General features: G+C 35.9%; 1 protein-coding gene and 1 non-coding gene across 2 annotated transcripts; one reads left to right on the top strand and one right to left on the bottom strand.

The window, feature by feature from the left end:
- Nucleotides 1–5,308: 5,308 nt before the first annotated feature.
- On the bottom strand, nucleotides 5,309–5,498 carry LOC129061979 (U2 spliceosomal RNA). Its single transcript, XR_008528230.1, has one exon. It is a non-coding gene; the product is annotated as a U2 spliceosomal RNA (small nuclear RNA).
- Nucleotides 5,499–28,310: 22,812 nt separating this feature from the next.
- On the top strand, nucleotides 28,311–104,291 carry SPOPL (speckle type BTB/POZ protein like). The gene is made up of 11 exons (XM_054562585.1): nucleotides 28,311–28,518; nucleotides 79,692–79,828; nucleotides 80,010–80,131; nucleotides 80,381–80,532; nucleotides 84,035–84,162; nucleotides 89,695–89,872; nucleotides 89,953–90,008; nucleotides 92,836–92,958; nucleotides 96,569–96,711; nucleotides 96,800–96,853; nucleotides 100,008–104,291. Exons 2-11 carry the CDS (start codon nucleotides 79,751–79,753, stop codon nucleotides 100,150–100,152), a joined length of 1,179 nt encoding a protein of 392 aa, XP_054418560.1. The 5' UTR covers nucleotides 28,311–28,518; nucleotides 79,692–79,750; the 3' UTR covers nucleotides 100,153–104,291.
- The last annotated feature ends 39,888 nt before the right edge of the window (nucleotides 104,292–144,179 follow it).

Raw genomic sequence — 144,179 nt, forward strand, 5'->3', positions numbered from 1 at the left:
TTTCTGGCTGAACCCTGATATACTCTCACAAAGACTTTTTCAGGCAACTTACAGGGAATATACTTCATCAAAAACAAAAAAAGAGGAAGACTAGGGTCAAGCAAACTGGAAGTTCAATTTAAATGAGAGATGAAGGCAATCCTAGGATGATGATGACTAAAAACTCCAGGTTAGCAGGTATAGACCATGTTGGATAAGAAGTTTAACACCCATAAAAGAAACAGGAACATTCATAAGGTAAAAATTACTCATATATATCAGAGTGGCAGCTTGAGAGGAAGACCAAAGCCAGACAGATTTCAAAACAATATTAACAGGAATTCTTAGTGACCAAGACAAGAACATACAAGTTGCAATTCATTGGTACAACTACAGAAGTTTCTAGTTCGCTGTGAACACAGGAAGCAGGGTCACGAACAAAACTCTTCTAGTGCCCTAGATGTGCTATAATTATACTTTTACCTGAGATTATCATCAACGTTAAGTTCTGTGTTCTGAAGAAGAATCTAATCTCCATTACAAAGGACAAGGTTAAAATAAAACATCTGAGCAATGAATTCTTTTCTATAATTTGATGTATTAGAGAAAATGCAGATTTCTGAATAGGGTTGAAGAAATGATCCAGGGAAGATGCCAGAAAAGAAATGATTTCTAGGAGGTGAAGGAGAATTAAAAATTGTATTGATAGAAAAATGCTTTTAGTAGATGAGAAGAAATAGGACTGCGAAAAGTCCTGTAAAACGCCAATGCTGAGTAACAACTTTGATATCGCTCAGTTACCAGAATCTATAAAATCAAATCACATTATTTAAATATCAACATTGTGTGTTTTGCTTAAAGGGGTCAAAGGCTAAATTTTAAACGACTTTAGGAATGAATTAGGTTGTTAGGAGAAGGAATGACTTCTGAAGTTGTGGGGAATCCAGAAATCATCAAGTAATGTAATTCTGAGCAGTGATTTCTATTATCCTCATGTAGATGTGTGAGGTGTCGTTCAGGTATGTGATAGATCCTGAAATAAATGGACAGGTTATAAATAGTAACTACAAATTTCTAGGGTCAATTGAGTAGTCGCTACAAGGACTTCAACTGGCTTTAAGACTTCCTTCTTCCACATCAACACCTGAGGATTCTAGGAAATGTTGTAGATATAATGCCTTTATTTTCAGTGAGTTTATCTTTAAATTATTATTTAATTTATATGCATTTATATGTGCATATAAGAAAAAAGATCATAGTATCATATTGGGCAGCCTGTGACATGAGACATCCTGGTACTTTAGCAACATATATAACCAAGAAAGGAAGAGAAACTGACAGTGTGAAGAGCAGGACATGAGAATACCCACCAGTTTTCAGAGCTGATTTCTGGGGGAGTAGCCAGGAAGTCAAATACTCAAAAGACGAAGGACATGGCAGCCTCAAGTCTGGGTAACTAAGGGTCCCGATTAGTTGAGCAGAGAACAACAGCAAGGATCCATGTCTGATGCTGATTATCGCTGTCTCACAAGTCCCTGCCAGGAGCCAGAGTCTGTGGGAAAAAGACTTGGTGCTAGTCAAACACAGAGCTGGAGTGAGCCAGGTGAGCTCCAGTTGGGGAGAGTATCTCAAGTCCATCAAGGAAAGCAGAGCAAATTCATGATTGGATTAATATGGTGGGTAATGAGGGGAAAAGAAAAACACCTGCAACAAAACGCCTTATGCTCCAATGCAAGAGGCTTCTACACCCATGCCAATTACAAAGAAAGAAGAATATATTTTGCGCTGTATAATGTGCATTTTTTTGCCCAAATTTGTTAGGGGAAAATAAGGATGTGCATTGTACATGGGTAGTGTTAAAATGTGGGTACATATTAAACACAGCAAAAATACAGTAGTTCTAGGCTGTATCGATAAGCCATGTGAACAAAATTGCTCTGATCTCCTGACCTGATCAGGCTCTGCTAGGAAACTGGGGTCAGCCTGGTCCAGCAGGAGGACACTATTGCCTTCAGCTGGGAGAAATTGGGGACAACAAAAGTAGGGAATGAGATCATCAGGGACAACCAGGACACATCTAAAGCTACATAGACTATGTAACATAGAAAGACACTTGAGTCTTATTTCAAAGCTGTTATATATGCTGAGAATCCAAGGAACCCTTGATAGTGACAAATAAAAGTTTTTAGTGAACAGGGTTATAAGACTTCTATGCTATATACTTCTAAAAATTGCACTCCTGATCAGGCCAATGAAAAGAAACTTCTGCACATTCACTCAGGCAGATAGTCGTTCAGAGTGATAACAGGAATTATGTTTTGATCTCAGTAATAGTTTATGAAGCTGCCTGGAGAGTCATGGAAAGAATGATCAAAGCAAGGACAAAAATAATCTATATTTTCTTTTTTCCCATAGAGCATGAAAAATCTTTTTTACCCACCTTTCATTATCCTTTGAAATAACTTGCAGGGGAATAAAAGCAGATGTCTGGAGAAGTCATCAAGAAAAGCCACAAATCAAAAAGATTTCAAACAGAAATGTTTTTAATGAACTGGCTGAAGGTTTGTATTTTCCTCCCCCTGTTCCATCCCAACTGATCCCAGAGTGTTAGTGGGAGGGTGTTCTATCAATCAGTACTTTTCCAAATCTAAATGTGCTGTCATTCCACTTTCTTTGGGAAGAGAAGACTTAAGAAAGTGAGTGGAAGAATGCTTTAGAGTACTGAAAAAGTTTTCTTCTGCAGTCCAGACCTACTGCTTTTCTTTTAGTCCACAGTACATGCAACCTGGAGCTGGAAAACTTGAAATCAATCCTTGGCCATCCTTCTGTTACATTTGCAAGGAAAAAATATGAAGTCGTGCCTTTTAAGAGCTGTCTTGACTCACAGAACATTCACTCATTGGCTTTTCTTTTTTTTTTTTTTCTCTTTCTTTCTTTCCTGGAGTCATAGCATTTAGCAATGATAAATAAGGTCTTTTGGTAGTTTGGATACTTTACTTTTTCTTTTTAGGAAAATAGGTATGTTTTTTCTATCTAGCTAGGGGTTTTGTATAGACATTATTTCTGGATAAATATATCTCATCCAAAAAAATGAAATAATTTCTAGAACTTTCAATTCTTTTGTTTTTTTAAGAGTTCACTGACTTCTTTTAAAAAAAAAAAAACCAACTTTTTTTTGTTTATGCTATCACAGTTGTCCCACTTTTTCACCTTTTGCCTACCTCTACCCAGCCCGATGTCCACTTCCATAGTCAGTCTCCTCACCGTTGTCCATGTCCATGGGTCCTTCGTATATGTTCCTTGAGTAATCCCTCATGTTCCTCCAATCAGGCCCCACCTCCTCCCATTCCTCTCCTCTCTTACAGTTATCAGTCTGTTCCATGATTCTATGCCTCTGGAACATAGAAACATTCCTTTTTTTTTTCTTTTTTAACTCATTAGCTTATTTAGTTCCTTAGATTCCTCCTATAAATGAGGTCATATGGCATTTGTCTTTCGCCAACTGGTTTATTTCACTTAACATAATAGTCTCCAGTTCCATCCATGCTGTTTCAAAAGGTGGGAATTCCTTCAGTTCTTAATAGGGCTGGCCCTGATTCTAAGTCAGCCAATGGCTCTAGTGTTAGAAGGGGCTTGAAGATATCATCTTGTCCTATCTCATGTGTTCTACCCAATAAAATGTAAATATGCCCAAATCTTAATGTTATGGAGTGAAGTTCAACGTTATGCTAAAGTCTCACTGCAACTCAGAGAGCATGGGAATCCAGGACAATGGCCTCTAGTGGAGGGCCTTGATCTAGCACCACACGATGCTGTTTCTTTTCTGGAACAGTGGCTGATTTAAGCCATATTATTATAAACTAGGTCATAGACATTAACTTAGTAATTGAGTTCTGTGAAATTTCTAAGCTAGATGACAATGATGAAAGAGTATCTTTATAATAACAACTTCATAATTAAAACAAATGATATCATAGAATATTGCAGTCAATAAAACACATTTTTTCTTTTTAAGAATGCAGTAAATGATGTTAAGAAACATTATTGGTAATTATTTAGATTCTTATACCAATACATATAATTATAGAATGCCTATATATTGTAGTAAATATATTCTGGTCTGAGATAAAATTATAGAGTCAAGAATTGTAATCAGAGAAACAAGTAATGAAATTTATATAAAGAAAGATATGGTAGCACATGCTGTTGTAATATGGTAAGACTTTGCTGTGGTTCCTGTGTCATTTGTTGTATGGGTCTACAGGGGGTGAATAAAGAAGAATATTGGAAACCTAGGATTGGACACATCCAAATAAGAATGATGGGATTTACAATACGTTTGCCTTGCTCCAAACAATGTCATTATTCTTCATTAAGCATACTCAGTCAAAACCTGTTTTCGAAGGGAGAATATAACCTCACAACATGTGCCGAGAAGAGGAAAGTGGTACATCCACAGAGAGTCCCAAGAAGTTTGGATGGCATCTCCAGCCAGACTTTGAGAAGTCTTTATAATCAATGAAAAATGGGAATATGAAAAATACAGTTTACTATTATAAAAATTAAAGAGTACATTTCTATGATATAGTTTCAACATTATTTCATAAAACTGGAGATTTGATTATTTTTATATTCATTGTGTGGACAAAGACTTCTATCTGGTAAATTAATACTACCAACTCCATGTTCATGTGACCATGCATATTCTTTTTTGTTTTAAAAGAAAATCTTTTTCTTTGTGTGTGTGTGTGTGTATTTTTTTAATTAATTATTTTTTTTCAAATACATTTGTCTCCACCTTCCCCCCACCACTTTCCCCTGCCCCCTCCCTCTCCCTCCCTCAATCTTTCCCCACTTTGGTTTTGTCCATGAGTCCTTGCTATACGTTCCGTGACTTGCCCCTTCCCTTCCTTTCCCCCCGCCACCCACCCCTCCCTCCTTCCCTCTTGTCTTTGTTGGTTTCTTTTTTCTTTCATGTTGCTGGTCTTATTTTCCTTGCATCTTTGTCTTGTTGGTTAGGTTCCACTTATAGGTGAGATCATATGGTATTTGTCTTTTACCCCCTGGCTAATTTCGCTAGCATAATGCTCTCTAGTTCCATTTTCGTATTTCTTATAAAAATTCAGACTTTCAAAAATTGATTTTAGAAAAAGGAAGGGAGAGAAAGAGTACCATCAATTTGTTGTTCCACTTAGGACAATGCTCTACGCAACTGACCTATACACTTGGCCAGGTCTCTGCTGAGGGTTTTGAGAGGACACCTGTTAAGAAAGGTAACAAATTATGGCAAATGGGTTTTCCTCTTAATATGGCCAATTTTGTCTCCAAAGGCGGATGCATTGTTCCTGGAAGTACTGCAATACTGGGTCAATGCGTGAAGTGGACTGAGCAAGCTCCTATTCCATCTTTCTGCTACAAAAATACATTTAATTATAATGCCCTCAGTTAGAGGACGTATCAGAGTAAACTGATAAGAACAAATACTATACTTGATCTTGGGCAAAAGGCTGAGAAGTGATTTAAAAATGCAGGCATTTAAAAAATAAGATCCATAAATTGATTTTTTTAAACACTATGGTTACGATATTTTAAAACAAATTATTATAGCAGTTGGTTAGAGCATTGTCCACATTGTCCCAATACACCAAGGTTGTAGGTTTGATCTCTGGGTCAGGGCACATGCAAGAATCAACAAATGAATACATAAATAAGTGGAACAACAAACTGATATTTCTCTCTCTCTCTCCCCCTCTCTTCCCCTCCCTTCCTCTTTGTCTCTGAAATCAATTTTAAAAAACTAGTATAAACTCTATACAATTGATACAATTAAGGAATTATTTTTAGTTTTTAAAAGCAATGGTTTTTAAATATTATACTTATAGATGAGAATATTGATGGGCAGCATGACCAGATTTACATATACATATGCATACACAATGGAATTTACATATATGTGCAATATATATGTAAAATATCATTTTATACATTTCTTTGTCCCTAAAAAATTTTAGGGGAGAATAAAAAGACATAAATATATCATATGAATCTGCCTTTAGATTTTATTTTGAATTTCAAGGTTATATCATACAGTAGATAATTTTGTCAGTATAAGCTAGATTATGCTTATGCTTTGTTTAATAAAAGCAAACCCCCAAATCTTAGTAGCTTAACAAAACCAAAATTTGTTTCTTGTTTAATATGTTTGCTGTGAATCAAGGTCCTTCTTCATGTTACCAAACAGTACTTGGGTTCTGCTGCCTGCCGCCGCCCTCTAGGCAAAAAATTCAGAGGCAAAGTTTTAGTGATAAAGGAAAGGAGTCTTTATTCAAAAGCAGTTACTTAAGCCTATCTATTAAAGCTCAACTCTAATATCTGAGTTCAACCATCTTTTTCCCTGTTTTTAGTTATCTTGTTTCTATGGGGTTAGTTTACAAACTAAAAACAATACAATATACAAAAACTACACAATTTCGGAAGAATGGCAGGCTCTGCCTCAAAGCCTGTTCCTTCTAGAATACCCAAAGAAAAAAATCTGCCACCCTCTGCCAGGCCACCCTGATCCTAGGCTGTGCCGGAGTTCCTTCCCATACAAAGTAACGTCTGTTGGGAAATGCAGGCAGCTGCAGCACGATCATCCAGGGATCCTTGAGGAAGAAGGACCTGGGAGCCCCAGTGAGAGCCAGAGACTGAAAGAGAGTCAGCTCAAGAGGCAGAAAAGTCTCTAGGAACCAGAGGGCAAGTCCTCTTTTTATTTCCATTGGCTCTGGAGGCATTCAGCTTCTCAGCCAAACCCATCCTAGACTGCCCACAATTGCATCAGCAACCTCCTTCTACAGCCCCTCCCTACTTATCTCCAGCGATCTGTTATCTTAGTCAGATCTCTCCGTATCATTCAGGCAAATGTCTTTCATAGGGAGACTCAAGAAATGAGGGAGATTTTACCATTTTCTTTTGGTTTTCAGAGCGTATTAATTCTACTTTTATCAAAATCATTTAAGTAAGAACATTCTTTAAATGTGTATAGGATGCTATCAACTTAATTTTTATTTTAAGCTGTACCTATTTACATGATGTTAATGTGGATTTTATTCTTTTCATTATTATTATAATATTTACATTTGCTACATTGTTTTTTAAGTTTACATGATTATCTTTGCAAATATAAGGTCTTACCCCCCCCAAAAAAACCCCAAACTAACTCTGTTTACATTATTGTGCTTTCTTTTCTTCCCCTCCTTTAAAACAGTTCAAATGACCTATATAAAGCATGTAAAACCAGCATTGATTTTGGCTATTTCAGTTTGTGTTCCCCAAATATTTATTTAAAATAAAGTAATTCAGAAAAATCTCTAAACTATGAAAGAATGATAAAATCTGAATTTTATTCTGAGGCATACTTTTGTGTCAAGTATTAAGAGTCTATTATATTCTAGGCATTACGCTAACTACTAAAACAAAGATAACACAAAGAGGTAGAGGACACCTGGAAACTTGTGCTATGGATGTTCGTGTGTGTACCATTTTGACCCTGATGGGATGGTGAGGCCTCTCTCATGGGATGACATGCATGCTGATGGCCAAATGAGGGAGAAAGTAAATCATGTGAAATTGGTGGGAAGGGCATTCCAGCAAGAAGGAATATTGAACACAAAGCATAAAAGCTGCAAGGTACAAACAAATTCATCTTGTTCAAGAGTCTGGAAAAAGGTCATTCTCTGAACAGAGCTATAGATTAGTTCAGAGAAATAGGCAAGGTGTGAATTGCGCAGTCAAAACAGCCATAGTGTGAGATGTAGATTTAAGTGTTCTGAGAGGTAGCCCTTGGGGTATTTTGAGTATGGATGTAGTATGATGTGATTCACATTTTACAAAGACCACTGTGTCTTGTACAGAGAGAACAGTATCCAGAAGGCAGGAGTGGAAGCAAAGATTTGGTAGGAAGCCAAGGCTCTAGTCCAGGTGGGAGCTGATGGAGGCATGGTCCAGCAGTGGAGATGGAAAGAAATAGACAGAATTCCATAAGGAGTTCCAAAGACACAAAATGAACAGGAAAAAATATCTGTACCTCATATCACAGAGGGTTGATCTTCTGCAGATCAATAAGAAGGAGACTGATAACCTGAAAGAAATGCAGTTTGCAGAAAAGGAAATAAAAAAGGCTTTTCCATATGTATGTGGTAAGTTTCTCAACCTCACACCTAATTAAGATGAATGAAAATTAAAATTATGCTGAAATGCTTGTTTAGAAGATTGGCAAAAAAAAAGCAAAGTTTATTAAAATATAGACTAGGGGCAGGGTATGAAGAAATAAACACTCTCATACATTTCTGGTATGAATGCAAATTCTATGTGATGGACAAATTGGAGATGTTTATTGAAATGTACTTGCCCTTAGACCCTGTAATTCTGCTATCATAGTCTACCCTACAGGTAAACCTTTATTCTATATCCTGGTAACAGATGCTATCAGCGTTTTGCCCATAGCCCTCAGATACGCAGCCCACAATCAAGGACTCTCAGATATTGGTGTGTATTTACTTCATCTCTCTCACCCTTCAGATTGTGAAGAGTGCATTTTCTTAAGTTTCTCTATATTAAATTCCCTGTTATGTTACACCCAGGCTACCCACGAGGTACTTGGCTTAATAATGCACCGTTTGTTGACTCCTTTTTCCTGAATCACTTTCCTCTTCCATTATTAGCTTCCCCAGCACCTACAAATAAACTACTTACACTCAATGTTGCTTTCTGTCGGTACCTGACTAAGGGAACCCTCAATCTCTTCGTTCAATATGCTTTCCACCTTTAGCTTCCCAGTTGGTGTGCTAATTGCATTTGCCCCTACCTTTTAGGACTTTTATCATCCCTCTTCGTTAGACACTGAACTTCCATAGCATTCCAGTCACTAGTCATTGTGACAACCAAAAACCCAATCCATGCATTTCCACGTGGCCCTGTCTTTTTTCTGGGAAAATGGCTTCCCCTGTAACCCTCACAAGTAGTGTCAATTTTTTTCTCTCGGGTGCCTCCTGACAAAACTGGGCTTGGTGGGGACTTAAGTGTCCTCCTTACTATTCTTTACTGCTTCTAGGTCATTTTCTTGCCCTCTTTACCCAAAATTTCAGCTTTGAATCTCAAATGTTCCCACCAGAAAACCACTATCCTTCATGGAAGGGGTAACTCTTGAAGACTCCTTATTCTTTAAAGGTTTCACCCCCTTACTAATTGTCATTTTAGCACTACTCCTATCTTAATTCTTGGTGATTATAATATTTACCATGGCTTCTTAGTTTCTTGACTTTCTCTCTTTTCTTTTCCAGTGACCTTATCTGTCTTTTAAAAGAGAACCTCTACAACTTTCCACCACAATATCTCTTTCTCAGTATCTGTGCCACATGCTGCCTTCCTTTCTGTTACTATGAATAAACTGCCCCATCCCTATTTAGACCAACATGCTTTCTAATATCCTAATCCTATACTTTCTTACCTAATCAAGGACATCCCTCCAACAAATCACATCTCTCTACCTATATCACCAATTTTCCCCTTTCTCCTGGATCATTGCTTTCAGCATTCAAGTATGCTGCAATTTCACACTATGAACTGATAATACACTCACCTGGTTTTTGTACTATTTTGCTGGCCACTTTGTCATAGCCTTTCTTGCTGGTTCTGCCTTACTGCATGACTTCTAATTAGAGGAGAGCACCAGGGCTCAGTTCATGGCCTTTGCTCCATCCATGCTGCCGATGTTGGTGATTTCATCCAATGTCATGGCTTTAAATGCCACATATAGAGAGTCCAGCACAAATAATACCCCTTTTTATTACAAAACCATAAGCACGTAATTCTGTAACATAACAATGCCACACTCAAGCACACCATGACATTTTAGGGGAAATGTTAAAATTAAAACTATAAATTATTACACCCATATTATTACCGTACCAACCACACTCAAGCAAGCCTTACTTCTGCCAGACCCTGTATAATGGCAACTGCAGAATTAATTTCTTCAGCCTGGCCCTCTCCTCTGAATTCTAGATTCATACATTGAACATCCTACTTGATAACTCTATTTGGATGCCTGATAAATGGTTTAACTGGTAATGTTCAAAGTCAAACTTTTTATCTCCTCCTACCAAATGGCCTTCTTCTGCTCAGGAAATGGCATAACTATTCTTCAGGTTGCTCAAACCATACTCCTGGTATAATTATTTCATTTTTCTCTTTCTCTCATGCTCCACATTTGCTACCACTTATACCTCCCTTGCCAGCATCCTAGTCCAAAATATTGCTTTTAAAAATTGTAGTAGCCTATTAATTGAGTTCCCTATTTTCATTTTCCCCACCTCCCCATCCCACAATTTAATTTCAACACAGAAATGAAAGGGATCTTTAAGGGCTTAGCTAGATCATGTTAATATTTTGATTAAAATCCCAAATTTCATTTGAGGTTAAGGTGAAAGTCCTTACAATGGCCCAAAAAAAAAAACCACATAGAATCTAATCCCCTGAGGTACCGCTCCATAGCTCCACTTTTTCCGAGATCAGACGAGATCGGGCGCGTTCAGGGTGGTATGGCCGTAGACTCCACTTTTTGAATATATAACTATACAGCAAGACAGATTAAGCATATGTTTGAGGAATAGAACTATGAAGAACTGTCAATGGACTGGATGCAGTAGGATTATGGAAAGAAAGCAACTCAGTTTTTGGCCTGAGGATATGAGTCAATGATTTGGTGTTAACTTTCATGAGAAAGACTAGGGAACAGTAGGTATGACCCTGATGTACATATGTGGGATAGGGTTAGAGTGAGTAGATAAGAATTCTGTCATGTACATTTTAGGTTTTAGGCACCTATTAGACATCTAAGTAAAGATTATGAGTATACAGCTGGTTGTATACATCTGTAAGAGAAAACTAGGTGAGTGTGATTTCATGGAACTCTAGAAAAATTGTTGTTTCACAGAGAATGCATTGATAAACTTATTTTTCATGCTGCTAAAATTGAGTAAACTTAGGACAGAGGATGACAATGAATTTGACAAATACAGGTCATTAGTGACCTTGAGAAGATATGTCAGTGGAGTGGTGGGATGGATTAAGGAGAGCATGGGAGGCATTAAATGGAGGAGAGTTTAAATAATTGATTTGATTGTGGGACGATGAGTTGGCTCCCTTCTGGTTACATTATTTTTTGAAACATCTTTATTGTGATATAATTAACAAACAGTAAATGTATAATTTAAAGTGTACAACTTAATGGTATTTAATATATTCACAAGGTTGTGCAACCATCACCGCTAATTCCAGGACATTTTCAATATGCCCAAAAGAAACCTCATAGTCATTAGCAGTCACTTTCCATCTTCTCCACATTACCCTCTAACCTCAACTCCTGGCAATCACTACTTTACTCTCTGTCTCTACGGATTTGCCTATTTTTAACAATTTATACAAATGGTATTATGCAATGCATGGACTTTTCTTTCACTTAGCATGTTTTCAAGGTTTATCTATTTTGTAGTATGTGCCATAATCTTAATCTTTTTATGGCTGAATATCATTCCATTATATGGACATTACACATTTTGTTTATGCCTTCGTCAGTACTTGGACATTTGAGTTGTTTTCACCTTTTGCTTTTTATGAATAATGCTACTATGAATATTTATGTAAAGGTTTTCGTGTGAACATATTTTTATTCCTCTTGGTTACGTACCTAGAAGTAGAATTGCTAGGTCATATAGTAACTATATGTTTGGAAATTTGAGGAACTGCCAGACTGTTTTCCAAAGAGTCTGAATTTTACATTCCCACTACCAATGTACTAGGGATACAAATTTCTCCACATCCTCATCTCACTTTATGATTACAGCTTGACAAATGTCAATGTAAAATTTAAGCTGTACAGAATAATGGTTTGATTTACATATATTGTGAAATGATTATCATGATAATGTCAGCTAAGATTAATCATCTCATACAGATACAATATAAAGGAAAAAATATGTTTTCTCTCATGATGAAGACTCTTAGGAATTACTCTCTTAACTTTCCTGTAGGTCATTTAGGAGTATTAGTTACAGTCATCTTGTTGTATATTTCATATCTAATACTTGCAACTAGCAATTTGTACCTTTTGACTACTTTCTTTCAACTCCCCTTTCCCTTCTTTCTGCCTCTGGTAAGCAGATGTCTGATCTGTGATTTTGGGTTTTTTTCATTTGTTTGTTTTGCTTTTGTTTTAGATTGCACATATAAGTAAGATCACACAGTATTTGTCTTTTTCTGACTTATTTCACTTAACATAATGCATCATGCCATCAAGATCCATCCATGGCCATGAATGGTAGGATTTCCTCATTTTTTTATGGCTATATACATATAGATACATACACACACCACAAATACACACACACACACCCCACCAATATATATACCACAAATATATATACTGCAAATAAATACACACACACACACACACACACCACAACTCATTTATGCATTCATCCATCAAGAGGCATTTGTTTGTTTCCATGTCTTGGCTATTGTAAATATTTCCACTATGAATATGGGTACAGATATCTTTTTAAGTTAGTGTTTTTTCCCCCTTTGGATGTATTCCCGATACAACCTCAGAAGTGAAATTACTAGATCATATAGTAGTACTATTCTTAATTTTTTGAGGAATCTCCATGTTTTGCAAGTGGCTAGAAAACAATTCACAATCCTACCAACAATGTACACAGTTTCCTTTCCTCCACATTCACACCAGCATTTGTTATGTCTTGTTTTTTTTTATGATGGCCATTCTAACAGGTATGAGGTGATATATCTTTGTGATTTAATTTGCATTTCTCTAATGACTAGTGATGTTGAGCATATTTTCATGACATTATTGTAAATAGGATTGTTTTCTTAATTTAGTTTTCACATTATTCATTGCTGATGTATAGACACACACTGATTTTTCTATATCAATCTTGTATTCTAAAAAGTTGATGAACTCATTTACCATGATATTTTGATTGTTGTAGCATTACAGTAATTCTTAAAATCAGGGACTATTAGCCTTTCCTATTTACTTTTTTTTTTCATAACTATTTGTGTAATGTCTTTACCTACTTTTGATATTAGGGTAAGGCTGACTTCATAGAAAAAATTGTCATGTAGTGTTTACTCTTCAAATTTTTTGGAGCCCTGGCTGGGTGGGTCAGTTGATTAGAGCATCGTCCTGTGCACCAAAAGATTGTGGGTTCCATTCCTGGTCAAGGCACATGCCTACATTGCCAATTCAATCCCTAGTTGGGGCACGTACAAGAGGCAACTAATTGATGTTTCACTCTCACATTGTTGTTTCTCTTTCTATCTCCCTTTTCAAGTCAATAAACTTCCTTGGGTAAGGATTAAACAAATTTTTTTTGAAAAGTTTGTGTACAATTGGGTACAATTTATACTATTTCTTCCTTAAAAGTTTAGTAGAGTTTACCTGTGAAGTCATGTGGGCCTCCAATTTTCTTTATAAAAAGTCATCTTTTTTATTTAAGAAAAAAAAGCCTTCCAATTTCTTTGTTATGAGTCTTTACAGGTTACCATTTTTATTTTATTTTTTTAGTGTGTTTTTCAAGGAATATATCTATTTCATCTAAATTATCAAATATATTGGCACAAAGTTATTTATAATATTCCTGTATTATCATTTCATTGTCTGTAAAATCTGTAGTGACATCGCCTCTCATTCCTGACATTAGTATTATGTGTATTTCCTTTTTCCTGATCAACTTGAGTATGGATTTATCAGCCTTATTGATCTTCTCAAAGAATCATCTTTTGGGTTAATTGATTTTCTCTATTGTTTGTTTTCTACTTTTTATTTCTGCTTTGATCTGTATTATTTCATGCCTACTTTTTACTTGGGTTTAATTTCCTTTACTTTGTTCGTTTTTCATGGTAAAAGTAAGTTCACTGACTTGAGATCTTTCTTTTTTCTAATACAGGAGCTTGACGGTAAAAATTTCTCCTTAAGAGAAACATCCCACAGATTCTTATGTGTTATGCCTCTATTTTCATTCAGTTAAAGTAACTTCTAATTTCTTTTTTGGCTTCTGCTTTGAATAATGGGTGATTTTAAAGTGTATTGCTTAGTTTCAAAATATTTGGGAATTTTCAAATGACCTTTGGATTATTGATTTCCAGTATAATTCCATTGTTGTCAGAGAACATACTCTGTATGATTAGAATCTTTTCTGATTTTCTGAGATTTGTTTTGAGGACCTGAACATGATCTATTTGGTAAATTCTTTGTGTGAACTTGAGATTAATGTGTATTCCACTTTTACTGTGTGTAGTGTTACATAAAGTTCAATCAGAAAAAGGTGGTCATGAGCACTGTACCAGTCTGTTCATTCATTGTTCATTTTCTGCCTATTTGTTCTATTGTTGAGAAAAGTATCGAAAACTCTCAGGACAATTATGAATTTGTTTTTTTCTCCTTAAAGTTCTATAAGTATTTAACCCATGTATTTTGAATCACTGTTATTAGGTGCATAAGTATTATCATGTCTTTTTAATGATTGCTTAATCCTTATGAATGATCATCATAATTGTTTTGAAATGACAAGAGATGTTGCTCTACTGTGTTCTCATTTGGATTGTTTCCAATTAAAAATATCTCTTTTCATGAGGATTATAAAGAATTATGGCTGGTAATATATTTTGCTCTAAAAATTTGTTTAATACTAATATGGCTTTCTCAGATTTCTTTTGACTAGTGTTAGTGTTGTATATCTTTTCCGTCCTTCTAACATCCTTCACATAGGCAGCATATAACTGAATCTTGCTTTTAAATCTAATCTGACAATTATACTGATTTTATTTAAGTGCTAAGCTCATTTACAATAATCACCTAATATGATTATTGATATGGTTAGGTTTAAATCTATCATTTTTCTACCTGTTTTCTATTTACCTTTGATAAATATGTTCTTTGTTCCCATTTTCTTCTTTTTATGTCTTATATTGGATTGAGTATTTTTATGAACTAATTTTTTTCTGCTTTCTTGGGTCATTCACTATAAGTCTTTCTTTAGTTATTTTAATAATTGCTTTATCTTGTCATAGTCTGTGTTCAAATGATATTATACCACTTAGGCTTCACGTAATAATTTTGCAGTAGGATACTTCCATTTCTCCTCCTTAATCTTTATGCTAATGTTGTCATGCATTTTACTTATACATATGTTAAAAACCCCACAAAAACATTGTTATTTTTGTTTAAGTAATAAATTATCTTTTAAAAGACTTAAAGAATAAGAAAAACTGTTTTATACATTTACCCATTAAGTTAACAATTTCTTTGTTCTTTATTCACATGTGTATATTCATATTTCCATCTAGTATTATTTTACACCTGTCTGAAAAACATCTTATAGCAATTCTTACAGTATGGGCTGGCTGGTAATGAATTCTTTCAGCTTTTGAATGTTTGAAAGTATCTTTACTTCAGTATTGCCTTTGGAAGATATCTTGCAGGATATATAATTCTAGACTGACAATTTTTTTCATTATTTTTTTAAATATAGATTTTATTTATTTATTTATTTTTTAAATGTCAAGGTCCATTATTAAATAATAAAAAATTTAAATCCATTATAAAGTCTCAGCAATTAAAACAACATGACACTAGCACAGACATAATCAAGTAGATTAATGAAGTAAAATGAGCATTCTAGAAACAAATACATATATCTGTATAACAATGTAATATATGATTAAACTGACTTTTCAAATCAATGGGGAAAATAAGGCTTATTCAACAAAGTGCATGGATGACTATTACTTGAAATAAAACAAATATAGAGCCCTATTTCACACATTATACAAAAAATATTCAGGTGAATTAAAAAGCAATATGTAAAATCTAAGGAGTTTTAGGAGAAAATTCAAAATAATATTTTTCTTACCCTGAAATAACATAATCAAACACAGAAGCTATAAAGTAAAATATTGACAATACGACCATATTAAGCATTTAAGACTATACAGTAATATACATATAAAAAGGGTAAATAACAAGTAATAGAATAGGAAAGTATTTGCAACACATCTGAAAAAGGGTTAATAGTTTTGTTTTGTTTTGTTTTTTTAGGGAAAAAATTCTACAAACATTTAGTCAAAAAATGGATAAAGAATACCAAAAAGTCATTTAAAGCTTTTTAAAAAATAATAGAAATAGGCAAGAAATATACAAAAACAGGTTTAGTTTCAACAAATAATCAAGTTAACAAAATAACACATCATGTTACAATCCAGTTAAGTATTAATATTGATATTATCAAGTATTGGTGACTGTGAAAGGAACTGGGTATTCATAGACTCTTTTTCTTTATCTTCTTAAAGCAATCCCTTTAGCATATTTTGCAATGCTGGTTTTGTGGATGTATATTCTTTTAGCCTTCTTTTGTCTGTGAAACTCCTTATTTCGCCTTCCATTTTAATTGAGAGCCTTGCTGGGTAGAGCAGTGTTGGTTCCAGGCCTTTACTTTTCATGACTTAGAATATTTCTTGCCATTTTCTTCTGGCTTATATAGAGTTTCTATTGAGAAGTCAGCTGCTAGGCATACCAGGGCTCCCCCTTGCTGCCTTTAGGATTCTCTGTTTGTCTTTGACGTTTGCCATTTTAGTTATGATACATCCTGGAGTGGGCCTCATTGGGTTCTTCTTGAATGGGACCCTCCATGCATCCTGGACTTGTGTGAATTTTTCTCTCCTCAAATTAGGGAAGTTTTCCATCATTACTTTTTCAAACAGGTTCTCTAGCCCTTCCTCCTCTCCTTTGTCTGGTATCCCTATTATACGGATATTACTACGTTTCAGCTTGTCTTGCATTTCCCTAAACACCTCTTCATTCTTTTTGAGTCTTTTTTTTCATTTTCTTGCTCTTTCTGGGAGCTTTTTTATACCTTATCCTCCAGCTCTCAGATTTGATCCTCTGCTTCATTGTTTTGGATTCTTTTTTTCTTTCTGTGTTTCATTTTGGATAGTTTGCATTGCTATGCCTTTAAATTCACTAATCTTATCTTTGCCCTATCTAATTTCTTGTTAATCCTATCCAGTGTATTTCTTATCTCAGACATTATAGTTTTTATCTCTAGAAATTTGATGGGTCATTTTTTATCTCTGCTTATTTTTTTGAATGTATAGAATATATACTCACAATAATTATTTTAGTGTCCTTCACTGATAATTATATTATCTGTGTCAATTTTGGGTCAGTTTTAACTAATTGGTTATTCTCATTAATGGATTGTATTTTCCTATGCCTTTGCATGTCTACAATCTTTTTTATCCCCCTCAAATGCAAGTGAAAGTTTATTTAGAAATTCGCAGAGGTATAAATGAGCTCTGAAAGAAGTGAGCCAGCTGGGCTGTGTGGACTCAGAAAACAAGTTAAAGATGTAAAAGAAAGGCCTTTGGAGCTTAGGAGAAAGAAGGCAAAGGCATGTGCCTTGAGGGAAGAAAAAGGGGAAGGCATGGGCATGCTCAAAAGAGAGTGAGAGTGTGCCTGCATGCCTATAATTTTTTATTTTATACATACTTTGTGGATTTGTTTTGTTGGGTGCTGGCTATTTTTGAAATCTCATAAATCTTAAGCATGGTTCAGGAAAGATGTTAGTTACTTAACATTACGTTTTGCTTTTATGGTTTGTTTGGCAGATTGGGAGCAATCCTCAGTCGAGGGCTAAATATTCACCACTAATAAGACTAGACCTTTTTGAGTTTTTCCAGTCTCTCCAGTGGAAACAGGTGATATTCCTGGCCTTCTGTGTGCTCCGGATGAACCCAGTAAGGGCCTCATGTAGTTTCTTTACAGGCATGTGATCAGGTCTCTTGGAATATTGGACAGGGGTTCCTTTACAGAATGCCATGCAGCTCTCTTCTCTTTGTCACCAGTTCTACCAATTCTCATTGCCCTGATCTTCCTGGACTCTAACCTCTGTCTCTTCAATGCATGATTCTAACTGGGCTTCACCTAAATTGTATTTCCATGTGTCATGACCTGAAAACTCTCTCAACTCAGTGTGCTGGGACAATGTTAGGACTTAGCTTTTTGTTTATCTTCAAGAATGACTGTCTTTCACTATCTGATATCCAGTGTCTTGAAAACCATCATTTCATGTACTTTGTCTGTTTTGTTTTTGTTTTTGTTTCATTTTGGTTATTACAGATGGGAAGATTAATAAAGACCCTATAATTTCACCTGGGTCATATAGCTTTTGTTAATCGGAGGTAGAAGGAATGACTCTGAAATGGCACATCATCAATGTCTTTCCTTAGTTATGATGAGAATGGGAAATGTGGTTCAGACTGTAGGTAAATAGATAGTTTTTTGTTTGTTTGTTTGTTTCTCAGACCTTAAAAAAACAGATGTACTGATACCTCAGGTAGATTTCTTCTCAAAACATAAGAACATTGTACTGGGGAATACTCATATATAGTATGGAATGTTAGCCCAGGCTTTGTCCTGCCAGAGTTTACAAATTCAAATAAATTTTAACACAGGAATCTGATAGAAGGGAAGGTGCAGACCAGATAAAACATGTGATGAGCAGGGGGAATGGCAGTCCATGGAGAGGTAGGCCTGGTCCAGAGTCATTCCCATTCAATAGTATGACAGCAAATCAGGGGCCCTAACATTCTGGCTCAACTTAACGGCACTGTCTGTATCCTAAACCCCTATCACCTACCTCCACCATAAGATTGTTTTTTATTAAAATACAACATTAAAAAATCTTCAAAAGGAGAGCAGTACATAGTATTATAGTGGCATTATTATTAATGTTAATAAGTCCTATAAAGTTGGCCCACAGTCCCCCGAAAGAAGATTAACCGGAAGAACACAAAATCATAGATGAGGAAATGAATCTAGTTCTCCTGAAGGAGTAGTTACCCTTTTTACATCCTTGGAGACGTGTGTGCACGAAGCACTATCCACATGCCAGGGATAACACATCTCTACTGTCTTCCTAGAAACAGTAGCCCATTACTACAACCTGCTTCTCCTGTTTTGCCGTCTGTTTTGGTCAAAATTTTCTTAAGGTAGTAAGAAAGCTAACTGACACGACTGGAAGGGGAAATGGTCTTTGAAACCTGTTGACAAGATAACAAGACATGTTTGGAGAGCTGGGTCAATGTTTTTAAAATAGTAATTTCTAGATTTTAAATAGCTATGGTTTGGTTTCCAGTAGTCCTAGAAATTGAGTGGTAGCCAAGAGTATCATATTAGCAGTAGCAACAATATGCAGGATTCCACTGATTATGACTTAGCCACGATGCTCATAAAATTCTAACTCCTGCTGCTACTCAAAGTAATCTGTACAGGTACAGACCCAGATTGTGAGAGTCATATTACGAGATACATGCTCCTACTAATATTTAGTCTTGCCTTCCCTTGCCTTAAAGGAAATGAACAGATATCAACATATAGTCAACTGTAAAGTAGTGTGGTCTTCTAATACCCAGTAAAATAACACAAGGTATTAAGTGTGTGAAGAGAGCCCATCCTGGTCTGGCAGTCCAACCACAATACTCAGCAGGAAGATGAGTTTCTCCCACACAAATACTTAGGAGGACATGCCCCTGCTGTCACAATAACCGCTGACTTCCCTGGGTTTATGAGTTTATGGATCTTTAAGAGATTATGTTTCATTACTGCATTTCTAAAAGATCTGTCCCAAACTCTTTTTTAGAAAGCCAAACTTTTTCCCTTTTTTAAACAGCTGAAAAGAGGCGCCATTTTTTCAAATGGGTTTGGTGAGGTCAGTGTTTCTCACCTGGGGTGCTTTTGCTCCTCCCTTTCTCTCGGGGGACATTTGGCAATACTTAGATATGTTTTGGCTGTCAAAACTGAGAAGGAGGGTGTTATTGGCATTAGCAGATAAAGGCAAGGATTCCGCTAAACATTTTACAATGTGCAACAAATAATTACCCAGAGCCAGATATCAATAGAACTGAGACTGAGAAATCCTGTTTTAAATGAAGGCTATGTGATACTATTAAACTTCAGTATAAATTCTCAATGAAAAATGCCTTTCCTGCTAAATTTTAAAATTACATTTGTTTCAAGAAAAAAATAACTAGTCTTTTTTTTAAGATTTTATTTATTTTTTAGAGAGAAGGGAAGAGGGGGTGTGGAGAAAGGGAGGAAGAGAAATATCAATGTGTGAGCAAAATATCGATGGGTTTCCTCTCACACTCCCCCAACTGGGAACGTGACCTGTAATGGAACCGGCAACCTTTTGGTTTGTGTGATGATGCCCCAAAAAACTGAGCTACACTGGTTAGAGCATAACTACTATTGTTATTTACTATTTTTAAAGTAATAACCTCTTACATTTGCTTAGCATTTTATCACTTACAAAATCCCTTCATATGCCTTAGTCTCACTTCTCCTCATGGCTCTTATAAAGTCATCTTATTTCCTGCTTTACTATCAGAGGCACATGTTCATGAAGAAGCTAAGTGATTCAAGCAAGGTCACATTCAAATTCTGGATGGAAAATCTGGCGACCTTTTCGCTATCCTACAGTTGTGATATTCTTGTAAAAAACATAGAAAGACAATGAAAAATGTAAAAAGAACATCATTGTGCGTCTATGGGGCTATGACTCCAGAAGACAGATGTCATTTGCCCTGAGGATGAAGAGCTGAGGGAGGGCAGGGCTTGGGGTGGGAGTCTGGGGAGGTGGGAGCAAGTATGGGAGGTCAGGAGCAGAAAAACAATGACAGAAGCCAAGCCACAAGGAGGAGCAGAGACAGGTTCCTAAGTTGAAAGTGACTACTTCCCTGTGAAAATCATTTCTTCCCCTTAAATGGGATAAGACCCTTAATGAAAATATAAAACAGATAAATGTACTGAGTCCAACCAGCAAACCAGAAACCACCTCATTACTTCTAACAAGAGCTCCACAAAAGAAGTTCATTGCACAGACGATGAGAAGAATCCAGGGTTTGGCCACCAGTGGAAGTCATGACACTTTTAACCAGGTGGGAGGGGAAAGGTGATATCGTCAGGGTCTGGGGCTGATTCCCTGCTCGGTCTGCCCAGCGGGAAATGGAGCCTGGGAAGAGACAGAGTTGCTGCTGCGGAAGGTGCCCAAGGCAGGGGGAGAGCAGAGGAAATGCACGGGCTTTTCCCTTCCTCCATTTTCCAGGTTCCTGACAGTGCCTTCTATTGGCCTAACCTAGCAGGAGCCTGGAAAACAGCCTGTAGGAGCTGGCTGAGATGTGCAGCAGAGGAGGACAGAGGCGGGATCTGAGGGCAGACAGGCTCAGGACCATCCCGTGTCCTGAGAGCATCATGCCAATGGAAGGACGCTGTGAATTAGTTCAAAGCATCAAGCGGATGCTCCAGGACCTAAGTCACCTGTTCCTTCAAGTCAAGGAAAACGTGTGTTAAGGCTATCCTCGACCACACAAATTAATAAGTAAAATAAAAAAACAAGCCCCAGTTGGTGTGGATCAGTGGATTGGTTGCCGGCCTGTGAACCAAAGAGCCGCTGGTTCAATTCTCGGTCGGGGCACATGCCTGGGTTGCAGACCAGGTCCCCTGTTGGGGGCGTATGAGAGACAGCCACACTGATGTTTCTCTCCATCTCTGTCTCCCTTCCCATCTCTCTAAACATAAATAAATAAAATATTTAAAAAATGTGACATAAAAAAAAATGAAACTCAGAAAAGAAATTTGACGAAGCACAATAATATTTTGTGTAAACATCCAGACCTTTTATGGTTAAGTGATTAAAACTGAGAGAAATAAAAAATAGCTCTGACTGGTGCACCTCAGTGGGTTGGATTTCTTCCCACAAACCTAAAGTTCACCAGTTCGTTTCCCAGTCAGGGCACGTGCTGGGTTGCGGGTCAGATCCCTGATTGGGAGCGTGCAAGAGGCAACCAGGTGATGTTTCTCTCACACATTGACATTGCTCTCCCTCTCTCTCCCTTTCTTCTCTGTCTAAAATAAATAAATAAAATCTTTATAAAAGAAGTAAAAAGTAGAAAATAGCTCAAATAGGTATTCAGAAAGGAAATTGGAATTTTGTCATACGTTTTGTACACAGCAGGCTCCACATTCAAAATAGATGGAAATGCTTGCTGAACTCTTGACAACATAAAGATAAAGACATATATTACCTTCCCTGTCAGAATGGTAGACTGCAGCAGAAAAAAACTAGCCGAATTATCTTTTTTGGGGAAAAAATTGAATAGGAAGACAAATGGGCAATAGTATATTACTACAGCTCTCTCTCTTAACTGGCTCAGTGTGTGGTCTGAATATGCATAATTCATTGTTAAAAAGTATGTTGAAATTGTAGTCACTAGTGTAAAAACTGGAAATCCTGAAAAGTAAGAGCCAAACTTCTAATGGCTCTTTCAGCTAAATAATGGTTAATATTTAGGAGAGATGTAGTCTGTGGTAATTTCTGGGAACATTTTTGTTTTATTGTTTATGTTTCTCAATTCGCACAATGAGTGACCAGGAAAGCCTCCAGAGAAGTATATCAGTGATGCTGTGTGTAACATCATAAAAGGATTCTTTTAGAGATGGGGACACCTAAAGCACAGAGAAGAGTGAGCAGGCACTTAAGTAGGAAAATGTAAAGTGTGTAGCTATCCTGCTGCAAACACTAGTGAGCTTCGCTGGTCCGTTCCAGCAGATAGGGTCAAAATGAAGCATCCAAAATGCAGGATTGGACCTCTCTCTTGGAGTGGGAGATGGGCAAAGAGCCGGATGCAGCTGCAGACAGGGCAATCTGTAGAGAACATTGTCGTATCTTCAGGGTCAAGCAAACAAATACTTTAGTGCAAAGCTGCAGTCTTGGGGGAAAGGGGCTTTAAGACAATATAACCAAGGGCCCTAAGCGGTGGGAGGAACCTGTGAAAAGCCTTCCAGGGGCTGGTGATCTTGTGAAATCAAGGCAGGCCAGCTGGCACTTGGAATAAGGGGAGTATCTGTGTGAGCAGGGAGAGTAAAGGGTGAGTGACAGAGGCAAAGGATCAAAGAAGCCTCGTTATTAAAAACTGGGGAAAAGAAAGATTTAAGGGATGATTGGAGTATGGGAGGGGCTTGGAACTGAGTCAAGTGTATAAATGCTTACCTCCCTTCCTCCCAAACCATTTTCTTAATCCTTTTAAGGCACAGGTTCTCACTATCGGCACAGTGCCCAAAGCCCATAAGCTTTTCCAGGTTTTATCAAATTGCTTGAGAGCTGGATAAGAAAATGTCTTGGCTCTAAAATATGAAGAAAATTGTAAAATTAAACTAATAAATATTTCAAGTGGAAAGTTATATAAATCTTTCATTTTGTATAACAAAATATTGTCTTTTTCACATGGAACATGGCTACATTTTTCCAGTGTTTGTTAGTATGTGACATGAAGCCTTACATCCAGGATTTATGTAGCTCTTGAATTGGCCATTCCTTCTTCAGAAGGTCAGGCAAGGATGGGAAGGCAAGGCAGGGAAGCCAAAACCTAAATCACCAGGGACAGAAATGTGGGGGAGGGGAAAAGGAGAAGCTTAAGAGAAGGGTGTCTGGGACAGTGGCAGAGGTTGAGCTTTACCAGGTGCAAGGAGTTACAGACGCAGTGTCCCTAGAGATGGCACAGTCTGGTTTCTAATTTGGGAAATGGCCATACCAAGGTTTCCAATCTGGCAGGCGGGCTGGCAGCAAAGGGCTCTGATGAGCAGAGAACCATCTAGATGCAGGTGGCCACTCAAGAGTTGTATTGGGGTATGAATGCAGAATTGGCAACAGCTACACAGTAGGCTTAGTTTCCAAAGCACGGAAGTGGCAGAAGGGAAGGGAGGACTGAGCAGGAGAACTCAGTGCTTCAGAGGCAGCAGACTAGTAGAAAACTAGGGAGTTAAGGAACACTAAGGCGCAAAGATTCCAAGACTCTGAAGTTCACTTAGTATCTGATTGGCTGCAAGGCCATCCCAGGAACACCGCAGAAGTTTACCCAATGGGCTTTCTAGGACTTCTAGATTGCTGGTCTGAGAGCATACCCCAATTCTATATGCTGCCCCCTTAGGGGGTGGGGTGCCTTAGTCTGAGAGAAACAGGAGGCCATCTATTACACTGCAGACAGGATCCTTAATATGGCCAGAGAAAACAGCTACAGAGTTGCCATTTCTTGAGTCAGGGTCAGAGGGGAGTGGAATGAAGTAACCCCAATTTTCAGGGAGAACAAGGCTAAAAGAGACAGGGAACCACCCAGTGACTGTTGCAGGGGCAGATGTTTAAATTAAATCCTCCAGCCAGAAATTGCCCTGATAGGCAGAAGGGTGTGTCTCTCTGGGAGGGGATCAAAGACCCTGACTAAAGACATTGTGATGACTGAGCAGAGATAAAAGAGGAGGAGACAGAGCAGCTGTACCTCCAGAGCCATTTGGGACTGCTGCAGAGGCTGGTGACCTCTGGTTGAAGAGCACAGTGGAGAGCTCTAGGCTTCACCTGGGACTCTTTCCAGGGTCCAGAATCAACTGCAACTTCTCAGGTTACCTGAGAAGAGAGAAGGGGCAGGGCCTGGGCACCAGCAGAGAAGACAGAGTTTAGCTGGCCAAGTTAAAGAAGAAAGAGGTCATCAGGGACTAGTAGATCATGGCAGCAGCAACCGCCTAGATCCTGGCACAGTGAAAGATATCCAGCAACTGTAAGTGACTCGAGAGTTCTCAGGGCATGTCTGGAAAGATACTGTAGGGGCTTTGGATAACTTTGTAGAAGAGATCATTTTTGTTATTCTCCTATTATATTGTAAATTGTAAATAGACGACTGAACAAGTAGGGTGGCCAAGATTTTTCTAAGATGTTATGCTGCCTAGGTAGAGATATTGCTAGTCCTCATTCATTGGGCATTACTGATCCAGAATCTAGGGATTATTAATGTATTAAGAGCCTCAAAAATGTTTTAAACCTGATTAAAATTAATATTTGATTGATGGCTATAAACGTATCAGTACACCAACTAGTGAACTGCAACTCAACCCTTACTCTTTACATGGTGATAGGAGAAAAACAAAATCACCTCTCCTATCGTGGACTCAACAGATTATTCAGAGGACCAAGACATTAAATATATGAATGCTGATTTAATTTGAAATAATGGAGCATCCTGAAATATTTGACATAATGTGGCTGGGGACATGTAAATAGGGGTATCAATGAAGGACCTAAACAAAGACATAAAAATGATATTGTTCTCAGAATTCTGGATGGGCCCTGTTCTCAGTCTCCTAGGAATGACTTCCAAATGATAAGTGTATGAAACTTACTGGCCCCTTTTTTTGTTGTAGGCATTAATACTACACAAGGTTGTAGGAATAGTACTAGAGTTATGAAGTTTATGGATCCTTAAAAAGTATCATATATTGCAAAAGTACTATAAAATAGAAATTCACAAACAAGGTGAAAATCCAGAGATAAAGAAATGAAGACATGGAAAGAGAAAATGAAATTATGTGTAAGATAACTTATGAGTTATTAAACAAGGGAGGGTTTTAGTGACCTTTTCCAGATTAAAGGCCTACTAATTAAAACAGTGAAAAAAAATTATTAAACTAATTGTTATTTTCTTTCCATATAAATCCCAAAAGCTAAATTTTAAGTGCCTGATCATAAGCATTAGCCTATGGAATTAAGGCTTGAGTTCGGTTCCCTTGAAGAAAATTTAAGACAGAAGTTTAGAAAAATATGGGAAGCTATCTCACTACAAGAGGAAGAACTTGGTGGACCACATTAAAAAGGCTAAGGGGATGAGCGCAATGTCCAGGGAAGCTCAGAGAGTAATCACTTAGAATTGAGGAAGTATATCATGGTTACTAACAAGCATATCCCTATTATTTTTAACCTCTACACAGGAGATAATAATGTATTTGTGGATTGTTTGCCAAGTCTATCGTGTGTATCCAGCCCTGAAATGGGAACATCTGTGATGTTTAATTTAGAAAAGAGGAAGAAGATGCTGCACTCCCTAAAATGTCAAAGTGGGATGCTTGGTTGGCTCTTGAGGCAGAGCCTCATAGGGTTGGGTCAGGAAGACCTAAAGTGTGGCTCTCATCTGTGCTCACTAAGCTCAGAGAATGGCTCTTCTGATCTTTGCCAACTGCCAAGCTATTAATTACAATAAGTAAAACTTCAAAGTTGGCTGCATCCATTGTGGAATCTGAATGGTTTCCTATAGAAAATGGACAAATGAGCAGCAAAATGATTATCATAATTTCTTGTTATCTAAGGAGTTAGGTAGTTGGGTGATCCTAATGGCTAATGCTTTAAGTGTTGTACGCCTGATATGTGATGGGTTTAAGTATACCATATTGTACACCAGTGATAAAGTTCTTACGTATTTTTAAAAGTCATATATAGGAGCAATAAACTAAAGCCTATTATAATAGTCTAGTTTATTGAACCACTCCCTGACTAGAACCCAGTCAAGTGTTAAGGGTCATCAGTACTACTCATTCCTGAACTCCAAATTAGAAATTCTACTTGAAGGATTTATTATAATTTGATTCCTTGAGCATATTACATTTATTAGTGCTAAATGATTGACCAGTGGAAGAGAGGGCAGGATATAATATTAAGGGGTTGAAATAGATAAAAGTCTTGAGCAAAGATAAATTTTCACTGTATCTGTCACATATCAGGAAGTTATCACAGGTCCACAATGAGCATAGCAAGCAGTTTGTTTGTCTGTTTTTTAATTTTTATTTGGGGCGGCGGAGACACATTGATTTGTTGTTCTACTTATTTATGCATTTATTAGTTGATTCTTGTATGTGCCCTGACCAGGGCCGAACTATAACCTTGGCACATTAGGAGGACTGTCTAACTAAATGAGCTGTCCGCCCAGGGCAGAGCAAATGGTTTTAATTGTTGTTTCTTCATGCTTGGAGAACGTGAATTTTCACGCTAATATTTCTTCACCCCACCAGTTGCCAGCACACCAGTGCTCTCATTTCTACTTCTGTTTTTAAACTCTTGGCCTTATTTTGAACTCTGTGGTTAGGCTGATCTGATCTTTTTCTGCCTTTTTTTTTTTTTTGATAACACATGTTTTGTGTGTCAAATATGTGAATAAGATTGCCAATGTAGTATTAATTTGAAGTGATGGGGATCTTCAAATTTCGACGATTTCAAACCGCAGTAACACTGGGATGAGCTATTCTTTTTGATCCTCAGTTGCGTTATGTAAGACGAGAATGATTTCTACCATGAAGTTGTAAAGTTGAGAGGATTAAATAAAGATCATGCAAGTCAGCTTACAGTGCTCAACACATAGCAAAATAATAAATGCTTTTCCTCCACTCTCCCCACATTCTCTTCTTGGAAAACCAGACAAGCAGTCATTGAGTTGTGCCCAGTTACAGTGAAATGAGTTGGGGTTCTTAAATGATATTAATGCCTGCTCTGGCAAGGCCTGAATCGTTAAATTCCTCAAACCTGTTTAGGTGAGAATGCTCTTGACAATTAGATCAATTATCTTTTCCCCATTGTTTGCTGAATAAAGTTCTGTTCTTTATCACCTGTTTCTCTAAACTCCCTGAGGAATCCCCTCATCTCTTCAGACACTCGCTTAGAGCTTTATTTACCAACGCCCAACCTTGGGAGGCCCCTTGCTCCTCGGCTGCCCCGCGGGGTACCCTTCCCCTCCTAGGCCTGAGACTTCCATTTGAGACTCATCACGTCCAAAGGAAAACCATTCCATTATGGCACTTCATTTGTCGTTCTCGTTGGAGACTGCATACTGCTGTTTTGTTTCAGCAGTTTATACAGTTCTAGCCTGGGCACTCCCAAGGAAATCGTAGGCGGAAAAGGTTTTGCTTTTTGCACTCTACTTGGGTCAACCAGACAAGTTAGGAGGCGCTAAACGCGCGCTTTTTAAGCTAGGAAAAGTTTAGGCTGGACCTAAGCGGGGTCCCCCCAAGGTAAGGTTCTTCTGCCTCCTCAAAGCGACCGGGCGAGGAGGAATCCAATGCTAGGCGCAGGCGATGTCATCAGCACCGGCTCCTTCCAAAACCCGGCGGCAGATCCGGGCTGGCCCGGAAGTGCCCGGTGGGGCTGGGAGGGAGAAAGAACCTCGCGAGCCACCGCCTTCGGACTGCAGCGCGCATGCGCCCTCTCCGGCTGGGGCTGGGGCTGGGAACGCAACTCGGAAGCCGGAGTCCGGAGCCCGGACGGGCCCGGGGCGGGGGGTGGGGGGGTAGCTCGGGGGCGGGAGCGGCGGAGGCGGCCGCCCCTGGCGGCGGGTTTGTTTATCCCGGGTAAGAAGTTTAGGACCGGGAGATAGGGAAGGAGGGCGGGACGGAGAGGAGGGATGCGGTTCGGCGGAGGCGGCCGCCACAGGGACTCGCCGCCATCACCTCTGCCTCTACGGCCGCCGCAGCCTCGGGCTCCCGGGGTCGCAGCTGCCGTTGCTTCAGCCGGAGAGGAGCCTCCGCCGGGACTGTTCGCCGCCGTGCCGCACGTCCGGGTAGGTGCCCCTCCCCCTCCGGGGTTCCTGCCGCAGCCCTGGCCGCCAGCCTGCGTACTTGCCTGTGCTGGAGCCAGGGCACCCTATCCCATTGGTCCGGGACCCCGCTCCTGCGGCGAGCCTACCCCTTTCTCAGGGCTGGTCTTCCTCCCCCGCCCCTCCGCCCCACCCTCTATCTCCCCCCGGACCGCCCTCCCCACGCGAGTCTCCACTTCCCCTGGGGACTCCTGCCTCCCAACCCCCCGCCACACACCCTTAGATTTCCCAGCCTTCGCCTACCAGGATCCCCCAGACATTCCTCCACAAGCCTGGCCTTTCCTTCTTCCCCCAGCCCCCGTCCTCCTCTGTACCCCAGCACCTCCACGGCCGCCCATTCACACCCTGTGCCATCTTCTCACCCTGAGTACTGCTTTAAGCGAGACCTCTCCCCCACCCCGCGCCCACATCCATACCTCCTCATCTCAAATATGTACACTCGACGTCGCCATCCCTGTTACCCATTTTAGGGTGAATTCTCGGCTCCCCAGTCTCACCACTCAGTAACTCCACGCCAGTCGTCATGCCCTCCACCTCCTTACCTACAAGCAGAAGTTCTCTCAAATTCATCAAGGTGCATCAGGATAGCTCCGCGTTTTTCGGTCCAAGTCTTGACTTCTCTCCTTTCTGTTCCCTTCTCCTACCCTTTCTCCTAATTCCGCCCCTGCTTGAGTCTACAAACTCTTGAAGGGGATGGTAGGATTTTCTCCATCTAAGCAGTAGATCCAGTAGAAATAAGATTCACCTTGTGCTCATCTCAACTTCGGCTTCTTTCTCTGTGAATAGTGTCATTTAGCCATACTTTTGAGGCCTCTGATGCTTTGTCTATATTTGATGAATCCTGGGCCTAGATTGTTCCATTATAATACTCATCTTCCCAGTTGAATCCACTCTTTCTTAGACTGGAAACTTAAGTATTTTGTACTTAATTCTAAGAGAAATGGGAAGCACAAGAGAATGTTAAACAGTTGAGTAAGTTACTTAAATTTTTGTTTTAAAAACACCACTTGGCTGCTCTGTGGAGAACAGATTGGAGAGGCATCTGTAAAAGCGGAGACCAGTTAGGCCAGTGCAACTCAAATGTACCTGTGGTTTAGGATCTGTCTTGTTTTATTTTAGTTTCTAATCTGATAACATAGTAAAATGGGTGCTGTGGCTGGTCAAGTTGCTATAAAAATTTCTAAGTGCTTCCACTTAGTTTCTGTATTTACCTTGTCTCAGACTAATATTAATAGTTCGTGAAACAATATTGGTCCACACACCACACTTTGAGTATGGATATTAGAGTAGTTTAGAGATGATGGAATCTTGGGGCCAGTTTGGCAGTGATAAAGTAGCTTGATTTGACAAATATTATCAAAAGTAAAATTGATAGGATTTGGTGATAGATTAGATTTGGAGGTCTGGGAGAGGAGAAGGCTGATTCCAGCCTTCTTGTATCTAATATAGGGGATACTGGGAAAGGATCAGTTTTTTGTTTGTTAGTTCCAGGGAAGTGCGCGAGTTTCCAACAATGGTCAGGATATAGCTTATAATTGATGTCTCAGTGTGGGAGGTGGGGAGTGAGATTGCCTAAGGAGAAAATACATATTTTTCCATGTGTAATGCACACCTTTTGCCCAAATTTTCAAGGGAAAAAGAAGCGTGCATATTATACATAGGAATAATGATCACACGCCATAGGCATAATAATCTGTGTACAATGCGCACAAAACCATGGGTGTGCATCATACACAGGAGGACATTATACATGACAAAATACGGTGTATAGAGAGAAAATAGAGGGACATGGTATCCCCTGTGACTCTTAAATATTTATTTATTTAATCATTTAATCCTCAGCAGAAGATACGTTAATTGATTCTAGGGAGAAAGAGGATGGAGGGAGGGAGGCTCCTATACCTCCCCCGACTTGGGATCAACCCACGAGCTAGTCATATGCCCTGACTGGGATTGAACCTGCAACCTTTTGGTGTCCTGGACGGTACTCTAACCAACTAAGCCACCGGCCAGGTCTGACTCTTCAATATTTAAACATAAGGAAAAAGAAATGGAGTAAAGTAGGCTGAGAAGGTGTAACCAGAGGCTGGAGGAAATTTTCCTTGGCATCACTGAGGCCAAGATAATAGACTGAAAAAGGAGGGATTGGTTAATTAACTATGTTGAATGAAGCTGAGAAATCAATTTAGTTGGGAACTAAAAAGTGCACATTATATTTAGCAACATGAGGAAAATTAATAGTCTATAAACTATTTGGTGATGGATTTTGCTCTGATCTGCCAAAGCAACAGTCTAAATTTAGAATAAACTTGTATCTATAGCATCAGCCATATCTTTGTTCCTGGGCTGAGACTCATGTTTCTGTTTATCATCATCTGGATGTTCTTACATTCATCTTAAACTCTATTTCTACAACTCATTCATTCAAGACATAATCAAACAAAATATGTATTTTAAGTACTATTTATTAGGCATTGAATACTAAACTTTAAGGAATGTCATTAGACCTCAGAGACTAGAGACAATGAACATTTAAATATTGTTACTATAGTGTGATCATAGCCGTCAAAGAAGTTTATTCAGGTTGCCTTGGAAGCACAGAGAAAAGGTGCACTAAGGAAGGCTTTCTAAGGAAAATGACACTTGGGCAGAGTGTTTCCAAAAGACAAATAGGAGAGGTGGAGACAGCAGTGAAACGGTAGAAGAGTTTAAAGAAATTATATTCTAGGTATTTTGAAAGCATGCATATGCAAAGAATTGTAGATTTAGCCTACCATGGTAGGTTAGTGTGGTTGGCCATGCCATTCAAAAGTTTTTCTCTTGGACTTTTACCTCTTTGCTGTTAGTTGTTTTAATAAATATTATCACCACTCATGTAGTCACCAGACATGAAGGTGTCTTTTAAATATCTTCAACAAAGATTTTCTTTGTTGTAGTATTTTTTTGTCCATGGTAGTATTTTATTTTATTTATTTCTATATATATTTTTTGGTATCTTCACCCAAGGACATTTTTTCATGGCTTTTAAAGAGAGAGGAAGGAGGAGAGGGAGAGAGAGAGACAGAGAGACACACAGAGAGAGAGAGAGAAATCAGTGTGAGAGAGAATCATTGATTAATTGCCCTTTCCTATGCACCCTGACTAGACATCAAAGCCACGAGCCTTCTGTGGGACTGTGCTCCAACCAACGGAGCCACACTGGCCAAGACAAAATGGTGTTTTATTTTTGCTGGGTAGTTATATATTTTATAAATTATACCTATACTTATAGAATCATCAAGTAACTAATCATTCTATACCTGTAGCTTTTACTCAAATTTAGAGAGTTGAAATTGAAGGTCTTGGTAAGGATCGCTAAGAGTTTACTGTTAATATCATGTATATGGTCAATCATGGTGACTTTGGACTCAGTACAATAATAACAGTCCCTTGATACCTTAAATGCTATTTTAGTTAGTTGTCTTGACATCCTTAGACTTACCTTTTGCACAATAGTAGAAAACAGCTCCCCTGTAGGGATGACTTTCTGAAGAAAACTGTAGTTTGCAAAATCTTAATTGGTAAGATCAAAGTCTCACAAAAAATAGTGTGTTAGAAGGGAAAGCGATGTTAAGATGGATTTTAAAAACACAGTAAATAGCCCTGGCTTGGTGTGGCTCAGTGGATTGAGTGGCAGCCTGTGAACCAAAGGGTTGTCTGTTCTATTCCCAGTCAGGGCACATGCCTGGGTTGTTGGCCAGGTCCCCAGTAGGGGGCACATGAGAGGTGACCACACATTGACGTTCTCTCTCTTTCTCCTTCCTTTCCCCTCTCTCTAAAAATACGTAAATTAAATCTTTTAAAAAATGATTTAAAAAATAATAAATAAAAGTTCTAGGAGGCATCTACTTTAAAATAAAAAGTGATGGGCTATATGAAAACTTGCTTCTGAAATACCTTTTTGTTACTGTAGAAACATCTGTTAAGTCAGCCTTTCTTAAATTTCATATTACTAAAATTACAACGAAATTTATTTTTATTAGTTCTTACTGGCTTTAGTATTTTTTTGCTCTTGTCTTCTCCCTGGTTTTTACTTTATTAAATCTTACTAAATTCCTGTGTATGCTTCTCATCTATTATTGTGGTTTTTAAAAGCAGGCAACCTTTTCCAGAATCATTATAAGCACTACAGTCTGAATTGTTCTGTGAAACAGAACTTTACATAGGTAAAAGATAGCAGATAAAAATTTTTTTTCTGCATTTATTTGGATGGGTTGTTTATATACCTGAAGCAAAAATATGGTAGAAATATTGTAAATCATATGTGCAATAGGAATGTGCTTAGAAAAAAGCCCCCTTCCCCGACACACACACAAATTCCTTTGGGGTTTTCATATTTGCTTTCATCCTTTATTATATATAGTAATAAAAATTATTGGGAATAACAATTCAAAACCAAAAAAGAAGGGTTTTACGATACCATCATATTAGTAATGCAAGATCTCAAAAGTTGTAGTGAAACTGAAAAGTCGTATGATGCTTTTTAAATATTATTTGAGATTTGTTATCTGAGAAAAAAATGTTTTCTGTTTGGGTATGGTTTCTGAAACAAATTTAAGTTTTTACTTGTGTAAAATGCACTGGTACTCCTCCTTTCCTATGTTATCTCCGCCCCCCAAATAAATGATTTTTAAGGTGAAGAGTGCAGATGTCTTAAGGCATTTTTTTCATTGTAATTTGGATATAATTTCTGGTGTTTTACAGTGGAAAATTCCCTTGAAAGACATAGTTTTCATACTATAACACAAAACCAGACACAAAATACTATTTAATATATTTATCCTAAAATTGTCAAGGCAAGTATCAATACAGGAAGCTATCAAAAATGTAAATTAATTGAGTTTCATTAAATTGTTTTTGTTGGCAACTCTTAGGATCAATTTAGACCTGTACTGACCAGTTACTCAACATGGCAGTTCAGTTTAGTATGTTTTGTTAGAGAAGCTCAAGTAGGGTATAGGCACACACTAAACATATTTAGTCATTTCTGATTATATTCAAAGTGTATTTTTGTAACTGTGAAAATACTTTTTCATGTGAACATTTTATCAGTGACATTTGGAACTGGCTCGAATCTAGTGGTATTTTGGGGGTATCTTGATTTATGCTTTTTTGTTGATCATTTTTTCTCAGGTGTCTATTTCTCCTGTTGTTTTGTCTCTCTACCTTGCCCTACTCCAAGTCTTTTATAAAAAAAAATTCTTCATAAAATTGTGTGATGGAACCAAGATTATTTGAACATGGGTAGGAGAAACTGACAACTTACTCTGGTATGACAAGTTACATGGAATTTCCTTATAGGTCACTTGGTTTAAAGGGAAGAACTACACTTTTTAAGGCACTTGTACCAGACACTACTTAGCGTAGTTATTTTATTTCATTTACCTCTTATTACTAATCTTTGAGGTATAGATAACATAAGTTTTGAATTGTACTTGCCATCTATTACTGTATGCGCCATTATTTTATGTATCCCAGAGAGAGGGCACTATCAATTACAATTGTAAAATGCCATCAGTTTCAGAAATGTTAAAATATGAAAAAAAATGGGTGTTTTAGAATTAATGAAATGTGTTATTAGTGCTGCATCATTTTATGGTTATCACCCAAGGTCTTCAAAATAACGAACCTCCCAACATCAAGCAAAGTCAGAATAAATTTAGTTCTGCTTTACTGGTACTCCAGAGAGCACCTGGCAGCATAGCATAGAGGCTAAGAATGTGCATCAGTCTGTTATCTAAAGCTTTAGCTTTGTTACTTAGGCAAACATTACTTTGCATGTCTGCCTCAGTGTTCTCATCTTTAAAATGGAAATGATTAAATACCTATCTCAAGAGCTGTTATAAGAACTGAATGATTTACATTTATACTTGGAATAGTGCTTTCCACATAGTTCAGTGCTTTATCTAAATGTTGGGTAATGAAAACCAGTAATACTGTTTGTGATCTAAGATATATCAGCAGATGATGTGCTTAAAAGGATGGGGAAAAGGGCCTTACCAAATGATTCATTTATATTTTGTACACAAAATGAAGATTAAAGTATATTATTGATTTGTCTTTGAAAACTTACTGTAAGATTGCAGTCTTGACAATTTGGTATCTAAATTGCATTCTTGTTTTCATAAAAATAATACTTAAAAAAGGTTAAGCTGAAATATACTTTTCTTTCATATCTTCTATGACATATTTAGTCAGAATATTGATGTGCTGTGATGGATGTCTTAAAAAAATAACCTGTAATATGCTTACAATTCCTGTCAACCTCATGAGGAATTTATCCAGAAATGTTTTAATTTTAGTTAAAACATCCCACTTCTGCTTTGTGAAGTATATGGGAGAAGAGTAACACTGAGGCAGTTTTTGATTAATTTAGTGGTTTTATATGTATATGATTTTGTTGCTTTGTCTTGAGATTTAAAACTCTCGTTATATACCCTAATAACAAAAATAGGTTATGACCTTATTTTGAACTTCTTGATTTTTTTCCTCATTCCTACTTTTTCCTTGTTTTCATTTTATCCTTTTTCTGTTTCAAGCTCACATCATTCATTTACTCCACAAATAGTTATTGACCAACTATTAAATGCCAGGTTTGGTGTTTACAATGATGACTTGGAAATAGGCCTTGACCTTGATGACTTACTATTTGGGGTTTATTAATCCTCTCTAGTTACTGAGTGCTTAGGCACAGTGCTGAAATCTTTAGATATACACTCTTTCCCCCCCCCCCCCATAACTACCCTGCTAGAGTAGGTCATTACTTTTCAAATTTTTCTACTAAAAAGAGGGCTGAAAAAGGTGATCTCTTGACTGACGGAAGGGAGGTAAAAATCAAGCATGATCAAGGTAGTGTGGTGGTAGAGGTAGAGAACTTTGGTTTCTCCTAAAAAAGATTTCATTCTTACATTCTTTTACCTTAATACAGCATTATTTATTTTAATATAACAATGTTTTAAATTAGCATGGGGGAGGATTCAAAAAAGTGTTCTGTCCCAAATTTAGGATGATGGGAACATAGCACTGGGAACAGAATTTTTATTAAGAATACCTAGGCATCAAGGTTGCTTATTTATTTATTAAATATTTATTTGATTTTTTATTTTAAGTAAACTTTTACCCCCCTCATAACTACCCTGCTAGAGTAGGTCATTACTTTTCAAATTTTTCTACTAAAAAGAGGGCTGAAGTATAACTTACATTCAGAGACATGCACATAGTACCCTACAGCATGTATACCCATATATCTGGCTTCTTACCCTTAACGTTTTATGTGATTTATCCATGTAGAGTGTAGCAGTAGCTTATTCATTCTTGTTGTTCTAGAGTATTCTATTCCATTGTATGACTACATATACCATAATTTATCCATTCTACTGTTAATGAACATCTAGATCATTTCCAGTTTTAAGCCACAATGAATAATGTCCCTATAGAATATTCTTGTATGTATCTTTTGGTGTCCATGTATATGTTTCTAAAGGATATGTACCTTGTAGTGGAATTGTTCAGTCATGGTGTATTTATGTTTAGTTTTAATTTTTATTTTTTAAAGATTTTCAGTTGCCTCTCCATGCCCACAACCCAGGCATGTGCCCTGACTGGGCGTTGAACCAGTGACCCTTCAGCTCACAGGCCAGCTCTCAATACACTGAGCCACACCAGCCAGGGCTATGTTTATATGTTACCCAGTGCTTTCCAAAGTGGTTTTACCAATGTGTATAGTCTCATCAGTAGTGAATGAAAGTTCCATTTGTTCCAACTATTCTGCAGCATTGGCTTGATACTGTCTTATTTAGCCATCCTAGTGAGCGTAAAGGGGTATTGCATTGTGGATAGGCTAGTTTTTCAAAATAAACAGAATTCCTTTTCCTATTCATATCCTTATATTCCTCCCATGTACACACCACGGGAAAATAATAGCAACATGTTTATTTTCACAAAACCCATCGGGTAATCTTGGTTGCCTTGTCACTATAGTTCACTGGCTTTCTGTCAAATGGTGCATTTCTGCCTGACTGTTGCTAAACATGGAAAAGGTTTTAAGATTTTGCAAGTTGGGGAAGATTTATAGGCTCTTTTATTGAGTGAGTTTGCAACACTGACCCAAAGCTTTAGTTATCCGGTGATGAAATGCACTTGATTTTACTTAACTGTCCACCCAGATTGTAGCGTGTCACTCATTATTTTGTGAGGTTTTGCTACACCTTAAATAAGGGAAATACTATAAACATAGCAGACCTTACTCAGTTTTCAGAACTTGAAAGTAAAATTGAGAAAATTTTACAGTATGTCCATAGCATGCAGTGTGTTTTTATATTTAATTTCTTGTTATGTATGGATTTTTTTTCTTATGTCACAGAGGCAGTCTCGTTAATATGTGTTTTGCATATCGAATTGTGGTGGAAACCAAGAATTCAAAAAAATATTTCCTGTGAATTCGTTTCAGTGTTAGGATTATGGTTAGTCCTTATTCCTCAATGAATGTAGATTGTTAGAATCATGTGTAGGGAATCACCATTCTTGTACATTTTGGGGATTGTAATTAGTTGATTTCAGTTAAAACACACATATAGAGTTGTAACTGCAGAGAAACCCATAGTTTTTCTTTTTTCAACATTTTTATATGATTTCATTTCTTACTGCTGCAAGTACTATTTCAAGGTAGAAGAGCTGTTTGATAAATAGTTGTGCTCTGCATATTCATATGCATTTACTGATTATTGTTAGTCATGAGAATCTTGGAATTATAACTCATCATCTGTGAGAACCTGAGATGGCATTCATATGCTTAAAGAGTTCCTGTGAAGTACAAGAACAAGTCAGTTTATTTTACAAAGCATATTTGCTTGCCAGAGAGGTAGGCCTGATAGTTAGATGGCAATAGCTTCCCTCTATGTCTAGTTTGACTATGTGTTATTTCATTTCAGAAAAGACTGTCTTAAAGTCCAGGGTCTCCTCATACATTGTTCTTCCTGGGTGATTTTGCTTCATTTCTTTCTTTTTCTCCTTTTTTTTTTTTTGTCTTTATTTCTTTCATTTTTTTTCCTGTAAACTACACAGCTTTGTGACCAATTGTTTTCTTCAAAGAAAATTAAGCCATTTTAGTGGGTATGGACATGCAGGGTGTAATGATATTGACATATAGATCCCTATTACCTTCTTCAAGGTTAATGATTTATCCTGCTTTTGCCTAGGGTAGTACTAGTTTATGTCTTTTTCCCCCAGCCTTCTTTTTTTAGATTTAGCATTTGTAATAAATAATTTTAATAAAATATTATTATTAATAGTTACATTAAAATGAGCCTGAGTATGTTTGGTAGATTTTCACTTCTACCTGCTCCTATGGACTCGTCTAGTGATTGGTGAGACATGTGCAGTAATCACTTCTCTCTTTAACAAGTAGTAAAATCTGGAAGGAATCTGCTAAGTACACTTCTTCCTAACCCTTCTCAGATACAGTGTGACCAACAGCTTCCTTTAATGACAGTATTGGGGTGGGGCTCTCCATGATTGGAAGTGGGCTAGGGCACAAATGACTAGGGACGACTAACTTCTTTTGGTCTCAGGTGATGGTGAGACGGAGATTTGATGCCACTGCTCTTGTTCACACCATTTTGGTTCCAGCCTGTTGTTTAATGTTCATGCTGTTTAATGTTCATGCTGTAGCTTGCACGATTCATGAAGTCACAAAGATGACAGAAGGTGGTGTCAGTGGGAAATTAGAGGTTGTGTGAGCTGAAATAGTGTCTGAGTAGTCCTGTCATAGAACATGTAGCGCAGCACTGTTAATAAAGTTTTACGCATTGACGGAAATGTTTTAAAATCTCCAGTTTCCGTATCATGGTAGCCATTAGCCACTTGTGTTTATTTACACTTAAAATAAATTTAGTACAACTGAGGAACTGAATTTCTAACTTAATTTATTTCATTATTTGGTAAGATTTTTATTTTGCAACAGACCCTTTGACAACAATTAGTTAAAAAACAGAAGTATGTATCTAATGAAAGTATATACTTAAAAAGTTGTTATTTTGCTTTTTAAAGATTTTCTACACCATTGCTCAGCAATGAAAATAAAGAAGCAAACATTGGGTAGCTTTATCAATGAAGAGTAGAGAGTTTACAGAATGGTTGTGGTTTAAAAAAAAAGGGACTGAAATGTTGAGCATACTTGGTAGAGAGTGTTCGAAATGACGCATTTTGGGTTTTGAGTTTGATTTGGAAGTGAAGCCATGATGGGGATAATTACTTAAGAATGAGGAAGACTCAGTGAAGTGTTGGTCATAAGAGATATTGGGGATTAAATTGATGACATCAGGGATAAGTTTTGTTCTAAAAATGATATACTGAGGTTTATTTTCAGAGTTGGTCAAGCTGTTTTAGATAATAAGTTCGAAGTCAGACTCTCTGAAAAAGACTGCTAAAATGTTAAGTGGATGAGATCATTCAGAAAGGTCAAGGAACTTTGCTGGTAGGTCCAAGGTCCACAGGAGTGACTTTACTGAAGGTGACGGTAGGACTAGTGAAGAAAACAGTGGAGACAAGTGCTCCAGTCTTCCATAAGGGAGCCTAACTGGAAGAGAGGGTAGGTGAAAGCAAAGGAGAAGACATTAAGAAAATATGACATTGGACTCATGCAATTACCAGATGGTTTTGGAAGGCTGGAAAAGTGGTCTGGAAGAACAGCAGGGAGTTGAAGAACTCTACTTGAAACTGCTTTTTCTAGATCCTTCACAATTGTAAGAAAATGATATTATTTTAGTAATTCTACCATATCTACTTTGGTTAGGTGTTTGCCTCTTTGAGCTTATCTTTGTTTGTCTAGTGCCCAACCTATTTAGGTACCTAATAAATGTTTGTTAAGTAAATGCTAGATGAATGTGAAATTGTTCCAGCGTTCTGGGATTCTAGAACAAGGAATTGCTTAGACACTTTTAAAAAGTGATTTGAAAATTAGTAAAAGAAACTGTTAACACAATTGAATTTTCAAAGTATGGATATAATTACCCCAATTTTAATTAGACATTTTTGTATTTCAAAGGGTAACACAGGAAATGAATTATATAACTTTTTACATATATTAGTAGATGATAGGGTTTTGTTTTATTTTTAAGATTTTATTTATTTATTTTTAGAGAGGCGAAGGGAGGGAGAAAGATAGGGAGAGAAACATCAGTGTGTGGTTGCCACTTGCTCACCCTCTACTGGGGACCTGGCCCGCAGCCCAGGCATGTGCCATGACTGGGAATTGAAACGGTGACCCTTTGGTTCACAGACTGGCCCCCAGTCCACTGAGCCGCACCAGCCAGGGCAGATGGTAGTTTTGTAATGGGTTATGAAGGGGTAGCTAGGATATTTGGGGGGACTAGTCTAAATTTTTAGAGGTTGTCAAGAGAATATTGCAAAATAGATGGATATTTTTCAGATTTTTCAATGATTATTACAGTGCTAATCTCTGGCAGTTGGCTATTTTGTTGTTTCCTTGTATTGGCACATTAGGCTTTTGAGGAAGGAATTGTAGCAGATTAACTTTAGGCAAGATAAAAAATTATTAGTAATTTAAGGTAAAAACTTCTAGCCATCACCAAATGAGCAAAAAGAGAAGAATGAAAGTGAAATACTTGATTTTTGTTAAAAAAAGAAAAAGAAAAGCTATGTGGGTAGAAGTTTTAAACAAATATTTAGCCATATTTTTCTAAGACAGAAGAGGTTGGCAAAAGGAGAGGGAGAAAATATAGTTTTTATTTTGGGTGAATATTTTAGGACTCACATAATTTTGAAAAATGCCTGGGGTTAATATTAGTGGATCCAGAATTGGCAAGCAACTGTACAGACACTACTATAAGTATATTACAGACCTTATCTCCTTTCATACTCACTATAATTTTTTTTTAAATTCAAACAAAAGTTTATTTAGACAGTCACAAAGGTAGAATACATGAGCCAACTGGGCTGCGTGGGCAGAGGAAACAAGTTACAGAGGCAAAAGAAGGGCCCTTGGAACTTGAAAGAAAGAAACGAGAGAGAGAGCGTGAGACCGCGCACCTCACCATAATCTTTTTGAGTGAGGAATTATTCCCTTTCTGAGGATGAGAAAGCTAAGGTCCAGAAAAGGGAAAATAACTTATTCAGGGGTTATAAAACAACAAAATATTAAATCTCCATTGTTTTATACATAGATGTTACATTTCAATAGTTTTAACAGATGTTATCACCTGTGTAATAACAGTGCATCAAGATATAGCTCCATTACTCTAGAAAGTTCCCTTGGTTACACAATTCCTAAGAGACATTTCACACATCAGCCTTTCTTTTTCCAACTACACCTCCACATTATGTACAATAAAAGGGAGATGGGATCTATTAGAGTAAAGTAGTGTGAGAGCAACAAAGATAGTAGCTGATATGTAATAGCTAATGGAAAGCCAAGTAATAAAAATAAAACCTCAAAAAACCCCCATTTTTAGGCATATTTAACTCTGCTCTCCTTTATAGTTCATGAGATTATTACTGTTTTGTAAACTAGGTCTACCTTTGAGTCTTATATTAATACTCATACATATTATTATTGTCATCTATTCACCAGTCACTACACTAGGTGTCTTCCATACATTCCCACTTAATACCTTAGTCATTTCAGATGATTACCGTTTATTATTCCCATTTACAAACAAGAAAACTGAGCCCCAGAGAACTCACACAGTTTCAGAATTTGAATGTAAGTCTAATATTAGAAACCAAATTCTTAATCTGATGATGTTCCCTGGATCATTCTGTAATACTAAATTATATTTGGTACTTAGATTTTAAAAGGCAATATATTTACAATCTAGTAAATATGTAATATTTTTTCAGTTGTTGACTTCAAATCTAGTCAGTATGTCTTTGTTTACTGTGCCAACTTCTGTACAAGGTAGTGGTCATGTAGAGGTTAAAATATAGTAATTTCAAGGAGTTTCAAATATTTGATGAATTGAAAAAATAGGTTTTTTTTTGACATTCAGTATTATTTTATATTAGTTTAGATATACAGCATAGTGGTTAGACAGTTAAATAATTTACAAAGTGATCCCCTCAGTAATTCACGTACTTGTCAGCATACACATTTACTGCAGTATTATTGATTATATATCTTATGCTGAATTTTACATCCTTGTAACTGTTCTGTAACTACCAATCTGTACTTCTTAATCCTTTCATTTTTCTCACCCATCTCCTCAATCCTCTCTGCTCTGGAAACCATCAGTTCTCTGTACCTGTAAGTCTGTTTCTATTTTGTTTGTTTGTTCTTTCGATTCCACGTATAAGTGAAAACATGGCATTTGCTTTTGACTTATTTTACTTAGCACAGTATTCTCTAGGTCCATCCACATCCACGTTATCTTAAATAGTAAGATTTTTTTGTCTTTACTCTCACCTGAGGCCATGTTTGTTGATTTTAGAGAGGAAGGGAAAGAGAGAGGAAGAGAAATAATGGGAGAGAGAAACATCGATCGGGTTGCCCATCCCAACCAGGGACCAAACCTGCAACCTAGGCATGTGCCCTGACTGGGAATTGAACCCTCAACCTTTCAGTTTACAGTACAATGCTACAACCAACTGAGCTACACAGCCAGGGTATTTTATTTCATTTTTTTATAGCTGAGTAATTCTGTTATACGTACCACAACTTTTTTATCCATTAGTCTGTTGATGGGCACTTGGATTGCTTCCTTATCTTGACTATTGTAAATAATGCTGGATTGAACATAGGGGTATATATATCTATTTGAATTAGTGTTTTGGGTTTTTTCGAATATACACCCAGAAGTGGAATTGTTGGGTTATAAAGCAGTTTCGTTTTTAATTTTTTGAGGAGACTTCATATTTGTCATACAGGCTGCACCAGTTTGCATTCCCACAAACAGTGTATGAAGGTTTTGTTTTCACCAGAAAAATAATAGTTTTTTCCCTTAAATCCTGAATTCAATTTATGACTCCTTGCCAGTGGTCTTTTATGTTTTTTTTTAAATTCGTCTGACCTTAGGTAACATTGTTTCTGTGTTTCCGTTTCCCTATCTGTAAAATAGAAGACAGGCTTATCTAGAGGATCAAGGGAGATAATATGTGCAAGAGTAAAGTTCTAAAGTGTGAAGTAAGATCTTATGAATGATTGTATTTATAACTAAAATTTGATTAATTCTGTATGAAAGGCATTGGTGAGGAAAGTGCTTGGATAGCTGGGGAGTAGTTCATTTTACTGAGGAAAATGGAATGGGGGCACATGTTGGTTACTAAAAGTTTTATGGAACCTGGCTAGGTAGCTCAGTTGCTCAGACTGTTGTCCCAATACACCAAGGTTGCAAGTTTGATCTCCTGTAAGGGCACATACAAGAATCAACCAATGAATGCATAAATAAGGGCAACAACAAATCAATGTTTCCCCCCCATCTCTAAAATTTAAAGGTAAACTTTAAAAAGTGGGATGGTAAACATGCAATACAATATACAGATGATGTGCTATAGAATTGTACATCTGAAACATATATAATTTTGTGAACCAGTGTCACCCCAATAAATTCAATAAATAAAAGTTTTATGGAAGGGGTGACATTTGAGATAGCGTCAAGTTCTTGTCAAGATGGTAGAACAGGTCAGTGTTACATTGCCTCCTCCCACGACCACATTAAAATTACAACTAAACAGAACAACCCTTGAAAACTACCTGAAGACTAGCTGAACAGAAGTATTATAACTAAGTATATAGAGAAGCCATATTGAGACTGGTAAGAGGGGCAGAGACCAGTAATAGGGGCGGAGATATGGATCAGGCTCATCCTACCCTCACATGTGGCGGTTAAGAATTGGGAGGGATATCTCGTGAAGGAGGTCTCTCTGGGGAGCAAGGAGCCTCAGTCCCACACTGGGCTCCCCTGCCTGGAGCAGCAGTGCGGGAAAGAGGAGTCCTCACAACAGCTGGCTATGAAAATAGCAGGAACTCATTCTGGGCGACAGATGACTGCTGTTGACCCAGGTATCCTCTTAAAAGGGTGGCTCTCCATGAGCAGACTCATTTGCTCACAAACACTAGCCCCAAGCTCCAGTGAAGAGATAGCAGCTGGAAGAGTACCAGGATATTCAAGGAGTAATTGAAAGTTCAGAGAGTCTCAAACATGATGAACCCAAAGAGGCCCATATATTATAATTAATATGCCAAAGGTTAAAGACAATCTTAAAAGCAGCAAAAGAAAAGCAGTTTTTTACCTACTAACTTAGAGGAGCTTCCATAAGACTGTCAGCCAGTTTCTCAACAGGGACTTTGCAAGCCAGAGGGACTGGCACAAATATTCAAAGTGATGAAAAACAAGGACCTACAGCCAAGATTGCTCTGTCTAATCAAAGGAGAGGTAAAGAGCTTCCCAGGCAGGAAAAAGCTGAAGGAGTTTATCACCACCAAAACAGTATTACAAGAAGTGTTGAAGAAGGAAGAAAATAAAAAAAAAATATGAATAAGAAAATGTCACTAAGAAAAAAATTTTTACTGGCAGTGAATCAACTAACACTAAAGCTATTACGAAGGTTAAAAGGCAAAATTACGAAGGCCACGTGTAATTACAACAGTAAATTAAGGCCTACACACGGATACACACACACAAAAGAAGTGAAAAATAATGACAAAAACATAAATGTGAAAGGGGTGAGTAAAAATGGTAGTGATTTTAGAATGTGTTCGAACCTAAGCCATCATCAACTTAAAATAGATTGCTGTAAATATAGTTAGCACAGGGAGCACATGGTAACCACACACCAAAAGCCTACAAAAGCTACACAGGAAAGTAAGAAAAGAATTCATATACAAGACTACAGAATGTCATCAACATACAAGAGAAGAAAGGAAAAGATAAGAAAGGAACAGGATTACCAAAACAATTAGAAAACAATAAAATGGCAATTATCACATACCTATCTGTACTCACTTTAAATGTAAATGGATTAAATGCTTCAACGAAAAGACAGTGGATAAAGAACTGGTACATATATGCAATGGAATATTACTGGACCATAAAAAATGAAATGTTACTATTTGTGACAAAATGGATGGACCTAGAGGGTATGCTAAGTGAAATAAGTCAGACAGGGAAAGACAAATAACATGATTTTACTTTCATGTGGAGTCTAAAAACGAAACAAGCTCAGATACAGAGAACAAACTTATGGTTGTCAGGAAGGGGTGGTTAGGGCTCTGGATGAAAAAGATGAAGGGATTATTGAGTACAAGTTGACAGTTACAGAAATAGTATAGCATGGAGAATGTAGTCAACAGTGTTGTAATAACTACAGACGTTGTCATGTGGGTGTGTTACTTAATTGGGGGGGAGATCACTTCATAAGTTATCAAAATGTCTAACCACTATGTTGTACACCTGAAATTAATGTAAGATTGAATGTGAACTGTAATTTGAAAAATAAAAATTTTGTAAAGATTGACAGATTCCATTACAGTGTTGGTGCTTAAAGAAGGGATAAGATTAAATTATCTATAGTTTGTTAATTGAGAAAACTTACTACTATGATTTGGATAAAAGAAGTATATTGCTATAATCTATAAATTTGAGCTTGAATTAACTTTAAAAATTTAACTTCTATCAGAAGTTTATAAAGTGTATATATTTCTATGCTCTTTCACACATTTTACAAAAACAAATGTGTTTAATTCGGTCATTTCTGATTCTTCCTGTCTTGTTAAGAGCTTAAAGCCATTGCTGAAATTTACAAAATTTTGCAGGCTAATACCCAAGTAAGATCGCTTTTAGATACTAATAGTGAACTTAAAGGTGATACTTTGCAGTTAACAGTACTTGAATGATCCTGTTGTTTTTATTATGCTTTGCGGCCTAGAAATACATACACACATATATTTGGGTGACATTGGGTTTTAGCTATTTGTCCCACCTGTTTTGTTTATTGTCTTAAGCTCATTTGAAGTTATTTCAATAGATTTTAGCCAGAGGACTTCTGAGATTTAGTTCAATTATGACGTCAGAGGTTGCCTTCCTATTGTCCTTGTTTTCACAGAGCCCTTCAAAGTATGCAGATGAGTCAATGAGTAAGAGAGAAAGAGAAGAATGAATGAATGAATGAATGGTGAAAAAAAGGGAGAGGGAGAGGGGTCTTGCAACTTGTCCATAATGGGTAGTCTCCTGACTGGTAGCCTCTCCCCTTTTTAGTTCACCATAGTTTATATATTATTGTAATTTAAAATCTTATCTCAAGAGGTTTAATAATCATAAACTGTCATGCTAACTAATTAAAGCTGATATTTTTCAAAAATCCCAATGCTGTCCTTATAAGATTTCAGGAAATAGCCTCCTTTTAAAAAGAAATATGTGCTTTATACATTTTAAGGGACTATGGCTGTTAATACATATTCAGATAGGCTTGTATTTGTGTTACCATCCCTTGTGTATGTTATTAATAAGTAATAAGAGAACAGTTGAATGTGTAGTAACTACTGTGACATATAAATGTAGTTGTTTGCAAGTGATGATTTTGAAAAATGTCCAGATGTATGTATTTCCAGATGTCCAGAGTGTTCTTAATATGTTAGCAAAACAGTTTTTGAAATCATCTGTATTTGATTTTTTTAAAAAAAGTTTATTGCAGTGTGAGGAAATTGTATGGTGCTGTGGAATGAGTCTTAGTATATGAGTTTTACTGTATTAATTTATGATAGAACTGAATGGGACTTAGTGATTTTTGTCCCTAACTCATTGTACAGCCAGAAATTCAGTAAGTTGCTAAAGGACATGTGGTCTGAAACCTAAAATGGCTAGGAATAGAATTTAGATCTTTCAAAACATAGATCCCAGGGCGTTTTTCCATTTTTACTGTTGTTAAAGGTAGTTTGCCATTTTCAGGTAAAATGACAAGACTTAGAGGACAAATGGATAGCAAGGGCAGTGATGATGAGATTTTATTAGTGGTATTGGTAACTTTCTGGTCTAACCCTCAGATTAGAACATTGTTTCTCAGTGATCAACACCACCTGAGATCTTTGTTAGAAATGCATATTTCAGGACCTACCCAAGACTTTCTGAATTACTCACTAACTCTGGGGTTGGGACCCAGCATTCTGGTTTAACAAGCCTCCCATGGGATTCTAATGCACACTTAAATTTGAATATCACTGCCAGAAAGAAATACAGACTTCTAAGTCTACCATTTGTAATCACTAGAGGCTGAGAATATTATGTTGGACCACATGAATATTTTCTGTAATTCTCTGGCTTTTTAAAAAAGATTTTATTTGATGCTTGCCAGATGAGAAGGGGGTATGGTGGAATGGGTGAAGAGGTGAGGGGATTAAGAAGTACAAATAGGTAGTTACAGAACAGCCATGGGAATGTAAAGTACAGTATAGGAATTGGAGTAGCCAAAGAGCTTATATACATGACCAGTGGTCATGGATACAGGTATGGGCATTGCCTGAGGGAGTAAGGGGAGCTGGGTGGAGGGGAGCAAAGCAGGGAAAATTGGGACAACTGTAATAGCATCATCAATAAAATTAATTTAAAAAAAGATTTTATTTATTTTTAGAGAGGGGGAAGAAAGGGGAATAGGAAGAGAAACATGGATATGAGAGAGACACGTTGATTGGTTACTTCTCTCATACACACCAACTGGGGGCTAAACCCGAAACCCAATCATGTGCCCTGACAGGGAATCCAACCAGCCACCTTTCACTGTGTGGAGGATGCCCAGCCAACTGAGCTAAACTGGTCAGGGCTCCCTACTTCTGACTTACATAAACTTTAAACTTGTCAAGCTTTGAAGGAAAGTCACTTTTTACTTGGGGCAGAGAATTCAAACTGTAAAACATCTAAGCCCCGATAGCCAAAGTAGGAAAAAATAAAGGGCCCAGTTAAATGAAGGTATTTGTCAACTTTCATAGTTTTTCCTGCTTTAAAACAGTCCTGCTGTAATAACATTATTAGTTGTGACTTCTGGGTGCCCATCCCCTCTTCCTACTCCCCCAGCTCTTTTGGTTTTCATTTTATGTAAGTATGTACAGCTAGGAAGGAGGAATGGTCTTCCCATCCCCAGCCAATTTTTTTTCTTGAAAGTTCAGAACATTGCCATTGCTGTGTTCTTCCTCCCATTTCTGCCTAAGGTCTTCTCCATAGCGTGTGTGTTCTGATATGCTGCCATTGATTCAGATCGTTCTACTGAGAATCACAGTTGTTAATTGTATCAAAGGGGAAACTTTCTCTCATGTAATATACATTTTAGTCAACTTTAGATAAACTGATTTTAAGTGATTGAAACTACAAGATGGCTTTTTTGTTTCCTTGTCTAGATCTGACTTAGCTATTCCATTAATTCCCCCAGACCATATTAGTTCCCTTCCTTTTCATTTAAACAAACACTGAGCATCATGCTAGGCTGTACATTACAGAAAACACAAAAAACCTTCACAGAGATCATAGTGTACATAAAAACACAACCATAAATATAAAGCTCAGTACTAAAAGGCAGTAATTAAAGGGGGGTGATGGAGGTGGGAGGACTGTTTAATATGAGCTGGCAATGACAATCAGTAATTGATTTCAGTTTTGTAAATGGGCATAGCGTGTTAGGCTTTTTCCCTTCTGTTTACACTTTTTAAAAACTCTGAAGTTGTAGTTGCATTGAGAGCACATAAGACAGTAAGAATAGGAAGCCACCTTCCCACTCCCAGTTCCGGTTCCCACTGTAAATTGTGCCTGCTTTCTGTTTTGCTAGCAGTTTCTGTTGATAATGCTTTTATTTATTAGCTCTACCAGGGGTGTCCAACGTGCGGCCCGTGGGCCACATGCAACTCAGGATAGCTATGAATGCTGATCATCACAAAATTGTAAATTTACTTAAAACAGCATGAGTTTTTTTGTGATTGCATGTTGTAATGTATTTAATGTGTGGCCCAAGACAACTCTTCTTTCAGTGTCTCTCAAAGACACCAAAGAGTTGGACATCCCTGCTGGGTAACCTACTTCTGTGAATGATAGTCTTGTTCCTCTCCTCATTCCCATAGTCTCCCAATTATTTTTTGTTAATGTTACATCATCAAAGTTTTTGCATTTAATTCTGTAACTGAAATTTCCTTTTGCCTTATTTATAGGTCAGTTCTAAGAATTTTAAACCTGGAAATATTTATAATATGATTATATAAACACACTGTAGAACAAAGTAGAGTGGCCTGACAGAGAATGAAATGTAATCCTATGAGCGTTAAAACTTTAGCAATTCACAATTTTCAAGTATCAAATTCTAGTGGATTTTCTTTCATTCATTCATTCATTCATTCATTTTTAGTTTCTTTTCTTCCTCTGAAACCTGTTCAATTCTATTGTTTTTTCAATTTCATGATTCCTTTCCTACCTCTGCGTTGGATTTCTTTTTTGTTTTAGAGCTGTGGCCTTCAAAATGAGGCAGTCAAATTAAAGGAGACTGTCATAATATGCTGGAAATTGTTATCTGTTGTTACCTTATTATTTTTAATTTTTATTTTGCTATGCTTCATAAAATAAATATGTATACTGAGAGCATATGTTCAAATGTTTTGTTTTTGTTTTTTTTTTTACTCATTAAGGTATGCCATACAAAATGTTTGGAGTTCATTGGATTCAGAATACCTAATTAAGTGATTTTCAGTATTGGTTGCAGATTTTTCAAGTATTGCTGTCTGAAAATATTCTTTATTTGGCCTTTATCATTGAGTAAATTTGAAAATGGAATTCTAGGTTCAAAATTTTTCCCTTGAAAACCGTAAATGTATTTATTTATCCTGTGTCTTAAGAGCATTCAGATTTCAGTGTGACTTCTTCATTTCTAAATAACATGGGAATTTTTAGGGTTTTCTCTTTTTTTGGTGGAACTCCTAAAGTTTAACCAGGATGTGTCTAGGTATAGATGTTTTTTAATAAGCATTCTTGATACTTCGTGAGGCCTATCTCTGACTCCTGTCTTTCTTCAGATGACAGAAATAGTCTTCTGGTTCTTTTTTCTCTTTATATGTCTCTGCTGTTTCTCTTTATTTCCCTTCAGGAGCACATATTACGTGACCATTGGATCTCTTCAATCTGAACTCCAGATCCCTAACTTCTGTAACTGTATTTGCTATATTTTTTGTTTTTCATTTGTGTCCTTAAAAGTAGTTTTTATCTTTTATTTTCTACTTATGTATCAACCACTTTTTAAAGATTTTATTCATTTTTAGACAGCGGGGAAGGGAGGGAGAAAGAGAGGGAGAGAAACATCAATGTGTGGTTGCCTCTCACATGTCCCCAACTAGGGACCTAGCCTGCAACCCAGGCATGTGCCCTGACTAGAAATCAAACCAGCAACCCTTTGGTTCGCAGGCCAGCACTCAAACCACTCAGCCATACCAGCCAGGGCTCAACCATTTTTTAAAAGCAGCTTCTTATTGTTATACCAAATAAGTATACTTTATGAGAAAAAGCTGTAAGTAAACCAGTCTGTCCCTAAATTGTCTCCATTTGTACCAAGGTTACTTGGATTGGTCTGTTTTGTTTTCTGGTTTTGGATCTTTTTCCAAATGTCTGTTGTCTTGGGTTTTCCATAAATATTTTGGGATGAAGAATTAAGTTGATAAGTCATGGTATCTGGCTGACATGGTTTTCTCTAAAGTTGTGTACGTCTCTTTCCCAGCAGTCTCTCCCCTAAAGGGAAGGCTCTGGATGAGTTCAGTAAGTGGCCAAAGTGTTTCAACATAGTGATCACTCACTGTAGGTTGTTTGGGTAGGGTGGGAACCTCTGCACATATCAAGGTAAGGATGGCTTTATTTTGTGTAGAGTGCTTTACTGTTTACTTTCTGTTAGGAATTACCTCTTCTTATGTTCTTATCCCTAATGTCTGTTATGATATTCAGAGATAGTCCATTCTGTATTTTGTTTGTCTCCCAGGCAGTGATACTTTCATGAGAAATGTACCCAGACAGGTGGCCCAGTTCCTTTAGAGGGCAATTCTTGGGCTTTGGAATGATAGTAAAAGCCACAACTGCCAGCCTTGGGAAGGCAGAAGGCCTCACTTTTCTCAGGTAGCCCAAATGCTTTTTCTAAAATAATCAACCTCAAGATCACCACTGGCCATTTTCCTGTTCTTTGTATTTGATGAAGGGGTGGTGGTTCTTTGGGCCTCCTTGAAACCACTGTGGTTAGATACTTCTTAGTATCTTGGATTGTGATTTTCTTTCTTAATTTCTCTGCTAATTTGTTCCCATTTATCTGCCTTCAATTTTTCAATTACTGATTATCAGTATCATCCTTTCTTATGTTCCAACCGATTTATGCCTTCATTCTTTTGTAAACATTTGTTGTCATCTCATTGGTATGTAGGGAAGTAAAAGAGACAGTAAGTGTTTTCACTTTACTTACTACCTTGAGCAATGAACTGTTTTCAAAGTTCCATCTTGGGTACAATATCTCATCCAGGTATCTAGAACTTAGAAAATTGATAGAAAGCTAATATGTGTCACAAGAGTTTGGAAGAGGGTATAAATCCTCTGTTCTGGATTTTTTTAAATGAGACTTTTTTTTTTTCAGGGGTGGGGCAAAGGATGGTTACTAATACGCTTGAAAGGGTGTCTTTAAGAACATAGGTCTTTAGTGTAAGTTTAGGCTGAAAACATAGCTTTGCAGTCTAGTTTACAACATTGGCAGAAGCAGTTGTTACTTATTTCATAGTTATTTTGGGAGTCAAACTATATACTTAAGCTTGGCTTATAAAAGTCTTTTAAAAAAACGTATACTCGGTCTTATTGAATTTTTTCTATTCAGAAAAATGTTAGTTGTACATTTTAGATAGCTTTTTCCTCACAGAACAGGTAAGTTTCTGTAATAATGACTATGCAGTAGTTTACTATAAAATAAAATTTCACAGTGAGTCTCTTTGTAATCCCAAAGATGCATTTGTAGAGAAAATTCCCTCTGTTTTATGAGTTGGAAACTTTTGGTGAAGCAGTTTGCTGGTGGTTTGCTGGATCAGTAGCAAGCACATTTGCAGGGGTTTGGCTACTAGAGATTTTTGTTCTGTCATAGGAAACACCTAGTGGAGTAGTAGAGCTCTTTGTATGATTAGGCTCAGAGGAAGCCACTTACTGTATTATTTCTGTGCACTTCTGTAAAGCTATAATAAATATGATATATATTTTTATGGTCTTTTTGAATATGTTTGCAATATCCACCCCCCAACACTTCTCCCACTAGTATCTCAGACTCTGAAGTTGTCTAAAAACCATGCTCTTTATTCTGTCTTTTACATGAATCCCCTTTATTACTGAGTTGTTTTCTAAATTACAAATTTTGGTATCTGTAAGTCCTCAAAATTTTGTCACATCTCTACTATTTTGCCTTCCTATATCATGTTAGTTTTACCTGTTTTAAAACTTTGAATGGAATCATATAGCATGTCTGGCTTTTTTGGCTTAATACTATGTCTATCAGATTCCTACATGTTGCATGTTGTAGTAGATTGTTCATTATCATTGCTGTATAGTATCCCATTATATGGCTATACCGCAATTTATCCATTCTATTATTGATGGATGTTTATGTTGTTTTTAGTTTTGGGTTTTCATAGGTGCTTTAATTGCATTATTTTCATATATCCGGAGTTAATCTAGGACATACTTGTACACATTATATTCTTATAAATATGAATGCAAGCTATTGGATATATACTTAGCAATGAAATTGATGAGTTGTAAAGTGTTCATTTGTTTGGCTTTAATAGATACTGCAAAGAGTTTTTCAAAGTGGTTCTACTAATTTATACTTTCCTACTAATATAATTTCAGAGATTCAGTTCTCCATATCTGCCAACATTTATTAAATTGTCTTTAATTTTAGCCATTCTGTTGTGTGAGTAGTAGTGTCACACTGTCGTCTTAATATGTTTTTCTGATAACTGATGAAACTGAATATCTTTTCTTTCATATGTTCCTTGACTTTTTGGATATCCTCTTTTTTCACTTTTTATGTAGTCTTTGGACAATTTTTCTGTTGGATTGGCTGCATGTTTTGTAATAATTTGCAGGAATTCTCTTTATATACTGGGTGTAAATTCTATATTAGATACCTTATTGCATATTTCTTCTACGCTATGTAATAATTCTACACTAAGAAATATTTATATACCCTAGAATTATAAGAATATTATTTCACATTTTCTCCAAAAGCTTTATCTCTTTATTTGCATATTTATGTCTGAAGTATGTCTAGAAATGACCATTGTATATGATATCAAGAAGTCAAGATTTCATTTTTCTGTATGACTATCCATTTGACTAGCACCCTTTATTAAAAAACGTTCTTTTCTGTACTACACTTCATTATTACCTTTGTCATGAATAAACTGGCTAAAATGTATGGGTCTTTTCTGGACTCTTTATTTTCTTCCATTCATTGGCCAGTTTCTCTGTTTTTACACCAGTACCACACTGTCTTAATTTCAATGACAATATTTTGTCTTGATTTTTTATATTTATTTCTTATACTTAGGTCTTGATATTATAATCCTTCACCTTTGTGATTCTTCAGGATGGTTTGTGTTTTCTTTTTCCTTTTTCATTGCTGTATACATTTTAAAATAAACTCAGTATCTACCAAAAGCATTTTTGGATTTTGATTGGTATTGCTTTGAATTTATATATCAATTTGGGGAGAATTCTTTATAAAATTGAATTTTCCATTTCATGAACATAGTGTATTCCTTCATTAATTTAGCTTATTTTTACTTTTCCCTCAATATCATCTTGCAGTTTTCATTGTGGAGATTGTGAACATTCTTCATTAGATTTATTCCTGGGAGAATTGGATTTTTAAATTATACTGTAAATGGTATCTTTTGAAATAATTTTTTTCTGATTGTTTTTTGCTTACATGCAGAAATACAATGGATTTTTGCATGATGATCTTATATACAGCAATCTGGACAAAATTACTTGATAACTCTATTAGTTAGTACTCAATTGTGTTATCTGTGAGTGATAATCATTCTTCTATTGTAATTCTTACGCCTTTGTTTTTCTTGCCTTAATATGCTGGCTAAGACTTTCAGTACAATGTTGAATTAAAGTGCTGATAAAGTGGTCTTTCTTTTTCATTTTTTTTCATTTTTTTTTAATTTACTTTTTAAATACATTTGTCTCTGCCTCCCCCCCACCTCTTTCCCTTGCCCCCTCCCACCTTCCCTCCCTCAGCTCTTCCCCTTTGGTTTTGTCCATGAGTCCTTGCTATATGTTCCTTGACTTTCCCCTTCCCTTCCCCTTTCCTGCCCCCCCTTCTCTCTTGTCTCTGTTGATTTCTTTTCCTTTCAAAAATACATTTGTCTCCATTTTCCTACCACCACTTGCCCCTGCCCCACCCACTCCCATCCCCCACCCTCAATCGTTCCCAACTTTGGTTTTGTCCATAGGTCCTTTATACACACATGTTCCTGGAATTGACCCTTCTCCCTTCTTTTCCCCATTCCCCATCTCCCTCTTCCCTTTTCGTTATTGTTGGTTTGTTTTTTCTTTCAGTGGTTATATTATTCTTGCTTGTTTGTTTTGTTACTTAGGTTCCACTTATACGTGAGATTATATCATATTTGTATTTCAACCCCTGGCTTATTTCACTTACCATAATGCTCTCCAGTTCCATCCATGCTGTCGCAACGGGTAGGAGCTCTTTCTTTCTTTCTGCCATGTAGTATTCCATTGTGTAAATGTACCATAGTTTTTTGATTCACTCATTTACTGATGGGCACTTAGGTTGTTTCCAGCATTTGGCTATTGTAAATTGTGCTGCTATGAACATTGGGGTGCATAAGTTCTTTAGAATTGGCATTTTGGGATTCTTAGGGTTTAATCCCAGCAGTGGAATCACTGGGTGAAAAGGCCCTTCCATTTTTAGCTTTTTGAGGAAATTCCAAACTTTTCCACACTTGCACCAGTCTGCATTCCCACCAGCAGTGCACTTGGTTCCCATTTCTCCACAACCTCGCCAGGACTTGCTGTTTGTTGATCTGTTTATGATGGCCATTCTGATCAGTGTGAAGTGGTATCTCATTGTGGTTTTAATTTGCGTTTCTCTGATGGCTAGTGATGCTGAGCATCCTTTCATATGTCTCTGAGCCCTGTGTATGTCCTCCTTGGAGAAGTATCTGTTCAGGTCCTTTGCCAATTTTTTAATTGGATTGTCTGTCTTGCTGAAGTGTAGTCCTGTGAGTTCTTTCTATATTTTGGAGATCAAAACCTTGTCCAAGGTATCATTGGCAAATATACTTTCTCATATGGTTGGTTGCCTTTTCATTTTGCTGATGTTTTCTTCAGCCATACAGAAAATGCAGCCTTAAGAAGCTTCTTATTTTGATGAAGTTCCACTTGTTTATTTTTTCCTTTATATCCTTTGTTCTAGGGGACATATTGGTGAAAAATACTGCTGCGGGGAATATCTGAGAGTTTCCTGCCTATGTTCTTTCTCCTCTAGGATTTTTATGGTGGTGTGACTTATATTTAAGTCTTTTATCCATCTTGCGTTTGTTTTTGTGTATGGTGTAAGTTGGTGATCGAATTTCAATTTTTTGCATGCACCCTTTGTTGACTATTAATTGACTAAAAGAGAGACATGGGTTTATTTCTGGGCTCTCTATTCTGTTCCATTGACCTATGTGTTCTTATGCCAGTACCAGACTGTTTTGATTATACTGGCCTTATAATGTAGTTTGAGGTCAGGTATTGTGAAACCTCCTACTTTGTTCTTCTTTCTCAAAATTGCTATAGCTGTTCAAGATTGTTTATGATTCCATATAAGTTTTTGAAACGTTTGTTTATTATCTGTAAAATACATCATTGGTATTTTAATAGGGATTGTGTTGAATCTATAAATTGCTTTGGGTACTATGGGACATTTTGATAATGTTAATTCTTCCAATCCATGAACATGGTATATATTTCCCTTTATTTGTGTCTTCCTTAATTTCTTTCTTCAGTGTTGTGTAGTTTTCTGCGTACAGGTCTTTTAGCTCCTTGGTTAAGTTTATTCCTAGGTACTTTATTTTTCTTGTTGCTATAGCAAATGGGATTTTTTCCCCTGATTTCTGCTTCTATTTCATTGTTGGTGTACAAAAGTGCCTTCAATTTCTGAATATTGACTTTGTATCTCACTGTTTTGCCGAATTCACTAGGTCGAGTAGCTTTTTGGTGGAGTTTGTGGGGTTTTCTATATACACTATCATGTCATCTTCAAAAAATGACAGTTTTACTTCCACCTTTCTAATCTGATGCCTTTTATTCCTTTTTTTGTTTGATCTCTGTGGCTAGGACATCCAATACTATGTTGAATAAAAGTGGTGAAAGCAGACAACCTTGTCTTGTTCCTCATCTCAGTGGGAAAATGTTTATTTTTTGTCCATTGAGTATGATGTTGGCTGTAGGTTTTTCATATATGGCCTTTATTATGTTGAGGTATGCCCCTTAATTCCCACTTTGCTGAGTTGTTTTTATCAGAAATGGGTGCTGTACCTTATAAAATGCTTTTTCTGCATCTATTGATATGATCATGTGGTTTCTGTCTTTCCTTTTGTTTATGTGATTTATTATGTTTATTGATGTGTGGTTATTGAACCATCCTTGCAGCCCCTGGGGTGAATCCCACTTAAACACGGTGGATGATCTTTGTAATGTATTGCTGGGTGCGGTTTGCCAATATTTTCTTGAGGATTTTAGCATCTGTGTTCATTGGTGATATTGGCCTGTAGTTTTCTTTCTTTGCTGTGTCTTTACCTGGTATTGGGATTAGGATGATGCTGGCCTCATAAAAAGAGTTTTGGAGTCTCCCTCTTCTTGGATTTTTTGGAATAGTCTGAGAAGGACAGGGTTTAGCTCTTCCTTAAATGTTTTGTAAAATCTCCTGTGAAACTGTCCAGTCCATGGCCTTTGTGTGCTGGGAGTTTTTTGATTACTGCTTCAATTTCACCAGCTATTCAGACTTTCTGCTGCTTCTTCATTCAGTGTTGGAAGGTTACATTTTTCTAGAAATTTGTCCATTTCATTGAGGTTTTCAAATTTCTTCTCATATAATTGTTCATAATAATTTCCTACAATCCTTTGTATTTCTGTGGTATCAGTTGTTTTTTCTTTCATGTCTGATATTATTTATTTGGGTTGTCTCCTTTTTTTCTTAAGGAGATTGTTAAAAGGCTTGTCGATTTTCTTTCTCTCTTCAAAAAACCAGCTCCTGGATTTGTTGACCTTTGAATTGTTCTTTTAGTCTTTATGTCATTCAGTTCTTCTCTGTTCTTGATTATTTCCTTCCTTCTACTCACTCTGGGCTTTGTCGTTGTTTCTCTGGTTCTTCAAGATGTAGGGTTAGGTCCTTAATTTGAAATGTTTCTACCTTTGTTAGGTAGGTCTGTATTGCTATGACCTTCTCTCTCAGGACTGCCTTTGCTGTGTCCCATTGATTTTGCACTGTTGTGTGTTGATTTTCATTTGTTTCCAGAAACTTTTTGATTTCTTCTTTGACCTCATTATTGACCCATTCATTGTTTACTAGCATGCTATTTAGTCTCCGTGAGTTTGAATGTTTTTGAGTTTTTTCCTTGAAGCTGATTTCTAGTTTCAAGCCCTTGTGGTCTGAGAACATGCTTGTTATGATTTCAGATTTCTTGAGTTTGTTGAGACTTTTTTTTGTGTCCTATCATGTGGTCTGTCTTTGAAGATGTTCTATGTGCAATTCAAAAGAATATGTATTTTGCTGCTTTGGGATGAAAGTTTCTATATATGTCAGTTAAGTCCATTTGATCTAATGCCTGGTTCAGTTCCCCAATATCCTTGTTGATACTTTGTTTGGATGATCTATCCATTGTTGACAGTGGGGTGTTAAAATCCCCTACTATCAGTGTGTTGCTATCTATAACTTTCTTGAAGTTCTCCAAGATGTTCCTTATGTATTTGGGTGCTCCTGTATTGAGTGCGTATAATTTTACAGTGTTTGTCTTCTTGATGGATTCTTCCTTTGAGTATGTCTCCTTTTATGGCTTTTGTTTTGAAATCTCTTTTGTCTGATATAAGTATTTCTACCCCTGCTTTTTTCCTGTCCATTTACTTGGAATATTTTTTTCCATCGTTTTACTTTCAGTCTGTGGAGGTCCTTTGTTTTGAGGTGGGTCTCTTTTTGGCAGCATATGTGCAGGTCATGTATTCTAGTCCATTCATCCACCCTATGTCATTTGATTGGAGCAGTTAATCCATTTACATTTAAAGTTATTTATAGGTACTTACAGTTTTTCCTCTTGTACCTGTGTTCCTCTTTCTCACTCTCTTTCTTCATCTTAAAGCAGGCCCTTTCAAATATCTTGCAGTGCTGGTTTGGTGGAGGTGTATTTTAGCCTTCTTTTGTCTGGGAAATTCCTTATCATGCCTTTCATTTTAATTGGGAACCTTGCTGGGTAGAGCAGCCTTGGTTGCAGGCCTTCACTTTTCATTACTTGGAATATTTCTTGCTAATCCCTTCTGGCCTCTAATGTTTCTGTTGAGAAGTCAGCTGCTAGCCTTATCATGGCTCCCTTGTATGTTACTACCTGTTTTTCCCTTGCTGTCTTTCAGATTGTCACTTTGTCTTTGATATTTGCCATTTTCATGATGATGTGTCTTGGAGTGGGCCTCATTGGGTTCCTTTTGAACGGGATCCTCTATGCTTCCTGGACTTCTGTGACTTTTTCTCTCCTCCAAATAGGGAAGTTTTCCATCATTACTTTTTAAAGCAGGTTCTCTATTTCTTCTTTCTATTCTTCTCCTTATGGTATCCCTGTTACATGGATATTACGTTTCAGGTTGTCCTGCATTTCCCTAAATGCCTCTTCATCTTTTTGAGTCATTTTTCATTTTCTTCATCTTTCTTTGGGGCTTTTTATTACCTTCTCATCTAGCTCTCTGATTTGATCCTCTGCTTTATCTAGCTTCCTTTTGATTCCTTCTACTGTGTTCTTTAATTCAGAAATTGTATTCTTCATTTCCTTTTGCTCCCTGTTGATAGTTTGTGTCCTTTTTCATGCTAATATATTTTACAGTAACTTCCTCGTAGTTTCTCTGTAGTTTTATGTAATTCTCTCTAAGCTCACTGAGCTCATTGATATCCCTTAACCATTGTTTTGAACTCGATATCTGATAGTCTATTTCATTTAGTTCTCTTTCTGGGGATTCCTAGTTTCCTTTTGACTGGTGGATATTTCTTTGTCTTCTCATTATTTGTGAGACTCTTTTTTTGCTTCTGCTTCTTCAATTGACCTCTCTTGACTTCCTGACTTTTTGGTGTCAACTTCTATAATAGGAGACTGCCATTTTTTCTTTCTAGATCTGCCTCTGATGATGTGAAATGTTGACCCTGTCTGACCTTAGGTAGTCTTTTTGGGTCTTCAAGAATCTACTCTTTGTGGCTCTTTCCTTCAGTTGTTAATGTAGTCACTTTGTACAGAGCAGTCAGGCTTAGGCACCGCAGGGCAGGGCAGAGTTCATCCTGTTGGAGGAGTTATTATGTCCTTTCTTGCTGTTTCTGCTCAGGGAAGTGATCTGCAAGAGCAAGATGGCTGCTGCTGTATCAGGGAGAAGTCAGCACCAGGAATCTGCTGGTTACTCTCTCTGATCTCTCCCTAAATCCTCCATCTCATGACACTCTTCAAGTGCCTCTGTGCCCCCTTTAGCCAGGGATCTACTATCTGTGACAGCTGTCATGTCCTCATCAGTTGGTCTAAGCACCACCAGGCAGGACAGAGCCTCCTGGCGGGAGGGCTATTGTGTTTTCTCACCTATTGCTGCTTCCGGGAGTGGTCTGCCTGAGCAAGATGACTGCTGCCGTATGGGGGAGGACTCAGCACTGTGATCCTGCCATCTATTCCCTCATATCTCTCACCAAAGCCTTCTTCCTCAGGCATCTCTTGCCCAGTCTGGACCCATCTTTACCAGAGTCCAGGGTTAGTTGCTGCAAATAAAATTTTATGGATTGGCCCTTTAAACGGTTCTTTGCGTCTCCAGCTGCCATCTCTCACAGAGAGCAACTGTGCTGCTTTTCGCAGCTGGTTGTTATCTGTGTACTTTTTGGGCTCTGGCGCTGTAGGCTGGCGATCCCCACTTATGGTTTAGACCCTGCTCCTCTCAGGGGTATCCAGTTGGCCATTTAAATATTCCTCTGGTGCTGCCTCCCATGGGCGCCCCGCCTGCCTTCTCAAGTCTTTACCGCACTCCTTACCAGTCAGATTGTACGAAAGCTGATTCTTCTGTGTGTCCAAAGTTATAAGGCTTCTCTCTCACTATTGTTTGTTTGTTTGTTTTTGGGTGATTTCTCCGCATTTTCGTTTTAATTTCGGATTGGTCCTGAGAGGAGGTCAGTGTGACTTCCATTCACTCCTCTGCCATCTTGAAGTCCCTGAATAGAGGTCTTTCTTAATGTCACTGGTAAATCTTGCAATAGGGGTGTGTTTTAAGACACCTTTTGTAAAATTAAAGAAATTTCCTTCTATTCCCAGTTTGTAAAAAGATTTTTATCCTGAATGGGTTGAATTTTATCAGATATTCTTTCTGCGTTCATCAAGGGTGATCACTTTCCCCTCTTTTGGTTAATAATATAAATTATATTAATGGATTCAGATACTAATCACCTTTGCATTACTGGAATAAAAAACCCCATTGGTGATGAAATAGTATACTTTATTATACTTTTTAATGCAATGCCAGGTTTGACTTGCTATTACGTTTTGTATGATTTTTACTCCTGTGTTCATGAGAGAGACTTTTATATATTTTCCTTTCTTGTAACATGCTTGACAAGTATTGGTATAAATGATACACTGGTTTCATCAAACAAGATGTGAAATTTTTTTTCGTTTCCCATTCTGTGGAAGAGTTAGTGCAGTAAAGCTATCTGTGTTAAGTTTTCTTTGGGGGTGGGGGCTAATAATTAAATTTTAACCAAAATTGCCCTAGCTCGTATGGCTCAGTGGATTGAGCGCTGGCCTGAAAAACAAAGGGTCGCTGGTTCGATTCTCAGTGTAGGGCACATGCCTGGGTTGCAGGTTAGGTTCCCAGTAGGGGGCGCACAAGATGCAACCACATATTGATGTTTCTCTCCCCCTCTTTCTTCCTCTCCTCTTCTTTAGAAATACATAAAATCTTTTAAAAAATAAATTTTAATCAAAATTGGACTATGATTTCCCTTTTATATTGTATGTCAGTTTTGTTATGTTTTGCGAATGATATTCTCATTTCATTCAAATTATCAATTAAATTGTTGTAAAGTCTCATTATTGTCTAGGAAATCAGTTTTGGTGTTATAAATTGTGTCCCTTCTCTTTTAACTTGATCTGACAATCTGTCAATTTTATTATTTTTTTCAACTTTGGCTTTGCATTTTCTCTTTGTACATGTTTCCTTATTGTTGGGAACCATCCCGTCTGGTTTCAGGGACGCTAGCCTTGCTGACAGGCAAGAGAACCCCAAGGCTAGATATAATCAAGGAGGCCTTGGGAAAACAGGCCACTGAGGAGGCGAAATCTGTCCTCCTGACAGGGACATAGCCCCTGCCTCCCTCATATCACCCTGCTTGTCCCTGTGATGGCTGGTAGTCAAAGATGGGTAAGATCTCTCACGAGGAGATATGACCTAAAACAGACATGGCCGGTGTGGGCAGCAGGACAAGGACTTGGGGGAAACGGAGAAAGGGCAAAAAGGCCCGCACCCCTTGGCTGGTCTTGGATATGGCAGGAGTCCTCATTCTATTTGAAAAAAAATCCCCTATCCTTTGGCAGCTGTGCCCCGCTTGCTGGCTCATGCTTAAAATAATACTAAAGGCATGTACAACCCTAAATTGGATTGAGTGGCTCCTGGGAGGTGGGGGGAGGGGAATCAGGCCTAGAAGTAAGTTCCTTGAAGCATGCTTTGTTCTTCCCTCAAAAGCTATGATAACCGGCTTATACTGGGAAGGAGATTTACATTATTCATAGACCCTGACCTGAGGCAGATCTCTTGTGTTCCTCCAATTGTTATCTATGATCTCTCTCTGTTTTCTGTAAACATAGCCTTTTGACATTGATTGATGAGCTTTGCATCCAAACCCCTGTGCTTATGGTTCTCAATAAAAGCCTTTGGACACAGGGGCTCTGAGCCTTCTCCCCTAAAGGGAAGAGCCATGTCCCCTCTCCTGGCAAACAGAGAAATGTTTGTGAGGAATCATGTTTATTCCCCCAATCTGTGACAACCCCGGAAGGGCTCTATGGTATTCAGAGCCTCGCTCCCTCCTTAGCTGGCTCCGGATGGTAACCCTCAAATCCAGGAGCACCCCATGCGGCGCTCTCTCTTTCTGTGCATGTGTTTATTATTCTATTGATATTTTCTGTGGGTTAGACATTTTTTTTCCCTAACTTTTTAGATTGGAAGCCTAAGTTTGTGAATCCTGCTTTCTTCTACTGGTATATGCATTAAAGGTTATAGGTTTTCTACACATCGATATAGTTATGTCTTACAAGTTTGGAAATTTCTTGTTTTTAATATTTAGTTCAAAATATTTTCTGATTTCCATGTGATTTCTTTTTTCACCCTTAGATTATTTAATGTTATTTAATTTCTGGGGACCTAGGTATTTTCTATTTATCTTTTGCTTATTGATTTTAATTTAATTCCACTGTGATTTCAGTGATCTGAAGTTTGTTTGCAAGTGTTTCTTTATCATGTAGCAGTATAGTCAGTTTTGGTGAATGTTTTCTGTGCAGATGGAAAGAATTTTTTTTTTTTGCTCTTGGGTTCCATGTTTTCTCCCTACGGGTATATACACATGTAGGTGTGTCTCTATGTAGTCATTAAGATTGTTCTTTTAATTATTGAGAGAAGTGAATTCAAGTCTCTCACTATGATTTTTTTAATTGACTTTATTGGGGTGACTGGTTAATAAAATTATACAAGTTTCACACTTTGATTTCTGAAACTGATCCTCTTATATACAGACACAGTTAGAATTATGTTTCCGTGATTGAACTTTTTCTCGTTTTATTATTTTCCTTTTTACCTTCTCTAATGCTTCTTGTTTTAAAGTCTGTTTTGTTTGATCCTAGTGTAGTTGTACCTGCTTTGTTTTAGATAGAATTTATAGGGTATGTATTTTTCCATCCTTTTAAAACTTAAACCTTTTTATACCCTTATACTTAAATCTTCCTGCACAGCAAATAATTGTTTCTTTTTTTCTCACAGAACTTCCCGTAACGTTAATACCATATTAAACACCAATTAAGTGTAAAAACCTTTTTATTATATTAAATAATGTAACAATATTAAACTTATTAAAACCAAGAAATAACATTGGTATAATACTTGTTAACATTAACTAACTGAAGATGCGAATCAGATTTTTATCAGTTTTCCCACTACTGGCTTTTTATTATTACAAGATCTGACATTGCAATTAGTTATGCCTTCAGTTATCTGTTTATTTAATTGGTCTGATAATTAAAGTATGTAGTGATTCTCATATAAATGCAATTATTATATATTTATACCTTTACCATCTTACTGTGTATTTGTTTTCTATATTTTATCCTTCTTTTTTTGGTCTATCTTTAGTTGTGTTATCTCACCTTTAGTGGTTACCTTAGTGTTTATATGCTTTATTTACTTATTAAAGCTAATACCAACACTTATGTTTGCCATTTCCCCAAGAATGCTAGAACCTTAGAACACTTGTTACATTATTGTTATTCATGTTAACAGTAGATATAGTTAAGCTCTATAAAACATTAGAGTTATTGTTTTGTTGACCAATTTTGGAAAATTTTCAGCTGTTTAACTTTTCTTTTTGCATCTCCATTCACATGTATGTTAAACTTCCACTGTATCTCATATTTGTTCTAGGGTTTTCTTTTTTTTTTAAATAATTTTTCTGCTGGTATAATAATTTAGTGTTATCTTTTATTGACCTTTAAAATTTTCTGGTCTTATTTTCTGCTGATTAGTCTTCTCTTAAACTTATATATTAGTTGTTAATTTCAGGTATTTTCCAGTTCTAGATTTTTTTACTGGATTCTTCCTTAAAGAATTAAATTCTTGATAAACTATTTATCACCTATTTTTAATTTTTTCTTACTACAACATTAATCACAGTTATTTTAGAGTTCTTGTCTTTTGACTCTCTGAAAGCTCTGTGGATCTGTGTTTGGTACTTTTTTCCTCCCTGTTTTCAGTCATATGCATCTGTCTTTTGAAAGCCTGGTAATTATTCATTAAATACCAACCATTATGAAAATTGGTGATTCTTTTTTACTGTATTTTTATTGTTGACACTATTAGAGATGTCCTCAATTTCCCATCCTTTAATCACCTCCACCCAGCCCCTGCCCCTCTTCCCTGTTGTTATCACTACACTCTTGTCTGTCTGTATACATGTTTTTTTGGTTAATCCCTTCTTCATCTTTCACCCAGTCCTCCCCTACCCTCCTCTGCTCTTGAGATCTATTAGTCTGTTCCATGTATCCATCTTTCTGGTTTTGTTTTGCTCATTAGTTTATTTTGTTCATTAGATTCCACATATAAGTGAGATCATAAGGTATTTGTCTTTGACCAGCTTATCCTTTCCTTTCTCAGTTGTAAAGCATAGCGTGTCAGGGACTGTGTGAATCAAGGCTGAATTAAGGCTGTTTGCACATTTAGTTTGTTCTTCTTGTACAACTTAGCTTTTCAGGCCTTCCAGATGGCAACCTGAAGTGTTTACTTGGACTTCTCTCTCTGTCAGATCCTGAACTCTTTACTTTAATCCTTGTCTTCTCAGCAACATGAGATACATGAAAAATTTGCTGTGCTCTTTGGGGGCTTTCTTCTTGGCATCCTACTCCATGCAGGGTCAACATCTGGCAGAAATCTTAAAGAGCGACTGTGCGTGAAGATATTAGCGCTCTCAGGTATCCATTTTTATTTCTTACCTCAGGAGGCCAACATAGTCTTCACTAACTAATATTTCTACCCCTTGACAGCAGCCCTCAACCTGAGCAAAACTTGGATTCTCACTCTGCATTGTAGCTAGAATCAGCAAATACTCTTAGAAAAGAAAATATCTGTATTCAATCAACTTGACCTTTAGATTATTCCTTCTTCTCTGGAATTTTGAGAACCCCTGTCCTGATTGCTGAGCAGCTCTAGATGCCTTTAAGTGGACAGTTATTTTTTCCCAGGGTTTTTACTTCACAGCAGAATTTAGTTCACCTGCCAGGTATTCCATCATACTCAGAAGACCCCATGATATCTCTTAAGTACTTTTTAATATACATTAATTTTTTGACTTGGTTATTACCACCCTTGACACCATTGCCTAAATTATTTATCCTCATATGTCACCTATGAAGTTTTTGTTACTTTGGGTTTATTCTGGTACTTACTTCGTATTAGGTGTAAGTAAGGACTAATATACAAGGCCTGGCACAAATAACATGCCCTTTTTATTACAAAATCTCTTACGAAATCATAAGCATGTAATTTTGTAACATAATATCACACTCAAGCACACCATACGACATTTTAGGTGAAATGTTCAAATTAAAACTATAAATTATTACACGCTTATTACCCTACCAGCCATACTCAAGCAGGCCTTACTTCTGCCAGACCCTGTATTTCACGTTATCATTCACCAGCCATAGAGAAATAAGATGTTATAATCCTTTAATAGACAAAGAAGAGATCCAGTGTCTGTAAAATTACATAATTCATGACAAAACAATGATTCACATTGGTCTTTGTATATAACCTTTGCATTTAAAATCTGTGCTTTAGTTTGTGGTCTTTCTATAATTTGCTCCCTTTAGAATCTAGCTTGGGGATTAGCTTCATGACATCTTTCCTGGAATACTCCCTTATTACCCTACATTTCACTATAATTATCATATTTAAAGTATCCTAGCACAAATGATCTCCCTCACTATATTATAGTTTTCAAAGTAGGGACTATATGTTTTTCATCTTTGTACTTTAAGATACATTAGAATGTACTATATATAACATATAATAAATGCTTATTGCACTCACATGAAATCATCATGTGCTTAATTCAAAGACATTTTAAGAAATTTATAATACATGTATTTTAAATGTTTTATCACCTTAGTAAATATTTATTGTGGTCTAATTATTCTTCCTAATAACAATCTTAGAAAAACTGTGGCACATTATATATTAAGTTACATATTAATTCATTTCCAATCATTGCCATTAGATATATAAAATTGCTTCGACTTCTGACAGTATTTTCAGTTATAATTTTATGAGGCAGTAAAGGTAACTTTTAACATAAATATAGTATTTTGTGGGTTGTGGAGTGACTTTTTATTAGTTGAATAATGAATAAATAAAAATGTTATATAATTAACATTACCATTGATTAAGCTAACACCTGGAAGACTTGAGCTCATTACAGATAACACTAAAAAGAGATTACAGATGATCTCATAAACATGATAATCATATATTATAACAGGATAGAATTTTGATACAATTCTTCAGACATTGAGATTTTTAAAATAAGCTGTTTTGCTTAACAATTCATATATTCCATATGTCTAGAAGTTCCATAGCTAACGCATTAGAAATCCTGCATAACTTAAGACAACTATTCAAAAAGTGTAATAGTTTTTCTTTTGAGGTTCATAAAAATAATCTGTTTAGTACTTTATTCTGTAATAGTGGCCAATTCAGACTCAATGGTTAGAGAAGAAACTTTATAATTGCTTCCATTAGTTTTCAAACAAAAGAAATATGCATATAGGTGAATATGGACATGTATGTGCATATATATTTTTAATGAGGTAAAATTCATATAACATAAAATTCACCATTTTAACAGTTTTATAGTATACAATTCAATGATGTTTAATACAGTGACCATGTGCAACCAGCACCGCTGTCTAGTTCCAGGACATTTTTATTACTCCAGAAGGAAACTCCGTATCCTTGAACACTCAATCCCTAATTGTTTTTCCCTTCAACCCTTGACAACCACTAATATGTCTTCTGTACATAGCTGCCTATTCTGGATGTTTCATACAAATGAAATCATGTGTGGCCTTTTTTATGGCATTTTTCATTTGAAGTGATATTTTGAGGATCATCCATGTGTAGTATATATTAGTACTGTTATCTTTTATTGCTACATAATATTTCATTGTGTGGATATGTCACAGTTTGTTTATTCATTCATCTGTTGATGATCTTTTGGAGTGTTCAGCTATGGATTATTAGCCAGTAACCTTTAGACTATGGTGAATAGTGCTATGAACATTCATGTAAAAATATTTATTTGATCATTATTTTTTATTATTTTTGGATATGTGAGATCTATCCAGAAAATATCCAGCCACACACTATGAAAAATAGAGACATGTATTGAAGAAGATACAAAATACAAGAAACATTGTACTTTGGACAATAATGCCTCAGTCCCATTCAAATTAGGCACCTTGGGACCTCACATAGCTCTCCCAGTCGCCATCAGCTGTCTTGTCGTATTTTCCTGAATCTCATCCATGGTTTAAAATCTCTTCCTTTTCAAAGGTGATTTTAGTTTTGGGAAAAGGCAGAAGTCTCAGGGTGCCAAATCTGGGCTGTAATCGGGCTGAATCTCTTGGGTGATTAGATGTTTCCCCATCTAACTTGATGCGGGAGCAGGCTCATTGTAGTGATGAAGCTGCCAATCACCAGCTGCCCATCATAGCTTCAGCCTTCTGAATCGTCCCAGTAGTTTCCCCAGAGGAATGTTCAAGCTTAACGCAAAATTTGTTGCAGATTCATTGCTCTACTGGCTCATTGTGAATGCGATGGTCACACAGTGCACATGGCTCTCTCAGTGGCATCTACTGCCCCCACTGAATACTATAGTAAGGTTGTCATTGTTAACGCATGTGCATTCCAGTCCATTCTCCTTGGCTGCCAGCTTATATTGATGTTGTGCAAACCATTTTTCTTTATATTAACAATGGTTGGACTTTTTCCAGACAGACCTTGTGTTTATTCCAATAATAAGAGTCTTGCTTTTCTTTATAAGTAAAACCAGGGAAGGTCACATTTAATGTTTTTAAAAGAGGCACATTTAGAGAATGAAGGAAACCTTTTTATTTTTTTTTAAAGATTTTATTTTTTTTTTTAGAGAGAAGGGAAGGGAAGGGAAGGAGAAAGAGGGAGAGAAACATCAATGTGTGGTTGCCTCTCGCATGCCTCCCACTGGGGACCTGGCCCGCAACCCAGGCATGTGCCCTGACTGGGAATCGAACCAGTGACCCTTTGTTTCATAGGCTGGCACTCAATGCACAGAGCCACACCTGCCAGGGCAGGAATCCTTTACTTATTTGCTAATCTGTGTAGATTGCTTATCTTATTTCCTAGATCTTATTTTGGTTGTCATATCTCTTTTCTGCACGTTTTTCTGTAAGAATAAGAATAGGAAGTCTTGAGCATTTGAATGTAGTAGATAGTGTACTTTCTTTCTTTCTTTTTTTTTTTTTTTTGCTTTTGTAGAAAAAGAAAAATAGAATACTAGAAATAGCACTGAAATTAATATTGGGCGATCTTTGTCTTCTGATTATCTAAGTGTAAACAGTGTATTTCTACAGTCTAATTCAGTTTTTTATCTTGGTCCTCATCTGTAAATATAAGAGTGGTACCAAATAGTTAAGGGCTGTTGCAGCTCTATAATAACAGGAGATATCTTGGTTCATTGTGTTGTGCTACAAGTCCATTACATGATATGAACTTTTTTGCATGTGAAGAATCTTCTTAAATATTTTAAAAAGTTACATAAATGCATTTGGGTGAGTGTATTAGTATAGATACCATTACTGAAAAGTGGAATTACATAAATAGTCATCATAAAGGATTTAAGAACTTAAAATTTTATTTTTCAATTACAGATTACATTGAATATTATTTGTATTAGTTTCAGGTATACACTATAGTGGTTAGATAATCACCTACTTCACCAAGTGTTCCCCCAGATATTTCTAGTGCCCACCTGGTATCGTACATAGTTATCACGGTATTATTGGCTGTATTCCCTATGTGGTACTTTATATCCCTGCGACTATTTTGTAACTACCAATTTATATTTCTTAATTCCTTCACTTCTTTTACCTGGTCCTCCAAACCCTCTCTCTGGCAACAGCCAGTTCGCTAAATGATATTTGTCTTTTTCTGACTGACTTATTTCACTTAACATAGTACATTGTAGATTCATCCATGCTGTTGCAAATGGTAAGATTTTATTTTCTTACAGTCAAGTAATAGTTCAGTGTACAGGATGGGGAAAATAGATTTACAGTTGTGAGTTCTTTTATTATTTGTTAACTATTGTATTATTGTATTATTCCAGTCAACTGTAAACCTCCTTTTGCCAGACCCTGTATGTATGGAGCACGACTTGTTTATCTGCTTGTCTATTCATGAGCACTTTGGTTGCTTCCATATTTTGGCTATTATAAATAACACTGCAATGAATGTAGGGGTGCATATATTCTCTCAAATTAAATTTTTCTTTTTTTCTTTAGATTTATTCCTATAAGTGGACTTGCTGGGTCATAAGGCAGTTCCATTTTTAATATTTTGAGGACCCTCCCTACTGTTTTCCACAGTGGCTGCATCAATCTGCATTCCCACCAACAGTGCATAATATTTCCCTTTTCTCCACATCCTTGCTACACTTATGTATGGATTTATATATGATAGCCATTCTGACAGGTGTGAGGTGATGTCTCATTGTGGTTTCAATTTGCATTTTAGTGACTATTAGTGACTAGTAATGTTGAGCATCCTCTCGTAAGTGTATTGGCCACATGTGGGTCCTCTTTGAAGAAGTGTCTGTTCAAGTTCTCTACTCATTTTTTTTCCAAATTATAAGAGAAAGTTTCTTCAGAAAGTTATAGTGGTAGAGTTCCAGCCAAGATGGAGGCATAGACAGATATGCTTTGCTTTCTTGCACAGCCAAAAAAAGGATAACAATCAATTTAAAAACAAAAAACAACCAGAAATTCCAGAAAATCAAACTGTGTGGAAGTCTGACAACCAAGAAGTTAAAGAAGCAGCATTCATCTAGACTGGTAGGAGGGCAGAGATGGCCAGTTGGGGCAGAGAGGACATGCAGCAAGGTAGTGGCTGACAGACCAGGCCAGTGAGGCAGCTAGCAGACCTGATGATCCCACATTCATGTACAGATAAGCTGGGAGGAACAACTGGGGAGCAAGACAAACCACACATCCCAGGTTTCCAGCATGGGAAACTAAAGCCTCAAAACCTGTGGCTTTAAAAACGTGTAGGGGTGTGGTGGAGGGAGAAACTCCCAATCTCACAAGAGAGTCCATTGGAGCGGGCCCACCAGATCCCAGAACGTACAGAAGTCCACCCACTTGGGAATCACCTCAAAGGCCACAGTCCACTCATGGGAAGTGAGGGAAGTGACAGAAAGTGGGGAGAGAGCCGAGAAGCTAGCAAGCGTCATTGTTTCCTCTCTGACCCCACTCCCAAATACAGTGCCATAACATAGCTATCTGGATTGCTCCACCATGGTGGATACCTAAGGCTCCATCCCTTACAAGATAACAGGTGTGCCGAGACAAAGAAATATGGTCCAAATGAAAGAACAGATCAAAACTTCAGAAAAGAACTAAGTGATGAGGAGATACCCAACCTGTCAGATGCAGAGTTCAAAACAGTGGTGATCAGATGTTCACAGAAATGATTGAGTACAGACACAAAATAAAGGAAGAAGTGAAGGCCATACAGTGAAATAAAGGAAAATACACAGAGAACCAACAGTGAAAGGAAGGAAACCAGGACTCAAATCAGTTATTTGGAACAAAAGAAGAAATAAACACCCAACTGGATCAGAATGAAGAAACAAGAATTCAAAAAAATGAGGAGAGGCTGAGGAACCTCTGGGACAACTTTCAGTGCTCCAACATCTGAAACATAGGGGTGCCAGAAAGAGAAGAGGAAGAGCATGATATTGAAAATTTATTTGAAAAAATAATGAAGGAAAATTTCCCTAGTCTGACAAAGGAAATAGACATGGAAGTCCAGGAAGCCCAGAGACTCCCAAAGAAGTTGGATTCAAGAAGGAACACACCAAGATACATCATAATTACATTACCCAATATTAAAGATAAGGAGATAATCTTAAAAGCAGCAAGAGAAAAGGAGAGAGTTACCTACCAAGGAGTTCCCATAAGACTATCAGCTGATTTCTCAAAAAAAGCCTTACAGGCAAGAAGGGGTTGGAAAGAAATAGTTCAAGTCATGAAAGGCAAGGACCTACATCCAAGGTTATTCTATCCAGCAAAGCTGTCATTTAGAATGGAAGGGCAGGTAAGTTGCTTTCCCGATAAGGTCAAGTTAAAGGAGTTCCTCATCGCCAGGCCCTCATTATATGAAATGTTAAGTGGATTTATCTAAGAATCAAAACTGTGAACAGTTAAATGACAACAAACTCACAACGATCAACAGCTGATCCTAAAAAAAAAAAATTAAGCAAACAACTAGAACAGGAACAGAATCACAGAAATGCAGATTGCATGGAAGATTATCAGTGGGAAGGAGTGGGGGAGGAGAATTGGGGGGAAAAGGTACTGTGAATAAGAAGCATAATTGGTAGGCACAAAATAGACAGGAGGAGGTTAAGAATATTAATAGGAAATGGAGAAGCCAAAGAACTTAATATATACAACCCATGGACATGAACTAAGAGTGAGGGGAGGTGGAATGCTGGAGGGAGGAGTGGTGCAGTGTGGAGAGGGTTAAAGGGGAGAAAAAAAGGGACAACTCTAATAGCATAATCAATAAAATATACTTTCAAAAGTCTTTTTTTTAAAAGTTACAGAGGTAGTAGAAGTGAGCCAGCTGGGAAAAAAGCTACAGAAGTAAAAGAAGGGTCCTTGGAGCTTAGGAAAGAGAAAGGTAAAGGTAACACACTTGGGGAGTGTTGAAGAGGAGGAAGGGAATGCCTTGGGTATGCTCCCTGGAGGGAGAATGTGTGTGTCTGCTTATTTTTTAATTGGATTGTTTGTGATTTTGGTGTTGACTATAATGAGTTATTGATAAATGTTGGACTTTAAGACCCTATCAGATATATCGTTGTTGAGTACCTTCCATTCAGTAGGTTGTCTTTTCACTTTTCGATAGTTTCTTTGCTTTGCGAAAACGTTTTAGAATGATGCAGTCCCGTTTGTTTATTTTCTTTTGTTTCCCTTGCCTGAGGAGATATACCAGAAAAAAATATTGCCAAGAGAAATGTCAGATTTTACTCCCTGTGTTTTTTCCTATGAGTTTATGGTTTGCAGTCTTACATTTAATTAAGTCTTCAATCCATTTTGAATTTACTTTTGGATGTGTTGTAAGACGATGGTCTAGTTTCATTTTTTGCATGTATCTGTCCAATTTTTCCAACACCATGTATTAAATAGACTGTCTTTGTATATTCTTGCCTCCTTTGCCATGTATTAATTGATCATATAGATGTGGGCTCTCTGTTTCATTTATTTATATGTCTGTTTTTATGCCAGTACCATACTGTTTTTGATGACTATACTTTGTAAGTATAGTTTGATATCAGGCAATGTGATAACTCCAACTTGTTCTTTTTTCCTCAAGATTGCTATGGCTATTTAGGGTCTTTTGTGGCTCCACATAAATTTTTGGATAATTTGTTATAGTTTTGTGAAATACACCATTGATATTTTCATAGGAAATTTGTTGAATCTATAGATTGTTTTGGGTAGCATGAACATTTTAACAATGTCAGTTCTTCCTAATCATGAACTGACATTGTTGTCCTCCCATTTATTTGTACCTTCTTCAGTTTCTTTGTTCAGTGTCTTGTAAATTTTCAGATAGAGATCATTTACCTTCTTGGTTAAATTTATTCCTAGATATTTTATTCTTTTTAAATTCAGTTGTAAATGGTACTGTTTTCTTAGTTCTTTTTTGATAGTTCTTTATTGGTGTATAAAAGTGCAACTCACTTCTGAATATTTATTTTGTATTCTGCTACTTCACTGAATTCATTTATCAGTTCTAGTAGTTTGTTTTAGTGGTACATTTAGGGTTCTCCATATAGTATCGTATCATCTGCAAATAATGACAGTTTTACATCTTTCCAATTTGAATGATTTTTATTTCTTCTTGTGAGATTGCTGTAGCTAGGACTTCCAGTACTATGTTGAATAAGAATGGTGAAAGTAGACATTCATGTCTTGATCCTGATCTTAAGGGAGATGCTTTTAGTTTTTCCCAATTGAGTATGATGTTAGATGTGAGTTTGCCATATATGGTCCTTATTATATTGAGGTATGTTTCCCCTGTTCCCTCTTTGCTGAGAGTTTTTATCATAAATGGGTACAGGATTTTGTCCAATGTTTTTTCTATATCTATTGACATAAGCATGTGATTTTTATCCTCGTGTTTGTGGTGTATCATATTAACTGATTTGCGGATGTTGAAACAACCATGCACCCCAGGAACAAATTCCACTTGAGCATGATGTGTGATGTTTTAAATGAATTGCTGGCTTTGGTTTGCTAATATTTTGTTTAGGATTTTGCGTCTAAGTTCAGTAGGAGTATTGGCTTATAGTTTTCCTTGTAGGTTGTTCTTTTTTTTTTTTTTTCTGGTTTTGGAATTAAGTTAATGCTGGCCTCATAAAATAAACTTGGGAGTCATCTGTCATCTTAAGTTTTTTGGAATAGTTTCAGAAGGATAGGTGTTAGTCTTTGGCTATTTGGTAATCATCTGTGAATCCATTTGGTGCAAAACGCTTGCTGGGAGTTATTTAATTATTGCTTCGATTTCATTAGTTGTGATCAGCGTGCAGATTTTCTGTCTCATGGTTCGGTTTGGAAAGATTGTATGATTCTAGAAATTAATTTTTTTCTTCCAGGTTGTTCAATTTGTTGGCATGTAGTTGTTTGTAATAGTTTCCTACAGTTCTTGTACTTCTGTGGTGTCAGTTCTCTTTCATTTCTAATTTTGTTTTGAGAGTGTTCTCCCTCCCTTTGATGAGTCTAGTTAAAGGTTTGTCAGTCTTGTTTATCTTTTCAAAGAACTAACTCTTGTTTTCATTGATCTCTTGGATCATTTCTTTTATATTCTATTTTGTTTATTTCTCCTCTGATCTTCATTTTTTCCTTCTACTCACTTTGGGCTGCATTTGTTGTCATTTTCCTAGTTCCTTTTGGTGTACTGTTAGATTGTTTATTTGAAGTTTTTCTTCTTGAAGTAGACCTGCACTGCTATGAATTTCCTAAGACTGGTTTCACTGTGTTTTATAGATTTTGGTGGTGTTATGGTTTCATTTTCATTTGTATCAAGGTATTTTTTGTTCTCTTCCTTGATCTCATTGTTAACCTATTCATTGTTTAGTTATGTTATTTAGCCTCTATGGGTTTCTGTGTTTTTCATTTTTTTTCCATTGTGGTCAAAGAAGATACCTGATATGATTTAATCTTGTTAAATTTATTGAGACTTGTTTTGTGTTTTAATATGTGCTCTATCCTAGACAGTGTTCCATGTGCCCTTGAATTTATATTCTGCGGCTTTTTGGGTGAAATGTTCTCAAAATACCAAATCGATCTGGTCTAGTATGTTGTTTGGGGCCACCGTTACCTTGTTGATTTTTTGTCTAGAAGATCTATCCATTCATGTCAATAGGGTGTTAAAATCCCCTACTATGATTGCATTACTGTCCATCTCTTTCTTTATATCCATGAAGATTTGCTTTATACTGGTGATTATCATCAGTTTGGCTCATATAAACCCATTAAAATCTCAAAAAAAAATGGTTTTATTTATTTAGGAGCTCCTATATTGGGTGGATAAGTGCTTACAAGGGTTGTATTTACTTTTTGAATTTTTCCCCTTATAATTGTGTAATATTATTCTTTGTGTCTTATAGCCTATGTTTTAAAGTCTATTTTATCTGACATAAGTATTGCTAGCCCAGCTTTTTTTTGTTTCTTTCCATTTGCCTGAAATACCTTTTTCTGTCTCTTTACTTTTAGTCTGTGCGCATATTTTGTTCTGAGGTGGGTCTTTCATAGAGAGCATACTTATATGGGTCTGGTTTCCTTATCATGAATGGATGTTGGATTTTGTCAAATGATTTTCTCCATCTATTGATGACTGTATGATTTTCATCCTTCATCTTGTTAATTCGATGTAGCACATTGACCGCTTTGCAGCCGTTGAACCAGCTTTGCACCCCAGGAATAAATCTCTAGACCATAGTGTATGATCCTTTTAAAGTATTGTTGAATTTGACTTGCTAATGTTTGTTGAGGATTTTTGCATCTGTGTTCATTAGAGATAATGACCTATAATCAATCATTCTCTCTCTCTCTGGTGTCCTTGTCTGATATTGGAATAAGGGTAATTCTGGCTTCATAAAATGAGTTTAGAAGAGTTGTCATCTTTGTTTTTTAGAAATAGTTTGCGTAGATTTTGTGTTAATTCTTTTCTGAGTATTTATTCACCTGTAAGGCTGTCTGGTCCTGCATTTTTGCTTTCTGGGAGTTTTTTGATTACTCTTCCAATCTTACTACTAGTCTGTTATGATTTTTTATGATTCAGTTTATCTAGGAACTTACTCTTTTCTTCTAGGTTTTCTGATTTGTTGGCACAGTAGTCTTTTATTATCCTTTGTATTATCTGGTAACGTTTATTCTATTTCCTCTGTCATTTCTGATTTTCAGTCCTCTTTTTTTCCTAGCGAGTCTAGCTAAAGGATCGTCAATTACAAAGAACCAGCTTTTACTTTCATTGTGCTTTTTTTCTGTTGTCTTTTTCATCCCTATTATTTATTTCTGCTCTTACATTGTTTTTTCTTTTCTCCTATCAACATTTTTTCTTTTTCTAGTTTCTTGATGTGTAAAGTTTGGTTACTTTTTTTTTTTTATTTTGAGATTTTTCTTGGTTCTCGATTGTAGGCATTTGTTGCTATGAATGCCCCACTTAGGACTGGTTTTGCTGCATCCCATAAATTTTTATGTTACATTACTTGCTATGAATGCCCCACTTAGGACTGGTTTTGCTGCATCTCATAAATTTTTATGTTATAGTCCCATTTTCATTTGTATCAGGGTATTTTTTGTTTCTCTTTTGCTTTCTTTTTTGATCCATTGGTGGTTCAACAGCAAATTATTTAATCTACATATTTATGTGTTTTTCAGTTTTTTTCATATAATTGATTTCTAGTTTAATATACTATTTTGGTTGGAAGTGATGCTTGTTATGATTTCAGTCCTCTTAAATTTATAAAGACTCATTGTGCACACTAACATGATCTATCCTGAAAAATATTCCATGTGCACTTGAGGGTGGAATGTTGTTCTGTTAAGTTCATCTAGTCTAGAGTGTCAGTAAGGCTGGTGTTTTCTTATCTGTCTGGATGATCTATCCATTAATGTAAGAGGGGTATTAAAAACCCCTATTATTATCTTGTTGCTCTCTATTTCTCCCTTTAGATCTGGCAATATTTGTTTTATATAATTAGGTTCTATTTGGATGTATAAATACTTATGAATGTTATATCTGCTTGTTAAAGTGAGCCCTTTATTATTTTGTAATGCTCTTCTTTGTTTCTTATTACAGTCTCTGTTTTAAAGTCGGTTTTGTCTGATATAAGTACTGCTACCCCAGCTTTCTTTTGGTTTTCATTTGCATTGAATATCTTTTTTCCATACCTTCCTTTCAGTCTTTGTGTGTACTTAGGTCTAAAGTGAGACTGTGGTAGGCAGCATGGGGATGGCTGTTTTTACTTTATATACTTTGCCTCTCTATGTCTGTTCGTTGGAGAATTTAGTTTATTTACATTTAATTGTTGATAGGTATGCACTTATGCCATTTGGTTGTGTATTTTTTGTTTGTTTGTTTTTTTCTGTTTCTAAAGTTCCTCTCTGTTTCTTTTTTTGCTCTTTTCCTTTATGGTTTGATTACTTTCTTTAGTGGTATGCTTATTGTTTTCTCGTTATCTTCTATATATTTACAATACTACAGGGTTTTGCTTTGTAGTTATCTTGAGCCTTACATGTAACAACTTGTATCTCTGTTTTAGCGTATTTACAACTTAAGTTTGGTTGCAGTTTAAAACTCAAGATTTTAACTCTCCCTGTTTTGTTCTTTTGTCACATTTTACATCTTTTAACTTGTGTATTTCCTTAACTAATTATAGCAATTCATAATCTATTACTTTTGTCTTTTAAGCTTTATACTAGGTTTGTCAGTGATTGATCTACTATCTTTACTACATACCTTAACTGTGAGATTTATTGTTTCATGTGTCTTGTTACTAATTGATGCCCATTTCAGTTTAAAGAACTCCCTTTAACATTTCTTATATGGCCCTTTAGCTTTTGTGTGTCTGGAAAACTGTTACTCAATTCTCAATAGCTTTGCTGGGTAGAACATTCTTGGTTGGCATTTTTTCCTTTTAGCACTTTGAATATATTATGCAATTCCCTTCTGATCGAAAAGTTTCTAATTAAAAAAAAAACTTCTGATAGTCTTGTAGGGATTCCCCGTGCGTTACAAGTTGTGTTTCTCTTTCTGCTTGTAAGATTCTTTCCTCATCTTTACTTTTGCATTTTAATTATAATGTGTCTTGGTGTGGGTCCATTTGGGTTCATCTTATTTAGAACTCTCTAGGCTTCCTGGAACTGGTTGTCTGTTTCCTAACCTCAGGCAATGGAAGTATTAGACATTATTTCCTCAAATAAGAACTCTTCCCCTTTCTCTTTTTATTCTTTTGGGAGCCCTGTCATATGAGTGTTAGTTGTTTGATGTTATCTCATAAGTCCTTTTAGCTATCTTTACCTTTCAAAATTCTTATTTCTATTTGCTAATGATTAGGTGGCTTCTACTGCCTTCGAGTTGACTGGTCCTTTCATTGCTTCATATAGTCTGCTGCTGTACCCCGTTAGTGTCTGTTAGCGTATTTTTCGGTTCACTTACTCTATTCTTCAGCTCTCTTCTATTTAGTACATTTTCTGTTTTCATCTCTTTGTTGAAGTTCTCACTGCATTCTTCCTTTCTTTTCCCTAGTTCCTTGAGCATTTTTGTAACCATTAATCTAAACTCTTTACCAGTAAATTATCTGTTTATGTTTTATCAAGGGAGGGTGTGTGTGGGGGGCAGGGGTTTATCTTGTTATTTCATTTGGAACATATCCCTTTATTTATTTTGTTCACTTTCTGTGTCAAATTTTATGCACTAGATGAAACAACTACCTCCTTTAGGCTAGTGTCACCTGGAGGGGAGCTTGACACACATTTGTCTTGTGCTATGGTTTTTGTGCCTACTACCAAGGGATGCCCTTGATCATTGGACTCTGGTGGTCAAGAGGGTGGGGGACTTGCATTCCTAGTTCCCATGGGATTGTGGCGGTTGGAGAGACAGTTTTGGCCTGCTTCCAGCCCCAGCATATTTGCACAGATAGCAGACTGAGACACATTTCCCAGTCTTTAAAAGAGATTTTTTTGTTCATCCTGGCCCTGTGGCCTGAGGGGCAGGCCTCAGGTTTGGCCCACGGCTAGTGTCCTATATAGCTGCTCTCAAGGATTGTAGGTTCTGAACACCAGCTTGGTGCTCTCCCTCTGCCTTGCTCCAGCTTTCGGGTATCTCCAAGAAAAGAGCTTTATTCTGGAACCCCTACTTTAATCGACTGTCATCCAGGGTACACCTCCAGATCACCTGGCTCTATTGGGTAGCAGGGCTTATATTCGTGTTCCCACAGGACTCTATATATTTGCATAATTTTAAAAGGTGCTGCCTGAGACCCTGGCTGCCAGTCATCCTGTATCTAGGTGCTGACATCCTCCCATTAGTGATACTGACAAGTCTTGTCATATACTTAACTACTGGGAGCTATTAAAAAATAGTAGGCTCCTTGGATAAGCAGAAAGTCTTGAGAAACAACCGAGAGATAGGGCAGGGTTGAACAAGGTTCATCTACACACGGCCACTACTTCAAGTCTAGGGAAGATTTTTGGTGTGTTTCTTTGGTGTGATTTGGTAGTTTAAAATCTTTTCATACCTTTTGTAGGTCTTTTTGATTTTATGTATCTTTCAGGTGGCTTTCTTCAGTTTTTGTTTTTTCATTTCACAGTATTGTTCCATTGGGTGTAGCCATAGAGCAAGTATTTTCTTCTCCATTTTAGATGAAATCCCTTTTTCCCCCTAGTAGTTTTTTATAGGAGTCATGTGATTTTTTTTCCTCATTAATTATTCTTAAATGAAAAGAGAGTTCTCCAGACTTGAGTCCCTACATTGCAATGTAATATTGAAATCCTCCCCCCTCAATATCCTTGTAAAGTACTCTACTTATGTAGCTCTTGTATTTTGCCTCTTTTACAGACTTTCCAAGTTTCATCTAGTTACTAATGTCCTGACCAGGTTATGAAGAAATACTTATGCATTCAAATGAATGTAGTATGAGAACAGCTAACTTGGAGGAAATTTTATGATATGGTACATATTATCTGATAGGGATAACAATCTAATAGGGTTAGACTTTTGTGGAAATCTATGTAATTATTTTTATACAGCATTACCAGTTTTAGGTCCCATCTGTGTTTCAGATGGTCAAAACTTGGGACTACCAGATAAATGGCTAATATTTGTAATTTTCAGGGCTCTTCTGACTTAACAGCCATTTTTATTTTTGCAAATAGGTCAATGAAAAGATGAAGGAAGATGAGTCAGATGTTTCCGTGGTGTTTTTTTTTTTTATGATTTTATGTTCATGTTTTATTATTAAGCTAGATAAAGTGTTGATTCATGCTACTTTGGTCTCTCTTTATAAAATAATGTGTTATCTACAATTATTAAGTTGGTTTAGATTTCTAGTGTTATGTTACAGAGGCTGATTTTCTTAAAAATTATAAAACTAATGAAATCCTTTCATGTTCTCATATAATCTAATTTGGGAAAGCAGTTGTTTTGTGATTGTTTAAATATTTCTTCCTTAGATTCAGTCAGTTAAACCTTTTGATCAGTAAATGAAACTTTTTTCTTTTGTAGTAAAGTGCTCAGCTGTGTGGGATATTGCGTAAGTCTTGGAAGTCTGCAATTACCTGGCAATGTCTCGGGAACCCACCCCACCTCTCCCTGGAGATATGTCTACTGCTCCGGTAGCAGAAAGCTGGTGTTATACACAGGTATATGTTGTTGAAATACCTTATTTTATGTCACTTACAAATTTTATGGTATTTTGAGAATATTGTGAAGCACCTTGGAGTAGTAATTAGAAATGTTAAAAGACTGGGTCATAGGATATTTAACATGCGACAGTTTAAAAGCATAAAATATATTATGAAAGTGTTTTTCTGAATCTCTTAGGTTAAAGTAGTAAAATTTTCCTACATGTGGACCATTAATAACTTCAGTTTTTGTCGAGAAGAAATGGGTGAAGTGTTAAAAAGTTCAACATTCTCATCTAGCCCAAGTGACAAAATGAAATGGTAAGATTTTTGTCTGCTTAGAGTTTTGTTTTTGATGTTAATCATTGGCTACTTTATTGTTTTGTTGTTATTGTTTCTGAATAGGTATTAATCCATTTTATATGAGATTTGTAAGAAGTTTCTACTAGTGTAGAGAATTGTAAAGAACTATGTGGATATTGATGGGATATTAACAAATGATTTCAATATTGCTTTTCTGAATGTTTAAAGTATTACATTTCTCCATATGAGCCTATTGTTTTATTTTAGGTGCCTGAGGGTAAATCCAAAGGGATTAGATGATGAAAGTAAAGACTACTTGTCCTTATATTTGCTTTTAGTCAGCTGCCCAAAAAGTGAAGTTCGAGCAAAATTCAAATTTTCCCTTCTGAACGCTAAAAGGGAAGAAACAAAAGCAATGGGTAAGTGATTTGCAAACTTAATGAAGAACTCTCTGTAACTATATGCTGTGACTTCTACACTTCTGCCTACAAAAATTTAGGATATTTTTTCCCACTTAAAATCTCCTTAACCTTATATATTTAATTTGACTATTAATTTTAAGTGGCAATGTAGAGCTATAGTTTTTGCACTAAGTCTTAGTCTTCATAGACATGTAAAATTACTTTAATATTTAAATTAATATTAAAATTTAATTTTCTCATGCTCTAAAACGACATTCACTTGTCACTTGAAAAAACTTGCTGTTAAGGGCAAGGTGCCTGGTTCAATGCCTGCCATATGTAACAAGTGTTGAGGAAATATTTTTCTTCTCCCATGCTGTTTTTGCCAGTTAAAATCTGAAGGTTATTGTGAAAGGATATTAAGTGTCTTGATATTTTGTCTATCGAATTTTTTTGAATGATAGACCTGAACACTGATTGAAAGGAAGTCAGTTTTTCTGAGTCTTACAACTGGTTATATTCATGTCAAGCTTCCCATATATAACCTACTGAAATCATGTAGTCTGGAGCTTTATAATTGAAGATGTGCATAGTTGGACAATATATCATGAACTGCCACATTAAATTTTAAGCGTTTGTACAAGTGAATCACAGAATCAAGTAACATTATTACAAAATAACCTCTAAATACACATTTTCAAATAATCCTTTATTGCCAAGGTAATACATAGTTTCACGTGTATTTTCACATTGGCATTTAAGACCGTGGAATGTCTTAGTCTATCCAGGCTGCCACAACAAAGTATTGGGCTGGCCAAAAAAGTCTGTTTAGTTTTTTTCTGTAAAATAAAAGACATTTTTCATATTCACCAATAAACTGTATTGATTTGGATATTTTGAGTATGTCAGCTATTTCCTCCATTGATTGTTCTTAATTAATGTCTGAATTTGATTGCTCTCAACTTCAGCTGGTCTACCCAGCTGTGCTGGAGCATCATTCAGCAAGGACTCTTCAGTCTGAAACTTTGCAAAACCACTTCTGTTTTTGCAGAGAACCACCTTCTCCTTACACTGCATAAGTCTTTCTTTGCTTTTCAGTTGCATTTTTACCTTTCTTGAGATAATAAAACATTATACACCAAAAATGTTGCTTATTTTCTTCCATCTTCAGTATTAAAATAACTACACAAAAATTCACCAATTTGGTAACTTTTTTAAAAAAATGCAGGCTGATATGACAGCTGTCACAATACAATCTAACAAAATTGTTTTGAATGAAATTAAATAACTAAGTGCTACTAGAGCCATTTTGTGGAAAAAGAACAAACTTTTTGGCAAACTCTGTACCACAGACTGGATGACTTACAAACAACAGAAATTAATTTCTCACGGATATGGAGGCTGGAAAGTCCAAAATCAGGGTGCTGCCATGGTCAGATTCTGATGAAGGCCCTTTCTGGGATAGGACCTATCAACTTCTCACTGTCTTCATGTGGTAGAAGGGGTTAGAGAAATTTGTGAGGTCTCTTATAAGAGCAACATTCCCATTCTAATCTCAGTCACTGACCTCTTAGTACCCATTGAGGTGTGTGGTTTCTCTTCTGTCTCTCTCTCTGTCTGTCTCTCTGTCTGTCTTTGTTTCATTCTGACTGAGGAATTTATGGATTGACTTGTAAAGAGTGAATGTTGAATATTCTAAGTTAAAGAAATTAAACAGAAATTCTATTTTTTTAGAAGACACTTAGTGATGAAGATACATGTCCCAATATTTGAGCTGTAGAATTGTATAAACAACAAATAGTTTAAAAGATTCTGAACTTTGGTCCAGACATATACTACAGGTACCAAGAAATAGCGTGCAAAAAATAAAAATTTAAAAAAATTGGATCTCGAGTATTTTCATTTTTAAGATAGCATCAGTAATGTGCTTTAGTTTCCTACAACAATGGTAGGCTTTTTAGAACAGATTGCTGGTCCCTACTCCCAGAGTTTCTGAGTCCTAAGATCTGGCTTGCTGGCTGATTTTGCATTTCTAAACAATGCAGAATTGTTTCTCTGGTGATGCTGATGCTACTGCTCTGAGCATGACACTTTGAGAAGCACTGATTTAGAACACTGAGTAAATTCTAGCATGTACAAAGATTTACAAAGGGATGAAGAGTAAGTCAATAAATATACTTGACCCACCATCTAACCTAAGAAATTAAACATTGCAATGATTTGAAATCCCCTGTATATCTTTCCTGGATTCTGTTCCTTTTCCAACTTCAGCCCTGGGAGTAGTCATTATCGTTCATGTTTCATTATTATTTTTTATGGTTTGCCAAGAACTGTTGCAAATCAGCAAGAAATAAGTGAGATATATGGTTCCAGTATAGGAATTTTGATGGGATACACACATTCAGTCCATATCATGGAGTATTTCAATGAGATTTACTAATGATTTCCACCTCCAATTAATTTTTTTATGTAACAGTGAATACCTAAATGTAGAGGATCTTGTTTGTTTTGTAGTATATAGTTGTTATACATTATAATGTGTATTTGAAACATTTATTTCAGACATTTATTTATTAGAAATTATACTAAATTATATTAAAAACTGGTTTTTAGATTTTTAATGAAAGCTGCTGTTAGGGGTGAGGAGGGTTATGTCTAAAGACCAGAGAGTGATAAGTGACCTTATTTAGCTTTCTCACCAGATAATGGATGTTTCCTAGTTCAGTAAAATTTAAGTCAGTTGGATGGTGTCTCAGGAAACCTTGAAAGATGTCCTGGTGATTTAGAGCATTTATTTTTAAAGGGAGAAGAAGGAAATGGGAAGTATGCTTCTAATCACGTTCTGATGGTAGATTACCAGTAGTATGCCTATGCAGTGCATTTTGATCCTGCTTTATTATTATAGGGCCTACATCTTTCCTCTCTCTGAGATTTGATCTGGCTTTTCTTCTACATAGAGATCCAGAAATCAGAAAGCTCATTTGATGGCCAGAATTTGAGGAGTGATCTGTTTGTAACCTGATGTAACCCATGTTCCCTGCCCCCGCTCCCCCCCCCGCCCCCTGCAGCTGTAAAAAGCTTTATTTGTTTCCATTTGGTCCAGTGCATGGGAGAGGGTTCCAGGGTGGTTAGAAGAGTGTTTATTGGTTTCAGGGAGAGGCTCAGGCAAAAGCCAGATACTAGGGAAATGCAGGGGGCCCCTCAAAGGCCTCTGGGCTCCAAAGGTTCTGAGTCATGCTTGAGGGTGAGCCTTTCAAAGAGATACTCGCCCATCCCAGCCTGGGCGCTGGACAGCCTATAGATGTTAGTCAGGTGGTCGCCCATCTTCTTGATGAGTTTTACCTCTTCATCCAGAGATGTAACTCTTATGACACATTTATGAACACAAATATCTCTACTTTTTATAATGGCTGTATCAGTCAAGTCTTATTTTTGCATAGTGACTTAACTATGTTATCATTAACACAAAATGTTTCTTAGATACTTGTTTTATTTAAACTTCTATTCTGTTTTCCACCAGAAAGCCAAAGAGCATATCGATTTGTACAAGGGAAGGACTGGGGTTTTAAAAAATTCATTCGAAGGGATTTTTTGCTTGATGAAGCTAATGGTCTTTTACCAGATGACAAGCTTACATTATTTTGTGAGGTGGGTACATTTCTTATTTCAAGGAACTTCATGGTTATATTTAATGATAAAGCAAAAAATATAAACCACAACAATATTGGGTATGTTATACAAAATAATAATTGGGATAATTAATGAGGTTTCATTTGAAATTGTTCTGCCAGTAAAGTCTTAAAAATTGCCTTAGAAATCAATATAGTAGCCCAATCTGAAAAAAATCTGGTCCTATCTCTAGTTATAAATTATATAGGCAGTTATACCAAAGCATACTAAACATTTCTTTCTCTTAGGAAGACTATGGATGTGTATATCAGTCTATGAAAAATTTAAATATCTTCATCATTCTGAATAATTCTGACATAGATGGTGAATATTTTTTGTCATATTCAGGTTGATCATATTAAACATAAAAACAGTAGTAGTAGTCCAAAACCATGCTTTGAACAGTAAAGTTCTTGAAAAAGATTGGGAAGCTTTTTATTCATTCAGGTAGTTGGGGGTCATGTAATCAAATGTTGTTATTAGCATTATAAGCAATAACATCTCTTAAGTGTGCCTCTGCCTACATGTTATCATTATGTATTTTTACCTATACAAATTGTTGAGATTCATCTTTGGAGTGAATTCAAGGATTATATTATGTTACCAGTACAGTTTATAGAGAATATGCATTAGTTATATAGTTTTATCAAAAAAATTTTACAGTAGATAACTTTCATAGGAAAGCCAAGTGAAAGATTATCATCTAGTAAACTCAATGTTAAATATATTTCAGTAGGTCAGTATAGACAGCTGAGTGTTTTGGAAATTTAATAACTTCCATAATATCTTTATACAAAACATGTAAAATTGCTTGGCAAGATTACAAACTAATCGTATGCCATTATGCTGTATTAGAAGAGTAATTGAAATATGGCCCCAGAGACTACATAGTGCAAATATAGTGCATCTTATTTTCACTTAGACAAGTTAAATGAAATGTATGATGAATTTATTATGAATACAGTTATTTGGTTGATAAGGCACATACCACGTGTGTCTTAAGCAGAGCTTACCATTAAATAATTTTTTTTAAATAAGGCCTTTGTTTTCAGTAGGTAGATATTATAAAAAGTATTCTGAATAAATACAGGGTATTTTAAAATTTAGCATCCTTAATATAGAATCTTCCAGAATTCTAGCAGTTATCTTAAGTTTTTACATGTTGATTTTTAAAAATCTTGTAATCTTAGAATTTAAAGGGACCTTGAAAGCTATGTAATCCAATTTAGAAAACTGTAGCTAAAATTCTTTTTGTTAAGACTTGGGCTATTAACTTTTAATACTAAGTTTTTTAGGTATCTCATTTTTTAGAATTGAAATACTGTTTACAGATATTTTCTCAATGAATGTTTTATCGGAACCTAGCAATGAAGAAATTCAGAATGAAGGCTGAAATTAAGATTTTTTGGTACATGTTTTTGAAGTATACTTTTTATCTCCATGCTAGATTATACACACTAGTGACCTTAAAATAGAACCCACCATGACATACATTTTAAGTTTGCATTGTTTAGATTCAGTTTTGGATACTGTCATATGTGCCTTTTTATCAATGTAGACATTTATACTCTGTGCACCATATTAGGCATAGGGAGGCAAAAAGTACTTTGAACAAACATTCCTCATGCCTTCCACCATTTCTTCTACACCTCTCATTGATGCCCTTCCTTCTACAGCATCTCCAGCACTGCTTGCAGAAGAGGAGGAAACATTGCACTGCCCTACGTAAAGAACTGCCTCCTCCCCCTCCCCTGCAAGTGGTGCTGTAGACAGGTAAGGCAGTTTGGTGCTACCCTTTTTGTGCAAGACATAACCTAATCTTGCAAGTTCCATACTGTGAATCAAATAGCCAGTGGTAGAAATTTCTAGCTATAGAAGCAGCTCTGCCCCTCCTCTCAAAGTTATACAGATTGTAGAAATTGAGGAATAAGTAGGAAAAAAATAGAAAATTGATTAGATTAATTCATATTTTGAAATCCAAAAGATTTTAAATAATCTCTTAGTCTGTAGACCCATGCCACTCCATGATACACACACACACACAATTTTATTTAGAAAGACACTTTTTCTTCCCCATCCTATTTTTCTGTTGCTAAGATATTCTGTTTATAATACTTGTGATGATGGCTGGAAGTTGAGTTTTATTCCCTAAAAAGCTATTTCATGCCAAAATGAAAAGTGGACAACATCATTTATATCACCCAGACTTTAAAAAAGTATACCTATCTGTGAAAGTCTAATGATCTGAGGCCCGCTGCTCTATAAGATGAATGAAATTGCACTGTAAAAAGTTTCTCACTTTGGAGCCAGTGTAAGGGATGGTGAGATAGTTAATTAGAGTGGCAAAATTTGTGGTCCTATACACCTTTGTAAATTCCTAGTTCTCAGAATTAATTTAGAGAACTGAGATTTTTAAAAAATTGGAACTAGTCACTTTAAAACCACACTAGAGGAGACCCAGATTTCCAGGGTGCTTACAGTTGATTTCAGCATGTGCATGTTGTTCTTAAGTTTGAATTGTATTCTCAGAGTGGAGCCAAAAGCAAATTTGAAAAAGCTATCAAATGAATTTGAAGTTTTGCTTTGCAGCAGTCATCAGTTTTGAGTACTGTGCATTTACTCTTTTACTTTAAAAGAACAACAGTTTAACCTCAAGAAAGAATCTCAGCCTTTTTTCTGAATTTTTTACTCTAGGTTCCTTCCAGTTAGCATGTTTATTACCCATATTTGAATAATGTACTAGAGAAAAAACTAAAATTTTGCCAATTTATTAAGTTACAGGTATCAAGAAAATAATTATCAGAGTTCATTGCATATCATTTTTTTTTTAAGATTTTATTTATTTAGAGGGGAAGGGAGGGAGAAAGAGAGGGAAACATCAACATCTGATTGCCTCTTGCATGCCCTCCCATAACCCAGGCAAGTGCCCCAACTGGGAACCAAACCTAGGACCCTTTGGTTCACAGGCCGGCACTCAGTCCGTTGAACCACACCAGCCAGGGCTGCATATCAATTTTTAATTAAATTATTGTACTCTATAAATAGTCCCTTGAATACCCTTTGGAGTATGAATTGTCTTAGTTAAAATTTGTGGTGGTTGTGACAAATACTACGCAGATATGTATGTCAATAATATACATTCTTCTGAATTGTGATTATGTATATGAAATAGAAATGTAACATCATCACTATCTATGCCAGATAATAATGGCTTTATTTTTTGATGCTTTTATTTATTTATTTTTGATAATCATCCATGGATATGCATTTATTGATGTTTATAGAGAGGAGGTGAAACATCAGTGTGTAAGAGAAACATTGATTGGTTGCCTCCCATATATACCCCAGCTGGGGATCAAACTTGAAACCTAGGTATGTGCCCTGACTAGGAATCTAACCCATGACTCTTGGTGTTCAGGACAGTGCTCCAGCCAACTGAACTACCTGGCCAGGGCAACTTTTATTTCATCTGTTACCTAATTTTTGCCCAGTCTTTACATTAAATATTCTATTTTGAGTTAGGATGATATACAATGAATAGAATTTAAGAAATTCTTTCCTAGATTAAATCTATCATCATACGTATTTGTAACTTCACTGCATACTTTATGTAACTAATTGAACTGATATAGTTCCTGCTGTCTAGAAATCTCAAGAGAAATGCTTGCTATGAACAAATAAATACCATTTATGTGGTAAAAAACTGATCCCTAAATAAACCCTGAGTATTAACACCAACATATTTTGTTTATGTATCCTTAAGTTATAATGTGTGGTGTAAGAGGGCAATCAAGTAAGGATTACTGAAGTTGTTTTTTTCTGTTTTATAGTTATTAAAATTTTAGAAATTATTTTAATAATTAAAAACAATAGAATATGTATGTACATATTATTTTAGCGATTTTATTTAGGAAAGCATCTTACAAGGTTTGTGATAAATCCTTTCTGAATCATAATTGCATTAAAGTAGTACTAATTTTAAAAATATATCAAAAATATATTGTATGATACAAAGCTAAAAAGAAAAAAGGAATCTGGAGATAATAGGTCGTCTTCCTCTGATAATGACTAGGTGTGATTTAGGACACTTCAGTCACCTTGTCTTGACCTCACTTTGGAAATTTCCTACCAAATAAAGTGATTAGATTAGATGATTTCAATAACATGTGATTCCAAAAGGTTAATGCAAATTAGAAAAATAAAACAATTAATAAAAACATCCTCAAAAAATGAAATATTTCTTTAGAATTGCCCATTTATTCACATGAGGTACATGTTTATGCATCTAGGTGAATGAGGACTTCAGAGATTTAATATTGTCCAAATATTTTATACTAGATTATTATACTTTCTGTGTTAGCATATTAGTAGTTTGGTCCAGTTTATCCACTTGTAGCTTATATTCTCTACATCGTTTACTGTATTTATGCATGTTTTTATTTATGCCTGCTTTTATTTAACAAAAGACATAAGAAATGTTTTTAAATGAACACAGTTACCTATTGTAAAAAGTGACCACAGAATTTAGCAGCTTAAAACAATGGATAACTAATATAGCCCTTTTGTAAAAAGTGGCTTAATTTACTTGGAAACATGTTTTACTTATTGCGGTAGTATCTACTTCAATTCATTAAATGTAATTTGAAGTTCCTAATAGTAGAATACATTTTCTTAAAAGAGTGGTATGCAAGACTTAATAGTGTTTTAAGATTGTATTCAGTAGATAGTGGTCATCTTTAATTAGAGATAATTTAATCCATATTGGAGTCTGTATAAAAGCAATGTTGTAATTATATCAATTTTATTGAATAATTAATAGGTAAGTAAAAGGTCTGAAAATTAAACTAAATCATATTTGTATTGTTCTTACTGTCGATTTTTTAAATGCCATGAACTTTTAATAACTACAGTTGCTTTTGTGAGAATTATCCCACTTTAAAATTTAAATCAACTTATGTATTTTATATCAATTTTACCAGTTAAAACATGTAGGAACAGTATTTAAATACTTCCCAAATTGCATATTGTAGACTGTAGTTTTACCTTTTTTAATACTGTAAAAATTCATTATATGTATGATGCTATATTGACTGTACAGATAGTAAACTTTAAATTTTAATAGACCTGTAGTATGAGAAAATAAAAATGAAAAATATTTCTCTGCCTCACAAAAATGTCTCCTTGTTTCAATCTGACATTATGATTTATTTCTTGTTGAGAAATAGTATTTGTAATTACTTCTATAACTAGTTATTCTAAACAATTGATAAGCCATTTATTTACATGAAATTGTCACTTAAAAATGACATAGTTTGTTTCAGGTTTTTCTGTATATTATTTCTCTCCCTTAAATTGTATCCTTAAAGTAAATTCTCATGTATTAGCATTTTTTATCAGGAGTATATTTAATTATTGAAATGATTTTAATGATAAATTTAAGTATAGTCTTAGTAACCAATTATTGATATTAAATTATAAAAATGTTTTTTCTTACTGTCCCTTTTTTATTAGGTGAGTGTGGTCCAAGATTCAGTAAATATATCAGGGCATACTAATACAAATACTTTGAAGGTGCCTGAATGTCGACTAGCAGAAGATTTAGGTAATCTCTGGGAAAACACAAGATTTACAGATTGCAGTTTTTTTGTGAGAGGACAAGAATTTAAAGCTCATAAATCTGTACTTGCAGGTACTTTTTATTTTTGGGTAATATAGTACATTTCTTTTATAAATTTGTGCATTAAATAATGATGATTAATCTTGTTACAGCTCGATCCCCAGTTTTTAATGCAATGTTTGAACATGAAATGGAAGAAAGCAAAAAGGTAACCATAGTTTAAGTGCTAATATTGAATTTATGCAAATGTAGAATAATAGAATGTATATTTTAAAAGTTATGGTGCATGTTCTAAATTGTTAAATTGTGATTTTAGAAAGAATAGTAAGATGGGAAAAATGTGTTCCATAGTATAACAGTGTAACAGGTGTATCAGGTGTAACATAACCAAAAGTGGGTGAATATTTCAAATAACAGCTTTTTGATGCCTATTTGGTGGGAAAAATAACTAAGTAGTTCTTATCCAAAAGGGTAGTTATCCAAAGGCCTATTCTTGTTCATAGCTACTTGGGAGTTCTCTGGTTAAGAAGAATATTTCTCCTTTCTGGACTATATGAGTTGATTTTGGAGTTAGTTTTCCCGACAAAATTAATGCCTACATTTTTTTAACCATTAAAATACGTGGATATTTATTAGGTATAACAAAGATGACATAAATTGCATTATTATATGTTAACTGTAATCAAGGTATCACCTATGTGGTTTTCCCAGTTTTTTCTCTGTCACCTGTCATCTTGAAATGTTGTGAGATCAAAGATCTAAGATAGATTCTTTGCTGGTTGCATTACATGTGATCGTTAGTGCTCCAACTGGACTATTCCAGAGTACAAGTGGGCTCCATTTTATTCTTTCTGCAGGACTAGAGGCTGCAACAAAACAGCAGCTTCCTTCCTTTGATTGTTGGTCTGGGTGGGTACTATGATCAGTCAGCCTTCTGTTCATTGCCAAGTAAGGAGACATTAGGACTAAGAAAGGAATTAGTCCTCTTTGGACTTGAATATGTGTTAAGCAAAGAGGTGAGGTTCCAGTAGATAATACTGGAACTAGGCAGACAGGGGCCTGTTCACCTGGTACCTTGGTGAATGGCCCAGCAATTAATGCTGAAAGGAACAAGTCTTTACAATATTCCAGCCTTGGCAGGGGGTGGAGCTCAGAGCACTTCAGCTTGACGCCCTATTCTCCCACTAGACCCAGCACTTCCCTTGCTCCCCAGAAGGCCATAAGCCAAAAGCCCCAAAAGTTCCCCGTATTCTTATTCTTAAGCCAGCTGCGCAAACAGTTCTCCATTTCCTCTGGAAGGTGCCAGAGTTGCTATCCTCCCACAGCAACTCTCTCCTTCATTATCTGGGATATGTTGTCATCATTTTCCATGTGATAGCCCAGAAAAGACATAAGTCCGAAGAGTCCAGATTTGCATGGCAACAGGTCAGTGTCTTACAAGGAAAGGTCCTCCATGGCTTTGCAGTCCTCTAGAGTGGGCACAAACAAAGCAGCCTGCCTGCGTTCTTTCTAGCCCGTGACCGAACGGCTCCTACAGCCCACATGGCTCCTATCTCACTATTGGCAGCATGGCTCCTTCTACACTCCTTCAAGCTACATGGCCAAATCCCCTCTCATGGCTGCCTGCCTTGGTTTAAATCCTGACCCAGAGCCTTCTACATGACCCCATTTCTGACTCCTCTCACAATGGACTACATTCTGCCAGTCCTCTGTACAGTTTACATTCTCTTGGCTGCCATCCTTCATCAGGGCGGGCAAGGGATTCTCATGCAGGCACTGTAAACTGCGTCCCAAGTCAATGTCACGCCCATGTCCCTGGCCCCAGAGCTGACCCCAGATCCACAGCCCAGCAACTAGCATAACTCTTAAACTAGCCAAGTTGTCCTAGATGCAAAGTACCTCTCAGTCGCAGTCCTCTACTTCCTCTGTCCTCCAAACCATGGCTGTGGAGGGGTATTTTTCTATATTCTCAGACATCTTTGTTTTGAACCCCATTACAGAACTACATGCCATTTTGCAAAAGGGAGAGTGCCGAGGTATAGTAGGTTCTGGAATTATCTCATATACCTGGCCCTTCTTTTGCTTAAAGCTGGTTATGGGATCTTAGGCATTGTATTACAGCTTAGGAATTCAGCAAAGAAAAAGTTAATCGACATCCGCTAAGATAGAGGTCAGAAACTGAACACAGATGTATTTTGTTTGGCTAACAGTTTTTGGTTTTTTCCCTCTCTCTCTCTTTTTAATTGAGAAATTGGGGGTTATATTCCTACATGATAGTGCTTGGCTGGGTGTACTTCTCTTAGACCTACCTGTTTCATTTTTCCTGCGTAGCTTACTGAAGATGTCTTGGATTGGCCAAAAAGTTCGTGTGCTTTTTTTTTTCTGTCAAATAAAAGATACATTTTTCATTCTTCACCAATAACTTTACTAATTTGGATGTTTTAAGTATGTCAGCTATCTCCCACGTGGTGTAATGTTGAATGTTCTTAATGTCTCGGTTTAATTGTTATCAACCTCAGGTGGTCTGTCTACCCAACCATGGAGCATTGTCCGTCAAGATATCTCCAGCACAAAACTTCGCAGACCACTATTGACTCATTTGATCAGTCATAGTACCTTCTCCGTACACTGCGCAGATCTTTTCTTTGTGTTTCAGTTGCATTTTTACCTTTCTTGAAATAATAAATCGTAATATGCCCAAAAGGCTGCTTATTTTCATTCATCTTCAATACTAAAATGGCTACACAAAAATTCACCAATTTTGACAAGTTTTTTTAAGTGCAAGCTGTCACAATACAGTGTTACAAAATAGATTTGAAAGAAGTTAAAGACAACTAAGCACTATTAAAGCCATCTTACTGAAAAAACCAAACAAACTTTTTGGCAGCGCAATACTTACCTCAATTTTAAAACAGAGTTTAATCTGTGTTTGAGTTGTACAGATTTGGGACTTTGAAATTACTGTCCAAGTTTCCCCCTTGTTCATGTGTGTGTATGTTATTTAAGTATAATTTTTGTGTTGTTTTCAATATCAGAATCGAGTGGAAATAAATGATGTAGACCCTGAGGTTTTTAAAGAAATGATGAGATTCATTTACACAGGGAGAGCACCAAACCTTGACAAAATGGCTGACAACTTGTTGGCAGCTGCAGACAAAGTAAGTAATTAGGTCTTAAAGAACTGGAAAATGTCCTCAAGCTTTTGATGTATCTAGGTAATTATCATCAAACGAAAACCTCAAATAATTTGAAATGTTGAATTAATTTATACTATTTGTAGGTGGCTCTTTAGAGTATTATGAAATAGCATACAGTAGGATAATATAGAAATGAGACTTTTTAAAAATCAATAGTACATAAAAACATATTTATATGGAAGAAAGTGAATTTTCATTAGGATTAAATTGTAAACTCGGTAGTTTTGAGTTTCTCTTTACTGTTTTATAAGAACACATACACAATAGCATATATGATTTATTGCAATTTTCAGATATTCTTATTTTTAATATACAGTGCCTTACCTCTGTTTACAGAAAGGAAGAAATGTTGGGTATTTTGACTAATTAAATTATCTGTATTCATAGATATAATTTATTTCAATTTGATGATATAGAAAGAAAAAAACAATGTTAATTTTATGATGATCTTTTATGATGGTGATTTTTTGAAGGTAGGAAAACTACAAAAATAGCAGAAAATCTTGAAGCCAGTAGTTTTTCATCCTGAGAGCACATTGGGAGCTTCTTCCAAAAGTATTGATATCATGCCACTGTCATCCATTTATATGCATATGTGTATGTATGTGTGTATGTACACAAACACAGATATATAGATAGATAGAGATATATCTCATGATATTATAATTGTTTTGCAAAACATTAACACCGGGGGAAACTGGGCGAAATATAAAATCTATTATTTCTTACAACTGCAAATGAATCTATATCTCAAAAAATTAAGAGTGCCATTTATATATAGTCACATCAAATATATTAAATACAGAGACATAAATAAATACATAGACAAAAAATGTTCAAGGTCTGTATGCTGAAAATTATAAAATATTGCTACGTGAATTTCAGGTAGACCTAAATAAATGGAGAGCTAAATCTTGTCTATGGATGGGCTAGAAGGCTCAATAATATTAAAATTAATTTCTTAAAATTGATTAGTAGAATCAACATTTACTAACAGACTTTTCTTTCTTTAATCGACAAGCTTAAAAATGTATATGTAAGTGCAAGGACCTTATAATTGATAACTGAAAAGAAGAGTAAAATGAAAGACTAACACTCTGATAATAAGACTTACTCTACTACTTTAGTAGCAGTGTTTTATTAGTGACAAGATAGAAGAATAATTCATTGGAAAAGAAGAGAGTACAGAAGTAGACTGTCACATACATGGATATCTAATTTTTAATGAAAGTGCAAGAACAACTCAGTGGAAAAAGGATAGTTTTTTCAACAAACAGTGCTGAACAATCTGATACCCAAATGCCCCACAAATTGAACTTTGGTTGAACTAATTTGAAAAAATGAACTTTGTACATGAACTTCATGTCATATATAAAAAGTTGTGCAGAATGGGATTATAAACCTAAAAATCTAAAAGCGTATAAAAGAAAACAGAAAGTCTTCATAATCTTGCATTAGGCAAAGACTTCTTACCTATGACACCAAAAACAGTACATAAAAGAAAAAAATCGATAATTAGACTTCAGTAAAATTTAAAGTTCTTTTTCTTAAGACACAGGAGAGCTCTGGCCAGGTAGCTTAGTTGGTTAGAGCGTCATCCTGATATGCCAAGCTTGCAGGTTTGATCCCCAGTCAGGGCACATACAAGAAGCAACCAATGAAAGCATGAATAATTGGAACAACAAGTTGATGTTTCCCTCTCTCCCTCAAATCAATCAATAATTAAAAAGAAATTTTTTTTAAAAGACAAGAGACTAAAGACTAGTGACAGACTGGGAGAAAATATTTGCAAAGCATATGTTTGATCAACACCTTCTATTCACAGTACATCTGATAAAGGACTTATTTTTAACTATATAAAACACTCTGAAAACTCAATTGTAAAAAAGCAATGTTACTTCTAAAAATAGGAAGTATCTGAACACACATTTCCTGAAATAATGTCAATCAAACATATCAGAAGATGCTCAACATCATTAGTCATTAGGGAAGGAAAATTGAAACTATCATAAAATACTTGTTTAGCTATCATAATACCTAAAAATTTAAAAGACCATACTAAATATAGTCAAGGTTGTGAAGAATTAGGACTGTCATACACTGCTAATGGGAATATAAAATGACACAGCCATTTTGAAAGACTATTTGGTCATTCCTTAAAAAGTTTTATACTTGCCATATGATCCAACAAACCCACTTTTAGGTTTTTATCCAAGAGAAAAGAAAGCATTTGCCCATACGTCGACTTATATATGAATGTTTATAGAAGCTTTCTTTGCAATAGCTAAAAACTGGAAACACCCAAATGTTCATTAACAGATGAATGGATAAAACAAATGGTGGTATGTCTATATACAATGGTGTACTCAACAATAAAAAGCATTGAACTTTTGGTATACAGTCAACAACATGCACGAATCTGAAAATAATTATACTTTGTGGAAGAAGCCAGTCAAAAATGAGTTCAAATTGTATGATTGGAATTATGGAAGATTCCACAAAATACAAAGTATAGCAGTAGAAGGCATGCCAACCATATTGCCTGGGGAGGGGTGGGAGGAAAAGTTTACAAAGAGGTAGCAGGAAATCTCGCAGGATGATGAATATGTTCACTATCTTGATTTAATGGTAATTATAGGGCTACATAAACTCATCAAAGTATAAACTTGAAATATGTGCAGTTTATTATACCTCAAGAAGATGCCAAAGATATTATAATAATATATACTAAGGATTTTGGTGGCTATGAATATGATTTCTTTAGTTTTATAATTCATTCTTCAAGATTGAGTTGTGTCCCCTGGCTAGTGTGGTTCAGTGGTTTAGTGCTGGCCTGCAAACCAAAGGTTCACCAGTTCAGTTCCCAGTCAGGGCACATACCTGGGTTGCAGGCCAGGTCCCCAGTAGGGGGCACGTTAGTGGCAACCACACATTGATGTTTCTCTCTTCCCTGCCCTCCTGTCTCTCTAAAAATAAATAAATCTTTAAAAAATAATAAAAATTAAAAAAAATTGCATTGTGGCAGCATGCAGTGTACTGGTTAATAGAGAACTATATACTCATTAAGAATATTTAGTAGTATGTTTGTTTATTTTTAGAGAGAGGGGAAGGGAGGGAGAAAGGGAAAGAAACATCAATGTGTGAGATACATAGATTGATTGCCTCACACACGCCCAACTGGGTGCCTGGTCCACAACCCAGGTATGTACCCTGATTGGGAATCCAGCCAGCGACCTTTTGGTTTGCAGGCCGGCACTCAGTCCACTGAGCCATACCAGCTAGGGTAATAAGTGGTTTTTTGTTTGTTTGTTTGTTTTTAAGAACAAAACCTTTTTAAAAAAATATGCAGTACTTTGCAGTACAGAAATTGAAATTTCCTGAAGAAAATTGTGTTTTCTCTTTAATGCATTCATACTTTCTTCATATTAGGTTAAAAATAATTTAGAGAATTTTAAGTTACCCTAACTTCAAAGTACAACATGCTGTAACTATTTCGAAGTCTCCAATATGATATATTTAAAACTTGGTATTATGAGAAAATGTTTAATGGTTATATTTTCCTTTTGGATAGTATGCACTGGAACGGCTGAAGGTCATGTGTGAAGAAGCTTTGTGTAGTAACCTCTCAGTAGAAAATGTTGCTGATACCCTTGTCCTTGCAGATTTGCACAGTGCAGAACAGTTGAAAGCACAAGCCATAGACTTTATTAATAGGTAAGCTCTGCTTGTATTTCAGCGGGCATGGCACGTTCAACTTTTTTCACTGGACTTTTTTTTAAATATGTTTAAATCTTCAATGCAGGTGCAGTGTACTTCGACAGCTTGGGTGTAAAGATGGGAAAAACTGGAACAGCAAGTAAGATGACATCAGTTTCTGACCTAAAGTTGATTTTCTTACATAAAATTAAGTATTCACATAGCCTTTTGTTCATCTATAATAAGTAGGAATCCAAATAGTAGTTATATGGAGCAAACAGCTGGTTATTTTAAAAAATAATAATAATTTGACTAACTTGGTAGATTCTTGAGGCTATGCCCCCTCGTATATCAGCTGTGAATGTGAACTGGGATGGGTGCTCTAATTTCTTAAGCACATATGCTCACATAGTATATAGCTGAGTCCAGGTATTTCAGTGGCTACTAGAGATCCTTTTCCTATTTCTTCAGAATGCATTTCTAAAAATACAGAAAATAGTCATTTTATCCTATGAGTAGTGTACCCTACAGGTTTGCCTAAAAAGTCTTTACATTTGAATGCTAGCCCATTACTTCTTAGGATAGCCAAGTACCTTGCACTGAATGCTATATTAAGCTAAAGCTGCCTAATATTCCAAAACTGGGAATAATTTGATCTTTATTTTCCCTGGTGAACTATAAGAGGTAGCATAGTAATATCTTTTCTAAGCCCAGACCTGTTGAATATGAGCTATTAGAACTTATTCCCTTCTTGTTTTCGTCTCTCATTTTTAGAGAGACTCCTCTACTCTTTATTCAAAATAAAAAAGGGTAGAGTTGATAGGTCAAAACTTGAATCTTTTGAATAGTTTTTGCTTGTGAACCTTTAAATTCCATTTTTGCATATTACCAAAGTTGATAGAAGGGTGTTAAAGAAATCAAAAAAGCGTTGGAGACAATAAAATGAAAGCTTGCTGACTTAATTATTTCCCATTGTTTTAATCTGTGTTGGTCTATGTGAAGTTAACTGAATTCCTCTCAGTTTGGGAATTCTCTTTTCTGAAAGTAAAAATTAGTGACTACTTGTTGGTTGTTCTGTATATTGGTCAGTGTGTCATAGTTTGTTACCATTGATCATATATCATAGATTATATATATGATCTAGATAAAAATCAATTTAAAATATAATGAATAAGCAGCAAATGACAATTTTATAAATCCTTTCTACTTAGTCACTTTCAAGCTCTAGTTTTATTCTGTTAAGAAAATATTTTACATTGTATAACTTTTTCAATGTCAAAAAAACCCAACATATTTTATACTCCCTCAAGAAGCTGTTCTATGTACAGACCTCCAGTAGGTGTTTGTTAAATAAATGAAAATGTCAGATATCTTGAGAGATACCTGTGTGATTCTAAACAACTAGTTGAAATTATAAACATAATGACACACTGATAATCTTATATCATATTAATAAAAAGCTGGTTTTATTATTAGGTAGTGTTTAGTTCAGCAAACATTTACTTAGTATCTTTTGTATCTCAAACCCCATGCTAATGTGCTACCTGTAAGAACAATTGTGAGGAAAAATGCCTGTTCTTGAGAAATTTATCTAATGAAAGAAACAAATACATAGACATCATTTTATTATAATATGGTAAGTAATGTTATAAAGGAAGGTGTGATTAGGACACTAAATAAAGGCTGGACGTTTAGGGATGGCTTACTGAAGATGACAGAGTTGTCTTAAAACATAAATAGGAATTAGCAGAACTGAAAGGGAAGTAACAGGCCTTGCAAACAGAAAGGATAGCTTGAATCAGAGTACAGAAGCCTAAAGGCAGTAGTTGATCCATCATTTTACAGATATTTGTATTTTTTATCAAGTAAATACGACACAATGCACTGTTCTCAGTATCAAGAATATAATAGTGAACATAGCATATGTGTTCCTTGTCTTCATGGAGTTTATGGTTTAGCAGGAGATAAATAGGAATTAAACAAGTAACTGAAATAAAGTGTGATGATAGGTAAAGTATAGTGTGCCCATCTGAGCATACAGCAAAGGTACATAACCGAATCCAGGGGGTCAGAGGGGAAGCCTTTTCAAGGGATTGTATAAATGAAAACCTAAAGCATTAATAGGAGTTATCCTGGTAAAGAAGAGGGGAGAAGTAGAAAAGTGCATCCCAGAAAAAGGGAATCAAGTGTGCAAAGTTTTGGTTATAGGAAGCAGGGGAAAGCAGGCAGGGATAAGATCTTGGAAAACCCTGTTAATTAACATTAGAGCTTTTAAAGACATTAATCAAAGGGTAATCCAGTAAAAGGTTTCAACCTAGGGCAAGGCCTGATCAGGTTTGTGTTTTTAGCATTCTCTCCACATAGAGAATAGATTGTGGAGAGGTTGAGATGATGTAATTGACCAGAAAGGTTAAATAAATGTAGGTAGACCATTTGGAAAGTTACTGGAGTAGGTGAAGCAAGATATTAAGTCTGATTGGTAACAGTGACTAGAGAAAAATGAAAGGATATAGAATTCCAAAGGGACAACTATAATATTTGGGTATTATTATATTTGAATGCCAAGTTGGTAGAAGGGAGATGAGACAGGAGACAAGGGAAGGGTAAAGTGAGAATGATGTAGGCTTTAACTAGGGGTTTAAGATATCTTTGGGAATTAAAATAAGGCTTTGATGATTGATTGGAAGGGACAGAGTCTAACATGACTTGAATCACTGGATGATGGCGGAAGCCTTAGCTGACTGTAAATGAGGAAGGAACAATTTAGGGCTTGGGGAGAGACATGTTGAGTTTTTATCTAACAATCCTGAATTTATGTATTTTGAAACGCATCCAAGTAAAAAGAACAAGTAGTTGAGAACTGACCTTGTGAGAGTCTTAGTATTTAGGAAATCAGTAGTTGTCATCCTTGAATATAATAGCTAAAACTGTGAAGAATGGGTGAGATAGGGTGAATAGTGAATGTTAAGAGAAAAGACTAGAGGGCAAAAGTTGGGACTCTAAAAAAAGCCTGAGCCAGGGAAAAGAGCGCTTGATAGAGCCGGTTTGGAAATGGTAACAATGGGAATGAGACTGTGGAAAAAAGTGTCACATACTTCAGAAGAAAAGAATTTCCAGAAAAATGTAATAGTTTCTGTTGCAACCGAAAATACTAGTAAGGTGATGATGATAATTGATTGAATTTCAGTGGTTCGAATATATTCAGAGGCAGTGTTCAAAACATTTTAAAATCCATATATTAAAAAAAATTGACAGTGCAACAATGCATTTTGAAAAGTACTCTTTAATAAATACCTCTTAATTTTATTTTTCAGCCAAGCAACAGACATAATGGAAACATCAGGGTGGAAGTCCATGATTCAGTCTCACCCTCATTTAGTAGCGGAAGCCTTCCGAGCACTAGCATCTGCACAGTGTCCACAGTTTGGCATTCCACGCAAACGGCTAAAACAGTCCTGAGATCTTCCATGAACTGTAGAAAAATGGAATTGACTTTTGTTACTCCAGGTCCAGAAGGATTCTAATAGACAAACCATAAGCAAGAGTTGTTGCTGTTGTCTTGTCCGCAGAATAGAAGCTGAAAAAGCATATTGCTTGCGTTTCAGGTGGATAATTTATGGTTTATTCTTCAGCTTTAAATTAGACTGACTATACTCTAATTCACTTCAAGGCCTTAAATTATCTCCAATGACTTCTCTTGTTCATATACTTTTAATTTTTTATTGTGCCTTGTCATTTTGACCAAGGCTATGCAGGATTGCACTAGCTCCATAATGCAGTAATATTGATAACTGAAGATATTAAGTTTCAAAAGGATCTTCCATTAGCTTAAGAAAAGCAAAATTAATTTTATAAGGTTTGTGTTATGCTATCTCAAAGTGTAAAACTGGGTTCTCCTTAAAAGCACTTGCATTGGAGATAACTATTAATATTTCCAGTCTAAGGTTTCTAAACACAGGAGAGCCTACTTACCTTTAAGGTAAGTTATGACAATACACTGTTTCAGTTCTAATTTATTTTTCATTTCATGGGGCAAATATGCAGTGAGTTGGCCCCAGTTTTTAGTAAAATCTGTGATGTTTGAATGTTAACTGTTCAACAAACTAAGAGAAGCATAACCTTTTCTTTGTGGGTTTATCCAAGTTTACAATTATTGAGAACTGGTTGAGGTTAAGATTTCAATAAGAAGAAAGCATGTTTTGTGCTGCATTAATTGTTTTTTTAATTTATAGTGACCTACATTTATATGAAGAATTCTGTACATGTTAAAAGGATGACCAAATGTAAATTTAATGAGTGGGCCAATTAAGAAAGATATATATATATGCACTTTTAATGTGTAACTTTTGTATGCTGAATGGTACATATATTTTTTTGCTTTTGAGGGAATTAATAAGGTATAATTAATTGTGTCTTAACTTTTGAAAGAATTTTTTAAGGCAGATGGAGGTAACTGGGCAGTTCGTGGTAATAGTGAAGAAAGATATTCTTCATTATAGTTAAATTGGTTACAATTTCAGATAATTATTGAATTTACTCCTTTTTTATCACACTTTGGAGAAGGCAGCTGAACAATAAACGAATCCTGGACAGTCTACCATTCTTCTAAAAACAAGAAACTGATACTATTTGCAGAGTAAAGGAGAGAACCTTTAGAAATATGTCAGGCCACACTCTGAAACTTCTCCCCGCCCTCCATCCCCCACCTAGTTTTCTCCTTTCTGTTTCAGTTACTGTACTAACGTTGTGGATGATACTGAAATTCTGCATAATGTGAACAGGATAAACTATTTATAAACTGCTTTTCATGGGCCAGTTCTTTATTATAAGTGAATTTTAGCTTTAAACACATATACATGTTCAGTGTTCGATAGCTCTGTTCACAGTGGAGGTCTGTTCCGGTGCGTTGTCCTGGAGAAGGAGGAGCTATCAGTGTCAAGTCTCATTGCATCTGATTTCCTGAAATAGTGACAGTGCGCTTAGGCAAGATTTATATTTGATCACAGGGGAAAAGTGTGTCACTGGAAAAAGGTGCATAAACCTATATATTTGCATATATAACTTTAGTCTCCAGATTAAAATTTGTATAATTTGTTTATTTAGTTTTTGAATTTAGGATAAAAGGAAAATAAATAAGCCTGAGGTATCAAAATAGATTTTGGGGGTATCCCTTTGTTAGGTATTCACTGCAGCAATTCTAATATAGCAGGAGTGATTCATATTGGCATTGAACAACACTGTCAAATAGGCATTTGTGATCCATAACAAACTGCTGTTTGGAAAGATCTTGCTTTTTCAGATATCTTTATTTTTTTCAGTGTGATTTCATTGATTCTTTGTTGTGTTGACTTAAATTTGAAATTGGAAGGGTCCCTTGAGATAGAAGGAAGAGTCTTACATGTTAATGGACTCCATTCTATGCAGCTGTGCTATAGGGAACAGAAATTCACTTTCTTAATTTCACCATTAGATTGAATTCATTAAATTTACAATGTGCAATTTAAAAAGAACACACAAACACACACACATATATACTAAGATTTTAATTTAAAATTTTGTTAAGAAAAAGACTCCTCAGGCTATAGAATTTTTTTGTCATATATCAAAAAAATACTGGTGTGCCCATTTATATCAAATGTACACAGGCACATTGTGAATTCACTGCTTAAATTCACATTTAACCATAGTGACTTGAGTAATAATACTATATAATTACTAATGAACATTTCAGCTTGCCCTCACTTGTTTTCATGTTTATTGCAAATCTTAGGGATTTTATTATAAATACTTATTTTTTAGTTTGATAGCACATTTTGTACCAAGAATGTCAAACACTGTGCTGTAAGAAAATCCATGTTTGTAAAAATGTCCACTTTTCAGATAATATAATGCCTACCTTTATACTAACAGAATCATATGGTAGTTGATTTATTTTTTTTATTTATTATGTATATTTTTGGTATTGTAGGTTCTTGAGGCAGTGATAAAAAACTGTGTTCTGACAAAAGTGCTCTAATAGTCCTTTTCTTCACTTTTTAAAGATGTTGTTTTCAGTCGGCGCCAGTTCTGTCCAGAGCAGTCTTGCCTTTTGATTATCAGCCTGCTCCTGTTTCCCTTTTGTCATCTAAACAGAGCTTTTTCTTAAAAAGTAGTGACTGGTTTTAAACGTTACATATTATAAAAGTAAGCATTGGGAAACTGTTCTATAGATTCAGGTAGGGAAACACACTGTATTTGTGCCTTTTTCATTTTTGAATTTTAATGCGTATATTGGTATTTGGAGCACAAATATGAAGGTGCCATAATAATATGGCTGCCATTGTTACCTCCTTGAATACTTGTGTGTCATTGTCTTAAAATAGTCATTGGAGAGCCTTGCATGTATCACATGGTTATTTGGACACCTGTGTGCGCACGTGCGTGCATGCGTGTGCGTGAGTGTACATGTATTGTACTTGTTTTCACTTGGACTTGTGTGTGGTATATTCAAGAGTGAATTTCTGAAAATAGGACTCAATTAAATGTTGAAAGTTCAGGCTAGGTGAAATATTTCATTTAAATGTGCTTTACTTAGGGGGACATTGATTGACAGAGGAAATTATAATTGTCAAAAATATGACCAATTTACTGCATGACAAAGTAGTGCCTTTTTAGGAAGTCATCAATTTTAAAATTAAGTTTAAAATATTAATAAAGATCTCTTAAAAAGTTGTCATGAACATAATTGGCTTTTTAAAAAATAGACCTAAGTTAGACCTTAAAATTGTCAAAAGTATAATTACTAATTTATTTACCCATCTAAGTTTTGTGCATAGATTTTAAAACCTAAGCAGGAATTCTTTATAAAATTGTGGATCATAGATGCTACCCATTGTTACTAAAATAGAACACTAGGGACTTAGGTATGTTATTTTGTTAAACTCACAAAGCTTTTATCATAGCCAAGTATACTTCAAGTGTTCGATTATTCCGAGTTGGACCTTCATCCTCTTTGGTGGATAAAATAAAAATATTCTATATATTCTTGCAAAATAAGGTGGGTGGGTGGGTTTTAGTGTTTTCAGATTATAAAGACAGCACTTTCACACACAAATAAGAGTATTTTGCAGACCTCTTTTATACAGATTATGAGCTCTATTTAAGTGTTCATAGAATGATGTAAATTTTAGGTCCAGTTGAATAAATATTGAGTGCCTGCCATATCCAAGACGGACATCCTTTTCACTAGAAATTACGTCATCACATCATGTCTTCTGTGTGCACTCTGTGGACTTTGTTTGAAAAGGAATTCTTATATTTAATTTTTTTTGTTAGAGTTTATTATTGTATGCTGTAACCCAGTTAATTTTTGCAATCAGATTTTTAGACTGAAGATAAAACTTGAGTCCCACTTTTGAAAATGAAAATCTGCTAAAATTATTTAAAAATTAGTTCTGGGGAAAATTGATTCTCAAGTTTCAAATATATAAATGCTTATATTGAACTTTTCAGCCTCATTTTTAATCAGCTCATGTTAATGAAGAGATACATACTTTTGGTATCTTGTTGCTGAAAATATTTTTCGCATTTCAGCACTTTGCGTTAAAATAAAGTTGTTACTACTTATTCACAATTAATTGGTTTATTTTGTGTTTATTTGAAAATATGAACTCATTTTTTACCTAGTATCCAGTGTCTTGAAAACCACTGTTTCATGTATTTTGTTTGTTATGTTTTTCGTTTTTGCTTTGTTTTGGTTGTTAGCAGGTGGGAGGATAAATCTAAACCCTGTAACTCCATCTGAGCCATGTAGCTTTTGTTAATCAGAGGTAGGAGGAGTGACTCTGAAATGGCACATCGTCAATATCTTTCCTTATTTATGATGAGAATGGGAAATGTGGTTCAGACTAGATAGATAGTTTTTTGTTTCTCAGACCTTAAAAAAACAGGTGCACTGATTCCCCAGGTAGATTTCTCCTCAAAACATAAGAACATTGTACTGGGGAATACTCATATATAGTATGGAATGCTAGCCCAGGCTTTGTCCTGCCAGAGTTTACAAATTCAAATAAATTTTAACACAGGAATCTGATAGAAGGGAAGGTGCAGACCAGATAAAACATGTGATGAGCAGGGGGAATGGCAGTCCATGGAGAGGTAGGCCTGGTCCAGAGTCATTCCCATTCAATAGTATGACAGCAAATCAGGGGCCCTAACTTTCTGGCTCAACTTAACGGCACTGTCTGTATCCTAAACCCCTATCACCTACCTCCACCATAAGATTGTTTTTTATTAAAATACGACATTAAAAAATCTTCAAAAGGAGAGCAGTACATAGTATTATAGTGGCATTATTATTAATGTTAATAAGTCCTATAAAGTTGGCCCACAGTCCCCCGAAAGAAGATTAACCGGAAGAACACAAAATCATAGATGAGGAAATGAATCTAGTTCTCCTGAAGGAGTAGTTACCCTTTTTACATCCTTGGAGACGTGTGTGCACGAAGCACTATCCACATGCCAGGGATAGCACATCTCTACTGTCTTCCTAGAAACAGTAGCCCATTACTACAACCTGCTTCTCCTGTTTTGCCGTCTGTTTCGGTCAAAATTTTCTTAAGGTAGTAAGAAAGCTAACTGACACGACTGGAAGGGGAAATGGTCTTTGAAACCTGTTGACAAGATAACAAGACATGTTTGGAGAGTTGGGTCAATGTTTTTAAAATAGTAATCTCTAGATTTTAAATAGCTATGGTTTGGTTTCCAGTAGTCCTAGAAATTGAGTGGTAGCCAAGAGTATCATATTAGCAGTAGCAACAATATGCAGGATTCCACTGATTATGACTTAGCCACGATGCTCATAAAATTCTAACTCCTGCTGCTACTCAAAGTAATCTGTACAGGTACAGACCCAGATTGTGAGAGTCATATTACGAGATACATGCTCCTACTAATATTTAGTCTTGCCTTCCCTTGCCTTAAAGGAAATGAACAGATATCAACATATAGTCAACTGTAAAGTAGTGTGGTCTTCTAATACCCAGTAAAATAACACAAGGTATTAAGTGTGTGAAGAGAGCCCATCCTGGTCTGGCAGTCCAACCACAATACTCAGCAGGAAGATGAGTTTCTCCCACACAAATACTTAGGAGGACATGCCCCTGCTGTCACAATAACCGCTGACTTCCCTGGGTTTATGAGTTTATGGATCTTTAAGAGATTATGTTTCATTACTGCATTTCTAAAAGATCTGTCCCAAACTCTTTTTTTAGAAAGCCAAACTTTTTCCCTTTTTTAAACAGCTGAAAAGAGGTGCCATTTTTTCAAATGGGTTTGGTGAGGTCAGTGTTTCTCACCTGGGGTGCTTTTGCTCCTCCCTTTCTCTCGGGGGACATTTGGCAATACTTAGATATGTTTTGGCTGTCAAAACTGAGAAGGAGGGTGTTATTGGCATTAGCAGATAAAGGCAGGGATTCCACTAAACATTGTACGGTGTACAGATAAGAATTACCCAGAGCCAGCCCTGGCTGGTGTGGCTCAGTGGATTGAGTGCCAGCTTGCAAACCAAAGGGTCACTGGTTTGATTCCCAGTTAGGGCACATGACTGGCTTGCAGGCCAGGTCCCAGTACAGGGCATGCGAGAGACAACCACACATTGATGTTTCCCTCTCCCTCACTTCTCCTCTTGTCTAAAAATAAATAAAATCTTTAAAAAAAAATAAAAAGAATTAACCAGAGCCAGATATCAATAGAACTGAGACTGAAAAATTCTGTTTTAAATGAAGACTATGTGATTCTATTAAACCAGTATAAATTCCCATTGAGAAATACCTTTGCTGCTAAGTTAAAATTCCATTTGTTTCAAGAAAAAAATAACGTCCTATTTTAAAGATTTCATTCATTTTTTAGAGAGAGGGGAAGTGGCAGTGGAGAAAAAGGGAAACATCAACGTGCAAGTGCAATTTCCTCTCACACTCCCCCAACCGGGAACCTGACCCGGTATGGAAGAGGCAGTCTTTTGGTTTATGGGACAATGCCCAAACAACTTAGCTACACTGGTCAGAGCATAACCACTACCTTTATTTACTATTTTTTATTTTATTTTATTTTTAAGATTATTTCTTTTTAGAGAAGGGAAGGGAAGGAGAAAGAGAGGAAACATCAATGTGTGGTTGCCTCTGGCACACGACCCCTACAGGGAACCTGGCCTGCAACCCAGGCAGGTGCCCTACACTGGGAATGGAGCTGGTGGCCCTTGGGTTTGCAGGCCGGTGCTCAATCCACTGAGCTATACCAGCCAGGGCTATTTACTTTTTTAAATAATAACTTCTTGCATTTGCTTAGCATTTTATCACTTACAAAATCCCTTCATATGCTTTACTCTCACTTCTCCTCATGGCTCTTACCAAGTCATCTTGTTTCCTGCTTTACTATCAAAGGCACATGTTTATTAGGTTCATGAAGAAGCTAAGTGATTCAAGCAAGGTCACATTCAAATTCTGGATGGAAAATCTGGCGACCTTTTCGCTATCCTACAGTTGTGATATTCTTGTAAAAAACATAGAAAGACAATGAAAAATGTAAGAAGAACATCATTGTGCGTCTATGGGGCTATGACTCCAGAAGACAGATGTCATTTGCCCTGAGGATGAAGAGCTGAGGGAGGGCAGGGCTTGGGGTGGGAGTCTGGGGAGGTGGGAGCAAGTATGGGAGGTCAGGAGCAGAAAAACAATGACAGAAGCCAAGCCACAAGGAGGGGCAGAGACAGGTTCCTAAGTTGAAAGTGACTACCCTGTGAAAATCATTTCTTCCCCTTAAATGGGATAAGACCCTTAATGAAAATATAAAACGGATAAATGTACTGAGTCCAACCAGCAAACCAGAAACCACCTCATTACTTCTAACAAGAGCTCCACAAAAGAAGTTCATTGCACAGACGATGAGAAGAATCCAGGGTTTGGCCACCAGTGGAAGTCATGACACTTTTAACCAGGTGGGAGGGGAAAGGTGATATCGTCAGGGTCTGGGGCTGATTCCTTTCTCGGTCTGCCCAGCGGGAAATGGAGCCTGGGAAGAGACAGAGTTGCTGCTGCGGAAGGTGCCCAAGGCAGGGGGAGAGCAGAGGAAATGCACGGGCTTTTCCCTTCCTCCACTTTCCAGGTTCCTGACAGTGCCTTCTATTGGCCTAACCTAGCAGGAGCCTGGAAAACAGCCTGTAGGAGCTGGCTGAGATGTGCAGCAGAGGAGGACAGAGGCGGGATCTGAGGGCAGACAGGCTCAGGACCATCCCGTGTCCTGAGAGCATCATGCCAATGGAAGGACGCTGTGAATTAGTTCAAAGCATCAAGCGGATGCTCCAGGACCTAAGTCACCTGTTCCTTCAAGTCAAGGAAAACGTGTGTTAAGGCTATCCTCGACCACACAAATTAATAAGTAAAATTAAAATCAAATTGAGAAGAGAGAAGGAATTTGACCAAGGAAGCACAGTAATATTTAACTCTTCTTATTTAGGTTACTATGATGCTTTGCAAGAAAAGGCACATATTTCATATGGTAATTTAAAGTTATGCAGGGTAGTTGTCTTTTCTACATAGGAACCTGATATCTTTTGGAACCTACTAAAAGCTTATGTCTTAACTGTGAGGTATTGCATATGTATTTGCCTTAACATGTATACCATCAATATTGAATGAGTTATGCTAATGTCATGTAACTTTAATGTAGCACTTAAAGACCTTTCCAGAGTCCTTCTACCCTTCTTAATTTCAACTAGCAACTTAATCGTTTGCTGCTAGTTCGTTGCTGCTAAAAGAGCTGATTTTGGGCAGGACGTTCCAGCTTAATAACAGTAACACAATTGCTGCTAAAATAATCTTGGCCAAAGTGACTGTACAAGTACATAGTGGAAAACATTTCATGTACAAAACATGAATATATGCATGTATGCACACAGTGAATTCCCCTTAGAAGAATAAAAGCTTGAAAAACTTAAAGTTGTCTCTGCGATTATATTCAAATAGAACAAGTGCTCACGTATTCTAATTTTAAAATCTACACTGAGGCAGTCGACGCCTTCAATGATTTCTTTAAATACATTGAAATGTCCATTCTACCACCTCAGAATCATTTGTTTCTAAGGGAAGGCTAAGAGTGGCATTTGTTTTGATCACTGTTTTTAAATAGAAAATAAATTGTTAGAAATCTTTCACACAATAAGCTGTTGCTACATTTTGTTTTTCTCTTGGTAGCGGAGGTTTGCATGCCTCTGTAGTGGATAGTGGCAAAAAGAGTTTGTCATTCCTCTTATGAGTGCTTCCTTTTCACCTCTCCTGCCTCTTGTCCGCCACCCTTAGTCCTTTTTTAAAGGATTCAGATACAGTACTGTCACATAGCAGCCAAACAACTCCTGTAATATCTAATCTTTGCCCAAATTTAAACCAGGCCTTATTAAATAAGAATAAATGAGAATAGGAAGAAAAAGTGTAGTATTTAGGAACACTAACTGCAGCACCAAAAACAAAAAAAACATCTGATGACTCTACTGTTCACTCTGCTCTAAAATAGATTCACTGCCATAGCAAAGGGGCTTGGAATGTATACTTTTAGAGTGCTAAAAAGATCTTGAGGACATAAAAATTGGACAAAAAGGAAAACAAATATAACACGCAATTGAAAAAGAGTAGTAAAATTAGACGTATTAAACTTGATAATTACCAGAGATGATAACGGAAATCTGAGTCAGCAGAAGACAAGGTTCAGAAGTGCTCCCAGATTACAAGGACAAGAATAGATGAAAATACTGGTGATTCAGTTTAATTTCTATAAACAACAAATTAAATGAAGGTCCAGGCACTGTGATGGACATGTTTATAGTGATAAATAAGGTATAAGTGTTTCATATCCCCATGAAGTCCATTCTGAAAGAAAGATTAATTAGACAATTCAGTATGAACTGTGCTACAAGTACAAGAAGTACATCAACTCTAGGGTGAGGGTGGAGAGCCGACATAGCCTTCCTGAGGAAGTGGTGTCTAAACTGAGAATAAGTGGAAGTTAGGCAGCTGAGTGGGAATATTGTCCAACTCATTATGCAAAGTCTCAGAAGCTGACCAACGTTTATATGGAGCTTTTATGGGAATGAAATGGACAAGACGACAACCTAATGTGTAAAGGAAAGAAGTCTGTAAACCAGTAGGTGAAGGTCATGCTTTTTCAAAGGCCTTATTAGAGGAGTGAAACTGAAACGATGAGTATTGAGAGATTTTAAATGGGGTTATGTCATATGATAAACCATCTAAAGGGGAGGGGTGGGAGAATGGGAAGTAAAAATCTCAATCTTCAGATAGATTGTAGGAGGCTCAAGGAGGGTAGGAAGACCCTTTTAAGAACTGAGGAAGGATAGCTCTGCACTAGGGTAGAAGCACAGGTATGGGTTAAGGGGAGATGTGAAAGGAAACACTGAGAGAGCTTGGAAAATAAGTGCATATGTTAGGAGGGACAGAGGAGTCAAGTGCACCTCGCAGGTTTTTTATTTGAGAAACTGGGTGGAGAATAGTGCTGTTCACTGATGCAGGGAGCACAAGGGTAACAGCAGTTTTGAGAGAAAAAAGTTAGTTTGGTTTGGAGCCTGTTGAGTGTAAAGATCCTACTGGGCCTTTTGGTTGGATAGGTGAATGTTAGATGTGGGAGTGATCTGAGTTATAAAGTCAGGAATCCTCAATATACAGAAAACAATCGGTGTGTACAGGCTAAGCTAAGGTGAAGAGAAGGCAGTGCAGGGCAGAAAGGGACAGAAAGAGCAGCTTGCACAAGGTGGTAGATCACAAAGGTAAAACCAGAGGAGTGTCCCTTTCAGATGTTGGAAAAGAGCAGCATTGCTTCTCATGACTTTTAACAGTGTCAGATGATGTTGAGCAGCCAAACAGGAAGCTAAAATACAAATTTAATTTTTGAGATTGGAAATGATAGGAGTCTTTGGAGTGGGGAAAGAAGTAGGATTGGAGTGAGGAAACGAATGCTGCAAATATAGAATATGGGACTTTTGGCAAAGATGGCAAAGACGGCAAAGAGGAAATTGTACCTATGGGATGGGATTTAGGGCTGGTTTCTTATTTTGGTTTGTTTGTTTACCTTTATGATTGGAGAAGTGTCAGTATATTAAGGCAATGATGAGGAGTCAGAAACTGGAATGCAGACAGGATTACTGAGGTCCTATCAGAAGAGAAGATGAATGAGCTCAGATGCCAGACAAGATTGTCCCTAACATGTGCAGGAGAATTTCATGAATGCAGAGTCAGGTTTATACATTTTCTTTTTTTTGGGGGGGCCTGAAAGTTGATATATGGATTCTATGTTATTATTCCTTGCAAAGTCATATATTCAGAGTAAAGGGTGTAGGTGATGGGTTTAGAGCAGGATCAACAAACCTACTTTATAAAGGACGTAGTAAATATTTTACCTGCTCAACTATTCCATTTCAGTGTGGAAGGAGCCATAGGCAATATATAAATAAATTAATGCAGATGTATGCCATTAGAACTATTTTCCAAAGTACATGGTGGGCTGGAATTGACCCCTGTGTTATATATAGTTTTCTTAGTTCATAGGTTTGAGAAGTACAGAGGAGTTTTGTAATAGCAGAGAGGAAAAACATGGATGGCCCAGCTGAGGTTGGAGGGTATGACTTTACAGAGGATAATCTGAGGCCACCTAGTGTTTCTATATTGATGTTACCAAACATATAATTGAAATAGAAGCAGCGATTACAGATAGTAATCATTTTTTAAAAAATTACATGTTTTCCAGGTCCATCCATACTGTTGCAAAGAGTAAAACTTTATTTTTTATAGCCAAGTATAGTGTCCCATAGTTGTTTTATTCACTTATCTACTGATAGACACTTGGGCTTATGCTAAGTGAAATAGGCTGGTCAGAAAAAGACAAATACCATATAATTTCACACATGTGGAATCTAATGAACAAACTGAACTAGCAAGGAAAATGGGGACAAACTCATAGATGGAGAGCAGATGACAGCTAGTGGGGGACGGGAGGGTAGGAGGTGGCGATACTGAGCGAAAAGGAAAAAGGACTCAGGGACGTGGACAACAGTGCGGTGATTGCTGGGGGGAGTGGGGTATAAGGGGGCTAAATGGTAATGGGAAAAAACTAAAAAAAAAAGTTTTTAAATGAATTTCAGAAATAAGAAAATTACGGGTCTCCTGGCGGTATTCAGGAACAGATATCCAAACCCAGACATACTGGGTCACTTGAAAATTGACCCATAATTGAAAGATAAACAGTGTGAGCATCCAAACAATAAATAAAAATTTAAAAGTCATATAATCTCTGACAATACTTTCAGTGAAATAAATTTTGACCCAAGTACTCAGCCATTTAGTGTTTGATATCCAAAGTTAATATTTAAGTAATATACGTCTATGTTAATGTAGTATCTAGAGCATAGGAAATGCTGAAAATTGATCAAAATTAGTCCAAGCATAGAAATTGAGGCTTTAAAGGACTGGCAGTGAATATTAAATTTAGGGGGAAATCTAACCTACTGTAACATTGTTTACAAATATAAATGTAAAAATTGACCACAACACCCCACCCCAGCCTCCAGGGCTCCCCTCCCCGTCCACCGCTCCTGCCCCCACTTCAGGAAACATGTGGAGACAGCGCCTGTGCTCCCTGCGGAGGGGCTGCCTTGCCTCCCTGAGGAGCCTGGCTGGTTTAGAAATATGAACTCTAAAATGTAAACATATAAATGTTACAAATATAATTGTAAAAGTGATCATCTATTGTAAAGAAAAAGGAAACTAGGCAAGAGGAAAATAGGGAACTGAGATTGGGAAATAAAAGTGCAAAATTCTTCCTCTTCCAAAAGCAAGAATTAAAAACGTTTTCTTACTAATTTTTAAACTTTGAATATAAACATTTAAGAACTTAAAAAAAGTAATTAAGAAGCTTTAATTACTCACTCACTGGTGGAAGTTAAAATAGACTATATATATTCTCCAAAACACAAAACATTGTGTGTGTGACAAGGTCAGGGGAAGAAACCAATTAGGACACCCACAAAGAAGGCAAAGCTCTCTAGAACTAAGATGGCAAACCGAACAGGTTAAACACAGCGACTAGAAGGAAATCTTATTCCGCAATGATCTCAGATGGCTTGTCCCGATAGAATTTAACAAAATCAGTAACAGCATAGAAACTTTACGGAAGGGGAAGTAGAAAGGGTGTTGTGTCACACACTCCAACAGTGAGTACTTGCTGGCCAGGCATGGGGAGGAAGTGTTTTTATAAGGGACCAAGTGTGAAGGCTCAGGGGCTAGAGGGGGCGGATGATTTTACTGAAATGTGATAGAGCTGAAAGGTAGTGTTTTTGTTGACGCGCAGTTCCTCTAGGTGTGTGTGAGTCTTTTTTTGATGGGAATTCAAGTGAGAGAACTCTGGGAAGACTGAGTCAGGAAAGCCGGTTTAAACTCTAAAATGCCCAAATTGACTAAATCAAGGAAAAAATGAAAACATTTGTAAAAGAATTACTGCCACAGAAGGGTTGGAACTAGGTTGGCTTTATATGGAAATTGCTTTAAACTCTCTAGGAATGGATAATTCCATGATATGGAAATTGAAGTAAATATCAAAAAATAAATTTAAATAAACACTTTTAATCAAGCTAGTATAAACCAGATAGTGTTAGGAGAGGCCAGTCCATATGCAGGAATAGGTAAACACAGCTTGCCTTTTCACACAACCACAGCAAAAATTGCAACTAGACTACAAAATAAGTATCATCCAAAATAGTCAGAAAATCGAGTTCTATGGAAGTCTAACAACCAAAGAATTAAAGAAGTTACATTTATACAGATAGGTAGGAAGGGCAGAAACACAGAGATGTGTGGAGAGGCAGAGAGACCCAGAGAGGTGGACTAGGTGGTCCCACACACACACGTGGTGGATAAAGATCATGAGGGATACTTCTGGAGTGAGGGATCCAAGCCCCACACCAGACCATGCAACAACCACAGTTCCAGTGCCAGGAAAGTAAGTCCTAATAACTTCTGGCTGTAAAACCAGTAGGGGTTAAGGTGGTGGAAGAAACTGTGGGATTCTTAGGAGTCTCCTCTTAAAGGGCCCACAATGGACTTAGGACTTATGCAGACTCACTCCCTCTGGGCTTCAGCACCGGGGCAGCACCTGGAAGGGCACCAGTGGCATAAGGGAGAAATTGAAGGGTCTGGCATCAAAGCAAGTGCCAGGGGATAGCTTCTTCCTGGATGAAAGCAGGCAGTGTCATTGTCTCCTTTCTGAGCCTTCCCCCACATAGAATCACAGAGTAGGAACCACCATTTGGAGACTCCATCAATCTGGTTTACACAGATTGCCCCAACCTGGTGATCACCTAAGGCTCTGCCTCATCCAACTGACTGGTGCACTTTTCTACAATAGGCCTTGCTACTAAGACAGGAAGTCAAAGCAGCTGTACCTAATAAATAGAAAAACACATAGGGAGGCTGTCAGAATGAGGAGGCAAAGAAACATGGCCCATGTTTCTTTGAAACATGAAAGAAAGAACAAAACAGAAAAAGAATTAAACAAAATGGAGACAAGCAATCTATCAGATGCAGAGTTCAAAATACTGGTTATTAGGATGCTAAAGGAACTCACTGAGTACTTTGCAGCATTAAAAAGACCCAGGCAGAAATGAAGGTTATACTATGTGAAATAAAGAAAAAATTACAGGGAACCAACAGTATAGTGGAGGAAGCCAAGAATCAAATCAATGATTCGGAACATAAGAAAGGAAAAAACAATCAGAACAGCAAGAAGAAAAAAAAATCCCAAAAAACAAGGATAGGTTAAGGAGCCTCTGGGATAGCTTCAAATGTATAAACATTCAGATGATAGGCATGCTGGAGGGAGAAAAGAAAGAGCAAAAAATTGTAAACTTATTTGAAAAAATAATGAAAGATAACTTCCCTAATTTGGTGAAGGAAATAGACATACGAGACCAGGAAGCACAGAGAATCCCAAACAAGATGGACCCAAAGAGGACCACACCAAGGCACATCATAATTAAAATGCCAAACCCTGAAGAGAAAGAATCCTAAAAGCAACAACAAAAAAGAGTAGATAGTTACCTACAAAGGAGATCCCATAAGACTGTCAGCTATTTCTCAAAAGAAACTTTACAGGCTAGATGGAACTATGGAACTAGCAAGAAGTCTTGAAAGTGATGAAAAGCAAGAACCAATAACCTAGATTACTCTATCCAGCAAAGCTATCATTTAGAATGGACGGTGGATAAAGTGCTTCCCAGACAAGGTAAACCTAAAGGAGTTAATCATCACTAAGCCATTATTATATAAAATATTAAAAGGACTTATTTAAGAAAAAGAATATCAAAACTATGGACATTAAAAAGACAATAAATTCACAACTATCAACAATTGACTCTAAAAAATATACTAAGAAAACAAGCAGAACAGAAACAATCATAGCTATGGAGATCATCTGGAGGGTTGTCAGATGTGAGGGGAAAGGGGAGGAATGGGAGAAAAGGTGCAGGGATTAAGAAGTACAAATTGGTAGGTACAGCATAGACAGGGGGGTTTAAGAACAGTATAGAAATGGAGGACCAAAGAACTTACATACATGATCTGTGGACATGAACTAAGGGAAGGGTTGCTAGAGGGAATGGGGGGAACTGCGTTGGGGGGACAAAAGGGGAAAAATTAGGAAAACTGTAATTGCATAATCAATAAAATACATTTGAAAAAATAAACCAGATAGTGTTAGAAAATTGCAAAAATTAAATGAAATCAAATAAGACACTAATGCAATGTCCTAAAGGTAGCAATAGCCCTGGTAAATGTTCATTCCCAGTTCCTTTTGTTCATTTACTAATAAGTACCAAAAAAGTTAGACTTATAGACCCATTTCTATTAAAATATGAAGATAGAATCCTAAATAAAATGCTAATATCTAAAATGTAATAATAAAAAGTAAACCAAACCAAGTCACCTAAGGTTAATCTACAACTCTGAGAATGGGTTACTATTAGGATATCAATTTTACACCACACCAATGGTAAAATATAAAAGCCATTGTCATTTAGTTAAATTCTACAAAACTGCATATTTATGTCACACAAGATATCTTTACAAACCCAGTATGGGAGACAACATGTGTATTGTTTAAAATGATTCTAGAAGTGTTATTCCATGAAATAAATACACAATATAAGTATGGGAAAGGCCTATATTTGAAAATTACATACAATTATTTTCCTATAAGACCCAAATTAAATGTAAAGTTTAGCCCTGGCTGGAGCGGCTCAGTGGATTGAGCGGCAGCCTGCAAAACAAAAAGGTGCCAGTTTGATTCCTGGTCAGGGCACATGCCTCGACTTCAGGCCAGATCTTCACTTGGGGGCATGCGAGAGGCAACTGATTGATATATCTCTCACACATCGGTGTTCCTCTTCCTCTCTTTCTCCCTCCCTTCCCTTCTCTCTAAATAAATAAATAAAATCTTAAAAAAAAATTTAATGCTGATTTAGTAAAATGGCCTGGAAAATTAGAGATGATCTACAAGATAAATGTACAGGCAGAAACCATTTATGAAAAATAATATCCAAATCACAGTGGCAGAAAATAAAATGGAGAAGGGCTAGGAATGATCTTAGTTGAGATGGAAGAGTGCTACAAAATTACACAGAAGGATAGGGAAAAAATTGAAATGTAAAATAGTAAAAAATGATATTTAATAAAAATATACTTGAGGTAAATGTAAGAACACAATAATAGTATTTGCCTTTGAATTATGCAATAGTGGGAATCATTTGTTACAATGGACTGCATTTTCCAAAATTTTCATAAAACATATGTGTATTACATTATTGAAAAGATTGTAAACATTTAAAAATATATATCCTGGGAAAGTCATTAAATTGATTTTTTTTAAGCTACCCAAAATGGTAAAGGTGGTAAAATCAAGAACAATAAATTAGCAAGACTATTGATCACTCAGCTTAAGGAAGGTAATATTAGTTGTTATGTGGATGATTTGTTAGTTTGTACTTAATTCTCACGCAGACCATCATTACTGATGAGATCGTTTGTAATCATTTTGAATTGAAGTGGCATACAATTGCTCGGACGATGTGAATTCTTACTTTAAAAAGATACATTTTCCATACTTTTTTTTGCATTTTCCAAAAATGAATTAAATTCTTGATCTCTTGCAAATGAGAACTTATACACCAAAGCATAGGAGAACTTAACACATTGGAATCTTGATCTGATCCATTCATCTTGGGATTTAAGGCTTTAGGCTGAAAAAGGGTATTTCTTTTAGTTACAATCATTCAATTGAGCTCTTACTCAGTATGTGCAAATTTCTGGGGATACAATGATGGTAAAACAAAACAAACAAAGACAGGCTCATATTCTCATACACCATGCTCACAGACTGGTAGAGCAATTAATCGGTAATGATCAGTCTTGCTAGGTGGATATTAAAAACAAACTTTAGACTTTGTTGATTTTGTCTATTAGTCTATTGTCTATTTTATTGATGTCTCCACTTAGTTTTATTACTAATTGTTTCCTAGTTTCTTAAGGCAGAACCTTAGATTATTTATTTTTATATACATTTTTATATACATCGCATTAATGAGAAATGGAGTAACACTCCATTTCCTGGAATTATCTTATGCAGGATGGACCCATTGTAGTACAGGCTTTGCCCGCAAGGTGAGTGTTCTAGGAACCCATTTGCATCGGTGTACCAGCTGACATTGTTGTGAGAAGCTGCATTCAGCTTCAGTGATTTATTTGTTCAGCAGTGTTTTACCAAAACTGTCCTGACCCTCATGCCCCACCCCCCCAAGTCACCCATTCTCACCCCAGGCTACTTTTTTGTGTTACCCTGGATGAAAAAGTCTTCAAAGGCAAACACTTTGCTGTTGTAGAAGAGGTGAAACAAAAAGTGTCAGGAACACTAAAAAGTACCAAAATCAATGAGTTCACAAACTGTTTTGAGCAGTGAAAAAAGGTCTCAATAGGTGTATTGCATCACATGGAGAGGCTTTGAAGGTGACTGAATTTGAAGGTGAACTGGGAGATGACTTAGCATGTTTTTGGCCAATGGAAACATTGTGAAGCTGAAGACAAAACTACAGCAACTGCAGCTGCTGGTTTGCTGGAACTTCATGTTCAGCACCCTTTCAAGGAACCCTCTTGAAACTTTGTTTTTAAGAGCACACATATTTAGAGTTGCTATGTTTTCTTGATAAGTTGGTCCTTTAACCATCATAAAAGATTTTTCTTTATCTTTAGTGACACTCTTCATTTTGAGGTCACTTTGATGAGGTCATATAACCTTTCTTACAATGTTTACATAGTATATATTTTCCCAATCTTTTACAATATTTCCAGTATGCTGTTTTCTCTATATTTAAAGTATGTTCATATAACTAGCATACAGTTGGGTCTTGGTTTTATCCAGTGTGAAAATCTCTGCATTTTACTTCGAGTGTTTACTCCATTTCTCATTAATGCGATTATTGACATAAATGAGTTTAACTCTCCCATGCTGATGTCTATTATTAATGGCATTTATTTGTTTTCTCCTCTTCCTTTTCTGCTTTCTATAGACTGAATCATATGGTTTTAAAAAATATTTTATTATACTTTCCATTATGAAATTCTTGCTATGTAGTTTCTTTGACCTGTTTTCAAGTAATTGCTCTAAAGTTCACATTATACAACTTTGTTCCAGTCTACTTTCAACTAATATTATAATATTTTACATACAGCAGTATAATTCAGTCCCACATTTTGTGCTTTTTTTATGTTTACATATTACATATACATATGCTACAAATCTCACAATACATTGTTAATTTTAAATGTAAACAGGTAATAGTGTTTTGAATACATATAAAATATTACAAATGTGTATGTAAGGACATTTTTAAGTTATTTTTATTAACCCCAGTGTTTTTTTTTTTTTTAGTGTTCTTTTTTCTTCTTCAGGTATCTCTTTATAACTAACATAATTTCCATTTAGTCTGAAAATTTTTTTTTAGCATTTCAAATTCTTTCAGCTTTTGTCTGTGTGAAAATGGTTTCTATTTTTCCTTTTTTAAAAATTACTATTTCACTGGATATTAAATGCTAAAGCTTATTTCTTTCAGCACTTTGAACATGTTATTGCATTGTGTTCTGACCTCTGTTGTTTTTAGTGGCATGTGTATGTTCTTCCTCTGAGCTTAAAAAGTCTTTTTCTGCCCTCTGTTTGCTTTTAGAATTTGTTTCTTGTCTTCAGTTTTCGGCAGATTGACTGTAAAATGCTAGATATGTTTTTCCCTGAATTGATACACTTTGGGGTTTCCTGAGCTTCCTGATATATAGGTTGATATCTTTTATCAATTTTGAAAGATTCCTAGTCATTAATTCTTTAAATATTTTTTTCTTTCTTATTTTCTCTTTGTTCTCTCCAGTGACTCCAGTTATGTATGTTAGATCATTTAATATTGCCTAATATATCTCATATGCTCTGTTTTAGTTTTCTTTTCTATTCTTTATTTTCTTTGTGTTTTAGTTTGAGAACTATCTATTGACCTGTGTTCAAGTTCATGGATTCTTAAAAGAGTTTAGCCTGCTATTATTCTCACCTAATGATATCATTTTCACTTAGAGAATTTCCATTTGATTCTTCCAGTGTTTCAGTGTCACTTTGGACATTTCTTGTTTTCTTCATGTATATTATTTAGCTTTCCATTTCCTTCAGAATTTTTATTATAATTTCAAGTCATTGTCTGTTAATCCTAACTTCTGAGCTATAGATGTATCTGCTTGTATTGACTAATTATTTTCTTGACAATGAGTCACATTTCCTTTCTCCTTGTTTTTTTTTCTGTAATGTTTGACTTTATGGTACACATAAATCAAAAACAATAGAAACTACAGTAAATAATATTTGTTTCCCCAAAAGTACATGATCTTGTGTCAAGCCACTAAGGCGAGACTAAGTCAATGTGATATGTAGTGATTCTGTTCTGGATTTTGTTTCAGATTCAAGCTAAAGCATTTCACCAATGTCTTCACATACTTTGAAACAAGATCAAGATTTTCCCTCTGAACATTGGCAATATTCCAGATGCATGTATGTTTTATAGCCAAGTTGCCAGCTAAGAAGCTTCATTTGCTCTTTAGTCTTGTTCCAGGCTTCACTTTCTTGGAATGCCTTTCTGCCTAGAAAGCAGTGGAGAAGTATCTCGTATTTCACCCTTATATCTTGAAAGCTGAGAGCCTAGAGTGCCTAGAGATGTAGGTTGGAGGGGCAATGCTCTCTCCATTCTTCAGCTCTGATGCCAACACTTTATAGGTAGGTCCTAAGTACTTGAATCGATGTCTCTCGTTTTGCTTGCTCTACCCATTCAATTCACTGGGTGGCTGCCTTACATTTCGGAGAGGCCCGGCAAGCCTTAAGGGTATTCCTCCTGCCCTGCCCTACTCTCAGGTTTGGTATACTGTTCCTAATACTCTGTAAAGTGCCATAGGAAAGATTTGGCAGAATAATGTCTGATTTGATTTGTGAGTATGGCTTTTCAGAATTCTAGTTGTCATGTCAGTCCACAGACAGCCATTAAGTGTTAAAAAAAAGGCCAGTGCCACTTTACAACTTTGGTAGATTCTGTTTTCTTCTGCTTTTTACCAGGAGTGAGAACAGCTCACTTATGAAGAACTAGTTAGTCATTTTCTAGAGTTTTCATTACTTAGGTGTTTTTGTTGTTGTTGTTGTTTTATTTTATTTTTGCATCCTTAGTTCTTGATGAATTTAGAAATTGTTGTGCTATACCTTTACTGGCTTATTCTGGTGGTTAGGGTGAAAGTGATAAGCTCCTCAATCATCTAAACACTGAATGGAAGTGGAAAACATGATATTTAAAACAATTTATTTTACATTGTTTACTTCTAAGGTATAAATATACAATTTTTTTTTATTGATCTTGTACTTATGGACTTCTGTATTCACTTATTAACTGTATTAGAGTTATTTTTGGTTTTTGCATATTTTTTATGATTTTCTACATAAATTTTTGTCTTGTGTAACAAAAGAAAGTTTACTTCTAGCTTTCTATTCTTTATGGTTTTTATTAATTTATTTTTTTTGACTACTTCATTGTCTAAGACCTCCAGTGCTGCTGAACAGTGATGAGTGTTACTGAAGTAAAGAGGAAAATGTTTACTATTTTTTCTTTAAGTATGGTGTTACCTGTAGTTTATCACAGATGATTTTAATAGCCTGAGGAAATCGCCTTCTACCCCTGCCTTGCTCTGTTTTTCATAAATAGGTGTCAAATTTTGTCAAATGCTCCTTTTTAAGGTATTGAAGTGATTACATAAATTTCTCTTTTAAAAAAATTTTTATGGTATTTTTTCCATTACCATTTAGTCCCCTTATACCTTCATCCTCCTCACCTCACAATCACCCTGCTTTTGTCTATATTCTTTTTTGTTTTTTTAATGTGGTGAATTACACTGAAAAACATTAAAAATTTTAAAGCAACCTTGAATTTCTGGAATAGACCCAACTTGACCAAGGTTTGTTATTACTCTTTTTCTATATTACAGTGTTAAATTTGTTAATCTATGTTTAAGAAATTCTGTGTGTGTGTGTTCATGAAAGATAGTGTGTGTGTATGTGTGTGTGTGTGTGTGTGTGTGTGTGTGTGTTGTTTTTTCTTGTAATACTATATTAGGCTTTGGTATTTTAATCATTCTAGCTAAATTCTTCTAAATTGGCTGGGTAGTATTGTCTCGTTTGCTATGTTTTGAAAGAGATTGTATGATACGGCATTGTTGCTTTCTTAAATGTTTAAAAGAACTCATGAGGAAAATTATGTAGGCCAGAAGTTATCTCAGTAAAGATCTTTTTGCAATTTCTTTAATAATATGAGACTATTAAGATTTTATACTTTCCTGTGTCCATTTTAGTAAGTTGTGTTTTACTTACAACCATTTTATATATATTGCCATGCTTTGTTGGCATGAAATTACTCATACTATTCATATTCAAGTTATTTACTTTTCATCTTTTTAATTATTGTAGGATCTACAGTATAACCCTTTTTCATTCTTGATGTTGGTATTTTCTTTTCTTTGATTTTCTTGACTGGTATGATAGGATTTTATCACCTTTCATTAATCTTTTTAAATGTCAAATTTTGTTTTATTAAAATCTCCTTTTGAATTTTTCTATTGTTATTGTTTATTTTTATTTACTAGATTTCCAACTTGTTAACTATTTTCTTCATTTTAGTTAAAATAATTTTCTTGACTTTTTCTAGATTTTTAAGGTAGAAGACTTATATCATGAGTTTTACACCTTAATTTTTTCCTAATTTTACATAAGAATATAAGGCTATGATTTGCCCTCTAAAAAAATCTTGCAACTGCATCTTGAAAATTTCTTTTTGTTGTGTTTTATTATTGTTCAATTGAACCATTTTCTAATTTTCTGGTGATTTCTTTTCTTTGACCAATAAGTTATTTAGAAGTGTTTTATCTTGATTTTCAAATAGGCTTTTTTTTCTAGATATCTTTTATTAAAAAATGTAATTCTGCTGTGCACAGAAGATATACTCTGGCTTTTGATATTTATTGGTATTCTTTTATTACTCAATATATAGTCTATCTTGGTAAATGTTTCTTGTGTATGGGAAAGAACATGTAATCTTTAGTTTCTCATGTAGCAATTTATAAATATCATTAGGTCAAATTGGTTACTAATATTCAAATATTCTATACCTTTTCAAATTTTTGTCTACCTTTTTATCACTTCATGAGAAGGTTGTTAGTCTCAATCTCACCAACTCTAATTGTGGACTTGTTATCACTCCTTTCACTCCCCATCAATGCTTACTTCTTGTATTTGAAGCTCTTTATATTAGATATACAGATACTTAGGACTTTTATGTTTTTATAATGACTTAATTTTTTCATTATAATAAGACAGTCTTCCTTATTTTTGATAATACTCTTTGTCTTGAAGTCTACTTTAGGAATATTAACACAGTTACATTAGCTTTGTAAAGCTTACTTTCCATGGTACATATATGTTTCCACCCTTTCACTTTCAACCCCGTTGTGTTTTCATATCTAATGTGAGTCTTTTGTAGACAACATATAGTTGTATCTTACTTTTTTATTTATTCTAAGAAGTTTCAGCTTTTAATTGGTGTATGTATACTATGTTACATAAATTACATTATGTAATTGCTGATGTTTGAATTTATATATATTATCTTCATATTTCTTTTTTGTATTTCTCTTACATTTTTTGTTCCTCTGATGCCCCCTTTTCTATTCTTTTTGTGTTTTTTGAAAGATGTTTGCAATATTCTATTTTATTTCTTTTACTTTTAGATATACTTTTTTTGCACTTTTACTAGTTCTATAGATGTTGCAATATGTAGTCTAGCTTATTAGTGCACTAATAATTTTGTTGCATCATTTCATGTAAACTATAAAAAAAGTACAACTGTTTCATTTATCACCTCCCTATCCTTTGCGCCACTCTTGTTAAATGCTTTATTCCTACATACATTATAAGCCCTATACTATCATGTTATAGTTGTTCTAAACAGTCAATATCTTATAAAGAAATGAAGACAAGAAAAATGAAAGAAAATATTTTCTATTTACCTACATATTTCCTATTTCAATGCTCTTTACTTGTTCCCATGGATCTGAGCTTCCATTACATGTTTTGTATATATTTAGAGAACTCTGGCAGAGAGTTTGTGGATAAATTAATGATGGATAACTAGAAAATTAAGCAAATACACAAACAAAAACATTTGTTAACTCCAGGGAACAAAAAAAAGTTCTTCAGAGAGTAAATGCTATCAGATCATACTATGTAGCCCAGCCAGAAACTGTGTTTTTATAGGAGCTTGATAGTATACACACTAAATATTGCCATAACAACAAATTTTTCTTAGAGGAAAATCAATAGATAATGCTTAAAACTAATAAATAAATAGATAGATAAATAAATAAGTAAAATAGGCATTGCAGCAATTTGGTGGTGGAAAGAGGAAGGTAAATTTTAGAGGGAAGAGTTCAGAGTTGGCAGAGTTTGCCTCTGGGAAGCAAAAAGTATGGGCTGCTCTTTCACATAATAGGTTTAGTTTTGCTGTTTGACTTTTTATATGATGCACGTGTACTACTCTGATAACAAAAACAATCGTTAAGCTAATGGGAATATCCCAGTGAGAGGGAAAACATAAGTATATAAGAAACAGGCTAATGGACTGTGTATGATTTCTGAGTACCCACATTGGGATGATATTCAATAAAGTAAGTGACTTTAAGTAGAAGAAAAGATAGTTGCTCTGGTTCATTTAGCAAGAGGGAAGGATAATAGGATCAGAGCAGATGACGGTAGGTGGTGGGACATGAAAGGGTGGTTGGTTCTGTTTCTCTACAAAGATGTCTGTGTGAGAAGAAAATGGAAGCACAGAGTGTCAGCTGCTTATCCCTGAGGCCTTGCAGTGATGAAGATCAGAGGAGTTTTTTAATCTTTTAAAATTTTTCCATTAATTTTCTATTTCTGTTTTCATGTTCATCCCTATATCCTTGTACTTTACTTCTTAGTTTATTTTATATATATTTTCTTTTGTAATTTCTGTTTTTCATCTATGTAGTCTCAGGCATACTTCCCTGAAAAGACATGTATAGTCCTTTGAAAATGCGTTCTTTTTTTTCTCTCTGACTAAACACAATAAACTTTATTTATGAATATCTCATGGCTAGTATCTGAAGAAAAATTATCCATGTCTGTGTTATCCCTATAGTTTTTGAACTTCCGTGCTTTGGATAGTATACTGTCAAGATGCTACAGAAGCTTAAAATCAAAAGATGATATAGAACAAAGTCTCCTCCTATGCTTAACTTTGTCTTACAGAGCCAGACAGATGTGCTTTGGGCCTCGAGGAAGGATTTCGTATACTTGACAGCAGCGAGTGGAGTGTGCACATAGACATTGAAGGGACACACTCAATCTAAACCCTATGATAGAATGTGGCTCTGTCAATCTGCTCTCAGCACAGATTTAATTAAGCAACTAGGAGTCTGTATCACTGCAGTCAAATCCTCCACTGCTTACTAACCACACAGTTAGTTAGTAAGTTAGTTAGTAAGTAGTGTAGTTAAGTCATTCTTGAGCAAATGACTTAAACTTCGAGTTTATTGCCTCATTTTTTACAATGTTTATCACTTTACTGCCTCATAGCAATGTTGTGAGGATTGAATGACAGAGTGAACGTGAATGCAATGATCACACCTGACTTACATACGGTCACACACTTGGCTGCAGGAAGAGGTAGCTCTCATCGCCTACCACCACCACCAACTCATTAATCAATAGTTGAACTAATCTCCAGCTCTTCTAAACTTAAGAAAACTTGCTCTTTAGAGCATCAAGACTTTTCACCTTCCAATGAGGCAATTAGCAATCAGTTTATGGTTCTGATGTGAGAAGTGTGAAAACAAAATGGGGAACAATGTGGCTAATGTGGAAAGTTAGGAAGCAGAAGAGGTTGGGGTTTGAGACCGAATATGAGAGCAATTGCCAAACAAGGATGTTGAGGTCCTAATGAGGATTTATGGCCATGTGCATGGATGGAGGGGCAGACCCAATATTTCTAAACTATGCTGATGCAGCCAGTACGTAACGTGGGCTTACCATGAAACTAACAAAGCTTTAGCTTTAAAGCCCCTCGCTTGCACAGATGGGCTTCTTCCAAGGTTCTGGGAGAGAAGCTGGTAGTGTAATTGCATATTCATATGTTTTCATAAGATTTGCAGAATAAAATGTTTTGACTGCAATTGGTTAAGGCTAGCATCTTTTTATTTTACCTTTCTGTCCTCACTCATGCCCTCATATTGAGGGAATATTGGAGTGACTACAGACATTTTGAAGCTCCAACTGAGGAAGGATGAATTGGGAATACTTTTAGTTTTGAGGTTTGTGGGATTTATGTTTATGGGTCCCAAAGGTTCATGTACAGTTAAGTTATCATTAGTTGTTCTGGTGTAGGAATGGCTTCCAGGAATATTCCTACTGTCCACCATGCCAACTTCCTGAAGCAATGCAAGGAAGGGGCAAGGCCACATGGTGCACTACGGTGTAAACATGTTCCACTTCCCCTGGCATGGAAGTATATGGCTAGTGAAAAACAATGTTTGAAGTGTAGGAAGCCAAATGGCCTATGGAAAAGCCTTCCAACACTCAGATATGTAAATTTTTAAGAGGTGATTTCAGTTCTCATTACTACCTCCAAAAAAGTGGGAGTCATGTTCTACAAAATACACTTAACAATGTGCCACATAAAATTATCAATGCACAATCATTTTCTCTTTCTTGATGGAATTTGTGTGATATCAAAATCTCTATGTATGTAGGGCATAAGACCTGTAAGCAGTTTTACAGACATGGTAGAACTGAGTGTGAAGTCATGTTTGATGCATCCCATCATAACTCATCTCATTACCAACAACAAGTTGTGAAAATGAGATTTTTGATTTTTTAATTTTTATTGAATTTGTTGAAGTGACATTGGTTAATAAAATTATATAGGTTTCATGTGTACAATTCTATAATACATCATCTTTATATTGTATTGCATGTTCATCACCTAAAGTCAAGTCTCCTTCTTCACAGTATATGCCCCTATACCCTCTCCTACCTCCCCCATCCTCTTCTTTCTCTCTGGTAATCACCATACTGCTGTCTGTATCTATGCGGTGCTTTGCTTTTCTTTTTTCCTTAATCCCCTCACTTTTTTCACCCAGCCCTGCGACCCACTTTTTTTTTTTAAACTATCAGTACTATAATACCAATTTCATCAGCCATGTTTTAGACTGAATTATATATTTGTTAAGTCTACTGATAATATATTACAAAACTACCAGTAGTAAGAATTATTCTAAGGTTATGAAAGTTGTATGAAAAAGAAGTTTACTGTGTAGCAGGTCATTAATAAAAACATAGTATTTACATTAATTTTGTGATATCTATGTCAGCTTTTATAAATTTATAATTTATTATAATTTCTCATTCAGAATATTGACTTTTTTAACGTTTTGTATTGATAATTGTTTTTTCTTTAAAATTTTCCCTCTATCAAACTGTATAAATTTCAGACCTCACAAAACTTGATACCACCTTGAACAGTGAGATAATATTGCAGAACACAACAGTTTTTTTCCAGAAAAGGACATTAGTTCACTTCTCAAGTTGCTAAGAGCTTTTGGTTAATCACTAAATTTGAATGAATCATTCCACAGAAGGGACTACTCTCAAAAATTGACTTCTTCGCTTTTAGTACCAAACGACAGGCTTTTAATTCTCCAAAATGGATCAGTTCTATCCTAGAGCAGATGTTGGCCAAAGCCTTTGGGTACCCTTGTGCTTAATGACTTTCTCTTTCAAATTAGCATGAGACCTCTCAAGCCTTTTTACTTCCTCCCAGCAAACTGGGGCAACCAGGGCACAGGACACTGAGGTACCAAAAGAAAAGTTTGTCATGTTCTGATATTGCTCTAAATAGTTTGTCTTAATTTCTCTCTTCCTTTTTTTTCCCCTTTTATACAAGGTAAACCTAGGAAATCCTCTTTATGTCTTACAGATCAGAAATTGGGCTTGAATTGTTTCTGAGATAAACAAACAAACAAACAAAACAAGAGTTCTTTGTTGCAGTGATATATTGACATTGGGTATATTCACAATGTAATATTTCAAATGTAAACACCTGTTAAAAATTGGTTCAACTCATTCTGTGTTCTTAGACTTTAATAATCTCTGTAAATTTCTATAGATCTGTCATTAATTATACATTGAAAATTGGAAGTTAGGAACAAACGTTGTTTTCACTGTGATCTTTTCTTTTCTCATAGAACTGTAAAGGGCAAGCCAGTCCAATAGATTGATTTACAATAAGATCAATTCTCATTTAAGGGATCATTGTTATCCTACATTGTGATCTCCTACATTCAGAGCTTCGTAGATCAATCTCTCTGACTTCTTAAGGACAAATTCCTTGGTTTTTCCCTGGGAGAAAAATGACTTTCAATACCATAAATAGTAAAGAAAAAGTAGATGGACAGGATCCAATCAATTTAAGGAAGATCTAATTATTTTAAATTTCACTTTCATCTTTATCGAGGCTGAAACAATTGGTCTTTTGCATAAGACCTGTGCTCTAATTTTTCAACTCTCAGAAAGGCATGTTGAACTGACATCCTGAGCTAGAAGCCCTGGGGACAAAAAGCCAGAAAGCAAACAGATGAAGCTGAAGCATTTTGCTAATCTGTAAATTAAATGTTCCTCACATGGCCTGTACTCCTTCTGCCTGAATCGGACATGTGCTTGTGATTCATTCCTTCCCTTCCTCGCCAAAATATTTCTTTATTTTCAGGTTTGCACGGAGGCCTTTAAGTGATGGCTATATTTTTGTAGCTCTTGGTTGTAATCAAATGTATTTCCTTCTCTCATCTACATTTAAGTTTAGTGATTTCCTATCTTTCTGGTCAATATGTTTCTTAGGGTTTTAATTTTTGTTAAAAAGAGTACTGAGAACTTCTTCCCAAAATTGGCTCAGGTTAAGTGACCATCTATTTGAAGTCTTCAGACCTATGTTTTTTAGTGATTCTCCCCTACTTCTTTTCTCTCCACTCCTCTATTCTTTCTTCTTTCCCCCAGCTCCTTCCTTTCCCTTGATTTCATTGTTATTCAAGAAAGACTGGGAGAGTGAGGAATTACTCACTGGTCTACTCTCCTGGGACTTGCAGTCCACTTTGATAACTCAGTCCACCTTGATAAGATGACTGTTGATAACATCAGGCAGGAGACAGCTTCTGCTTAGAGACCATTTGGGTCTGATAATAGGTTATGAACAATGGTAAAATCAGAACACCATAAGAAATGGAGACTTTGTGAGCCACCAATACAAGTGGGTAATTGTGGACTTAGAAGGAAATATTTATCAGAACTGTGAAATGGAGGTTTCTCTCTCTATTTCTGGGAGACCTATCACTTCAGTCCTGCAGTAAGATGGCTTTTTGAGAAAATATTCACTCATGGTCCAGATAACCTTGAAAAATCTTGGATTATATCATTTGTCTCTCCAGGTCCCTAAACTTGAGGTCCAACCTGAATTTTTTATTTATGTTTAATCCATATTTGCCACTTTGCCTTAAGGATTCTCCTTAATAGTTTATATACTATGTCTTCCTGTTCTTACTGCTACCATAAGGAAGATATCTTCAGCGTTCCAAGTGGCAACAAAAAATTTTGTGTTTATCTTGACTCTTTGATTACAGTATACTCACTGACCTCTATTACAGTAGTCCCCTCCGGATCTGTGGCTTTGCTCTCCATGGTTTCAGTTACCTGCAGTCCACCTTGGCCCAAAAATAAGAAGAAAATTTTCAGAAATAATTTATATGTCTTAAATTTCTCACTACTCTAAATGGCACGATGAAGTCATGCACAGTCCCACTCTCTCACCCAGGACAAGATTATTGCTTTGTCTAGATTTTTCATGCTATACATGCTCCTTACCCATTAGTCACTCTGTAGCCAACTGAGTTATCAGGTGACTATCACAGTAGTCAGTGCTTGTGTGCAAGTCACCCTTATTTTACTTAATAATGTCCCAAAAGCACAAGAGTAGTGTTGCCAGCCCTAGATGCTGTGGCTCCGTGGACTGAACACTGGCCTGCAAACCAAAGAGTTACCAGGTTAGTTCCCAGTGTAGGGCACATGCCTGGGTTGCAGGCCAGGTCCCCAGCAGGGGGCGCGCAAAATTCAACCCACATTGATGTTTCTCTCTCTTTCTCCCTCTCTAAAAATAGATAAATAAAATCTTTTAAAAAAACAAAAAACAAGAGAAGTGTTGCCAGGAACTCTGCTATGCCAAAGAGAAGCTTTGTGAAGTGCTTCCTTTAAGTAAAAATTGGAAGTTCTCAATAAGAATAATATTTGTATGTTGAGGGTGTTAAGATCCATAGTAAGGACAAATCTTCCATCCATGGAATTGCCTAATTTCTAAGTTAAACTTTATTATGGTTGTGTGTGTAAAGGAAAAAATATAGTATAAAGTTCAGTACTAGCTGTGGTTTTAGGCATCCACTGGGGGTCTTGGAACACATCCCCTTCAGATAAAGGGGGACTGTTGTACGTCTTAGGAGACTATCTAAATTCAAGTCTTAACTTATTAGGGTATGTATTCTTCCACTATTTAAGACTTCTATTTTCTCTGGATATGCAGATTACCAGTTTTACCAGCTACTACACCTTTTACAAATAAACAATACTACAAAAAATAATTTTAAGCATGCACAAAATTAAGAAGAAAAAAACACGAGAAAATATGACAACCATTAAATGTCAATACATTTTTGAGATTTCAGTTAGTCAAGGCAAAAAGAGAAAGATGATGAATTAACTTTGTCCCATGAAAGGAAACATACCAGTTCCTCAGGTGACATGTATCTATATTTTGATTTAATGCAACTGATCAGATTGTACCATTCCAATAATATTAGCACCTCCTATGTTCTCCAACACTCTCACATGTATTCAAAATCTATAAAATGGCAGTAATAATATTAACTATTAGAAACTACCATTTTTGTGGACCAAAATATTTAAATAGTGCCAGCCAATTTTATCCCACACCTTATGGGGTGGTTAAAATTAGTAATGTAGAGAAAAATTGCTCTCATTCCTATTTCTACTCAAACCTAATGTTCCTTTTAATGGTTGTTTTTGTCTCTTTCTAGAATATCTTTCATCCAAATTAGCAAATAAAATGTATATTCATTATTTTTCTTTTTCTTGCAAAAAAAATTGTTAAACATATTCACTGCTCTGTGCCTTGTTTTTTAAAATCTTTTTTATTTTTTTTACATTTATCTTCTGTGCTTTATTAGAAGTTAAAATATCCTTAAGAGTTATAGTTTATTTTTATTTTTACTTTTTTTTCTTTTTTTCTAATTTATTTTTTCAAATACATTTGTCTCTGCCTTCCCCCCCACAAAATTTTAGTAACATATTATATTATTTGTAGCTTCTTCTTTAAAAAACAAGTATTTCATATTCCATTGTAAGAGTGTAGTATGACTTACTGGTCCCAGTTGATGGATTTTTCAGGTTGATGATATTTTTAAGATTATTATTAATGTCATTGGAAAATGCTTTGCTATTATAAGCAGTGTTTTAACAAATAAAACTGACATTACAAAAGATGAAGGGGATTAGGAAATACAAATTGCCATGTTAAGAGAATAGTTAAGAGAATGCAAAGTACAGAATAGGGAATGCACAGTCAATAATATTTTAATAACTATGTACAGTGTCAGGTGGGTACTATTTTTATTGGGGTGATCACTTCTTTAGATATGTAAATGTCTAATTACTATGTTGCACACCTGAAACTAATATAATATTGTATGTAAACTGTAATTGAAAAATAAATTAAAAAATAAATTTTAGAAGAATAAAAATAATAATTATTAAGGAAAAAAGACTGACATTATATCCTATGTATGTGGGTATATGATTTAGATACGTTCTTTAAAAAAAAAATACATTCTCAAAACTGGAACCGTCCAGTCAATTGGTGAATGTATTTGCACTTTCTATAGTTACAGCAACATTGCCCCCACAGGGTCAGCTTACAGCCTCACCAACACATGCTGTGAAATGGTTGAAATTTTTGCTCTTATGGTAGGAAAAATTTATATTTTAGTATGCCTTTCATTTGTATGTCTATTGCTATGAATAGAGCTTAGATTTCTTTTTCCATTTAAGGAACATATTTTCCCTCCTGCAAAAAGCCTATTCATCTCTTTTCTCCTTTTACTGTTAAGTTGTGGGTCTTGGTCTTATTACACATTTTCTAGAAGCTCTTTATATATTAGAAAGATTAGCAATATACTATTAGTGTAACTTTTAAATACTTTCCCCATGTAATCATTTTTACTTTGACTTTGTTTATATTTTTGTTTTTACTGAGTAGAAGTTTTTATTTTTAGAGGGGTGAACATATCTTTTATCTATCTTGTCTTTAATAGTCTCTAGATTTTGAATCATAGTTAGGCCTAACTGTTGGGAAACACCCTGTCTGGTTTCAGGGATTGTAGCCTTGCCAGCAGGCGAGAGGGCCTCAAGGCTGGAGCTGAGCAAGGAGACCTTGGGAAAACAGGCCACTGAGGAGACGAAACCTGTCCGCCTGGCAGGTTTCTATCTATCTCTGGATATTTATTTTGTTCCATATTTATTTTGTTCCATTGTCTATCCTTAAAGCTATCTATACCTCACTGATTTTATTATGGAGAGTTTATTATCTATTTTTAACATGCTAGTTCTGGAACCTTTTAAAAAATGTTCAAGTTATTTCTGTTGTTTCTTTTCCCATGTAAACTTTAAAACCACTTCCTTTAGTTTTTAAAATTTACTTATTGATACTTTTGTGATTATATTACAAAATTATATTAATTTTCTAAATTAATTCACACAGAACTGACATCTTTTTCCTCCTTAGATATTATACCTATTTTGTTACAATTAGAAATGTTTTTTTCTATTATACTTTGTAATTTGTGTCAGGTATATATGAAATCTATTGATTTCTGTGTATTAATTTTCTACTCTGCCATCTTATTGAATTCTCACTGTGCTTATAGTAGTTCTCAAGTTAATTTTATTTTCCAAGTATATAATCATGTCATTTGCAAACAGTGATAATTTCATCTCCTCTTTTCCACTTCATATAAGTAATATATAAAAATATCATTGTATAAAAATGCAAATAATCAGAAATATTTGAATCATAAACAAGAATCCTGCCTAACTTCTTCAGCTGCTCATATAAAGCTCTTTCTTTAGATTTCCATAGATCTGTTTGTAAAACTACCCATAATTTCATTTTTCTGTTTTCATATTTGGAATGCAGTTTATATTCTATTACTTTTTTCCAGCAGTTTGACCATGTATTTATTACATCCTTGTTATTGATCTTGGAATGACTTCAGTACTTTTTATTTCTTCTTTTTTTTTTTTTATTGTTCAAATACATCTGTCCCCATTTTTCTGCCACCACTTTCCCCTGCCCCACCCACCCCCACCTCCCACCTTCAATCCTTCCCCACTTTGGCTTTGTCCATGGGTCCTTTATACACATTCTTCAACTTGACCTTTCCTCTTCTTTTCCTCATTACCCCCTTTCCTCTTCCCCTCTTGTTGCTGTCGGTTTGTCTTTCTTTCAATGTTGCTGGTTATATTTTTCCTGCTTGTTTGTTTTGTTGATTAGATTCCACTTATAGGTGAGATCATATCATATTTGTCTTTCATCCCCTGGCTTATTTCGCTTAGCATAATGCTCTCCAGTGCCATCTATGCTGTCGCAAAGGGTAGTAGCTCTTTCTGTCTTTCTGCTGCGTAGTATTTCATTGTGTAAACTTACCATAGTTTTTGATCCACTCATTTATTGATGGGCACTTAGGATGCTCCCAGCACTTGGCTATTGTAAATTGTGCTGCTATGAACATCGGGCTCAATAGGTTATTTTGAATCGGTGTTTTGGGATTCTTAGGGTATAATCCCAGCAGTGTAATCGCTGGGTGAAAAGCCAGTTCCATTTTTAGCTTTTTGAGAAAATTCCAAACTGTTTTCCACAGTGGTTGTACCAGTCTGTATTCCCACCAATGGTGTACTAGGGTTTCCTTTTCTCCACTACCTCACCAGCACCTGCTGTTTGGTGATCTGTTTATGATGGCCATTCTGACTGGTGTGAGGTGGTGTGGTTTGATCTGCATTTCTCTGATGGCTAGTCATGCCGAATATCCTTTCAAATGTCTCTGGGCCCTGTGTATGTCCTCCTTGGAGAAGTGTCCGTCCAGGTCCTTTGCCCATTTTTTAATTGGATTGTTTGTCTTCCTGGAGTGGAGACCTGTGTGTTCTTAGTATATTTTGGAAATCAAACCCCTGACTGAGATATCATTGGCAAATGTATTTTCCCATATGGTTGGTTGCCTTTTCATATTGCTGATGTTTTCTTCAGCCATGCAGAAGCTTCTTATTTTGATGAAGTCCCATTTGTTTCTTCTTTCTTTTATGTCCCTTGCCCTAGAGGACATATCAGTGAAAATATTGCTGGGTGGGATATCTGAGAGTTTCCTGCCTATGTCCTCCTCTAGGACTTTAATAGTGTTGTAACTTATATTTAAGTCTTTTATGCATCTTGAGATTTTTGTGTGTACGTTGTAAGTTGGTGGTCAAGTTACATTTTTTTGCATGTAGCTGTCCAGATCTCCCCACACCATTTGTTGAAGAAGCTGTTTTTACTTCATTTTATGCTTCTGCCCCCTTTGTCAAATATTAATTGACCATAGAGATGTGGGTTTATTTCTGGGCTCTCTATTCTGTTCCATTGATCTATGTGTCTGTTCTTATGCCAGTACCAGACTTTTTTGATTACAGTGGCTTTGTAATATAGTTTGGGTTTGAGCTCCTAGTTTGTTCTTCTTTCTCAAAATTGCTGCAGCTATTCAGGATCATTTATGGTTACATATAATTTTTTAAATTGTTTGTTCTACATCTATGAAATACATCATTGTTATTTTAATAAGGTTTGCATTGAATCTATAAATTTCTTTGGGTAGTAGGGACATTTTGATGATGTTAATTCTTCCAACCATGAACACACTATATGCTTCCATTTATTTGTGTCTTCCTTAATTTCTTTCTTCAGTGTTGTTTAGTTTTCTGAGTACAGATCTTTTACCTCCTTGGTTAAGTTTATTCCTAGGTACTTTATTTTTCTTGTTGCTATAGCAAATGGGATTTTTTCCCCTGATTTCTGCTTCTATTTCATTGTTGGTGTACAAAAGTGCCTTCAATTTCTGAATATTGACTTTGTATCCCGCTGTTTTGCCAAAATCACTTATTAGGTCAAGTAGCTTGTTGGTGGAGTCTATGGGATTTTCTGTGTATACTACCATGTCATCTGCAAACAATGATAGGTTTACTTCCTCTTTTCCAATTTGGATGCATTTTATTTCTTTTTCTTGTCTGAGTGTTGCGGCTAAGACCTCCTATACTATGTTGAATAAAAGTGGTGAAAGCAGACAACCTTGTCTTGTTCCCAATCTTAGTGGGAACGTTTTTAGTTTTTGTCCATTGAGTATGATATTGGCTGTAGGTTTTCCATCTATATCCTTTATTATGTTGAGGTATGCCCCCTTTATGCCCACTTTGCTGAGTGTTTTATCATAAAGGGATGCTGTACCTAATCAAATGCTTTTTCTGCATCTATTGACATGATCATGTGGTTTTTGTCTTTCTTTTTGTTTATGTGATGTATTACATTTATCGATTTGTGAACATTGAACCATCCTTGCAACCCCTAGGGTGAATCCCACTTGATCATTGGTGGTGATCTTTTTAATGTATTGCTGGCTGTGGTTTGCCAATATTTTCTAGAGGATTTGAGCAGCTATGTTCATCGGGATGTTGGCCTATAGTTTTCTTTCTTTGCTGTGTCTTTGTCTGGTATTGGGATTAGGATGATGCTGGCCTTGTAAAAAGAGTTTGGGAGCCTTCCCTATTCTTGTGTTTTTTTCTGGAATAACCTGAGAAGGACATTAGCTCTTCCTTAAATGTTTTGAAAAATTTTCCTGTGAAAACATTGGGCCCAGGGCTTTTATGTTCTGGAAGTTTTTTTATTACTGCTTCAATTTCACTGGGTGTTATCGGTCTGTTTGGGCTTTCTGCTTCTTCTTCATTCAGTGTTGGAAAGTTATATTTTTCTAGATATTTATCCATTTCTACCAGGTGTTCAAATTTCTTGTCATATAACTGTTCATAGTAATTTCTTACAATTCTTTGTATTTCTCTGGTATCAGTTCTTATATCTTCTTTTTCATTTCTGATATTTATTTGTGTCTTCTCCCTTTTTTTCTTGATGAATCTGCTTAAAAAGTCTTGTTAATTTTGTTTATCTTTTCAAAGAGCCAGCTCCTGGATTTATGGATTCTTTGAATTGTTCTTTTAGTCTCTATGTCATTCAATTCTGCTCTGATTGTGATTATTTCCTTCCTTCTACTCACTCTGGGCTTTATCTGTGGTTGTTTCTATAGTTCCTGAAGATGTAGGGTTAGGTTGTTTATTTGAAATGTTTCTGTCTATTTTAGGGAGGCCTGTATTGCTATGAACTTCCCTCTCAGGACTGCCTTCATGGTGTCCCATAGGTTTTGGACTGTTGTGTGTTCATTTTCATTTGTTTCCAGAAACTTTTTGATTTCTTCTTTGATCTCATTATTGACCCATTCATTGTTTAATAGTATGCTCTTTAGTCTCCATGAGTTTGAATGTTTTTGAGTTTTTTCCTTGAGGTTGGTTTCTAGTTTCAAGCCCTTGTGGTCCAAGAAAATGCTTGCTATGATTTCAATTTTCTTGAATTTTTTGAGGCTTTTTTTGTGTCCCATCATGTGGTCTATCTTTGAAAATGTTCCAAGGGCACTTGAAAAGAATGTGTATTTTTGCTTTTTTTGGAATGAAAGGTTCTATATATGTCAGTTAAGTACGTTGATCTAATGTGTGGTTCAGTTACCCAGTATCCTTGTTGATATTTTGTTTGGAAGATCTATCCATTGTTGACAGTAGGGTGTTAAAGTCCCCTACTATCAGTGTGTTGCTATCTATATAACTTTTCTAAGTCCTCCAAGATGTTCTTTATTTATTTGGGTGCTCCTGTATTGAGTACTTATAGTTTTACAATGTTTATGTCTTCTTGATGGATTCTTCCTTTGAGTATTATGAAGTTTCCTTCTGTGTCTCTTTTTATGGCATTTATTTTGAAATCTATTTAGTCTGATATAAGTTTGTTACCCCTGCTTATTTTTCCTGTCCATTTGCTTGGAATATTTTTTTCCATCCCTTTACTTTCAGTCTATGTAGGTTTTTTTGTTCTGAGGTGGGTCTCTTGTTGGCAGCATATGCACAGGTCACATTTTCTAATCCATTCATCCACCCTATGTTATTTGATTGGAGCATTTAATCTATTTACATTTAAAGTTATTTTTGATAGGTACTTATTCATTTTTTCCCTTTGTGCCTGTGTTTCTCTTTCACACTTTTTTTTCTTAATCTTCTTAAAGCAGTCCCTTTCAAATATCTTGCAGTGCTGGTTCGGGGGAGGTATATTCTTTTAGTCTTCTTTCATCTGAGAAACTCCTTATTTCGCCTTCCATTTTAATCGAGAGCCTTGCTGGGTAGAGCAGTCTTGGTTCCAAGCCTTCGCTTTTCATTACTTGGAATATTTCTTGCTATTCCCTTCTGGCTTGTATTGTTTCTGTTGAGAAGTCAGCTAGTAGCCATATAAGGGCTCCCTTGTATGTTACCACCTGTTTTTCCCTTGCTGTCTTTCAGATTGTCACTTTGTCTTTGATATTTGCCATTTTCATGATGATGTGTTTGGAGTGGGCCTCATTGGGTTCCTCTTGAATGGGACCCTCTGTGCTTCCTGGATTTGTGTGACTTTTTCTCATCTCAAATTAGGGAAATTTTCCATCATTACTTTATCAAACAGGTTCTCTATCCCTTGCTCGTCTTCTTCTTCTGGTATCCCTATTCTATGGATATTATTACATTTCAGGTTGTTCTGCATTCCCTAAATGCCTCTTCATTCTTTTGGAGTCTTTTTAAAATTTTTTTGCTCTTTCTTGGGGGCTTTTTTTCTACCTTGTCATTCATCTCACTGATTTGATCCTCTGCTTCATCTAGGCTTCTTTTGATTCCTTCTACTTTGCTCTTCAATTCAGAAATTGTATTCTTCATTTCCTCTTGCCTCTTGTTGATAGTTTCTGTGTCCTTTTTCATGCTGATATATTTTGTAATGAGTTCCTTGTAGTTTCCCTGTAGTTTTTGGTAATTCTCTCGGAGCTCACTGAGCTCATTGAGCTTCCTTAGAATCTTTGTTTGGAACTCAATATCTGATTGTTTACTTGCCTCTATTTCATTTAGTTCTCTCTCTGCAGATTCCTTCTTTCCCTTTGATTGGGAGGTGTTTCTGTGTCTTCCCATTATTTGTGAGACTCTTCTTTTTTGCTTCTGCTTCTTAAATTGATCTGTCTTGACTTCCTGAATTTGTGGTGTGAACTTCTATGGCAAGAGAGCTGTTAAATTCAGTGGTGCATTTTCCTTGATCTCCTGAACTTGATCCTCTTTGGATGTCCCTTATGCCATTTATGTTGGCTCTCATTGTTTTTTCTTTCTGTATCTGCCTCTGATGATGTCAGATGTTGACCCTGTCTGACCTTAAGCAGTCTGTTTGAGACTTCCAGGAATCTACTGTCTGTGACTGTCTCCTTCAGTTGTGGATCTAGTCACTCTGCACTTGGAAGTCAAGCTTATGCACCACAGGGTGCAGTAGAGTCCCTCCAGGGGGTGAGGCTATTGTTTCCTCTCATGCTCCTGCTGCTCTGGGGAGTGGTCTGCCTGACCAAGATGGCTGCTGCCTTATGAGGGAGGACTCAGCACCAGGATCCCGTCAGGTACTGTGTCCATTTTCTCCCCAAAGCCTCCATCTCCAGTGTCTCCTCGAGTGTTTCTAGTCCATCCTGTACCCCCTTTAGCCAGAGATATTCTATCTGTGGCTTCCACCCTATACTCAGCAGTCAGGCTTAAGCACCACAGGGCCAGGGCAGAGTCCCTCCTGGGAGTGGGGCTATTGTGTCCTCTCACGTTGCTGCTGCTCTGGGGTGTGATCTGCCTGAGCAAGATGGCTGCTGCATTAAGGGGGAGGAGTCAGTACCAGGATCCCACTGGCTACTCTCTCAATTCTCTCCCCAAAGCCTCCATCCCCAGTCTCTTCTCAGGCATCTCTAGCCCACTCTGCCCCTGCCTTTGCCAGAGTCCAGGGTAAGTGGCTCCAAATAAAAATCTATATTTTGTCCCTTTAAATAGCTCTTTGCTTTTCCAGCCACCCATCTCTGGAAGAGAGGAACCCTGCTGCTTTTCCCAGCTGGCTGTTATCTGTGTACTTTTTGGGCTCTGGTGTTGTAGGCTGGGGATCCCGGCTTATGGTTTAGACCCCACTGTTCTCAGGGGGATCCAACTGGCCATTTAAATATCCCTCTAGTGCTCTGAGAAGGCACCCATCAAGTCTTCTCAAGTCTCCACAGCGCTTCTTACCAGTCAGGTTGTGCTACAGCTGATTCTTCTGTCTGTCCAATGTTATAGGGTTTCTCTCTCGCTATTGTTCAGTTGTTTGTTCTTGGGTGATTTCTCCACAATTTAGTTGTAATTCCAGATTGGTCCTGGGAGGAGGTCAATGTGACTTCCATTCACTCCACCACCATCTTGCCCCCACTTCCTATATTCTATTATTTTATGTAGTTGTCTTAAAAATTGTTTATAGCCCTGGCTGGTGTCACTCAATGGACTGAGCACCGGCCTGTGAACCAAAGGGTCACTGGTTCGAGTCCCATTGCAGGGCACATTCCTGGGTTGCAGGCCAGGTCCCCGTTAAGGGGGCGTGTGAGATGCAACCACACATTGATGTTTCTCTCCCTCCCTTACCCTCTCTAAAAATAAATAAAGTCTTTAAAAAAAACTGTTTATAAAGAATTACAAACTTAGAAGTTACAAGTACAGGGTAACAAACTTACTTTCCTAAATTATTTGAGAGAAATTTATTGACCTGATACCCCATAAGCTGTATAGGGAAATTCAGTGTGTATTTCCTGCATACAAAGGATATTGTTCAATAGAATCACCAGAAATGAGGTAATCAACATCAGTTCATTAAAACTATCTAATCTGAGGCTGCATTCTTCATTCTACCAATGTACCAATATTATTTTTTATGGCAAAAACATCCAGTTCATCATCCTTTGTTGCATTTAGTTGTAATGTCTCTTTTATTTTTTAGAATGTCCCTCAATTTGGATTCGCTTGATTATTTTCTTTCCTTATGATTACATTCATGTAATCATTGTTTCTCATTGTTTCTCATCTGGTGGCACATGACTCCCCCTTTGCCCCACTACTGCTTATGTTTATTTGGATCATTCAATTAAGGTGCTGTTGGCAGGGCTTTTCCATTGTTATGTTACCTTTTTATCCTTTTTAAATCACAGTTGACCCTTAAACAACATGGATTTGAAATGGATCTACTTATAAGAGAATTTATTTTCAATAAATAGAGTTGGCCTTTTATATCAATATGTTTCAATCCACAGATTCAATCAACCTGGGATTGAAACAGTATTTGCACACTCCTAACTGCAGTTTCCTTACTGCATATTAAAAGGCTTACTGTTTTTGATCTGGAGTTGGTTGAATATGAGGATGCAGATGGGAAGGGTCAATTGTAGAGTCAAAAGTTATACTTCAGGTACAACTGCCCCCAGTCCCATGTCCTCTTGCCCCAGCACTGCTCATGTTATGCAAGGATCAACTGTAGCAAGCATTTTGTTCAAAGGTATTGCTTTGAAACCATCTAAGAATCCACTCTTCATGGAACTTTTTATTTATTTATTTATGTATTTATTTATATTTGTATGAACATGATTTTCTATTTTATTCAATGGGTTATAATGCATTCCTAACAGTTTTCTGAAGCAGCTGTACTTTTTAATATTCTCACAGAAAAGTGTGAGAATTACAGTTGTTCTATATCCTTTACAACATTTCATCTTGTTAGTCTTTTCAGTTACTGCCGTCCCATAGTGTGTGAAGTGGTATCTTTGTGATTTTTAACTAGCATGTGATAGTTGACTAATGACATTGATCATATAAGGGCTATTGGTTATTCATGTATCTTCTTATGTAAGGTGTTAAAAAGTTTTGTTTCCTTTAAGGTTTTTAAGTGATTTTTTAATTTATTTTTAACACAATATAATTCATTTATTATTTATTATCTTTTATTATTGATTTATAGTTCTTTGTATATTTCAGATACAAATTCTCTGCCAAATATATGTATTTTCTTATCCTAGTTTATAGCTTTCCTCTTCATTTTCTTAATGGTGATCTTGATGAGCAAAAAGTTCTGCATCTTGATGAAATACATTTTTTTTATTTTTTTAAATGATTAGTTCTTTTTGTGTTCTGTCTAAAATAATTTTACTTATCCTAAGTTCATGGAAACATTATTCTTCTAAAACATTCAGATTTTAGCTTGTACATACAGATTTATGATTACTTTTGAATTGATTTTTGAAAATGGCATGAGGTAAAAGGTCAAAGTTCTTTCTTTAAAAAATTCAAATGGATATCCTATTGTTCCAATGCCATTTTATTGAAGACTTTACTCCATTAAGTTACCTTGATACTCTTCTGTTGTTATTGTTAAGGTGAAATTTTCATAACATAAAATCAACCATTTTTAAGTGTAGAATTCAGTGGTATTTAGAACATTCATAATGCAACCATCACTTCTATCTAGTTTCAAAACATTTTCATCACTTCCAAAGAGACCCATACCCTTTAAGCAATCATTTCCTATCTCCTGTTTCCTCAATACTTTTCTTGGAAATCAGTCAGTCAATGAACTGACCAATATGTTCAGGTCTTGACTATGTTCTTTTCAACTATTTAACTACCTGTGTGCCAATCCCCCACTTAAAAATTTATTGTAGCTTTGTAATAAGCCTTGAATCATATTTTAGAAGTTTTCCAACTGTATTCTGTTTCAAGATTGTCTTGACTATTCTGAGTTCTTTGCATTCCTGTATAAATCTTGGAATTTGCTTGTAATTTTCTACTGAAGTAAAGCTTGATAATATATTTTTAAATTAATTGATTTTCCAGTTACAGTTGACATACAATATTATGTTAGTTTCAGGTGTATAACTTAGTTATTAGACATTTATATACCTTATAATATGATCACCTCAAGGTCTAGTACCCATCTGATACCATGCATAGTTATTCAAATATTATTGACTATATTCCTTATAGTGTAATTTATATCCCCAAAACTTTTTAAATATAACTGGCAATTTGTACTTCTTAATCCCTTTTACATTTTTTTATGCAGCTTCCCAACGTCTCTTCCATCTGGTGACCATTAATTTGTTCTCTGTATCTATGAGTTTGTTTCTGTTTTGTTTTTTTATTTTTTAGATTTCACATTTAAATGAAATCATACGGTGTTTGTCTTTTTCTGACTTATTTCACTTAGCATAATACCCTCTAGGTCCATCCATGTTGTCTCAAATGGCAAGATTTCATTTTTTTTTAATTGAGTAATATGCCATTGTATATATGTACCACCTTTTTATCCATTTACCTATTGATAGACATATAGGTTGCATCTGTATCTGGTCTATTGTAGGCCTGGTAATGTTTTGATTGAGATTGTATTGAATCTATACATAAGTATGAGAAGCATTGACATCTTAACAATATTGAGCCTTTAAATCCACAATTATAGTATATTTATTCACTGATTAAAGCATTTTAATTTTTCTCAGCAGTGTTTTCATGTTTTCAGTATATCAGTCTCTTATTATTATATTTATTCCTAATTGTCTGACTTCTTAAATGACAAAATTATTTATTGGTTGTATTTGAAATGCAGATAATTTTTATATATTGACCTGAAATCCTGTGACCTTGCCAAATATACTTACTAATTCAAATAGCTTTCTGCAGATCACTTAGCATTTTCTATGCATGTAATCATATCATCAGCCAATTAAAAATTTTGCTTCTTTCTTTTCAATCTTAATACAATTATTACACTTTCTTGCTTTAATTCCCTCTCTGAGACCTCTAAGACAATGTAGAAAAGTAGTGGTGGGAATTAACATCCTTCCTTATTCCCAATCTGAGAGGGAAAGCATTCAATATTTCTCATAAAATATTATATTAACAGAAGACTTTTCATTAATACCTTTTATCGGATTGAGAAAGTTCATGTCTCACTAGTTTTCTGAGATTTTTAAGTTACTATTATTCATTGGTAATTTATTTTGCCAAATATATTTTTTGGAAAGCTTTGTAGGTATTAACTCAATTTTTACTTTATTTTCTTCATATAGTGAATTATATTGATTGTTTTCAAGTGTTAAAACTAACTTTCATTCCTGAAGTAAACACTGCTTGCTGTGTTTTCTTTTTTGTTGTTAGATTTAATATGCAAGTATTTTTATTAAAGATAATTACATATGTTTAGGAGGAATGTTGGTCTGTAATTTGCTTGTCTTGTAATGTCCTTGTTAAATTTTGGAATAAGAGTTATGACGGCCTCCTAAAACAGATTAGGAAATCTCCTTACTCCTCTATTTTCTAAGAGTTTGTATGCAGTTTATTTTCTTTCTTTCTTAAATTTTTGATAGAATTCACCAATAAAGCCATTGAGGCCTGGAATTTTTGTTGTGTAAATATTTTTATTTATACACAATTTTTAAAATATAAAGCTATACAATTTTTTTTTATTTCTTTAGTACATTTTGGTGAATTGTGTTTTTACAGGTATCTGTCCATGTCACCTAATTTATTGAATTTATTGGTACAGTCAGCCCTCTATATCTGCAGGTTTCACATCTACAGATCCAACCAACAACAGATCAAATATTTTTAAAAAAGAAATTCCAGAAAGTTCCAAAAAGGAAAACTTGAATTTGCCTTGTGCCAAACACTATTCTCTGTCCAGGCAGATAAGGTGATGTGTAGGCACATCCTGCTGTAGCCTATGTGCAAATACAGGCTATATGCAAATACTATGCCATTTTATATAACAGACTTGAATATCCTTGGATTTTGGTACCTGTGGGGTCCTGAAATGAATTCTCCTTAGATACTGAGGAATGACTGTATTTCATTGTTTATAACATCTTTTTAAAAATCTCTTTAATGTCCATAAGGTCTTAATATCCCCTCTTCATTCCTGAAATTGGTACTTTCTGTTTTCTCTTTTCATCTTGAGAGTTTTGTTCAGGGCTTATCAATTTTATTAATCTTTCTAACTAATTTTGTTGATTTTTTAATGGTTTGTTTTCTATTTCACTGATTTTGACTTATTTTTATTATTTTCTTCTACTTATTTTAGGTTTGATATTCTCTTCTTTTTGTACTCCTTACGATGGAAGCTTAAGTCATTTATTTTGCACTTATTTCATTTCTGAGATATATGATATAAGCCTTTAACACTCAAGTTCTCTCTAAGCACTATTTTAGTTGCCTCACACAGATTTGCTAGATTGTGTTTTTATTATCATTTAACTTTAAATATTCTCTAATTTCCTTTATGATTTATTTTTTAAATCAAGTATATTTAATTATCAAGTATCTAGGCATTTTTAGGTATCTTACTGTTATTGATTCCTGATTTAATTCCATTTAATCAATGAACATACTCTGATTTCATTTGAAATTCAGCAAGACTTGTTTTATGACTGATGAGC

Source organism: Pteronotus mesoamericanus, unplaced genomic scaffold (genome assembly GCF_021234165.1).
Source record: "Pteronotus mesoamericanus isolate MK-2021 breed Mesoamerican mustached bat unplaced genomic scaffold, CSHL_Meso_final scaffold_651, whole genome shotgun sequence".
Taxonomy (NCBI): domain Eukaryota; kingdom Metazoa; phylum Chordata; class Mammalia; order Chiroptera; family Mormoopidae; genus Pteronotus; species Pteronotus mesoamericanus.

Excerpts from the sequence above, each read along its gene's own strand:
- SPOPL (XM_054562585.1), top strand. The coding sequence starts at position 79,751 with ATGTCTCGGGAACCCACCCCACCTCTCCCTGGAGATATGTCTACTGCT. Across the intron at positions 90,009-92,835 it reads AAATGGAAGAAAGCAAAAAG|AATCGAGTGGAAATAAATGA; the intron begins GTAACCATAGTT and ends TTTCAATATCAG. Across the intron at positions 96,712-96,799 it reads GCCATAGACTTTATTAATAG|GTGCAGTGTACTTCGACAGC; the intron begins GTAAGCTCTGCT and ends TCTTCAATGCAG.